General features: G+C 39.2%; 5 protein-coding genes across 10 annotated transcripts; 4 read left to right on the top strand and 1 right to left on the bottom strand.

Annotated features, from left to right (window-relative positions):
• Positions 1-28,232: 28,232 nt before the first annotated feature.
• ifnlr1 (interferon lambda receptor 1) lies at positions 28,233-36,018 on the top strand (the record flags this gene model as incomplete). The annotated part of the gene is made up of 7 exons (XM_080500511.1): positions 28,233-28,275; positions 29,260-29,386; positions 31,017-31,183; positions 31,276-31,460; positions 32,371-32,518; positions 33,716-33,840; positions 34,199-36,018. The coding sequence occupies 7 exons, from the start codon at positions 28,233-28,235 to the stop codon at positions 35,159-35,161; spliced, it is 1,758 nt and encodes a 585-aa protein (XP_080356637.1). The 3' UTR covers positions 35,162-36,018.
• An 8,808-nt stretch (positions 36,019-44,826) lies between these two features.
• On the top strand, positions 44,827-121,010 carry myom3 (myomesin 3). 4 transcript variants are annotated; one of them, XM_080501374.1, is made up of 38 exons: positions 44,883-44,974; positions 45,897-45,937; positions 47,657-47,783; positions 58,589-58,693; positions 64,579-64,723; positions 66,312-66,469; positions 68,178-68,270; positions 68,804-68,892; positions 72,634-72,678; positions 77,779-77,919; positions 77,995-78,156; positions 80,692-80,833; positions 84,238-84,437; positions 86,871-86,924; positions 89,125-89,252; positions 92,331-92,514; positions 94,507-94,681; positions 94,829-94,950; positions 97,380-97,567; positions 102,846-102,972; positions 104,815-104,996; positions 105,132-105,246; positions 105,892-106,048; positions 107,533-107,639; positions 108,022-108,066; positions 109,041-109,177; positions 111,490-111,634; positions 113,105-113,164; positions 114,382-114,449; positions 115,724-115,834; positions 116,164-116,251; positions 116,699-116,737; positions 116,946-117,051; positions 119,173-119,336; positions 119,793-119,829; positions 120,042-120,064; positions 120,168-120,223; positions 120,303-121,010. In XM_080501374.1, the coding sequence occupies exons 3-38, from the start codon at positions 47,677-47,679 to the stop codon at positions 120,573-120,575; spliced, it is 4,278 nt and encodes a 1,425-aa protein (XP_080357500.1). In that variant the 5' UTR covers positions 44,883-44,974; positions 45,897-45,937; positions 47,657-47,676; the 3' UTR covers positions 120,576-121,010. The 4 variants fall into 4 exon arrangements, with proteins under 4 accessions (XP_080357499.1, XP_080357500.1, XP_080357501.1 ...); XM_080501373.1 differs by lacking the exon at positions 45,897-45,937 and having other exon boundaries at positions 44,827-44,960; XM_080501375.1 differs by lacking the exon at positions 45,897-45,937 and having other exon boundaries at positions 44,913-44,974.
• A 667-nt stretch (positions 121,011-121,677) lies between these two features.
• On the top strand, positions 121,678-122,663 carry fabp10a (fatty acid binding protein 10a, liver basic; the record flags this gene model as incomplete). The annotated part of the gene is made up of 4 exons (XM_080501074.1): positions 121,678-121,804; positions 121,929-122,101; positions 122,406-122,495; positions 122,613-122,663. Exons 1-4 carry the CDS (start codon positions 121,738-121,740, stop codon positions 122,661-122,663), a joined length of 381 nt encoding a protein of 126 aa, XP_080357200.1. The 5' UTR covers positions 121,678-121,737.
• A 1,453-nt stretch (positions 122,664-124,116) lies between these two features.
• Positions 124,117-129,497, top strand: srsf10a (serine and arginine rich splicing factor 10a). Of its 3 annotated transcripts, XM_080501066.1 has the most exons (6): positions 124,117-124,257; positions 125,574-125,872; positions 126,217-126,323; positions 126,420-126,588; positions 127,358-127,402; positions 128,363-129,497. In XM_080501066.1, exons 3-6 carry the CDS (start codon positions 126,218-126,220, stop codon positions 128,637-128,639), a joined length of 597 nt encoding a protein of 198 aa, XP_080357192.1. In that variant the 5' UTR covers positions 124,117-124,257; positions 125,574-125,872; position 126,217; the 3' UTR covers positions 128,640-129,497. The 3 variants fall into 3 exon arrangements, with proteins under 3 accessions (XP_080357192.1, XP_080357191.1, XP_080357193.1); XM_080501065.1 differs by having other exon boundaries at positions 125,574-126,323; XM_080501067.1 differs by lacking the exon at positions 124,117-124,257 and adding an exon at positions 125,444-125,483 and having other exon boundaries at positions 125,574-126,323.
• Positions 129,498-129,716: 219 nt separating this feature from the next.
• On the bottom strand, positions 129,717-134,481 carry pnrc2 (proline-rich nuclear receptor coactivator 2). Its single transcript, XM_080501069.1, has 3 exons — positions 134,296-134,481; positions 133,522-133,743; positions 129,717-132,621 (listed from the first exon to the last, which is right to left on the bottom strand). The coding sequence occupies exon 3, from the start codon at positions 132,596-132,598 to the stop codon at positions 132,128-132,130; it is 471 nt and encodes a 156-aa protein (XP_080357195.1). The 5' UTR covers positions 132,599-132,621; positions 133,522-133,743; positions 134,296-134,481; the 3' UTR covers positions 129,717-132,127.
• Between the last annotated feature and the right edge of the window lie 9,698 nt (positions 134,482-144,179).

The following is a 144,179-nucleotide window of genomic DNA, read 5'->3' as shown; positions in this document are numbered from 1 at the left end:
GGCAAGTACCAACACACATCGTCATCTATTACTCACACACACTGGCTCTCCTCGCGTTTCAGTGTGCTGTATATCATTAGCTGTGAGTGTAATTGCTCCCGAAGTCATGTCAGAAATTTAATGACAGAAAACAGAACTGAGCAACAGGTTTAATAGTTTTCCATTATCTCTTTGACACATCTGTAATTATCAGGTCACGCGAGGTGATTTTTCATTAACCCCTGCAAATCATCCGGTGTCTGATTTGAAACTCTCTGTAATTATGCAAAGTTTGTTTTTCCTAAAATTTCTCCCACAGAAGGACATCTGATAAGAGGGAGGCCGCTTACAGCTTCAAGTTCCCCATTTTCTTTTCTTTTCTTTTTTTTTTTTTTTTTTTACTTTTTGCCTCACAGTATGAGGCAAAAAGATCAATATGGCGTGTTGCTCATGTTGTGCCCCGCAGTTCTTTGAGTGGTGTCGACTTGACATAGCCGCAGCAGCAGCAGCTGCGGCTGATTCGCGGGGCACTGATGGCGGTGAAATCCTCCCTGTGATCGAGGACTTTAAAGCGTCGCAGCGCTCCCAGAAGGCCTGAGAGCGGCTCTGTCAAAGCACTCTGATGCCGTTCTTCAGGCTTGGAGTGCTGGCGGGGATTTCGAGCCATAAGCATTTCGTTACAGAAAACACAATAGTCTAAAGTCGCCCTTTTGGATGCTGCTTATGCAACATCAGGCTGTGATCACATTTTCAAATGCCACGTGTTTAAAAACCACTCAACTGCCCATGCATCGCTAAAAACACATATAGTGGAGATATAATGGAGGTGGCTGTGGCTCAGGTGTGGAGTTGTTTGTCCTTCAATTTTCTTGTCAGTGGTTCAATCCCTGGCTCCACATGTCTAAGAAATCTAAACCTTGGGAAAGCAGCTGCCAGACTGGATAAATATGAAATTGCTTAAAGTCTCCATCTTGACAGCAAAAATGTTCTTGACATCATAGCCTGTCCCTTCACCTGCAGGAGGTTACCATGCCAACCAACAACTGTAAAATGATGGATTACAGGGTTTTATAATTCAGTATGATGGCCCACACAAATGACGCTTTTTGCTTACATGTCCATAATTTCCATTGTATGTGTTTTGATTTAGTTAATTGATGTATTCTTCTCTATTTTGGTGTATTTCCATGGCAGGATCCCAGGCCTCACACAATTACTCCTAAATTCCATGTTTTGTGTGGATGTATACAAATGTCTTGATGCTGTTTCATGTGTACAAAAAACAACAACTTTCTGTACATGGAAACATTTTGTTTCTCCATGTTTTGGTCTCAGTTTGCTCTCCAAACCTTTCCCCAATGGTGTGCAAGAACATAGCGTCAGCCAACACTATTATTGTGTGAATGTCCACACCGATGGCCATGACTTAAATTGGATGAAGCCTTATCCTGCTGCAGGTTGTGGGTTGCTGGAGCTGATCCCAGCTGACTATGGGTGAAGGCCGGATACAGCCTGGACTCGTCCCCACTCCATCACAAGACAAACACAATCACATTCATTTTGGGTGAAATTGTGAATGAGTACTTCTGGGTAATTTGTAAACTGCTTTCAGAGTGCTAAAAAGAAATGAAAAACACAACAGGTGTGAAAACTATTTTACATCATTTAACTAAGATCAACTAAGTTGGTAACAACTTCAAAGAAATACGTGTTGATTTGTTTTGTTTTTTGCAAGAGCTTTATTGTCACTTTTTTATTATGTTTCCATATTTTTAATCCAGTTTTATTTCAGGAGTGTCTAATAAGATATACGTTTCCACAGCTTTCATTTTGCGACAATGGGTGTATTTTTCAGATCTTGATTTCTGTTAAATAACCATTAAGAAATCAAACTCCTTCGTCCTTTTCCCTGTAAAAAAAAAAGCTGTCAAATTTCCAATGACTTGTCCTGTATTTGGCTTTTATGGATTTTGCATCCAATCAAAATGCAAATGCAACTGAACATGTGTCTTACCAAACAACCAAGCTGGGATTGAACAATAATTCTATTTTTACCAGAAATTTGTAATAATATAATAATTAAATAGCACTCACTCATGTGTTCACTATGATTTTGGAAAGATCATGTAAAACTTTAGCTATTGCTTTCAAAATATGACTGATTATCAACAATGATATAAAGCACTAGTGACACTACTTGTAATGGCATAGTACTCCTTTTAATTTTAATTCAATATCAAAACTTTAAACTCATTGTTTTGAGAGAAAGCTGATAAGTATCTTTGAAGGACACCAAGATGGAAAGTATCCTTTCCTATTTTTTATAAGTTTTCAAAGGTAGCAGCATTCTATGTGTTCAGATATATGCTATGTATCATCCTCGATGCATAGTACAAATAAACAGTTTCTCAAAGCTCGTAAAGTCAACTTTCTTCTGTGATGGGGAAAATTAAAGCTTGCCTAAATTAATATGTAGGGTGGAAATAATATTTCGACACAAGCCCGAGTCCTATTATTGAATCTTGATCACTATAACGTCACATTTAAAGTTAATATTGATTTTGCATTTAGCTAGTCATCAGTAACTGACCCTGACATATTCTCATTTGAGAAAACATAGTTTTAGTTGCTTAAAGGAAATTTGTCTTTTACGGATTTATATATTGTTGGAAAAGTAAACCAAAAAACTCAAGTTTAAAATGGTGCAGAGGGTTATCGGAAGAATAAATTGTTTCTTTCTTTTTTCAAGTCACCGGAAATTTAATGCTATTGTTCATAGGGACACAGGGGATAGGAGTTCACCCATCGATCACCATGACGGCTGCCGGAGACTCCATTTAAAGGTCCTGATGTTGTAAGATCCTACATACAGCCTACTACACTGCATGTTCACACGCAAACAGGAGAATCCACATTTTCTACATGCATTAGACCCTGTTACAACCTGCTAGAGACAGAATCACGTCCATGTTTGCTTGCTTGACTTCACCATGGATTGATTAGATGGCCCACAAGCACAAAATGAGATGCGACATCATGCAGTTGGACATAATGGTGGAGGAAGTAAACAAACCATGATCTGTCAGAAAGTCAAAGCTGTGGTAAAAATCAGAGCAACAGAGGAGATTCTCAATGATAAACTCCTCCCAGCATTTTGCACAATCGTGTTCACATATTCACGTTGCTCCTTTTCGCCTGGACTTCATCAAAGGCATTTTACTACAATCGTTCCAGCAAAGCAATCAATCAAGAGGAGCGCTTGGTATTTTGTGCATTTACTGACACATTTGAACAAGTAAAACCCAGCGAAACAACAGTTTATTTGCTGCTCAACATACAAGAGAACATCAGTGCCAGTACAGTGCATCAAAATCCATTTCAAATCGTAAACAGAGGGAGCTTCGACAGACTCTTAATCAAATTCTGACTCCATCTGGTGCTCTCCCATTATTTTTCATAAGCCGTTTCTAGCCTTGATGTAGGCCAACATGGGCTTCATCATATATCATGAAACTCACAGCAATGCCTGCTTTTTACACGCACATTCAGAATGTCTCATTCTCTGAAGGGAAAGATGAGAAACACGCCAGATTCTGCTGTGCAGAACGACACAGCTAATTACAAAAAGTAAGCATTTAGATTTGTAAAAAAAAAAAAAAAAAAACTCTTAACATGAAGCTGTTTCTAATTTTCTCTGAACAAAGCACCCAAGAGGAATCTAAACGGCACCTGCTTTTAATGGCTTCCGACAGCATTTTTCATGCAGTCGATCTAACCGGTTTCATTGTGTTTTCAAACTTTTATTTGTTCTCCTAAGAGGGGTTTCCACTCCTTTGAGCCCTGAAGAAATCGAGAACTACAAGGAGAATCAAAGAAGTCATCCTGAAATGTGCAGCACAATGGCCCAACCGGGGAGCGAGCTAATTACGTCTTAGTTCTTGACTGAATCCATGCAGATAAAAGTGACTTTACTGGCGGATCAGTCGTCCCTTTGACCGCTCAGACTTTGTCAACACAATTTAATTACGCCTCCATCGGTCACAGAGAAGGCTTGTTTACTGATGTTTTCCATTTCATAAGCCTTTGATTCTGCTTTTCAGACTTGCCTGTTTTGCTCCCATATTTGCAAAATAGCTAATGAGGAGCCCTTTTTGTGCCTGCTGCTTTTTCAAACACTCCGTCACGGCAACGTGGCCCCCGCCCCTCCCTCCCACATCTCCGCTCACATTATGTGCCCTAGGAGATCCTAAAACTGTGCTCCACAATCTGCACTGAGGTGATCTGCTCTGTCTGCGCCTCTTCCCAGCTGTGTCTGTAATTAACTTGCGCTGATTGAGCCATCAAGCCCACTCGACGTGCGTGACTGCTCATCTGAATCCCGTAGACGAATCGACGTGAAGCACACGGCGCACTGCTGTTTGGTTGATGACGTTGCCGTCTTCTTCCCACTCAACTTACATTGTGTTTCTATTTTCAGACAGCTGGGCATCTGTCTCTGTGCACACGCTCGAAGCAGAGGTGGCGAAACGAGGGCGAGCCGAGCGAAAGTAAGACGCGAGCGCAGTCACCCAAACACTCGCCGTTTAATCCGGGGAGCTTTATTAGCAATGATTCTGAGTTATCTCTCGAAAGCCTTGTAGGCCCTGGCTCAGTGTGAGGCAGCACTCAAAACACAGGGCGCCGTCTCTCGTGGGCCAAATTATTAGAGCTCAAAAACACTCTTCAAAGGCCTTTGTGACTTATTCCTACAACCCACAAGCACTAATTTCTAGCCACGGGGTTTGTCTGGGTTCAGATGGGGGTTGTTAGGATTGTTTCTGGGCCAATTATGCAGAAAAAATAAGCCATCTTTATTGCCCGACAGGGACTGAACTTCAACTCACTGATCTTATCATCAATTTGATTTAGAAACCTTAGATGCACTTGATGGGTTTCCTCAGATGTTTGGGATCTTGACAGTGTTTTATTAGCTCAGACACACTGGCTTAACTCTGTTAGAGAGGCATCGCTTTGGAACAGGAGATTAGAATGACTGTCTGGGATAGCGCCTCTGTTTATTAGGATATTGAGACAAATTCAATTATACAGAGTGCCACATTTTAGCTGCAGTCACCCTATGAACTGAAGAAGTATTTTTGAGAAATTGACCACAAGCTTGAGAATCCTTATGAGTGAAAATTCAGCATTACAATTTTTTTTTAAACAAATTTGACTATTGTAGTAATAGGTGGCTGTTCGTGAGGAGTCTGTGTATGAACTGCAAAACTACAAAGGAATTGGCTTTAGGGGATGAATAAAAGTCTCTGGATTTAAATCCAATTACAAATTTCTCCATATTGCATATTTGTCTAACAGCTTCTCATCACAGAAAGGTAGCAAATCGTCAAGCAGAAAACATGTGGCAGCATTTTAGGAACAGACACCTACAATAAAGCGAGAACTGTTGTTGCTGATTCACTGCAACATATGGTATGTCTTAGGGAAAAGCCTGTGTTGGAACATAAAGTGAGACTCACTGTCACAAAAATCATTTTGAAAATCATTTCAAAATAAAAACAAACAGTGTTGTTCAAGCTACAACTCACTCTTCTTGCAGTGAGGACATTGTACGAATTGTTGACTCGATAAACCTTTCTACTTGACCAAATTAAGCTTTAATGACCAGGACAAACTTAAATGCGACAGCAGACTTACGGCACCGCATTTCGAGAGGAACACAAACTTCATCTTTCAAACCAGCCATACAGCTGAATCAACACTCCTCTACCAAAGTTTCACACAAAAAAAAAATCAATCTTTCATGATCCACGATTTAATACATTTTGAGTTTAGTTTTCCATTTATTACAGCTCGCTGGACCTGGCAACTGAGTGCACAACTTTGATTCTGCCAAAAAAAAAAAAAAAACCCTGTGCCAACAAACATACATCCAAAAGTGATTTGTCCCCTCACTTCAAATAAACAGTCTGGCTTGAGTCTTGAGGAGACTTTCGAGTGAAAACCACTAACTCCTCTTAAAGTTTGGTGTTTTTTGAGCAGAGTTCAGCTCAGATCAAACAATCCAGCAATGATAGAAAATAAAATGCTGCACATGTGTTTTGTTATGGCTAGGAAGGTCGCTGTCATAGGAGAAACAGTGACTCACCACTAATCCATTGAAAATACATGTATATTATATAGATGTACAGTGCATAGATAGACAACTCACACATTTCTGACACTGTCAAAATTTTAACGCAGGTAGTCTTTGGTTGCATGATCATGACAACAGCAGTCCTTGAACCTGTCCGATAGTGCAACGTAGGACAACCGATTTAGAGCCAAGGCCAAAGGTATCGCCATGATTTCTCACGACTGTTGTCTTTTATCAGGAATGGGAGATCACACAGTGTGTCATGGGCATGACAGATCTTTGTTCTGAAAAGGTACAAATTTCAAGAAAACAAATATCTGTTAAATGTTGGCGAGAAAAGTCCTGATATTCTCAGATGTTCTCTTCATTTGTTGTTAACAGAAGTTCTTTCTAAGCACCTGGGAGTGACAGTAATAAGCACTGGTGCCTCACAGTAAATTTGGACCTGGGTCAAACCTTTTGAACTCATGGTTTCCATGTAAAACTTGCTAAAATCCAAACTCACAACATGCTGTTTTTCAAATTGAACATCCGCTTAATTTTTTCCAAAAATAGCATTTCACTTGTTGGCAGCCTCAGTATTACAAAGCCACATAAAAAAAAAAAAATACTTGGAACTGACACAGAGAGTGAGTGGAAGGCACTGATACTGTATCATCTACAAATTCAGCGAACATGCTTCTTTTGTTGTTGTAGGAGAGCACACGGAGAAGCTTCAGATTCTGGGCATTGTTTGGGAAACGGCCTGCAATGAAATTAGGAGAGACAGCAGTGAAATGAATCCTGGTTGGTCTCTCGCTCCAGTTAATCAGATAACAACAAAAGGCAGCAGAGCATGGGGGGAATGTGTCAGCAGGAAGTTACGGTCTTGAAACTCCAAGAGAGGCATAAAGAGACGGAGCATGTGAACAGCAAATATATTTCGGGGATGAAGGCATGCCACAGTATCCTTGGAGGACCACGCGTCTAATTGTTTTTGTTACGGATGCACCAGCAGGTGTCAGCAAAGCAAATGCTAACTGGGACACACACCAAACAGCCCCTGACATGAATTATTCACCCCAAGCCTGAGATTCGTTGGGCAAAACTGGAGCATGAAGTATGAGAAAGACAAAGTGAGCACAACCTACTGACGACAGCGAGGCGAAAGAACTTAAGAGGTATTTCAGTAATCACATAAGAAGTCTGGCACAAAAAACACGCATGGACATCTTTACATCACGACTCCATATAATGTCATTTTCTCGAAACGGATTCTGATGTTTTGGCATCTTATCTACCCTGAAAGATGAAACAAATGACACATTTGACCGTGTCTGTGACTCACCGACTCTCAGACAAGCCGCAGTCGGGAGTCCCAACTCCAACACTGCCTTTGATATCTGTGTCACAGAGGGAAGAACGCTAAAAGGCTCAGGCAGCAGTTTGAACATGACATCAACACAAGTCCTCTCAGCTGATGTAACGTATAACAATAACGTGCCGATCAAATAATGAGGCATTAACTTTCACAAATTGAGCTTCCGCTGCATCTCGACGATCGTCCCCGAGACGCCTTTTGAATTGACAACATTGGCCATGGTTGCTTTGGATTCACAAATAAGTAAAGCTGGCTGCTTCGAGCTTCTTTCATAAGAGGATTTTCCGCTCTTCTCTGGTGTATGACCCTGGAAATTAAACATTCTGGGGCTTCAAGTACAAAAAAAAAAACATTAATGCAAAAACTACAACAAAAACGCAAAAGCAGCAGCAAACATTGGATCACAAATAAGCAATAACGTGACACAAATTATTGTGATGTTGGCTTTTTGCAGTTGGCTTTTTGCAGTTGTGTTATGGGCTTTTTCATTGTGTTGCCACTTGTGGACAGTGACCGTACTTTAATGACCTAAATTAATATTCATCAACAAAGGCCAATCAAATTTATAACCTATGTTTTTTTGACAGATTTCCTCCTTGGTTGATCGCCATCTGAGATGACAGAAGGCTGTTGTTTTCTAAACTGCTGTTTCCCAAGATAAACTGTGAATTTAGTTGGAACGATGGTAGAGGGAAATGAGAGTCACATTTTGTGTGGTGATTTTGTGCTGCAACAAAATTTAGTTTTCAGAAAAATCCAGCTATATTATGAACATTTCCAAAGTCACTTTTGTAGTTTTCAGTTCACTATAAGAGGTAAACATTTGTTTAACTGAGCTCATTTCTCAATGATTTATTGAATGTCCACATAAGGAAAGAGATATAGAGCGAGTAAAGAAATATAAATGATACAAAATCAAATGCTCATTTGAGCTGTGAACTATTCACTGAAATAAACTCCTAGAATGTCTGCTACATCTTTGTCGAGCATGACAGAAAATCTAATTTTATGACATCAATCTGACCTACTTTGTCTTCAATGTAAACCAATTTCATTTCACAATATTATAGCATGAAGGTTTTGTAATGAGACTTGACAAAAAAGTGACATTTGACAAGTGGCTTCCTCAGGATACCTTCAGTCATCAGTGTTGTTGAGCCTTATGGACGAATAGAAGTTTCTTTAAATGCAGAAAGTGGTAATTATGGATCATCTGTCATAAAGTTGAGAGCTGGAGGATGTTCTGCGTGGATTGGCAGCTGCCTCCTGTGTAGTGTCAGCCCCATTTGCATCTCTATATGGCCTCAGTGCCGCCTTCAGCCATCAGCTGTCTGTCTCGTGTCAGCTGGATCTCTGAGTCTCTCATTTGCACTTGCCTCCTTTGCTTTATCGCTCACTCCCAAGTGTGCACGCACTCTCTTTCCTACTTCTGTCATTTTTTCTTTATTTTTAAGATTCTCACTCTCACTTCCTACAAGCTCTGAGGCTGCATCCTGTGAGAGCTGCGATGAATGAAGATGAGATTAACATTTAAAGTTATGGGAGCTGTGACCACACAACTAAGCATATGAACATGTTTAAGTAGCAACATATTTGAAGAAAACAGATTTTAACCACGAGCACAGAAATTTATGTCGCAACCTGTTGGAAGAGTCTGCTTTCCTTAGTATTTCCCCTTTTGCTAATACCATATGTTTCTCATGGTGGGCAGGTAGCAAACGACCTTCAAATCACTGACAGATCTGCCCTTTCCTTTAGAAAATATCCTTTGTGCTCAGCATTTATAGTTAGGCTGTGTGGGTGAATCATCGGTGCATATTTATGTTAGTGTATCCATGAGTGCACTCAAGGTCCACATTTTTATTTTCCTTTAAAAAAAAATGTCCTGGTTATTATGTTTCATTTCTGTAACAAAAAATCTACTGCAAATGGTCTTGTGCAACATTTTCAGTTTCATTTTCTTCCACCATCCTCCTCCTCCTCCTCCTCCTCCTCCCCCCCAATATCTCCCGTCCCCGTCTATCTTCCTCCTCAGCCATTCTCATCAGGCAAACAGAGCCTGCCTTGCTTTCCAAAGCAGGCGCAGTGAGCAGCTATCGGCCGTCACATCTTATCTGAGCTTTTTCTCTTTTTTTCTTTTTCCCAAGGAAAGGACACAGAAATCCAGAGGAACCGAGGCTCAGAAGATGGTTATAGCCATTAAATAGCTCGACTGTGATTTAACTCAGGAGAAGGTCCTCGGTTTGAGCGCAGGTTGATGTTTTGGGCCTTTCTTTGTGGATTTTTTATGTTCCTCTTAGGCATGTGTGTTTTTTTCTCTGTGTACTGTAGTTTCCCCCCACAATCCAAAAACATCAATTTGAGGCTGACTATATAAAATAAAGTAAAGAACATGGATAAAAGGAAAATCTTGCAAATTCTCCTCAATGTGTTTTGTTCACTCTTGGAGTCCCATGAATTTTTGGCCGCTGCGTATTTCTGGGTCATTTCAGGGGACTAAGTTAAATCGAGCAGAGTTTGGATCCATAAAACATTTATTTTTCTCAGAGCGGCCCCCATTCAGTCAGTTTCTATGAGAAAGACGGGTATAATGGTTTATTTTACAAAGGCAAAGCTGATAAAACTGATCAGAAAATCTCTTTGGATTTAATCTTCCATGTTGCATATTTTGCTGCAGGCTGTTGTTGAACCCACCGAAAGCGGCACATTTAACATAAAATACATATTTTAAAGGGCTAAATACTGGACCAGCTTTTCTGCTTTCTTACGTGTGACAATATCTGATTTACCTTTTCTCTACAGTTTCTGCAGCTTCTCAGCTGCATCTTTGGATGCAAGACTTTTATGTGAAGATAAAGTTGTATTTTATTGCAAAATAAACAAAACAATTGTAGCCCTGTCTTCTCAACAAGACGATCATAAATTCTCAGCTTGTTTTTCCGAATTCGTTCAGAACAGACTGGTTTATTGAAAGAAGGAATAAATAAAGCACTGCATTTATTAAACATTGTGAGTTAGCCAGAAGATGGAAATTAAAGTCTCCACTAATCACCATGAGTTCAAATCAGGGCTGCTGTTGGTTATGTTCAGCCAACAGAACTATGCTGGTCAGAAATGGAGGACATTTGTTGTTTTAATGAAATAGAAATGACGATAAACTATAAAATAGGGTAAACTACAATATAATGTTTTCTCACAATCTTTTGAAAAATCTGCAAAAAGCCTGATGGCACGGTGTTCTTTTTTGTATTGAAATAGTGTAGTGAAACATTTATCTTAATGGTTTGGGAATGAATTGGAAGATAACTGTCGGTGACACTCAATTCATCATGTTTTATCATCTTGACTATCCGTCAGCCTTCTTTACCCGCATTATCCAACTGCTGGTTGTGGGAAGCTGGAGCCAATCCCATGTGATGCACAACAAACACAACAAGATCATATGAACAGGCACCAGTTGACCCATGAAACCATCTCAGTGGATTGTAGGAAGGAGCAGGAGAATTCACACACACACACACACACAGACGCACACGCACACACACACACGCACACACACACACACGCGCGCGCACACACACACACACAAGTGAGTTGTCAAAAAGCAGAGACGAGGTGCTCTGACACAATGGTTGTCTTACAAAATTAAGGAATTATTAATGCTGCACGGTGGAGTAATAGTGAGTAATCTTGCCTCACAGTGAGAATATTCCCAATTCTTTGTGGAGTGTCCAGAATGTCTCCACTTTGTGTCTCTGAATTTTGTTTCTGATAAAGAAGTGATATGTCTCAGTTGCCTTTGTCTCCCTGTTTGCTGGGATGGGTTGGGTCTATAAAATAAGACTTTATTCATCCATATGGAGAAATTTCGGCCCCATTTACACAACAAAGTTCGACTAACACCACGAAATGGCAACATTTTGAAAACTATCTCCTTATACATGACAATGGCAGAATGAAGACGATGTAGTTTCCAAGTGGGGCCACTAAAACTACAACACTCATGAATGTACACAGATAACAGAAATACCATTTATCTGCCTTTCTTCTTCATTTCTATCTATTTTATCATCAGTTGTATGTAAGGACATAATGTTTCTCCACACAGATATAGTGTATCTGTATAAGTTTGATATCTTTGACAGGAAATTGGACATACAACTGTTCGGAATCATGGAGTTACTGTTTGTGGACGACACCATCAAAAGTCTTTTGAAGGAGTGGCCCAGCTTTGAATTGCGGTTCTGAAAGTCGTTAATAGAGGAAGTTATAGCGGGGCGGGGGGTAGATATAGTACGATATAAGTATGCATGTTATTGGTGAAGATCAATCCATTTCAAAAGTGAACAGCATGAATTCATTCATTCATTGTTATAGTCAAACCTCTCACGCATGAACAGAACTTTTTACAACAATCGCAGTACGCATGTGCGATTTTCCAGTTGACACCAAGATGGAGAATTTTCAAAGTGTTGCATTCTGAAAGCCGTTTTCAAAACGTTACGTTTTCAGTGACTGACAGCGAAAGGTTCCAACTTTCACTTGAAAGCACTGTCATGTAAACGCAGCATGGAAGGGGACAGATTAGTATTAAAGCAATTATCATGAAATGCAATACATATTCTGTCCTCTGCCAAAACACAGTGAGGCAACAGGGAGAATTTGTCAACTCCAAACAGGAATAAATAAAGTCTAGTGGCAAGTACTTCACAACCATGCAGCCAATGTTTTATCATGTTAACTTTCAAAACAATGCCCCTGCTCAAAACTCAAAACTCGCAAAAGTGATTTGTTTGCTTGATGTACGTTATCTGAAAAAGGTTCTCCTGCCAAAGGAGCACGACATGTGACAAAGTGTACTGAGACGATTTGAAATGGGAACACATGTCCTTGCCTTCAGGGGTTATTGGTGGATATTAAAATGGAAAAAAGAGGTGGGAATGGTTGTGTGAGACACGCCAGATAACCTTGAGCCAGTCACTTCACATTTGCATTGGCTTGAGGGCTTTCATGAATGATGAAGTCTAAATTTACATAGAAATGTTGCGCATTTATCTCACACAACTCTCACAGTGACTTGCAACTTCAACAACATACAAATCTTCACTTCCTCAGTGCAACATTTCTCACACCTACTTATGTTAAGGTGTAAAACTTCAGAAAAAATAAAACATTACCACTTTATTCCTCAAAAGCATTTGGATGATGAATCAGATTTTAGATAAAACAACAAGAAACAGTGATCCTTGACAAATTAAGGGTTAAATGATTTACACTTGTTAAATCAAGGGACGACTTGATAAATAGATCTTTTTTACGTTATTCAGAGAGTTTATCGAAAGTCCTTGAATTAAAATGGCGAAGAGGGAAAAACTGAGACAGATCTTACAGAAAGACAGATCAGTGTCTTTCATTGCTCCATCTCATCTTCTCAAATTGCCTCTTTCTTGCAGTTAGAGGATTGAAAAAAAAAATGCAGGAGAGAAACCTATGTTGTTTTTGCAGCACACTCATTTACACTTATTTTTGCCCTGAGGTAATTTTTCTCTTCTCTTCTATTATCTTCTCATAAGCAGTGATTCGTAATACACTCAGTTTTATTCTGTAAGTGTTTTGTTACTTCCCCATCCAGCTCATCGTTGGCTGCAAACATCCTTCACACGAAAACCTTGCTTCTGAACACAATGCACCTTTCTCACAGCTCTTTGTAATTTGGTAAAGCACTTTACAAAAAAAAAACGATTTAGCAGAAATTAAACGCCATTTTTAGAAAATATGCAGTTTCATACGCTGTTTAAAGTGGTGATCTGCAGTTGATGAGAACACAGTCAGAGCCAAAATCGCAATCAAGAAAGTCATTTATCTCAGTGTATTGCCTCTCTGTGGTCTCGCAGGCCTCACAAAACGTTGAAGCAAAGTCCAACCGAGAGGAAGAGACTGATTAAATGTTTACAACCACCTTGCCTTCCACCTGTTTTCTCCGTGTGATAAGAGTTTGAGCATCCTCGATTAATTAACGGGGGAATTTAAAAAGCGCCATGTTTGAAAGAGGATCTGCACAAGGATTAGATCTTTCTGTCTTGCAGGATATTTTTCTTTCGCCCTATCGAGGACTGTGAGGCTTGCCTCCAGCAAGAAGCGAATTTGAATAAATTATATTAAATGATGCAATTAAAAAAAAAAAAGCTTCAAATCCAAATCTAAATGTCGAAGCAGTTAAAAAATTAAAAAATAAAACGTGCACTGAAAGTTTAAAAAAAAAAAATAGATGCAGTGCAGTGGTTTAAAATACCAAACTACCTAAATTTCAATATCAGCAGTGATTAGTGTTGTCAACTCCATCAACAGAAAATCTTTTCATTATTTTTTTATTTAATTTAACCTTTATTTTCCTAGAAAAAAACCTTGAGATTAAAAATCTCTTTTTCAAGTGTGTCCTGGCCCAAGACAAGCAGCAGTACATGAAGGTTCAATACAAAACAGGCACATAAAACGCATAAAACACAAGAAAGAACAAAGAAAATCTTAGTTAAAAGATCAAGGCTTGAATGCAAAAAATATAGTTCAAAGACCTCACATCGTACTGTCTGTCTTCTCTTCAGAGTCCACTCCTGATGACAAGAGTCTCTTTACCCATTATTTAATCAAATCTTTAGGAAAGGGCACAGTAGAGAAGGAGTGTAAAAGAAGAGGGACAGAGACTGAAGAAGATAACTTGTGATTGGTGTGATCTTGTCATGCAAGATCACACCATTGCAGAAACCAGACTTGTGAAAAAACAACTTTAATGATCATGTCCCAAAAAAACACCGAAAACATCCAAAAGGAAAATTGTAATTCTAGTAGCGGGGTGATTTATAAATAATTTGTTTTGTTTGTGTCAAAAAATACTGACATTTAAGTTTTGCTCCTTTTAGTAAGTCGTGTGGTCTTTAACTAAATGAGAGTAAGAACGTACATCGTACGGGTTGTCATATAACCTACGTAAAGTTTTATGCTTACTGAGCATGATGAATGCTGGGATTTGTGAGGCTGAAAAAGAAGAATCTGTTTGATCCTTTAGACACATTTGACAGCGACTGATGATCACCTTCAGGTGTTCACCTTCAAATACAAATTTTTAAGAATAGTAAAAGTAGCAGCAGAAGAATAGTTATAGACTTAGGCTCAGTCAACAACAACAAGCAAGCACAAGACCATACAGAAACAAATAAGGTAAAGGGAGGAAAATAAAACACAGTTGTGATACCAGATGATCGGACAGAGATTGAACAGAAAAAGCACAAGAGCTGAAGAGTGAACAAAGTGAAAGAAGAGACATGAGAAGGTTGACAAGACATGAGACAATAACACGACGATGCTGAGAGCAAGAAACTCTAGGAACAAGGTGGGAAGCTAAGCTATGACTAAAATCCAAGGATGTGTCAAAGTCTGAGAGACGCAGATATGACAGAGACATAACACAATACAAGAAAAAAAGAACTCTCAAAAATAAACATATAGTTCTTCATTGATATTTTGAGCGAAGTTGCTCTCTTTTGTACCAGTCACTAGAGCCAGTAAACAAATCCAGAGTGAATTAATGTTGTTCAATTTGGGAATGGTTGAATTGAATATGTGTGAACTGTGTGATTGTTTTGGAGCTTGTGTAATATCACAAGTGAAAATCTGCACTGATAAATAATGAAAATAAAATCCAGCAATACTAATTTGATTTGAGCTGGTAAGCTGGCACAAATGGAGGAAGGGTCAGAGTTTATATTTACAAATCTGCTCAAATGAATATTTGGCACAGAGACATTTGCCATTTTGTAAAATGTTCCAAGAGTTTTCAGGGAGTGACCTTATCATGTGGCAGCTACTCAGTAATGAGATGTGACTGCTATTAGTATTATTTTAGAGGGATGATCTTAATGATCTTTCATATTTAGAGGAATATGCACCCTTGGTGGTGCATTGGGTTAAATCCTGACCTCGACAGTGTGTGTGTGTGTGTGTGTGTGTGGGGGGGGGGGGGGGGGGGGGGGGGGGGGGGGCGTTCTGGTTTGAATAACTTTAAAACCAGCCAAGTTGATGGTGTAGTTTTCAATGACTTGGCAACCCCTGCAAAAAAAAGGAGCAGCCAAATACTCTTTCTAGAGGAATATGCACCTCTACACCTAAAATCTACATTTTTAAAACATCAATAATGTGCACAGAAGAAAGGACATGAAAGACAAGGTGATGGAGTTTTGCAGGACTGCAGTGCATCTGTAAGCACAGAAGGTCAGCCAAGGCATTATGTGCTGTATCAGAGTCCATGCTAATGTAGAGTGATTGTGACATGGGCCCAAGCAGTGCACTCTGAACACACTCATTATTCCACTCTATTTAAAGTTCATTGTCAGTCAGTATATAAAACACATTAGCCATGCAGATTATCACACAAGGACAGCAGCAAGAATGTATAGGCATCAACTGCATGTTTATGACTGCGATATTAACATTCATGGAGTTTATAGAGACTGCAGCCTCATGATGCACAGCCAGGGGATAACAGAAAAAAAAAAAGTAGAGTGATGTGGTTAATGGGTAATCTTCATTTATCTTATCTTCACTTTGGTGCGAACCATTTACATAATTTAATATAACAAATGTTCTGTTTTTCAAAGCTATTGCAGATAATAAAGTGACATCGCAGTGAGATAAGTCAAAGACTGCCTCTTCAGTGTGAGTTGTGTGTTTGGCTTCACGTTCACCCTCAGACTCCAGCAGTATACTGCTGTATAGGGTGTCAGCCTGTCGGGGCCGTTTCCCTGCTTTCCGAGAAAGATTTCACACACAGATATATTTGCCTCAAGTGCCTGCAGATTCAGGGGGTTTAGCCACACACATTTTGTGCCTCCTTCAAATTCTTAATGTCGTCTCACTATTACATTGCATTACTTCTGACATATTGCCTTTGCAGATCTATGACAACCCACCCCCATCACCACCACCCCAGCCCAACTGATATTTGGAAAATACCACAAAGTGCAATGAGTGAAGAAAAGGTTATTCCTGATTTGTTCTCGGTAATTAATAAGCCTACCTCTAACTTGTAACGTATTGACTTGTCAAACAGAAAAAGACATTAGAAGAATTGTACTTTTACAAATATAGATTTGTTTAGGTCTCCCCTAAGATTTAGGACATTAAATGTGCCATATATTCATAGCTTCTTAAAAGCTATGAAATCAAAAAAGGCAAATCAAAAAGCTACCTTAATAAAGAACAGATCAAGTCAACGGTCCCACCTGAGGTGTCCTGCAAGTCATCATGAGTCATTATAATTGCAATTTTTCAAAATTAGATTCAACATATGGGACGTGACCTGGAAATGGATATAGTAATTGGAATATTTAGTCTTTTTTTCCCCCCTATAGACTTTCTTGTTTATCTCTAAGAATGCTTTAAGTTTAATGGCACAAACATTACAGTGAAGCCCAATTCTGCTGGAGACAACCTCTGACACCAACATTCCCAGGTTTTAAAATTAAGCAATGGTTGGTTTCCCAGGTTGGCTGTAAATTCTACACAATAACAAGTATTGCACGAAGACTGCAAATTACTTCTCTACATATCTAATAATTAACTGACATAAATAAATAGTTCAAAGACTAGATTCTCACTCATTCAGGATCCATGAATAGGGTGTCGACTGTCTCCGTGATGTAAATGTAATATTAAAATAAAAAATGTTTTGTACATATGTTATCCTAAATCAATTTTACCTGCTTCTTCTTTAGTTTTCTTCTCTATGAAACACATTGAGTGGCCATTTAAATGGCTATCACGTCTTTATCTCCTGGTCTGCTTGCTGTCTGTTCCCTTATATGGATTTTTGCTTCAAGTATGGCCACTTTCCATCATTATTACCATACATAGCAGGTTCTCTTTCTTAATCCTGGTTCAAAAGAGAACACATACTCACTTGCTTTTCAATAGAATAGTTTCATTTAACCATCGTATCTCACCAGCTGGTTGCAACCCTTCTCTGTTCTCCTTGTTTCTTTTGTTTAATTTCATTTCAACGTCCACTGATTTTGAAGGGTAGTGTTGTGTGCTTTTGGCTTAAAGTTGCTTGTGCTGTCAGGATGGGTAAGCAGCTTTCTCAATGTGGGAGAAGCCCACAGGAGTATAGCCACACGCACACAAAATGTCACTACCATGCAGAATAATCCTGGTGCTGAACGGCTTAGTGAGTGTAGTTTAATTGAGGATAGCGACAAAGCTCTGTGAACAAGCTCTCCTCCGAGAAACAAAAAGTTGAAATGAGAATGGGTGCTGGGCAAACAAACCGTGCCATGATGTGAAAACCAAATCAAATCCAACAAATTACTTTGTACTAATCATACAGCAGAAAACGAAGCCTGTGGGGGACAGGTCAACCTCAGTGTGGAACAATGTGTTTTGGTCACAGTGGTAAGCCGGGTTGAAGTAGGGGATACAAATATGGAGATCTTACAGTCAAGGCAGTCTGACTGGTGGTTACACTGACTTGAAAAATGAAATGGATGTAAAGAGAGAAACTTCAGAGAAGATCCATGGGTGTATTGTGTGTAACATTGAGTGCAATAGTAGAGGGAGTGGGGAAAGAGTGAGATGGCTGTAGATGATAGTCATGCAGCCCTGATTTTTGAAGCTGTAGCACTGAACAACTCACTAATAATTGCAGCCGATGTAGTGATTCAAACTCAGCATGAGCCTTAGATTATCAACAAAAGAGAGAGCAATCTGTAAACTGCAAACTCAGACAAATAGCCACAAATCCAACAATCGACAAGTTGGACTGTTCAGGAAGCGAGGAACAAAGTCCAGAAGCCTCCTTGAAAATGCAGTAATCAGGACAAATGGACTTGCGACTCGGAGGACACCATATTCCTTTTGGAGGACACGTTTATGACTCTCTTATAATTCAATTCCCAAGGTGAAGAGCAGATCAGTCAAATATTACACACACTACTGGCTGAAGGGCGGGTTGTGGCTTGGAATTGTCACATTTTGATTTGTGGATCCTCAGAGAGGCCCAGTGCGGACTTGCATTCATTTACGCATTATTCTATTGTGATGTAGTTTCTCTTTTATCCACGTCCAATATACTTGCCTCCCTGGGATGAAAGATGGATGGTGGTTGTCAGGCCTGTGTGATGCATTGGGGCCTGTGTTAAACTCTGTCACTAGTCACTATCATACGTCGCTTCCCAAGGTGGCTGCTTCACATCCACATCTCACACTGGCGATGACTTAAAAAAAGAAGAAGAAAAAAAAAAAGAAAAGACAAGGCCACCATTAGAATCATCACAGCAAGATTGACTGGACATTGGCTGCCTGTACTTTAATATTCAACAGATTCAAGCTTGACCTGACATCATCTGAGGCATTGATCTGTGATCTACATTTAAATTTAGCCAAGCAAGTGCATATAAAATGGAAAAGACTGAGATCGGCCACATATAGATGACAATAAATTGTTACGTAAAATGTCAACTTTGGGTCACTTTCAGATCAAATTCAGTCGACATATGTCAAAATATTCAATCCCCTTCGGTGTTAATAATTTAAAAAAATTTTTTAACTGCGTCTGATGCTTGTGGATAGCAGAGCAAGGGCTAATCTTGGATGAGACTTGTTCTTGGATATCAGTTGGTAACAACTTTCCAAAACAAACGTAGTTGTGCTCCAACTTATTTTTTTTTTTTTTACTTTAAATTTCTTCCTCCATCTACTGATTAAACAACAGCTAAGAGGGAGAGTTTGTGCCACAGAGGGATCCAGTTGTATTTGCAGAATCCGATTTAAATCCTTTTTATAATTGCATTCTGTCCTCATATTTCATAACACTCACAAGATTAAAAAAGATACACAAGATAAATACATAAACTGCAGCTTCGATGCAACTTTAATAAGGGAAAGGTTGGTGTCCTAAACGCATTAAACTCAGTAATGTGTTTCACTTGTCACTGAGATTTATATATTGTGTCTTCCTCAATTCTGTAAGCTGGACTCTTGATGTTTTTTCGAAGCTGCTGTTACTTGCAGCGTCGCCAGACTGGGTGAGTTTCTGTCCAGTTGGACATGTTTTGCACATGTTGAGGGGTGTGGGGGGAGGAAATTGAATTGGGCAAACTGACGAAAATCTGGGGTGTATTTTACAACATCAGGCAGCCTTTTTAGAAAATGTTCCAGTGAAAACACTAACAAGACACTTTTATTTATTTATTTATTTATTTATAGTACTGTAATAATCTCCAGAGGGGAAATTCCTTTCCGAATTGTCCCATCTGTCACAGCCACACAGAGCGGCCCCTGTGCTGGGGGGGGGGTGAGGGTCTTGCTCAGGGACCTCCAGTGCATGTTTTGGGGAATTTGACACTTTTATTGCAAAACAGTAACAACTGCTGTATTTCTTTCATATCATTAACTCAAATGACAGAGACTCTGCTTTGTCAGACTCAGTTTTGTTTTGTTTTTTTTATGTTTGAGAACAATCTACAAAGCATGCATGGAATAAATTCAACAACAATGGACAAACAATGGGAACTTGAGAAATACATTGAAATAACAAGACAACTAACATAACAAATATTTATAATTAAACTTAATTTAAGGTCTCAGTATAAATGTTACAACTCGATATTCTCTTTTCTTGGTTGTTTATACATTTTAGAGATCCAAGCAGCTTTTTAATTTGTAGGAGACTCTGTGTTCCTGTGATAATTTTATGATATTAACACAAGGTTCTGAAGAAGTTGTGATTTGGAAAGGTTTTCATTGAGTTGGAAAGGCTTCATCTTGTATTTGGGCTGGATGCTATAAGGCAGATCTGGCAACCCTGCAGAAAAGCTTATAAACAGCTTGATTGGTCATTTCAGAGGAATCAGTTACTTCTCTGGAGGCCTAAAAAGAAAACTTCACGAGAGGTGGAAAGTATTAAAGTATTTGTACTTTGTTTACTCTACCAATATAATTTTCTTCTGGTATTTTGAATCTTATATGACTATTTGTTATTCTGATAACTTTTGACTTTTATTGTCTTCATCAATCTTCATCCCACAATCCCAGATATACATGGTTGGCAGCAGGATAGCTTCTGGACAGATCGCCAGTTTATCCCTACATTTTAACACAAGTGCTTGTACTTTCTGCATCTTGCATTCTCAAACTGGCTCCTCACTTTGTCCAATATCGACCAACATCTATAGATGATGATTCAGAGTTACACAGAAAAATAATAGCTGCTGACAGTTAGAGACATCGAATCTGAAGGTGCAGACATCAATAATGGTTGAATGCCAAGACTTGCCATTTCTATTTCATAAATATTAGCTGTGAATGACATTTTTTCAAGTAACTCAAAACTATTTAAAAATTAAATTCATGATCTATGTCGAATCTAGCGATTAAGCTGCTGTATCCACTCCGACAAACACAGGATTACAACACGTGTGCACATGTACATGAATGATGGCATGTGACCCTCTGCAACACTAATAGCCGTGAAAAGATTCAAAATGTTCGAAAACATTTATTGTGTATTTTTAAATTTAAAAAAAGGCATTTTAATTTTGTTCGTGATCACATTTCAAGGAATGCACTTTGTTTCTTAATTTTTACTAAAAAAAGTTGAATGATCTATTTTTGCCACATCCGTTGTGTGGTCATAACATGCAGCGCTGATCACATTATGAAGCAGAACGCTCCTCTTCTTCACATTAGTTTGGAGCCACTTCAGCAAGCCATGGAATATTTTAAATGTATCCACTCAGAATGAATCAGCCACAATGATTCAGTCGGTCAACAACAGGGATAAAAAATATTGTTATCTCTGCCCTTATGGCAGTGACCAATAACATCATTAACCAATTATTTTCATTGATTGTACAAACTAAAGCAGATTCTGTGTGACGTGTTCAAAACAAGTCCAGATTAGGTGGAAACCAGACGAATCCGGAAACACATACACAAACAACATACACAAGTAACAAGTACTTTTCCAGTATGAGACAGCATTTTTGGTTGCATGTACCGGTGAGTAATCTGTTGGGATTGTTGTTCATCTTGCAAATACAGTATGTGACTCATTTAAAAGACAAACTGTTGATGTCACCTCAACAAGTTTCATTAAACAGTCTTTCTAGTGACTTGATCTGACCACAGATAGAAGCATTTTCCACTTTACTGAAACAAAAGCCCTCTGTGGGTAATTTCTGCACCCTACACAATGCAGACAAGGCATTTTGAGAGAATCAGTCAAGAGTGTTGTGGGCCTGAGTTGCCATGGTGATAACAGATGTTGACCGTGTAGACTGAAAGACCCCAAAAAAAAAAATCATGATTCAAGTTAAAGTAGTGCAATGCTTCTGTTGATTATGTTTTGTCTCGGTAATTAGCCCTAAACTCCAATAACGTTCAATTGGCTTTAAGCTATTTGGTCATGCAGCAATGTGCCTCTGTGTCATCCCTCTGAAAGATTGACGACCTGACAAGACCCCTGCGACTCTGAGTTTATTAGATATATGGGTGAACCATGACAGCAACTAATACTCGAGGGAGAAAATAACTTGTAGGAATGTACTTCAAAGAGCGTTCACAACAATTCCAAGCCTGGATAACTTTCACATCCACTGAAGTAAGAAAGTTGAATCAGTACTTCTACTTTTACTTTATGTATCTGTGTATCTACTTAAGTATCTACATTTATAACTTTGGAGTCCATTCAAACGTTGTCTTTTTCCAGATGGACTGACAGTCTCGATACTGTGTCTAATTTCTTATTTCTTCTATTATTACCTATAATTAGTATAGCCGCTTTACTATAAACCTTCACACACACACACACACACACAGTCTTTAATAGAAGAGTCTGTGATGGCGGTCAGATCTTTTTCAGGACTGTTTTCTCATGATAAATTCAAATGTGGAGTCAATGGTAGAAATAGTAAAAAGCAGAATGTATTGTGTGTGTATAACGTAAAACAGCCTTTCATGGACACAGCACTCATTTATTCTTGATTTTCCATCATTGTGTTCCCCCCTTCTGACTCACTTCCTTCAAAGACACCACCTCCTCCTAATAATATTTTAGTGATCTGGTGTTAATTGATAGTGTTGGATAATACCGAGGCACAAGGCCAAGCTTGTACTGCACAAATCATATTGGCGATCAAAGCGAGTGACTTATCCTCGAGACATGTTCGGGTTGGTTTTTCCATTAAAAAATCATTCTTCATTAATGTATGAAAAGGCCACGTCTCACAACGACATTATGTGGCCATTAGTGAGCGTGTTGTTTGGAAAAATCCATCCATTTCCAACTCTACCCGGCCAGAGCATATACATCTATGACTCATAACTGCAACCTCCTTACCTCCCTTCATGGTTAATTAATATGTTTAACATCTATTTCTAGTGAGACATAAATATTGTGTGAGCTTTATATAGTTCAAAGTCCTCCGGTGCTGTCATAAAAACAATGCTACTTTATTTGGTTTGTTTAGAATTGGGCAAGTCTCTAGTGTATTTTTAATGGAATACATCTCGATGTACATTGTCAAGGATTATCACTTTGATTTAAATTCCTTGCATTGTCAATTGTGGAATGATTTGTTTACCTGTCAGCTCATCTGTTTTCTGTCTATCTTTAGATTTTTATTTTTATCCTGTGCTCATTCTGCCTGTCTGTAAACTCTCGAGCTCGTCAGCTTGTCGACCTCTCTGACCCACCACGCAGCAACAACATCCCCTAAACACGGCAGAAGATGGAGCCTTTGTCGTTCAGTGCGAGCAGCTAATTTTCCCAGGGAAGAGATGAAGTGAAGGTGACAGAAAAGGGCGTGACCAAACTCATGCAGTGATAACCAATTTCACATTTTAATGGCATGACTCTAGGGCCTTTTTAAATGCGTACATTGTGTCCTTTTGGAAACCAAAAAGGACAGGAATTTTGTCTCCTTTAGAGAATCAGCTCTTTTGTTTTAGATAGCAATATTTGTTTCTGTCATTTAACAAGTAGCTCATCAGATTATTTGTTGCCTGAATCGACAATGTGGCAATTATGCAATATAGTAGGAACCTATTTGCCAATGCAGGGTCTCACTCTTGTCCAAAATCATTTTGTAATCAGAGGTTCAGGAGAATGGTACTCAGAATAAGTGTGGGATCTCCTACTGGAGGACTGTACAATGTATGTAGAGCAGATCAACATGCAGAAGAACAATGTCATCCTATCATTTTTTAAACTTAGTTTGTAGAAACTAAATTAACATGGGTTTCATCTCTGATCCTGCATGTACGTTGGTGTCAATACCAGCATTGATCACAAGACAAATGCCGTCCAGAGCACCTGCTCCTGGTAGGACCCTCCAAGTTGGACAGGACTGGGGTGAAGGTGAAGTCGAACACATCCATTCAGCGATATGTTCAGAATCTCCTGTGCAAACTCTGTTTGCAATTTCTCACAACCTAATTATAAAGGGATTTATTGGCTATAACACAGAAAATAAATTTTATTGGCCGTATTGTTATTATTTACATGTTTCTCCTCAGGAGAGTGAAGCTATACCTGGTACCCATTAACTTTAATAAAAAGTTAATCGATAGCTCTCAGTTTTAAGTCTGCATGTATACAAAAAAAAAGTTGCTATTTGTTGAAGTCTGTGTGAATGTATAGAAACTGTATACGTGTGCAGAAATGTTCAGTATTACACCACTGGGTTTGTCTTATATTGCATGAAGGGCATTGCTTGCTGGCAAATTTTGCTTCTCAGGCCCAATGCATCCTCATTTCCCACTCCATCTGTCTCAGTTTTGCTCTTACAGTAAAACACCACTAGACTTCAGCAGAAATCACTGGAGAGGAGTAATATTTGAGAGATTTTTAATCTGTTCCGAAACCTGGATCGATGAAAATTCAGCAGGTGTTTCTATGTCACTAGATTACACACAGAAATTGATTCCATTGCTTCGCCCCCCACCGAAACCCGATCAAGCGTCCAAATATGTCAGGTTCACCCGGCGTTTACGGAATTGGATCAAAGGTTTGGCTCAGCCTTTGTGACACATAAACTGGTTGCGAGATGTGATGCACATTTGATTTGCTGTGGCAGTGCAAAGGATGAGCCTGATGATGCTCTTGAAGGCCAAAAATCTAAAGAAGTACATCACACCTGGTGCTTGTGTCCAACAACATCAAAGCCTTTCCTCTTCACAGAGATCCCTCCGCTGTGAATCGATATGGCAACGACAGGGAAAGGGAGGGTTCTGGCACAATTAAACATGTCACATTGAGCCAACAGAACAAGATGAGTTTCTGGAAACTCATTCCCTCATTCTGCAAAGATATTTACATTGTGTAGTGTCACGGTTTAGTCCTTCAAGAGCAGCACTGTGCGTTTACTTTCACAGGTCTGAACAGAAGAACTGTGCTTACAGCTTGAGTGAATACTTGGATTTATAACACAGACAACACCTTTATCACCCTGCTGCCAGGTGGCTTATTGTGATGACAATGGTTGAAGGAGGCTACTCAAACAACCACCTAATTAATCATGAAGGCAATATACCATTGCAAATAATGAAGTGTTACTGACCATAACCCACTGAAAACCCTAAAGCACCTTAAAAGCTACAAGTCAGGCAACATGATAGATTTTCTTTCCCCCATAGCCTGCATATATTTGATGATGTGTTCTTACTATTGCAACAACACATCATCAGTCGGGTAAAACTAATCTGTTTCTCGATGGTCTAACCCCAGCTCATGTTCCCTATTAGTGGGTGAACAATCCAACGCTTCGTCAACACACAAAGTGAAAATGTAAATGACGAGCACTTACCACTAGTGTTAACACGTCCCAAAAAGAAGACTGAATCAAGTGAAAAGGGAAAAGGGATCTGAACACGAAGGTTTTAGTTCAACCTTCTCTTTTTCAGACAATTTGTCAAAACTTTGAAATAAGGTCTGTTCAGTGACTCTCTTTCTTTTTAACCAGGCTTACCAGGGCAATAAATTACAAAAGGCTCCCTGGTTGCCTTTCACACTCACGAGAAGTCTGCCAGAAATGCCCAACTGTTAAAATGCCCAGAGGTTGGCCCAGTGGAGAGATCCTATTTCTGTTGTTTAGTTTGGAAGCGGCCTGGATGGATGGATGGATGGATGGATGGATGGATGGCCTCACTTGCAGAGAGTAACTCTACCTTTGTTGCTTTCGAGTGATGTGAAAGAAATGGTATGGATTTACTTTTTCAAGATACTGACACAAGAACTGATAGTTCCACCATGTCTGGGCCCCTAAGGTTTTCAGACCTGACAAGAAAAGAGCACTTTGAACCCAATTTTACAATTCGGTGAAACCAGAGTCTGTTGTCTGAGACCAAAGAGTAACAGAGAGGTACAAAGGAAGACAAACAGAACACTCACATCCATTTCTCAAAGTCCTGATTTTACAAATGAACAGATTCCAACAGCATCCATAATTTATGAACGAAATGTTGCCTGAATAAAAGCTCCAACCCACAAATAAAACTGTATCAAAAGAGGGAAAGAATGAGGGCTACAGGCTGAGGACAACTTATATAAGCATTGCATCATCAAAGAAATACAAAAAACAACAAAGGCTGTGTTTAGCTGGCTCACAGTCAATATAAACACCCAGCGTCCATTTCTCTTATATGTGGTCATTCTGAGCTTGTTGCTTTGGCAATTTTGAACTTTTTTTGGCCTTCGCCCCATGAGTGAGCAATTAGTGATGAACCTTGTAACTCTGAAGCTTAAGGAGGCACAAACAATTTTAATAACATCCGTTTCTTCACCCATGGGATAGTAAATTGCTCTGGATTTAACCAATTTCACTAATAATTTAGCTACATGCTCTGACCCAAAACAACCTCCTGAAATTGTAGTAAATCCAAAATATTCCCTGCAAACCATATTAGTAGCTGCACAGATTTGAAGAAAAAAAAAGGAACATGTGAATATGTTCCTATGAAAAATAAGGCGGGAAAATCTTTAGAGAAAAGGCAAATCTCTGTTTATTGAATGATAACAGAGCCGGGCTGGAGAGAAAGGAAAAGGCGACTGGCGACCTGAACAAAAAGTGTAGAAAAAAATACATCCAAACATAAATCGACTGAGTTGCATGCGCAATACTACCACACCTCTTACAATGGTATTACTCTCATGATGTTTGTGAGAAGGTTAGTTACAGGTTAGTTACAGGTTAGCTACACCTTAGTTAGCTTGTGAAGCAATGCATTAACTAGTTAAGAGCTGCACGTCTTCCAACTCTTTTCTGCTCACTGAGCCAACTGCATTGTCTGAAGTGGTTGTTTTCCATGGTTACTATTGAGTTTACTACTAAACTCCTTTTTTCTGAAGCATAAAAATCATGAGAGACTGTAAGCATCTATACAATTAGCTTGTATCCACAATCCCTGTGAATAATTAGGAAACAGTGTTGACTTGCCTTCATACTGTATATACGATGTATATGTTTTTGTCATATGAATAAATGGAACTGAAAATTGAAAACAACCTTCCTGCTGCTGTCTGCATATATTAATCCAAGCTCATTAGTTGCGTCTTCTTTTGATTGCACTTATGGCAATTTATTTTCTAAGCGCCCGAATCATCGAGACTACAGAACATCACCCTCTGAATGACTGATTCAGCTGAAATCAAAGAGTAAAACAGTCATTAAACTGCCAGACAAAGAGCAGATGAGCTCAACTATGCCACCGCAGCACTGCAATAACAGAGCTATGTGTACATTGTTATACTAAGTATGACAGTTACTCACCCAAGTAACTATTTACTTTTATTTTGCAGTAACTAAATGTTCATCGTCTCAGTTGACAATCACTTCTACTACAGTACATGAGCCAACTTTGTAGTGGTGACCTAAACAAAAGACCACGGATGACTTGATAAATTGGTTTCTGTTATGTTTGCGATTGTGTGCCTTCCACTTCGTACCAGCCAGCTCTGCTGGCCTTAAGCAGATAAGCCCCTTATCCTCTGTAACATATCCCCTCACTCCTTCCCCCTCTCGCATTGATTACTGTATAATTACAGCGATGCCTTTTTAATGGACATATTAGTCATTAATTTTATTGCTTGGCATGGGTTTCAAGGAGTGTGTCACACAGCTGTCTGCTCACCTGAAACACACCTGAAGAAGTTCAGTGAGTGTGACACTTTCACTTTCTGTTGTCAAGAACACAACACTTCCAGTAAGTGGCCAACACCTGAAGTTTTTAAACAACCGGTCAGACAAGGCGTGCGGAGAGAGAGAGAGAGAGAGAGAGAGAGAGAGAGAGAGAGAGAGAGAGAGAGAGAGAGAGAGAGAGAGAGAGAGAGAGAGAGAGAAAGAGAGAGGGGGGGGTGGCACATTCAAATTTCAGATACATTGCAGACAATACAAGTGGGCGGCCCAAATAAGAAGCTTCGGGGGAAAAAAAAAACAGGAACAAGGTGATAACATGTGCCAAAGTACACCTGCATGCACACCTGAGTCAAGCCACTCCTTTCTCACATGACACATGAGAGATGGTTGAGGAGCAGTGGCTTAAGAACGCACTGAAACCTACAATTCAGTTTTGTTCTGTTTTTTTTCCCTGGAAGGATTTCTAAGTTTGTAAAAGCGTTTTTGTTTTTACACCATGCAGAGCATGTTCCTCCCAAAGATCTAGAAGGAAACACTAATTCATCGATATCCTGTGGGACTAGCGTACCAGATGAAGATGTGGTCTTTGAATGTTATGATCCTTCTTCTGTTCTGTTATGGTGAGTACAGAGGAGTTTATATGGTGTGATGGTTTGAGTTACAGATTTTTGGTTTGTAAAATAAATAACAATTCCTGAAAAAGAAAAAAACAACAACAACAACAACAACACAGCCATAAAGTGGATAAATGTGATCTGATGTTGGGTAATTTTCCATCTTATGAAATGTGTAACAGTCCCAGGGAACAGCGAGGATTTTGGACTTTTTATATGACTGCGATGAATCAAGTACTGTTTCATTCACCTGTTAGTCAGTTTAATATTGACTTCTGAACCATTTATGAGAATGTTAATCTTCATCATCCTGCTTTATGTCCCTCAGAAATGTTAAATACTTTAATAATTGGGTTTGTAAACCCGTAACTGTGTGTATGGCTGTAAAGACAATTTATTGTATAGACATATTGTTTTTCTTTATACTACATGCACTGAAAATGTTACTTTCCTTACACCTGAGACGTGGTAGGTCCTCGATCCTTGAATTAAATATGTAATGGCCAACGTTAAGCAACAAAGTACCTGTCACCAGCAGACACAAAGTCCATTTTAAATCACCTCCTGGAGTCCTGATTGACGTTAAAAGTTCAATCACTCAGGCCTGAGTCAGCCCGTGTGTTAAAGGACACACATTTTTTGATCTAAACCAGTTTGGGATATTTGAGCTTGATCACATTTACAGGGTTTGAAACTTTGGGCGGCAGCAAAAAAAACCCTAACATGTTACCTTTGTTTTTAGATCCTCTGCGGCTTTTGAAAAAAGTAAAGTCTTAGAAGTTTATCCCAGTTGAATCTGAGTAAAAAGGTACATCAGAGTAAACTCTGGATAATTTGCCAAGCCATAACAAAAAAAAAAAAAAAAAACATCACTGCAGTTGCGATGCATAATCTCGTAACTATATTTACTCCAATTTCACAGATATAAAAAGATCCCAGCATTATCACCTGACACTAAACAGTTCAAAATTCTTTCCCTGTTTCTTACAGCTTGTCTTTCAACGGGGAAAGGCAAAGTGTTTTTCGAGTCTAAAAACTTCTTCAATGTTCTCCACTGGGATCCTGTGGAGCCGGACTTTCCGGGACAAAGCGTGCTCTACAGTGTCCAATACCAGAGGTAAGACAGACCAGGATGATGGATGAGTGAGTGCAAGTCTTGACGTTTGCTCTTGCAACACCTTTATGCCTCCATGTAAAGATACATATGTAGAGGTGGGTCAAGAAAAACTGTTTGCAGGGTAAACAGAGGTCTGAGCTCACAGTCTCAGTATCTGTTGAGATACTGTAAAATCAGTATATTGGTCACCAGATGGTCTACGGTTGTTTGCAGAAGGAATATATATATAATGTTTAAGTGTGACACAGTGAGTCTGACTCAGAACCAGCACCTTGTTCTCAAAACTTTTGAGTTATAAAGCCACTTGAAAAGACTGAAAAATTCCACTTGAAGCTAGTGTATTTGTATTAAGCAGGACCAACTTATTATCTTCTATGTTTGAGCAGAAACTTATATAGGTGCTCCAAATTAATTTTTTAGTTTAATACAAACATTGCTGTTAATAGTTTTCAATTCAACAGTCAATAATCACTATCCCACCCAATCTGCCACTTAAAAAGTACAATGCTTGACTTGGAGGGACACTGAACATTTGCCATTTCCATCTTTCAACAAGACTTCAAAACTAAATGATTGTCTAGGATCTTGCCAGATCACATTACTGAGGGCTGATAGGTTTCACTGCACTGAGTTGATGAAATTGCTAAAAGAATTAAGCCAGTCTGATATTTTTCCTTTTGTAAAATTCCCCAGGTTATCACGCTTTTTCTAATATACAATATTCAGTATTATAAAAGATTATTCTTTTTTAGGGAATGTCATTTTATTCCTTTTATTTTTTTGTTTGACTAGATCAAACTCTTTTTAGAAAAAGATCAGATAAAAATTGAACATACCAGTCCAGTGCAAAAAGGCATTCAATTAAATATCCTTTTAAATAATCTAGTATGACGCTATGACATAATAAAGTGTACCATTATAAGACTGATTCATTAGAAAATGAATCTAGATAACCCCAAACCTTCCCAACACCTGTTGATGTAATCTATACATTTGTTTACATTTTACTGCGCTGCCAGTCGAAATCAACTCTCAAGACAATCTTCAGAAGATATCCAATCTTTTTTCGTTCTTTCTTTCCTTTTTTTTTGTTTAATTTTTCCCCCAAAAATAAACAAAGCAAAACGAACAAACGAAAGTAGGTATCCACTCTGAGTCCTGTGTCTTTATTCAGTTTTGAGACCATTGTCTGCTTTCATGGCTCACATGCAGAACTAGTTTTGTTGTCTTCCTGTTTCTCAGTTGCTGCAAATTGCCTCGGAAATGTCAGCTTCTCTAATTGCTCATGACGCAGTCTGTCAGACAAATGTCAAGTGCCTCCAGTATCCTGTTGACTTCTCTCCCAACCAGTGTCACCTGGAAAAAGCCAGAGTCACTTCCAGCATTACATTGGCTGAGCCGGGATGCTGGTTTAACCATGTCCGCCCGATATCAGTCCCTTGATGAAACTAAATGTTATAATTTGTCTCCCTTAAAAAGGCTGTTGTGAGAGAGATCTGTGGGTGGTTCAGTTCCACAACAGAAGGAATGCTGGTTTTCATGATTTCCTGCCACAAAAGTTGCAATCTGTATTTTTAAGGGAGTAATCTTTAAGAATGTAGCATGATTACATGTATGCAACTCATTACAGACACGGTGAGAAGAAATATGCGGTAAAACACTGTCAGAACATCAGCGTTCTGTCTTGTAACCTGACTGAGGAAACACCATCAGTTTACGACGTCCGCTACGTGGCTCAGGTGTCCGCGAACGGAAAGTCTCTTGACTCCACGACGCTGTTCAAACCTCTGGCAGACAGTGAGTACCACCAATTTACCTCACACGATTTATGTTTATCTTTCTCCCGAAAGCCAAATCTTTTACACTTCTATCCATTCTTGTCTCCGTAGCCACTTTGGGTCCACCTATTTTGTGGACACGCACGTCCAAGTCGACGTTGTTTGTGAACATCTCCCTGCCTTTGGGGCCAAATGGAGTCTCGATCGCAGACATCATCGCCAGGAGCAAGGCGGGCTCCTCCAAAATTGTTTTTCAATATACTTTACATCTTACTCATCCAGAGTGGGCTGCACATGTAAGTGTCCTTATAAACAATAACTACTTTGTGTCTGAGGCGCATGATGCTTTGCAGACTGTATTACAAGAAAAGACATTGCATTATTTCATCACATTAAATAAGCCATAAATTGCCTTTTGTGATTATTGTTTTTGAAAGCTGGTGATGGTTTGTTTAGAAAGCCTATAAAAAAACAGGCTAAAATGTATTTTCAGTATAGAAATAGGTTTGGTGAATCATGATATTAAGCTAAAATACAGGTCTTAAGGGGGACTTCCAGTTTGTTTCAACTTTGCTTTATTCCCAATTATTGTGGTTTGACGTGCCATGCTGTGCATAAACTCTTCTGCGTTGTAGAAACAAGTAGAGTAGAGTCAAAAAAGGCTGCACAATTTATCATAAATGTATCACTATTGCATAATGGGCACTATTTTAAAACAAGTAGTTTTTAGCTGTAATAATCATCACTATGGATAAGCCGATAGTACTTTTTTAAAGGACGAGTACTAAACTTTAACTACTTTATGATATGAGTACTTATCATATGCGTAATTCCTACTCCACAACGATATGCAAGGCTATCTATGGGTCGCACTGAACCACCTCAGCTCAGCCTCTGCATCGAGATAAGTGATGCACCGACTTTATCGGTGCCTCATAAATCTCCCCCAACAGTCCAGTAATCTGAGCACATATGTAATGCGGCAGGTTGAAGAGATTATGTTACATGACTTTTAGTATTTTATATTTCATTTTGGCACTGTTGAATTCTAGCAGAACTGTTCTACCCTCCTCTAATTGTGCTGCTCTTGTTTTAAAAGGGTAAAAGTTTTAGGCCATTAACTTTTAGGGTTACATTGTCTCACCTGACATGGACAAACTTGCAAGAGACCATATCGATCATTCACATGATGCATTTTGTCTTTAGGTCAATAAAAGCACAAGTGGACAGTTTGTTATCGGCTTGAAGAAGCCGGCAAACTATTGTGGCTATGTGGACTACAGGCCGTCTTATGAGTGGGGTCGCAAAGAAAGTGAGCAAGCCCCCTTCTGTGCCACCGTGTCCAAACTATCAGGTGAGTAAAACATATACATTTTACCGTATATATGTGTGTGTGTGTGTATGTGTGTGTGTGTGTGTGCGTGCGTGCGTGTGTGCGTGCGTGTGTGTGTGTGTGCGTGTGTGTGCTTATTTCCTTGCCCTTTCAGTATTGTACAAGGAGTTAATAGTACTTTTAAATGTATCTCATAATTAAGTTCTTTATTTCTTTAAGTAGTGATTGAAAGCAGCAGATGTAGATGTATAATATTTACAGAAATTTAAATTCCCCTTCACTTGAAACAACATTGTGACACTAACAACTTCCCTGAAAAGCCTTGAAGGGCCCACCTGCTGTGGAGAAATGCCAGAATGAAGACGCTTGAAAATATCGCAATTTCTACATTTTAATCAGCTCACTCGAATCTCGTCAAGTGATTGCAGCCACTTGTGAACAACAATATAGTGTTTTGGTAATAAATCAAGTAATTTTATTTTTAAATTTTTTTACAAATCCTTTAAATGACTACATCTGGATCAGGAGAATGAAAAAGAAAGTGTGTGCTGTTTTTGAAACAAGGTTGTGCTAGCCACAATGACCCTATTGTTCATTTTTTGATGCCGACTCCACTAAAATAGTGTAGTCCAATCTTACACGACAGTAAATTAAATGCCATTGCAGAAGAATGTTGTCATTTGTGCATCTCGTACTTCTTGCTGTCATACTATTGTCGAACCGGTGAGATAGAGGATTAGATTGCACGGTCTAGTTGCAAGAATGATGTTCTCACATCAGCTTGTTTTAGGCCGTACTCTCTGCTCCAACAACACACAATAACAAATGTAAGCCACCTCTTTTTTTTTTTTTTAATCATTACAGAAATGAACAAGCTTGCGTGTGAAATACACTTGAAGCCATTGCCAGCTTTGCTGTTAGATTCCCAGAGGGAGGAACCTATTCAGCATGTGTCTTGATTTCTGTTGAGATAACTTCTCATCAGCCAACAAACACGTACTTCTGGGAAGTAGTCGCGTGAACTGGTACTTTCAGTTGTCAACAGACTTACATGACAGGTGTGCTGCAGCGTTATTTCCTCACAGCATGTCAGAGCATGTGTGTGTGATAGGGGGGATTTTCAAAGCTCACCATTTTAAAGCGCTTGAGGGTATCTGATTTTACACCGAGTATTTTTGCAATTCTTTTTTTTTTAATATGCAGCATGTTCTCTTTCAGACATTCATCAGATGCACTGGATTCTCGTGTGTGCTGCCATTGTGGCAGGCCTCATAATAATGTCAACTGTTTTCATGTGCGCCTACATGAAGGGTGGAAAGCCGAAGATCATGCCACAAGCACTTGTAAGACTTCTGTTATTTCATGTGTCTGAGTTACAATAGAAAAATGTCACATTACTGGAAAATCAAGACCTCTGGCAAATGCACAAATGTACACACATTCAGTTTGTCACTGAGGCGGCAGCCCAAAAGTAATTACCAACACATTGTGATTATTATTTTAGGAGTGTAGGAAAATTCCAGTGAGTCATGGCCGTCATTACAGTTTATCGTAGGCTGTCTTCATTCATTGTGTAGATGTAAAATGTGCCTTACGTCTATTGATGTTTCAATAGGTCAGCATGCCATTTGTGTTGATGGAGATATCTGATTGTACTTTAAATTCATAGTTCACATTACTGCTCTGTCTTTTTCTAAACAGGTGGCCCAAAAAGCAACCCAGAATTTCCTGCAGTTTCCAGATGAGAATCTCATCATTTCCGAACTGAAGCTCGTCTCTCAAAATGAAACCACAGTTTATGCCACAATCAGGATGGAGTCCAGTGTGCCCTCAGCTGGGTCTGAAGGTTATTCCCCCCAGGACATTCTCTTCCATGCCTGGCAGGATGGTACTGGCTCCTCTGTGGGCACAGGTGGAGGCAGTGTGATGCCGAATCCTGCCAACAGCAGCGCCCAGTCGTCGGAAATCTACAGCACAGTGGCTGTTCATGTCCCAGAAGAGGAAAATGGAGATTTTCAGATGCCCATGAGTGAAGACAGCATGACAAGTGACCCCCTGCTCTCTTCCAGTCGAAGACACTGGGATAATAGTAAAAGGAGTCCAAAGCTGATGTCAATAACATTACCTGATGTTGGTTCTGGTGAAAGCAATCCAGCCAGGCCGCTAGTGCTGCAAACGTTGCGGGATATCAATGGACAACTCATGTTGCCTTCACTCACTTTACAGTTTCAGGACATTATTGAAAACGCTGCCTCGCCAGTAAGTCCAGAGAGGAAACCCCTCCTATCAGACCTCATAGACTCCAAGGATGGGCTATCGTTAGCATCCTTGCAGAACTTGGACACCTCAGAGTGGTCGGACTCTGGGTGTGATGAGAGCACTTTAAACAGTCCGACGCAGCCTTACTGCAACTCAAATTACATCGCCACTCAGCCAGCTGGTATTTATCTTCAACAAGAAACTCAAACAAGACTAGCCATTGCTGAATTAGCTTACAAACCAAACTGGATTCATACAATTCTTCCTGAATGTGCATCCACAGAAAGCTGTGAAGACACGAGAACAAACTCTCCTTGGACAGAAGGAAATGAGGAGGATGAAGGCAATGAAAGAGTGGAGCCTTCATTTGCTTTGGGAAAGTGGACAGTACACATTCAAGACTAACAGTGTTATGGATTTAAAATCAAATTCCTGTTCTTTTTTGGCCTGGAAAACTGGAAACATTTTACCTCACTACCAATTTGTGCATTTGTTTTGGATGTTATAAAAAGGGAGGGAAAACAAGGAGGACTGAAGCCTGCTTTGATTATAATGCTGAGAAATCAGGCAGTTTCATTATTGTACTATGTGTATTGTCGTAGAACAGGAAGAAAAACAATGTCTGACTTAATCACAAATCACTTTTATTAGACAACTCTACATCTGCAATTATATTCTTTGCCAAATGTGATGTTAATGTTTTGCTTTATATCTGTTTCTATTTATCAAGTTTAAACAATTAGAATGGCAACTTCAACCTACATTAACTGAAGGCTTTGCGATTGAAGAGTGGATTTATATGTATTTACACACACATTGAGTCACTGTTTACTTTGTCAAGTCTTTGTTTAATGGGGGATAACACATGCTCATGCCTCATTTGTAGACATTTTCAGGGTGACCAAGTCAGCTAAAAAACACTGAGAATCAGGGGAATGCCTTTCCCCAGCATAACTGAGAACCCTGTTGAAACCCCTACCCTACAGCTTCATAGCAGCTTCAGGACAAACCTCTGCACATCAATAAGAGCACGTCTTATCAGACTATACACATGTTCCAGTGCTTCAATCTTCAAGACAAGCATGCGCGTTTGTGTCCCTGAGACAACACACCATCCTAACTTATTATACTCCCACCCTAAACATACAAATCTAGCCAAGTAATTTTAAATTACACTGTGCACAGTATGGCTCAAAGATTAGATACAGAAACCAATCTGAATGTGTTGTGCCTGAACTAATGTCCAACACGGATTGTTTGTGCCAGCGACTTGTCCAAGACAGGACTAACATGACTGATTGTCTCCAGCAGATACATCTATTGTACAGTGTTTGCATCTGTAAATAAATGAAGTAGTCAACTCATAGTAGTTTATGAACTCATTTTGTCCTCATTGTTTGCTGTTCTTTCAGTGGAACCAAATGCAGTTTGGTAAATATATTGGAAGGAGGGGTCATGGTTCAGCCTAAGCCTCGCTGATAACAGGTAGGATTGTAGTAGCAGGAGCGTAATCTTTTATAGGCAGCTGTAAAGCAATATCACCGGGTATGTTGAAAGAGGCTGATGGAAGTCGCATAAAGACAGTTTGTGCACTGGAAATACATGTATTCCTACATGCTGAACCGATGCCACATAAAAGTGGGAGCATTTTGACAATTTTGTTTGACTTCCATTTAGATAGAATGTGTCATTATCAACAATAATCAATTTCAAAGTAATATTTGTGAAAGTGTATCAGTCTGGCGTAATTTACGATCATGCTAAAGACGGTGGTTTACTGGATCTGTTGCAGTGTTCCTGGTTCACGTTGGTATTGTTGGTCAATGACTTCATGAGAAAAGACTGTTCATGTAACTCAGACTTTGACCCTGAAACTTATCATTGCGCTGCCCAACAAACACATTCTTAGTAAAAAAAAGCAGAAAGGGGAGGTGGATTGTGGAAAGAATCCAAACTACAATTCAGCTGACTGTTATAACGTAAGCTTTGTTTCAATGAGTGAAGACATCTTGTTTTTTAGTCATTTGGTCTGCTTGACAATTTATTTGAACCAAATAGCAATTTAAATAGGCATATGCTCAAACAAGACACCCATGAAGCCATAAAGTACATAAATATAAATTATACATATATATAAACATAGAACAGACAATATATGTGACCTGTTTCTTCAAACAGTATTCTACCGGAATGTTAGGAAACGGTGACCCAATTTCAAATGTGTTATAAATTAATATACTAAAGACAGAGTAGCTCTTGTATCCTAGTTGGCGTTGTCCCTGTAATATTATTTGCAGGTCCTTTTATGTTCTTTTACTTTATGGGCAGCTAAATGAGGAAGTGATACTCCCATTAACTGTAACAAGACGGAGGGAAAAGGAATTGTTTGGAAGAAGGGAATGTTTTACAAGGGATAGTTATGCAAGCCATGTGGAGCTCAGGTGTTATACCTATTGTAAGTGTGGTTATTGAATTGATATCAGATATCCGAAAGAGATAATTTACAGTAAGAGGCACATATTGGTTCACATTCAGATTGGTGTATATGGAAAAACTGAGTGTGTTGTCTCTTGTAATTCTGGTTTACTCCGTTGGATGTTTCTACTTTTATTTAGTTTTTTTTTGTTTGTTTCCTATTGTGTGTGTGTGTGTGTGTGTGTGTGTGTGTGTGTGTGTGTGTGTGTGTGTGTGTGTGTGTGTGTGTGTGTGTGTGTGTGTGTGTGTGTGTGTGTGTGTGTGTGTGTGTGTGTGTGTGTGTGTGTGTGTGTGTGTGTGTGTGTGTGTGTGTGTGTGTGTGTGTGATGTGATGTTTTAGGGTGGGCCACTCACTGGTGTAGTAGTGAGCACTTTTACCTGTTTTACCTGTTTCACCTGAGTTTTACATGTGCACTTGGGTTTCCTTGTGGTTCTCTTGATTCTTTCCACTGTCCAAAAACATGTGTTTGAGGTTAATGGGTGAATGATTAACCGGTTAGAGTGGATGTTGGTGTATCGCTCTCCTTGTTTGTACTGTGGTGGACTGGTGACGTGTCCAGGATGCTTGCCGCCCTCACCCATAGTCAACTGGGATCGGTCCCAATTATTGAAGGTGGATGGATGGATGAAATGCAAGCATGCCTGTTCTGCATGATTGAGACTTGCACCGAAAGAGGGCTTTTTAAACAAGTAGGAACCAAGAAACAACCAGAAAGAAGTTACATTTCATTGTCCTTTCATTTTTATCAAAGGAAAATATCTCAACACATCTTCTTAGCTATTTTTGACTGGATAAAACACATTAGCTTTGACACACGAGTGGGCTTTGAGCGTATACAAAGAATAATTCCAGTACATGAGCAGAGGGAAAACTGGTTTCATAGAGTTTAATTCAATATGAGCAGGGACCTGAAAGTGCTGAAGCAACAGCAAAGTTCAGGGTTAAAAAAGAAAAATAAATATATAAATAACAACAATGAAATGAACAGAAATTGCTGTTGTGAGTAGGAGTAAGTGGGAGGCTGAGAGAAAATAAGAACTGAAATCAAGTCCGAAAAAATGAGACGACAGCCTTCATGAGATTCAAGCCAGATGTAGAATGGCAAAGAATAATACAAAATAAAAACAAAAGGAGATAGCAAAGGAAACAACAGTGGATGTTCAGTCATACTGACAAAAACACCGCAATAAGAAGGAAAGCATTTTTTTTTTCTTTTCTGTAGTGTGTGTTTGGAAAAGGAAGAAATGTCATAGGCCGTGTTGTCAAGCTATTCATCATGCTTTTTCTCCTCTGTATCTTCACATCTGGCTCTTCTTTGAAAACTTTTCTTTACAAGAAAAAAAGGAAATCTGTCTTTGGTTAGCTCACGCACTGACAGGTCCTATTCTGTCTGTCTGCCAGGAGGCGTTCTTTGTCCTCATTCAACTATCCAAGTCCCAAGAAGATCGACTTGAAGATTGCAGGGCGAAACCTCTTGAGTGCCACCGCCATGATAAAATTTTGAATGGGGAATAGCAGTATGGCTGAACCCAATGCTTCTTCACAAATAGAATTTCAATCACTGCCGAGGGTGTACGCTGGCCTGGGATCAATGAATATAATGATGCACTCATAGTGTTTGCCACTTAAGTCATTTCTTGCACTGAGAGCACATGGAAGGCAAACAGCTTTAATGACTAAATGCTTTTTTGAAACTCTCCCAAAAGTACAAGGTTTATTCTATCTTCCTGAAAAAAAGATTGGTGTTTGCATGTAGACATTTTTAAGGACCACAATTTCAGGACTATTACCGTAGTCTGACTACTGCCCCACCCCCTCATCAGTACAATTAAAGCTAATTAATCAATTTTATTGTTATGGATGTATCAGCCCTGTCCACCTTGACTATTCTGATCTGATCAAACTCCTATCCCCGTCTCTATGTAAATACATTGGGGTTTTGCTGGTATTCTGATCATGGTAATTAGGTTGGCACAGTCCATTACTCTCACACAATAGTCATTTTCAGGAAGTGAATAATTGAGGTGTCTAAACTGCCAGCACAGAGGAGAAAGACAACATACACTTTATCAGGTCACCATACATGGTTGGAAACACCAAGAGACATAATTGCCCTTAGTTTTTCATGTAAAAATAGTTACCCAGTTGTTACCCTTTGGCCAAAGTCACCATTTTCCTTAAAAGGTGGAACTGGAATCCTGCTAATTGAGCATGAGGCAGTTATGAAGGTGAGAGTTTGCAGATTACAAAATTCAATTAGCATTTTATTTGCACTCAAAACTTGTTTTAAAAGATTTATGGAGCTGAAACCGCTACTTACCAAATCTTAAGTCTTTCATATGAATTTTAACGGTTGTTGGTGGAAAAGTGATGCATGGGCACATCTATAACTCTTCAATAACATCCATTATATTGTTAATATTTAATACAATGGAAAAACAATCTTATGGCAAAAATACAGGGAGAGGTAGCTGCCATATTATCTCATCGCTGTCTTTGAGTTTAAGGAACAATTAACTTATTTTTCAAAAGTACGCCTAAGAAATATCAAAATGTTATTTTGATTGCTAGATTTCATCTTGTGTTTTTTCTGTCATCGACAAAAGTTGTGAGTATGTAAAAGCATTTCTAAACAGAAGAGCTAACAGTAACTTATTTCCCTCCGCCATCAGTAATGAGTTGAAGGGTTTCATTGAGTGAATGTCCACCAAGCCTTGTACTATAATTGGTTCACTCCTTCAGTTCATACAGGACCTGCAGACCTTTTCTGAGCAAATCTAACCATTTCAGGATAAAAATGAGGATAAGCAACTTTTTTTTTTTTAGCACCGATTCTCTGTTCCTGTCATAAAACTGAAGAGATACTTCTCCCAAGTGGAGAGGCAAAAAAAAGGGGGGCATTGACTTTCATCTGCTTCGTGATGACAAGCATTGTTAAAGTTGAGCAGACAGATTTCATTGGGCTTTTGTGCTTTAACATGACATAAATGAATCACAACAAGCATCCTGGTTGTTTTTTTTCCTCCTGCCTTGTTCTGTCTTAAAAGACACCTACATCACTCTCCCAGACTAAATCACTTCGTGAATTGAAGTCTGTGTGTAATTGGATGCAATCACTTCGCCTCCACCCTTTTCCTCTCTTGCATTCTGATGAGCTCTTAATGGGCCCTTGATTAAAAAAGGCAATGGAAATAGCTGTCAAGGCCAGCGAGGAGATGATGGATCATCCAGGGGACTTCAGTGTCCATTAAGGCTCATTCTGGGCCCAATCAGCAGCAGGTGAGGAGATGGAAGGGGAAAAAAAGCTTTTGTAATATTAAGTTTGAAACAATATGATTCCCAGTGGAACAATTATCACTTGAGTGAAAACTGATGGATGGATTTTAAACAGTGAGATAAGATTTCCACCCTCCTTGTGGAGGAACAATCTCGTCACATCTTTTTAGTGAAATTAAATCAGAGGATGTGATGAAAAGTTCAGTGTCTCTAAGAGCTGGAAGAGTACTGAGTCATGTTCTCAAACAATTGTGATAAAAGACTGAACCGTGATAACTGACTTATACCATAAAGTAAGATATTTGACCATTTTGTTATTTATCAGAAAATTCTGAAATAATAATATTAGATATCAAAACATGAAATGCCCCACTTCAAAGAGTTATGGTGTATTGCCAAAAATTAAATGTCTGTTATCCTTTCATGTTCTGGCCTCAAGCTTTCACAACAGGTTTATTGTAAACATGAGCCTCAAAATAAGAAAATGAAACACTCAGTTTTGGCTACAAAGACTGCAGCGATCACCCAATGGCACTTCATGGAGAAACAAATAAGTTATATAGTATATATATTTCTAAAAAGACATTCCAATGCATCTAGAAAGTTTTGACGTGTAATTCATTGCAGAGATTGTGTTATGGTGGCGTGATCAGCTGCGTTAGGTGCAATCATTCAGGCCATGAATGGACAGAGGGTGAATCTTTTTCAAGATGTGGGTCGCTGATACGCTTCTATGTTGACATTCAGATGGTAAAATATTGGGGTTCAATATCACGGCTCTTTATCTTTGTTAATAATAAATGGGGGAAATTACCCAAATGTTCCTATTATGGCTATTGCATTGTGTGTGAGATTAGATGATATTTAAAGAAACAGATGAAGATGTGCAGATGAGTATGGGCAGGTGAAAAATGAGATGATACACAAAACATGACAATGGTATACAGGAAAGCAAGACACAGAGCTGTTGTATGGAGCTACTGCAAAGAAGGAGTTAAATTCATAAACGATATAGAGAACATCCAAGGAGTTAGGAATATGTGCTGGAACAAGAAACATGGAAAACTCAGCTGTAGCAAGCCCCGCTGAAGTCAGAGAAGCTCAAAGCAGAAAAACTCAACAAACTCAAAGAAGCACTTGAAGAAAAGCCTGAAGAACTTGGAAGAATACAATTAAGAAAAAGAAGAACTTATCAAAGCAAAACAAAAAGGCGGAAGAATAACTGAAACAAAAAAAATAACTTGAAGAAGGATGTGAAGAATTTAAAGGAAAAGTGAAGAAATAATAAGTTGAGATGCCCATTTACCAAATCACTGACTCAAAATTAGATTAACATCAACTATTTTCTGCAGACACAATAAGCCCACTTTTTTTTTGCAGTGTTATATAATAAAATGTCACCAAGTTGCTCCACCATCTCAAACCTCAAACTTCTGTCACTTGTTTGCTGCCAAGTGGCCTAAGTGCTGCATCAAATACAACTGGGATATCACAGTCTGCTCTCTTTAAAACGTCTGTGATATCTTCTGCTCCTGTGAGGTGCAGATTTAATGCCTGAACATCCAACAGGGCATACTTGCAGCACAGTCCCACAGCGACTCTGGCTTTCATCCATAATTCATGCAAGTAAAAGCAAAGAGCAAACATGAATTGAGAATAAGCATTTAATGATTAATGTAACACAATGAATTATTATGAACATGATGCAAATATTTATACCACTTTGATTGGCCATACATGTGTCACCTGGTGCATACAAATCCTTTATAAACAGTCATTTGTACTTTAGGCGCAAACCGCTTTGCATAAGTGGTTAAAAAAAAGGGGAACAAACTTAAAGAAACTGGTTGCTTTTCAAGCAAAACTGGACTTCAAAAACTAGAAGCAAAAGTGTAAAAATCTACTTTTACTCCAGAGGAGAACAAAACAGTTTTGTTTTTGTTTTTTTGTGTGTTTTTTTTACTCTCGGTATAGAAAGGAAATGATTAAAAAAAAAAAAAAAACAGCACTTGGCATGAGATGATCCTGGTGGACCAGGAAGTTAAGTAGCCTTCCAAAGAAAGACAAATTAATAAAGATGTCCCTCAGCTGCTTTGTCCCAGTAGTTATTCTTAGTTTGACATTCACTGCTGGTGCATGATGGGAAGAGAGGGCTTGGCAACCCGAGCCTGTATTGTTGATATTCCGGAGGCAGGTGTGCACTAAAAGCTTAAAAATAACTACTCGTCTTTCCATACAACTCTGTGGCCATGAATGATTCCTTCTTCCCTCTGAGCCCCAGTTTGCTTTCAGCTCCTGTCAGTCAAATCAGTCCCCAGACGCACAAATATATAAGGTCGCGCAAGCATGACAACACAGTTAGTGAGAATAAGAGGCTGAGTTCTTCGACATGAATGCAAAAAGATTAAATGAGAGAAAAAAGTACTGTACTGTACTAAAAGCAAAATTCAAACAAGTGGAACAGTATGAAACATTAGTTTTATTAGCTTTAGTTTACAAGAAGAAATATAATCAGACGACATGAACAAATTCACTTCTAATGAACTCTGCCAAGTGGGGTTCCTCTAAATGAGACAAAAGAGCTCCAGAAACTAATCAAAGATGACACGGAGCAACAACAAATCTAATATGAATTGGATTTCACTTGTCAAATTCATTTCTACTGATTTAGAAGCCTCAGCCAGTCAAACACACTCGCACACAAATGATCACGCTTGATATGCAAAGTGTCTCCACACCACTGGGAGCAACTTGATGTTTAGTGTGTTTCCTCAGGACGCTCCGCCACATGGACGCGCTGGGATCAGGCATGGAACGTCAACGTTGGGATTAGAAGGCAAGCTGCTCAAAGGCCAGATCAAATCTCACAAAGACCAGCTGAAGTCAAATCAAGCAAGTGATTGTACAAAAACTGATATCATCAACACAGCGCCTGATTATATTCCAAACATTACTCCAGCTAATAATTTCCCCATGTTTAAGAGATAACATCAGCATTTGTGGATGCGAGTATTCGCTCATCAGCACCACAAACAAAAATGGAAGTCTTTGAAATGAAATTTGTTTTCTATAAACAATTATACCAACATTTAAACGGACAAATCAAGTCAACTCTGGCCAACCATGACCAAGCATAAAGACATTTCATTAAATTACAATCAGATAGCACAGAATTATTCAGTCAATCCAACAGTCCAATTAAACAATCCAACCAGAAAGCACAACAGACATCATATATTATAATAGAACTATCTCTGGCAAGAAATGCACAGTGATCATGTATTTCAAGATAACTCTTAATAAATCAAAGGGTGAACATTGGAGGCAACCGTCGTGAGCCAGAAAAACAAATCAAGCATTTAGCAATAATGCACCGTGGGGAACAATCTGAAGTTCAATATCTTGCCCGAGGATTTTTCACAGTGACAGATGGAATGGGGATAGAACCAGCAACCTTGAGATTGGAAGGCAACTTGCTCTACCAACTGCCCCACGGTGGCTCAATGCACGAATCTAATTATAACTTGAGGAAAATGTGATCCGAGCTCAACAAAAGCAATCACTTCTTAATTGGCATTTGGTTAAAATCTAATCTGAAGCCAATCTTGACATGAGACATCTTAATACCAGCTTTAAATGACCTTTATTTAATTAACTGGCAGCCTGATATGGAAAAACACAGGGGAGACTGCAGTCTTTATGACTCATTCTCTTCTAAATCTGTTCAAGAGGTGATGCCAACCCTTCGAGCAGTCATTGCCATATTTTGGTCTGGATCTAGGAAAAATCAACAAGACCCATTTCCTTCCTTAAAAGATATTTCATGCAAAAACTGAAGTTAGATTTTTAGAGAGAAGGAACCAGATGACTTGAATCTTATTTTGTGTCCCTAGTAATGCTCTCTCCTACCCCTGTGCTCTTTTACCTTCCATGCCTGACCACAGCCTTCTACCTTCTCTTGATTACAGCTTGTCATTTGTCAAATTTTTTTTTCTTTTCCAGCAATTCTCTTTTTCTTTTTTTCTACTCAGATGAGATAGCATCTCACAGGACATGGATAAATGTACATCTCTTTTCTTGACAGTTTGCGGTTCTGCTGAAGTCCCTCGTTCTCCCGAGGCCAGTCCAGCTGTTGCTTTCAGCTGCTCGGGTCTGATCGTGCGCGGAGCTGTTGTATCATCACGTCTCAGCTGTTTGTCCACAGAGAAGTCTGTAAATCGATCGGGCATTAATCTGTGTGTGCGCCTGTGGTGGATGAATGGGCGTGTGCAGATACAGACGAGGGTGTCATCGGTCTATATTTACCACCTTGAGCATGAGAGAGAGCATTGTGTTGTCCACATACTTGGCACCGAAGGACACTTTGTGTTCGGGGTCACCGTCATCACTTCATCAGGAGGAACACAGCCGGAGGAGAGGCTGAAGTAGAGGCACGCAGACAGACAGTGAGAGGTAATAAAATAGAGGTGAGACACCGACGCTGACCGGACAAGATCTTCAAGGATAGAGAGAGATAGAGAGAGAGAGAGAGAGCGAGAGAGAGAGAGAGAAAAGCTGACAGAAAAGGAGGTGGGATATATCCGTCCTATAGATCTGACACCCAGAGGACTTCACCTGTTTTTTTAAGAGAGCGTGAGTGGGATTTCCATGTTCTTAGCCTTCACCTCGATGTACATATTATATGCAGGTGTCTGGCCTTTCATGAGTTAAGATGACACATTACAATACATGAGAAGACTAAGCCCGCATACACGGTACCTCCAGGGTTTCTACATAAGGCTCCTAATTGTTAGTCTGTGCATTGTCAGGGAGGCTTCTTCTTTTCTTGTTTCTCTTGGGAAGATTTTCTTGTTTCTCCACTCAGTTGAACTTCCTAATGGTCTTGTCTTTTGATGGCCTTAGTGGATGTAGCTTTTAATTATTCTCAGGAGAGGACGTGTTCAGATGATGGGTTTCCCCTTCAGCAGGATGAATAGTAAACCATTTGCCCCCTTTTGCCTCTGTTGATACAGTTTTCCCATTATCAGACCTGAAGATTCTGCTCCCGTTTTACTCCGGAGACCAGAAAGTACTCCGTGTGTAGAAACAGCATCAGTTTGCTTTCGCTCCATTCCCTCCAGGGGCACAGGATCCAAGCATTCCCATGGAGACTGATCAATTTTAATGTGCCAGAGGTCGACCTGCCATTAACAGTGCTCAAACAAAGCTCTCCCCTCACACAACACTGAGGCAGAAAAAAAAGACAAAAAAGAACAGAAAAGAAAAATCAGCAGGGGAATCAGTCAGCCCGCAAGCATACGAGCTTGTTATCTGACTCAGTTTTCTGCCATGTAATCAAAAGAGATGAGAAGAAATAACACATTATGCTTGGTTACGGTGGTACCACAGGTGGTTGCTGTTGGGAACGGGTGAATGGAGCCATCAGTCAGGTGCGACCTGATTCTGTTTGTTGGGAGCTTTCTGCATGTTACTTCCCCAGAGCAGCATCATGATTAATGGCGGGCTGAGTGTGGGCAGCAGCATGGCGGACCTCGACTGATGAATTATTAGTGGTTCAGCCGCCCACAAAAGGGGTGATTCATTTAACATGGGGCCGCAACACAATTTTCAGTTTTCTATACTCAAAACCATAGTGGAAGACAAACAAAAAACAAAAAAGAAGAGGATGTTTTAATAACTAGTAACGAGTAACTTTCGCGATTGATACCATTGTCATTTATGCCATCAATGTGTATAAAGTATTGTCTGATTGCTTAATAAAGGCCAAATAATAAAGGGTTGATAACAATTTGATCAAACAGTTACAATATTAAAAGACAAAAATGCCAAATTATCATTGGTTATAAGTCATCAAACAACTTTTTTGCTTTTCAGGATTCATATTGTTTTAAATGACTTGTGTTCTCTTTTTTTCATATCAGGCAATGATGGACACCCAACAACAAAGTTTTGATTAAACCTTAAGACAATTCATTTCAAGCTTGCAATACATTAATAACAAATATAGTATATACATATCAGGTTTTAGTTATATTACAGAGGGTTTGAGGACTCCAAAGTTAATGTGTAACATGTTCAGGTTTTGCTGTAATTTATATGACAGTGAATCCTAAACACAAGAAATTGAATTTGAAAGAAAATAACCACAATTTAAAATCTCAGAAATGTTATTGCGTTATCTGACATGTCTTCTCAAATATAAATGTTTAAAATGCTTTGGGAGCTTCAAATATAATTAACTAAATATAAAACACAACAATAGAATTGCATCAAACTTTATTCTAAATTAAGTTATGTCAACGTTTATTTGCAACAATCACAACATAAATGTCAGAAAATATAAAGTAAAGGCTTGTCTGACATGAATAAAGACATCACTTTGTATGAAATTACAACATTTTACTAAAGACAACAATCATGCATTAAAGTTGCATTAAATAGTAAAAGATGAAAATAGATTTTCTTTCAAATTAGAAAAAAGAAAACTCAACAGGTTTGGGGTTTTATGTTCTAAATGTTTGCAAGGAATTGTTGGGCTTATAGAAAGTGGGACCACATTGGTTGATTTTCTTTGCCATTGTACCAACTTACAGCCCGACCAAATTGTAGATTACTTGAAAAGATAATCAGCAAAAAGACTAAAAACAAAAACAATAATTACTTGCAGCTCTAGTTAGTATTTGTCCAAGTTTTCTAATCCTTTCATTTTGTTGACTATTGGATTTCAGGCACTGATTTTACTTTCTAAAGTGCAGAAATGACATTTTGGATCGAAACCACTTAGTGATAGGTGTGTTTGCTGCTCTTTAGCAGAGTGGAAGTCAAGAGCCTGACAAAAGTTTGATGCATATTTTTCGTTTGGATCCAGAACGTAATTGCAGTATATATGGACACAGAAACCTCTCGTTGTTAACAGCAGCTCTGCTTCGTGTGCACTTCAGCTGCTTGGAACACTATCAGAAGACATTTTAAATGGTGCCGCTGACATTTTGGAAAATATTGTGCACACTTTGTGCATGCTTATAGCTGACTAGAGATACGGATGGAGATGAATTTACAGTTATGCGCCAGATGATTATTTTACTTACACACACCTTTACCTTTCATCCCTCCCCACCCCCCCCCCCCTCTCTCTCTCCCTCCCCCAGGTGTCAGTTAGTGGTTTACCATGGAAACCAGGACTGTGATGCAGAGCGAGCAGAACGAGCAGTCGTCCCAGATGTCTCACAGCATGCATCTGTCCTCACAAATCAAGAAGAAGACCTTCACCTCCAGGTGCAAATAGTTTACTCACATACATGACCGAATCCAGGCACAAGAACGTAGCAGTACCTTTTCTTTTAAATGAATAAGATGTAAATATTTCTTGTATTTGTTGATGCTGTTGATGCTGTTGAGGAGCAAAAGAACATAGATTGAGTATACAGAATACATTGTTTGTTTGTTTATTCAGTGGAATAACAGCCACCTCTGGTATTTAATCCAATCACTGCAAACATTATTGTAAAATACTGTCAGTTAATTTCTTGTTTTAATATTGTCGTCACTGTTATTATTTTTTCTTATTTATTGTTTTTGGTCTTTTCATTTGCCACTCTTGTATCTCCTGTCCACTTGCTGTTGACACAATGAAAATGTCCCCAAGCTAGGAAATGTCCACCTTTCGCAGCCAGATTCAATTTATTTCACCTTATTGACCATATTAACAGCAGCCTAATAAATCACATTCAAACTGGGAATGAATGACATTATCGTTCATTTAAATAATTCCTGATCCTCAAGATGGGAAAGGTTTCAAACAAACAGTTGACTCCTATTTTATAGTTCAACGAGGATCTATTTTTCGAGGAAATCAATGTGCATCATTCTTTTTTAATATTCATGATAATCTACATAAATTGTGCTAAAAATTTCATTTCTCAAACAAATATTTCAAATTGTGATACAAGCGCCGATGAATTCCCACATTGTTTAGGTGCTACTGCTTAAGTAAAGAATGCTGGCAACTTTCAGAATATTGTTCAAGTAAACTGTTAAGAGCAACTTCCCTTGTACAAATCCATATTGTCTCTGTTCGAGTGACCTTTTTATCACTCTATTTTTAGCTGTTTATTATTCACATCACTCTTCTTTTACCATTTTTGTGATTTTTTTGTTGGATTCTGTTCCTATCATTTGAGTCGCATCAAATTTCTGTCAGTTTTTATTGCTTTCTGTCTGTTTTTTTCATGCAACAGCAGCAAGAAGGTTAAAAATATATTAGTGCCGGTTTTAGATTGTAGTATTAATTAAGAATTTTTCAGAAGCATGAGTGTAGAATGGAAACAAGTGATCTACAGGCTACAACAGATATCTCAATGACAAATAAATGTTCAACTCTAACAACACCCTAGAAAAGGTTCCAAAGGCTGAATTAAGCAGTTTTCTAAGTTTTTTTTTACTAGCTGCACTGTATGGCATGAACTTTGTGAACTTTGGTTAGTAAGTAAGAAACATTAGGTTGCCTGCAACTTTAGTGCCTTCAGGAAGTAAATACATTGAACCAAGCCTTTGGTCTAGCAACGTGTAAAGGGAAAATGCTCAGCAGTATGGAAGTCGACTGGATGTGACCCTGCATCCCATCTTATTGGGTGTTGTTGTTGTTGTTAGTTAGTTAGCTAGTGGTCACAGAGTGCATTGTGAAATATCGAATACTACCTGAAGATCCTCTAAAGGCCCATTTATGCTCCTTATAAATGTATATGTGCAATTCAAATGTTGCCTTGCATCACTGCCCTCGTATTCTCATGCATCCGTTTTCATTTGCGTGGTTATTATGCAAAAGCTCCAGTGCAGTGTCGTTCCTGATAGTGACTTTTTCTTTCCCAATGCCCTGGTAACTTAGGGAGGTATTTTCGTAAGTTGCATGTATCCATGCAAACGTTCGCTCTGTCTTTTCTCAAAATGATAAACCTTTTCTGTTGTCTTCTTTCATCCTTTTCCAGGTCACACATGACCTTTACTGTGCCACATTGGAAATATTGAAGACAGAGGAAAGTTTAAAAGTAGACCAAGGCAAATTAAATGATCAAACAGATAAGAACAACATGCAGAAGAATTCACAATAAAAGATTGCAATTTTAAAATAGAGTTCAAAATAAATTCAGCATGAATTGAATGAAATAGTCTAATGCAAGTATAAATAAAAAGGCTTTAAGCTGTTTTTGATTTTTTTTTTTTTATAACCAGTAACAGATTTTTTCAAAGAGAGACAGGACGTTGGTGTGGTGATGCTTAAACAGGTGGTGCATTTTCTCTCTTTTCTGTCCATGTAATTGAATACAGAAGACAGACTGACAGCTCCATATATATAGATTTGCCTGAAGGCTACAATTGTATATGATCCATGATCCAAGATATCGCCACGTTATTACCTTGAATTTATACAAGCCGCCTTAAATTTGATTAACTACAAAGACTTAAATGTGTTATGCTATAGTATAGTATAGTATAGTATAGTATAGTATGGTATAGCATAGTATAGCATAGTATTGTATAGAACAAATGTGAATGACCTCAAATGTATTTGTTGGGAGAGTGCAAAGAAAAGCACGAGCTCATCTTCTTTCACACGATGCAGGATGTTTCCTGGTGTGAGAGTCTTATAAAGTACAAGCTTCTCTGCCCTTTGGGACACTGCTGTGTTTTCTACCAATCAAAGACTTTTGTGATTACTCAGTAATAGCTTGAGAGATTGTAACTATAATATTACAATGCTTAGAAGCATAATGTGCATGCTGACAATAAAGAGAGTTCAGTTTTCAGCCCATTTGTCCAAGTTTTGATTAAAACAGGAGGAAAAGGCAGCAAACGACTTGAGATCATTTGTTTCATTTTCTGTGCAGTATCTGTTGTTTTGGGCATTTTTCTGAATTTAATATCTTAAAATTGAGACAAAATAGGGCAGATTCACTGCATTGGTATTGGGAAAGGGGAACTTGAGGACTTAAAAATTCATGAAACAAACAGATGAGCATTTGAACCCGGTTATATTCTACCTCACCAGAGGCAGGTTTAACTGTTGAAAAAAATGCAGGATTAATAGATTAAATTACTTGTTAGACATGGATCTGTTGCCACTAAACAAATTTTTTTGATTTGATTCCTCTGTGCCGCCACAAATGTATACTTGTTTGAATAATGAAGAAAGTAAATTTGATGCGCGCCATGCTGCATAATGTTCGCAAAACTGTCTTAATCAGTGAGCACTGATCTGTTCTTTCAGCTGGCAGATTACATGAAGTATTTATTAGCTCGAAACATAAGGTAGCCTGATTATTCTGAGCACAAAGAGACGTTACATTCACTCCAGCATCCTGTGGGCCACTGCTGTAAGCCGCAAGCCCAACATATTCACAAACACATGTCACCGAGACTCACACCACCACAGAGAATCTGTCTCTGTTATTAATGTGCCTAAATCCTGATTCGCTATGTACCTCAGCAACACACCGAGCCCTGGCAACAGATGCACACAATGCTTCTCAATAAGTGACAAATGTTACACCTCAGTGTTTTCTTTTCAGGCTCTGTCAGCCATTCTGAGTTTTTTTTGGGGGGGAGCTGAAAATAAACACAAATACACACAGACTTATACATAAAGTATGCCCACGAATACAGGTCGAGCTGGCCAACAAATGAAGACACCTGTGTATACAATTGCTTGGTTGAGCTGCTTTGTGGTAAGCAGTGTTATGGTAGCATGGACATTAGCTGGAGTGTGAAATGGGAGCGGTTCCAGTCAGCTACAGGCTTTGACAGACAAACATGCACAGCGGCAGTAGCAGAAAATGAGACCTGCCTACTGAAAGCATTTTAAGCTGCAGCAGACCCCCAAAGTAATTTATAAGACAATGAATTCTCAAATTAAAATTAGCGACAGGCATTAGTGTACTTTCTAATATCCATCACGGAACAGGAGCTGCCTCCTCCTTGTCCTGGAGGGAGGTCAGAGAAATGGCGCTGTGGTGAAAGCTAATCAGACGAAATGATCTGAAAGATCCAGCGTCAAGTTCATCTGTGAAGTCATTTGAATATGTATGTCATTAAAATTCAGCTGGTTTGTTTCTCTGGAGCGTGACACAGCAACAGTGGTTGGTACATTGTCCCTCTCAGTTTGACGTATATGCTTGACCTTTACGTGGAGTTAGCATGTTGTATACAACACAAGCTTTTACTGAAGGTTTGATTTGCTCACACAATTCAAACACGGTTAAATTGTCTCTCTTTGTTTAGACCTGTCCGGGATGTTTCCCACTTTCCAGCCTTAGCAACCCTAACGAAAATAAAACCCATATTTAGGCTGAAATTCAGAAATGCCACATTTTGCTTTTCTCAACATCTTCTTCCAACTTAGAAAGGTGTCTTTGAGACACTACTAAAAGCTCCGGCCCAGTCTCTGCTGCCAACTTAAGGTGGATATCAGCTAACAAGAACAGAGGAAATTGTTTTGTTGCGGTGGGAAGAAACACAACAAAGTTAGTTCTGGTCAAGAAATTTCATATTTCCCAAGACACCTGTGAGCGGAACTATTGGAAAGAGGTGAAAGAGAAAAAGTGAAAGTATCCGCATTCACCATGCCCATTTCAATCTGTAACAAATTACACAAGAAGTTGCTGGAGAACACACAAGAAAGGTTTTCTCTCCAGATGATTGGTTGAGAACAAGTTGGGGAAATGATGTTGCTGTGTTCTGGTCACTTTTAGTAAGTTTTCAAGCTCCTTTCGCAACTCTTATTGCAAAAAAAAGTGAGAAATCTTGCAAGACAGTCTAGTGTTGGAGACTTGAGTCCCTTGCATCCCATTTCTTCTCAACAAGTGGTGGGTGCTGTTGTGGGCCTCACCCCCATGCCCATAACACCCAGACCTCACAGAGTCCATCCCAGCTGCAGTTAAGAGTCTAAAATGTCCAACCACTCTACGATTGTGACTATAAGCCATAGTAGTTTGCAGTGTTAAATTATTGTGGGATCCCCCTCTTCCATTGTGTCTATGTATTCACGATGTGTGGCTCGATGTCAAAGTATAGATACTTTCTGATACTGTAGCAGATCAGCAGATATACAGGTTGTCACTCCAATAATGAATTTTAAGCACAACTTGTAAAAGTCGATCCTGTATAAGGTAACACATAAAGATACGTCAATAGTCTAATAACATCTACTTGAAAGGAGCAGTCACACAACTTTAACATCTTCCTAACCACTTAAAGCCTCACAAATCTTTTAGTGGTGCATTTTTCCACGAGAAGGAAATCAGTTATGTGGTTTTGATGTGCTGTGATAACTTGTAACAAGTAATACTTGCTTAATGTAGGATGGTCTTCCACTTTCTTCCATTTACGAGCATCCACATGACCTGCATACTTCCACTCGCCAGCACGGCTTCCTTACCCAGCAGTAGGTGACAAGAAATAGATATGACACGGCATCCCAGTGATCTCAGATGGTTACTGTGAGATCAGATGGAAATCACTTCTGGTCTGCAATAATAGTCTCAAGTCAAATTTGCCTTGATTTTCACAGCAGTGAGATATTCAATTAGTCTAACCTGTGGGTTTGCAGTCTCCATTGTAAAATAAAAGGAAATGGAACAATTCTTTCTCATTAGGGATGATGAGAACGACCAATTATTCCATCAAGTTTATTTCGGGTGAACTTGGATGTCACATCTGTTTCTATTGTTGAAAGGGAACACGGGAGCGAGAAAGCGGTACATAATGAAATCATACTGACAACATCCACACTGGGAGAGTAAATTCATTTATATTTCACAAAGTTGGTTCTGGGAAGGTTTAAAGCTCCTACAGACCAGAGGTGTTCCCGATGAAGAGTTCCTCAGTTTTGTGCAGGAATGCCGGTAACGCGTTACTAATTAACGCGTTACCGGCTCAGATATAAATACAAGTGGTGGCAGAAGCATGGCAGTTAAGAGGAGCCTTGTACATGAATGAAACACTGACTAGCGAATATTTCTGTTGATAATTGATTAGAAGAGGGCTCTTATATGTTCGACTGTCTAGTTGCAGTGAGTTTGTCACACTTCACTGAATAAGACGTGACTTTCAATATGCGACAATAACGTCGCATGTGAATGCATCATCAGAGCCTTATGGATAAAACAAATACAGGGAACCATTTTTGATGGGGTATATTTGAATAAGCTTTGGCTCATCCCTATCCATGAGCAAGAAGTCACTGTAGCTTGTAGTAGCAGTTTCACTGTATGGTACTGTGTAGTGGTCGAATGATTGTGACAACTCCTTGAACCTTCACACTGTTAGACCACAGATTTTAAGCAATGAAAAGAGATGTTTTTTGTAATTGTTTATCTTTATCTGGGACAGCCAAACTCCTATGAAAACGTTTCAGCTTGTGATCTTCCAGCTAGTGTTTGCAGAAGCTCTTGTGTTTATCCGTCCAGTTTACCTGCAGATAACAGCGTTTTCCTCTTTTTATTTCCTCCTTCTCGTCAGACAGAGTTCATATTTTGAGGAAGCCTGTTTACAAACACATGTGCACCATGTGCACAACTGCCCACACAGGCATAAACACTTTAGCTTGTGTATCTTTGTGCATGTCGTGTCACTGTGTGCATATATCTGTGGGCTGTATGGGAGCAATACTGTCCAACCGCAGGCTCTGCACTATAATATTAAATGGGACTCTCAGTAGAACACACTCAAAGGGAATATACACAAACCAAAAAAATAGAAAGAAATATGACAGTGAAAGCAGAAGTCTCTGTGCACCGTGAAATAGGGAAATATCCCAGCTTGCAAACAAAGGAAAACGAGAAGTCGTGTCAATTTGCATTACTATTTGGAAGCTGGCTTGTTGAAAGTGATGCCTGAGGCAAGATGTTAGCAGCAACGGTGGCTGGTGATGTGTAACAGGCAGCTGAATAAATACACAATTCTGGCACAATAACTTCAGGATTTTTGTTTTTGGATTTGATATTTGAAGCACTGTTATTTAAACTACCTCAACCAAAGTTAATGATTTAATATAAACCAAGAGGTAGCCAACATGGCACTCCTGTGAATAGCCCCGTTCTAAATATAGTGATAAATACTGAAGACATAGCTTAGAAACAGACTTCCTAAAAGGAGGCGACACAAATATGGTCAGTCATGCAAAGCGTTTGAATGAAAATGTTCAAATGCATCAAGCTCCTTTCACAGTAAATAATTGTTAATTGTGAGGCTTGGTTGGTAGAGCAGTCGTCCCCCAATTGAAAGGTTGCAGGTTCAATACCCATCTCCACATGCCAAAGTGTCTTTGAGCAAGTCACTGAAGCCCAAACTGTTCCCATTGGAGTGGCAGCTCCTTGCATGGCCGCAGCCTCCATTGGTGTGTGAATGTGAGTGTGATGAATGATGAAAGGTGCTTTGGGGCAGCTCACACAGTTGAAAGGCGCTACATAAGTGAAGTCAATTTACGATTTCATGTATTTTTATTGTTTTGGACATATCTTGATTTTATAGTTGTGGAGTGGCCAAAAAGGCTCAATAAGTGAGTGTTTCTTTCAGCATATTTTTTTCAAAATGAACTTCAACCTATTTTTTCATCATTACTGTGTGTTTTTGATGGTAGTGAAATTGTCGCGTTATAAATATTTGACACATTGATTAACGTCTGCGATTGGATGAGATTACTAAGGACAAAGGACTTTTTCTATGCAGTTTGCCATGGAATTTTCTTGACATCAAGAGTGGTGTAGGACAGGGTGCCCAGTCAGGCCATGACCTCAGCTCTATTGAATTTGAAACTCCTGGTTTCAGTGATTACAGGATCAGTGAGAAAAGGTTAATATCTGCATGAGCATATTCACATAAATGACAACTGGAAATAACGCTGAACCATGCAACTGTAGTCGCTCAGGAAATGTATCGCTCAATTTTAGAAAGGTTGACAAAACTACCCTAAAGGTTGAGAAAACTTTGGCAACTGGAGGATCCGTCCACAATATTTGCAGCCTGTGAGCCAATTTCCCAAAATGAATGCGATACCCAATAGGATGGGAAATGAACTAAATGCTTTTAATTGTTTAAAATCTAACGGATGTGTACTTATTTCATTCTTTAAAAAAAACAACAACCATGATTGTCGATTATCCTTGTGTTCATTGCACTATTATTTATTCCCATTATGGTCATTTTGTACTGCCAGTTGTGAGCTGCTAAACAATGTCTCCTCATTTCTTTGAAGCAGTGACATAAACACCTACTCAGTCCTATTCTAAACAAGGAAAGTATTCAAACTTAAAATATCCTCTTGCTGCGGTGGTTAAAAGAGCAGCGCTCATCTGTGGATAAGTGGAGCGCGACAATGCAGCCTTCTCCTCTTACAAATATGCATTTCAACTACATTGCCACAATTGACCTTGCTGCTAACAGCAAATGCCACCCTCCTGTTTATGGGGGTGCACATGGAAAAGGTCAGCCAGGTTTATTGTCGGTGGCCTACAAGGAGAGATCATGCAGACAAGATGATCATGAGTAGCCATCAACTGTCTGAGTGTGTGTGTGCGTGCGTGACTGCATGTCATAAAGCCATGATTTATAGTCCCAAAAGAAAAAGCACAGACATTTCTGACGAACAATCACTCCCGTTTCTATCTGCTGATGACTGTTTACATTCAATTTATCGTGTTGAGTTTATGTTCCAGCTCATTAAAGAAGCACGCACACAACTCGACCACCAGCCGACATGAACGCATTGTAGGAACTGATGGCGGTGGATGATTGGATGGTACAATGCCACAACGGTTGAAATTGCCACTGTACCATAACAAGCTCCTGCACGATGCAGAACATTTATTATCAGCACACTATTGTTGCCCCTGGTTACATAACCTCCATCAGTAGAGAGGAAAAAGGGGAACACGGACTGTGAGGATGCAGCTGATTATGGGGTTGATAATTCTGTACGCCCAACTTCAACTTCGCTTTATTTTTATGGCAACTTTCAAACCAACACAACTGAAAGTAGTTCAGAATTTGGAAGTACACAACAGTATGATCAAATGCCAGAGTTCATGTCAATCAGATATTATCAAATATAATAGAACTGAAAGTGTTGTTAAAAAGCTGGAATTCAATTCTACTCTGCTTTTTTTCTACTGCTTTTTTCTGAGGACTTTTTTTTTTGTAAATTCTTCTTAATTATATGTATTAATGGTTATTTGTGTTACATTTCTATTGATAATTGTAATTTGAGTGGATTCACATTAGAATGACTATTTCTCCATTTTTTGTCTTTGAACAACCTGTCTAAGACATAAATCTATAATTAATATACATTTTAATGGAAAGAAAAAGTTACGTTTTTCTGAGTTTTGAAAAGCAACAATGACAAAATTATGTTTCAGAAATCTTTAAGATGAAAGTCAGCATGAACAAGGTCAGCAAATGAGCAAGTGAAAGATTGTGATATCATTTTGAGGCATCTCATCGATTTAGAAAAAAATACTTCAAACCATTTTGTAGAAATACATTTTCTTACATGGATGCTTTACATTTGTAGACTCTTGTGTAAAAAAAATGGTCAAAAGTATTTGAAGTAGAAGCTCTCATTGGAAACGTTAAAGTCTTTTTATTTTTTGGGTCATTTCCCTCAAATATGGTATAGATGGGGCGGCACGGTGGTAATGTGATGAGCTCTTTAGCTTCACAGTGAGGGAATGGTTAGTTTGAGTCCATTTTTAGGATCTCTTCTCAGTTTTCTTCTGGAATTTTCATGCTCTGACTGTGTCTCTGGTTACTCTGGTATCCTTCAACGGTCCTAAAACTTCGGGTTAAGTGGTGACTCCAAATTGTCCATATGTGTGAAGAACCTAGAGAAAACCCATGCACGAACAGGAAGAATATACAAAGTCCACACTGAAAGGCCCCAATCAGAAAGCAGATTCCAGTCAGGAAAATTCCCCATCATGTCTTTCAGGGATTCTGTCCTCTGCAACAGACATATTGATACTTTGGGAAAAACTTAGTTTAAAAAAAAAAAAAAAAAACTAAACTAAAGGCATTTCATAAAACTGGGTTGTAAAACTAAGTTGTCGTGCGAATAAATACAGAAGTACATACGTATACCTGGAAAAGTGTAATCACAGTAATTTAGCTGTTTGTACTGTTACTTCCTTGCATGCACGTGCGCACACACACACACACACACACACACACACACCAGAAAATAGTTCACGCCTCCCGGGGGGAAAAAAAACAGCTTGCAGAGATGCATCACTGTGGTTCACATTTTGTTTTTAGCTGTAATGTCTTTGTCAACGGATCATAGCTGATTACACAATAGATATAGAAAACCACCGTACAGTATTTCTGATTTGGACAGGATCTGAATCTGAGTCAGCAAACTCCTTTATAATATCGTCAACACTTTGAGATGTTCATACTGAGCAGTGACAAATCTGCTCTGCGACACAATGAAGAGCACTTCAGGCTTACCCCTGAGCTGCAGACTGACAGAGGGTATTTAGTGTGGCAAACAATATAGGCAGGCTTTTCAAAGAGGGCCTGCCTTTCGTGGATTTCCATGTCTTTGCACTTTGTTTTGTTTTTGTTTGATTTCTGGATCAGTTTTCCATTCCAGCTATTCACAACATGAGAAGACAGAACATAACCAGCCTGTTTCTCTGTATCGAGATAACACTCATCTGATTTAAACTGAGTGACTGTAGTGTCTGAATAAATGAACACTGGTGCATGTTGTGTTTCCCCATGTTAACTCTGATGCACAGCATCCTCTGCTGTTCAGAGAGAATATGGGCGAGCCAGCGCTGCTTTCTAGTGGCAGAGAAGAACTATGATCTGATGAGTTTGAGATTGGATAATGTGCCATAATCCATGACAAAATGAATAGGCATGCAGATACAAATGCTCAATACTCCTATCAACAGAATAAATATGTGTGGAGAATGACAAGGGGAGATATCTATTTTGCGATCTTTCACCTGTGTCATTTGATGATATGCAAGATATTTGATAACCGGGCTTTGTTTTGCCTTTCAACATGCTGGATGTCACAGCGATGAGGAAGCCCCCTACTCTGACTTCTTCCCCATCATCTCCGCTGATGTGATGTCTGTCAAAGAGATCCTCAACATGGACATCATCCCCAGAGACAGGACATGGTGAGGCACGATGAAATCATGTTTATGCACGTGGGTCTGCTTGTCAGGATATGTCATTTTTGCATGACGTTATCAATGAGGGTTTGATTTGCGGAGGAATCTGACCTAAATACAATGCCTGTTATGCTGAGGACTTTTTTTTAACCACTTCAAAAATGGCAAAACTTCTTGACCTGCAGGCCAAATAAAGCACATAGAAATATATATGCAACTAATAATGTTAGCGCTGCAGCTAAAAAAACTGTCTATAGCTATAATGAAAAAGTGAATCAATAGTTAAAATTTATTTAAGCTAACATTTTTGAGAAAAAAAAAACTCATTTTTGCCTAAAAGAGGCTGTAATGCCTTCATAAAGTATTAAAAATAAGAATAAATATGGCAAGCAATCCATAAGCATAAAGATTCTAATATGTTCCGAACTTCAAGTATTCCAAAACATTATAAAAAGTGCTGCAACTTGAAAACAGACAGATAAAGTAAACGTTTCAAAATTTCTCATCAGTACTACTCATTCCTGCAACAAAACCCTTTACTTTCCTTTTTGTCTTGCCTGAACAAAAACTTTCCGAGAAATCAGGGGAAATAAAAAGCCACACGTCTCAGGGATTGCACTTGAGCTGAAGCCAGAGACTTTCAATAACCAAATTAATGACCACACAGTGCGAATTGAAATCTCCATCTGCAGCTCTTCAGTAGGAAACGTTATTTTTAATCCCCATGCTGGATGAGTATTTTTGTGTGTGCATAATGGCAACAACTGTGGATGAGACTCTTCTCGTCACACTGAAATGAAGACTGTAAGGAAGCCTCCACTTCACTCCTGAGGACTTCCTTCCCCAGATAATTTGTGCATGATAACACTGCCTGTCCATCAGCAGGATCCACCACATCTTCTTTCTCTCTCCAGCTTATTTTGCGGGAAGAAGGGGTCAAATTCTACTGATCCTTTGCCCTGCAAGCTTTCAAGAGCTTTCATGCTATGATAGAGTCTCATTAAACAACGGAAGTCCGGGTTTTTTTTTCCTTTACTGTCTTCTGTGTGAGAAAGGGCCAGCTGGGTCCCTTCATTTGCAGTTTCACAGATGCCGTGAAGCCAATAAGCCAATAACCGTCCAACTGAGTCATACAACGAAGGCTTTGTGTATTTGTGTTTGAGTAAAGAAATGAAAGGAGCTCCTCCACCAGTGACGATAAAGTTCATCCTGTTACACTACTGGATGTTTCATTAGTCAGTTTGCATCAGATTATCATCAATTAACTGAGAGGAACCCTCTTGAACAACAGCGACACCGCTCTGTGATTTTTTTCGTGGCCTTGCACTTTGTGGCTGAGCGGCTGTCGATCTCAATCGCTTCCTTATAGATTTTACACACCTGTGGCCATGGAAGTGATTGGAACACTAGAATTCAAAGATTTGGATAGCTCAGCAAATACTTTTGGCAATCTAGTGTTTGGCAAAAGTAAAGTCACAAAGATAGTTCATGCAACTAAATCTTCTGGGAGGGGAAATGTGCACTTTAACCTACACAATGGATGTTTGACCTATTTAAAACCACAAATAAGCAACGCATGTCTTCAAACTAGAGGCAATGGTTGCAGAGCTCCCTTAGAGTAAATACCAGTCGTAAGAATAATTATGGCAGCCTCCAATGGTGTATGAATGTGTGCATGAATGGGCGAATGTAAGGAATCATATAAAAGCGCTTTGGGGCTGCTCTCAGCAAAAAGGTGCTACATAAGTGTAGTCCATTTGACAGAAAACTGACATTGTAATTGTAAAAAATAATAATAATAATAATAATTTAAAAAAAATTATAATAATAATAATATTAATAATAATAATAATAATAATAATAATAATAATAATAATAATAATAATAATAGTAATACAAGTTTTCCTTAATATATAAAAAAGTTTTAACTACAGGATAAAGAAGTTAATTTTAAGAATGATACCAAACACTGGGCAGGGGGGGCTGGATTGGATTTGTTGTCATGCAGAAAAGCTTTAACTTATTAAAAAATCTGGATCTAAGAGAGGATTTTGTTGATGACACTTTTGAGTCATCTTTTACTTTCTAAGTGTCTTATGACTGCGCTGCCAGAACAGGATTACTGCTCCGCTGTCATGAAGAGGAAGTCATATATCTAAAAATAAGTCCCAGGATAGGAAGGTTTAGGCCACAGAGGATTGTTGCCTCTAGTCAGTGATTTGCTTCACCAAAATCCCTCTTCTGCTGAAGGGGCACCTTGTCCTGCTTGGGTCACTCAATACCCGTGTTGGGATTCAATCGTACTTTAACATGTGAAGGCTTAGCAGGAGCCTTTTTCCAGTTCTCCAATCCGTTCATGACCTGATTAAGCTCTTCTGTCATAAAGGATTCGACATTTCTTGTGTCAATCCCCAAAATAACAGATGCTTTCTTCTTCAGACCATGAAAGGAAGCTCTGGCTGCGAAGTAAACAGATGGACAAACAGAGGTCACAATGAGTATTAAAGGAGAAGATTAGGAAGCCTGAGAGAGAGAGAGAGAGAGAGTTACTGAGAATGAAGAGTGAAAAGGAGGGAAACGACTGAGAATGAAATCACACCCTCTTGAATTACGAAATACAATCGACAGTAATGAGTCCCAGCTGCAGTGATTTAGCCCTCTTCATCCCAACCAGTCTGCATCAGCCACTAAAATGCTTACTCATGCAAACTTTTTGGTCTGATTTTAGTCTTTTTGGTTTGATCCTGCACTTGGGATCTTTGTGTCTAAAGTTTGCGTCTTCTCCCTGTCACATATTCCCAGCTTCTTTGAACAATCCGAAACTTGTTTGGATAAGTAAAGACTCTAAAACCATGTTGGTGCAACTATGTGAATGTCTTTTTGTTTGCTCTGTGATGGAACGGCGACCTCTATTGAGTGTGCTTTGTCTTTCATCCATTGTCAGTTGGGACTGGCCCCAGCCACCCGCCACCCCGAGACAAATAATGTAGGTATAGAAGAATAATCTAATTCATTCACAATTCATATCCTCCTCCAATGTACTGAAATAAATATGGTATCATATTTGCTTATAAAAGTAATTACAAATCTACCAAAATAGATGACTGACTCCTGTAAGAAAAGACTGGAGTGGACTACAAGATGAACATGAAAGCTCGTGAGGACTTTTTAAACCTTTTTTTTTTTTAAACGGTTCCTGATGCCGGCGTGTGACATTTGTTTTGGTCCGTCTGGAAACGAATGCAATAAATGTTCTCGTCTTGGCAAGTTCTACTCCAACTGCAGGTTACAATCTGATTCACATAACGTTTTCTCCACTATCTTCCCCTCATGGTTTGGATTACGACAAAAATCGTGCCGCTGACTCATGTATGCCGAGTCTGTCTTGGCATGCACTGGATCAGAAGGCAGTGTTGAAATTTGCATTTGGAGCAATAATTAAACCGTAAACCCCTCATATAGCCACGAACTTGACGTGATCCAGCGGTACGTTCCCTGAAGGCTTAAAATCTCTGAGCCCACAGAGATTAAAAACACCAACACTAAATCTAACCAGTAGCAAACATTTTTTGTAGAACACCTGGGTGTGCGACTGTGCTTATGTCTGCACAGGCATGTCTGTACATGCATTCATATGCATGACTCGAGGTGCTGTCAGTGCACTTTACTGAACGATCACAACCATTTGTGGGACCGATTCATGGTCGAGCATCTATAAAAGCTCTGAGAAATGTTTGTGTGAATATTTAAGATTCAGTCTTTGTGTTTTGTGTGTCTGTGTGAGTGAGTGTGTGTATGTGTATGTGCCAAAATAATTAAGCCCAGGGGACTGTCAATCAAAATACGGTTCAGGATACACACCCCTCTGGCGATGAGAGAGGGAAGCATTAAAACACAAGCAATATTCATGATTTCGTGTCTGTGTACATGCATATGGATGAACTGCATGTACACAGGAGATCCATAAGCACTCTGTACATATGTTTATTTTCACAGCTGCAACATGCAACATTTGGTATGTGCATTATACACCACCTGTGGGTGCCTTTTGAGGGGCTTCTAATTGTGTTTACCAGACTTAATGTGAAGGTTCAAGAGCAGTGGAGCACATAAACTTAACCCACATACATTCTGACTTGGACAACTATCTTGGTGGGGTTTGATTGATTTAATGCATTCCCTAGTCTTTCACAATGACCATACTCATTGCAATTAAGGACATTCCCTCATTATTAAATTAATTGCAATGTCAACTTCAAAACACATTTCCAATCTTATATACATGCAAAACATCGTGGGTGCTGCATTTTAGACCCCAAAGGTTTTGTCCAACCGCATAATTGTTGCATAATTCTGTGTGTTTGGGCTCCATCAAGAGAGAAATACAGCACACACTCTATTGCTGAAAATGTACTCGAAACTCAGATGTAACTATACTTACATAACCATAATCACTACTTTACCCCAATGTTCACAATCAGGCTCTAACTTTAACACATGTATTTTCTAAGGGGACCTAAGATGTCCCCATCGTGACATGAAACCTCAATCAGGTAAAACAATACATGCATACACACACACACACACACACGCACACACACACACACACACACGCGCGCGCACAATGTTTTTATGCATTACATAGCTCCCCTATAAATTGAGTCATTGTCCTTATGGTGATTTGCTTTACACATCAACAATGATGACAAGTATGTGAGAGCATGCAGAGATTTATGTCACTGCCACTGTAATAAACACACATTTATTTGCACAGCCATAATTTTGGAGCTCCCTTGATATAATGTTTTTTCAGGCCACTCACCTTACCATTGATCTAGCTCTGAGAATTAAAATCACATCTTGACTATTAAAAGAAAAATGCAAACTGTTGTCATGTATTAAATCTCGGTTCCCAAACAGGAAGTCGGCCCCCACAAGTCTAGTGGAGTTTTGGCTGGAAGACCCTACAAAGTGACAAGCGCCAGGACACACACACACACATGTAATCAAAAACAAGCCTTGAACCTCACTCCCCAGTCAGAGCTGTTGCCCTACTTGCTTTGTCAACCCGCTGCCCAGATAACGAAAGATAAAAATGTGCTTCTTCTGAGTGAATAGACTATCACAACTGCTGCCATCTCCATGACAACCATGTTGATGAAAGGGAAGTCAAGGATGTCACCCAGCCAGCGACAGGGCATCTCTTTGAACTGTCCACACCTGAAGGATTCCTGGAGGGGGTACATCAACATCATCACCATCATCATCATGTGTGAGATTTTCAGGGTAGCGGAGTCGCTCCTCTTCACAGTGATGTGAATCAGAAGCGGCAGCCAGACCCAAAATTCCTCCTCATAGAAAAACCAACGTCTCAAAACCTTTGAATGTGTGTGAAAATGGTCCTTATGTGAGATGACACAAAGGCGCAAATGCAGCAGCGCACCGCTGACTTCATCGCCGAGCCTTTTAAAAGACACGCTGCCAAAATATCATGAAACCAGCACTTCTCTGTAAATGGAGTGGGGCAGGATAAAAGGTGTGGGTGTCAAAGGAAGCCTCACAATATGAAATTACTGTTTTGCTTCTCTCAGAGGTCAAACTCTCCTGTTATCACCATGTTCAAAATTTGGGCTGAGTAGCTGTCCCTACTCTCCCCTTTTCTGATGAAGGTGTGTGAATGTTTTGACAAGCGAAGCACAACATTAACAAAGAGATGATTACTGTCTGAAACTAAATGCTTAAGATGTGCACACAAACATGCTGAAATTCCTGATCAGTGTTGCTTTACGATGAAAGAAGTTCTAGTATGTGTATCTGCTTTGGGTATTTATTTATAGTTTCTAAATGAAGACAAAACCTTTTTCATTTTGTAAAATGTTCTTTGCCATCAGGGAAAACCTGAAGGCAGCTGAGGAAGAATATCGAAGGCAGAAGTGGACACTTTTTGGAAATGAAGCCGAGAAGGTGGAGCTGGACGTGATCAGAAACCAACACGTACTGCGTACACGCGTTGACAAAATGGCGCTTCGAAAACAGGTAATCAATCAGTTTCAGCTTTCACACAGGTTAGTGCACAGACGATATGCTTGACTATTTATGTTGGGAACTGTTTGATTGGTTCAATAAATCTCACAAACATTGAGCATCATCTTTTTATAAATCAATTTAAACTTAATAACGTGCAATGCAAAGATGCAAAAAAAATTATTTTTTTAATCTTCCAAAAGTGTCCATACTATATTTAATTGGCAGTTACTGATGTATCTTAAGTGGTTGTTTGTGAAAATGTTAATCCAATGAACAGTGCTTATTTTCATTATAAATTCCATTCCTGTTTCTCATTGACTCGTTTTGTTTTAGTGTCTTATACCACTTTTTTTTTTTTTTACTTAATTACCTTGTGAAATGAAGAACATGGGTGTTCAGTTACCTTGTGTGTATATGAACTACTTTTTCATTTTCTCTGGGAATCCACCAATTAACTGTCTGAAAAATAATAATATTACAGAATTGTATCAACAAATTTGTTCATTTACCCTTATTGTACAGCAATGGCAAGCAGCACTTAGGGATTCCTCATCACGTAGAAATGTCTAAACCATTGACATCATTGGCTGTGGGTGTTGGCTCTAAATGTCAGTGATGAGAAACACATTCAAGTCCCCATATTGTTGCGCTGTGACAAATGGCAAACAGTAATTTGTGAAAGTGCTTCATTTGCAACATTTGAAAGGGTTTTACCTAAATATGATCAAAAACCTCAACTTAAAGTTGTCACAGATGTCTGAAACGCTTATTGGTGAAGCAAAGTGCAAGACATGAGAATAGAGCTTTTAGCATGTCAGTCTGCTCTGGGTTCAAGTTGAATTACTCAACCAGAAGCTTCAGCTCCATTTTGCTTGACATCTGATGACAAAATGATTAGTGGACTGGACAGAAAACCCGTGTTTACAACGTCAAGGATTCTCAGTTGTCTCGCTGGTGCAAGATAGATACAAGCACCTAAAATGTTTATTGTTATCTGGCGTACGTTATGCAAATCTCAAGTTCAAGTTCAAGCATACTTTATTATTCCCTGAGGGACAATTCTAGTGCTGCAGCAGTTTACATGGCATCCAAAGAACAAGCAGACACTAAAAATTAACCATTATACTGTATAGAATCACACAGGTCAATTAAAATAAACAGCAGCATTGGAACAAGGGAGTTTTATAAGGCTCATTTATGCACAACATTAACAACATTCCCTTTGTCTATAGTTCTATCTATCATCTGGAAACGCAGAGATATGAACCAATGGTGGTGTACCAGCAACATTGGGGACAGACTTGAGACTGGTGAATAATGGTGATGTCTGCCTCGAGGTGTTTAATGACCAAAAATCAATTCAAAGCAATTCAGCGTTATTGAGATTGAAAATTGGACATATGTTCAACTTTACGGGAGATGCCACAGTCCAATTAACTTGGTCCTTTAGCAAAACGGGCTACTGAAAATGTCAAATATGGAACAATCTCTCTGAACTATCAAGTGGTCTTCCACCTTATCAGCACATTTTCTTTTCTCTGTTGGACAAACTACTAATTTACAAATGTGGGCTATTTACCTTCTCTTCGTGCTTCAGGCAGAAACGAAAGCATCCGACTACATTAAGTACCTGGAACTGCTGAGTCAGAAGGCCCCAGACTTTCCAATCCCTCTGAGGGCTCACACTGTCTGGGAGGGCATGACAGTAAAACTATGCTGCACCGTCCAGGGCTGCCCGCCCCCAAAGGTTACGTGGTAAGAACTCCTCTCTCCAACACTTCATTCCTGTGGCCTTCACTGACCCACACTGATTCATTTTCAATGAGGCTTCTATTAGATTCTGACATTGAGGGTATCTGCAGACGGTTGTCACTTTAAATTCCTCTCTCACTTTGTTAGAGCGAGTTGGAACGGAACAAAATCCTTCAGAAGTTGTAGCGTTTTTGGAACAAGTACACATGAAGTACAACTCTAATTCTAAAAAACCTGGGACTATACTGTAGCTGTTCAAATAACAATGAATGCAGACCTCATACAAGCAGACAAACACGTTGAGATGTCGAAAAGGACAATGATCATTTACAAAGGTTGTCAACCAAAAATATACCAAACAAGTTAGGGGTCAAGGATTCGTCAAATAAGCAGATCTAGCGCTTCCTCTTATGTATGATGACTGTGATCGTCTTTCAGCTGCTTCACTTTGGGGTCAGAACATTAAAGCTTGATCCACATTTAAAAGAAAAAAAAAACAAACATCTCAAAGCCTCACCCAGGAAGAGAAAAAGTGAACAGAATTACCAGTTACCTTTCGTCAAAGTGGAAAAAAAGTTGATGCCAAACAAAACACTTAGGTGGCAGGCTGGCCGGCTTAATCTCTCCTTCTCCCACTTGAAGTCACTCCTCTTCGCTCTTATATACACTACAGCTTAACAGCTTATCAGGGGCAGCAAATGACTCACACTTCAAGCACCTGAGAAGAGTTGGTGGAAGGAGAGAGACCACGGAGTATGGAGTGGAGAGCAGGATTTTTCAAACCCAAAAAGCTTCTCAGATGTGACATTTTTTTTCTGTGTCTTATTTTCAATCAAAACAGGGCTTTGAAAATTGGCACATCAAATTTTATAATTATTTTAAGAATATCACATTATTTCACAACTTGGGTGGCAGAAAAATGAATAAACGTTTATTAAAAAACAATTAAAAATAAATGTTTTTATTCATCAAAGAAGACAAGCATTCTAAATTAAACTTTAGTTTTATGTTGAACTGTCGTGTTTCACACCAGTCTTCATTAAATATCACTCATGTTGTGGACAGGAGGATGAGCATGAACTCTTATGTGAAGCTCTTTTTGAAGCCTGACAGTGAATCATCTGTCATTATCTTTCATGGCTCATTCATAAAACAGGGAAAGTCTATTGCATTTGTCACGGCATCATTGAAAATACTGTATTTATTAGTTAAAAAAAAAAAAAAAAAAAGCAGGTAGGTGAGGTCACGCACCTACATGTACAAGCAAATGATGAGATATTAAAAGTCAGTGTGTTCCGCCCAAACAAATGAGCATCATGAACTGAATACCACGCGTGACATTAATATGAAATCACCTGTGGCAATTCCGGCGTGGTGCCAAACTGTCGACCTTGATACTTGAGCTGCCGTGAGCCTCCAAAAAGCCTGCGTGTGCTCAGTATTCACCTTGAGATCCCGACAAGTTCTGGCTCCACCATCCCGTATGGGACACATCAAGACCAATGAGCAGCAGAGGGCTGCACTCAACGCCGTGCGCACGGCACAATGAGAGATCAAAGGCCCCCACTGGCTGTTAGAGGTTCAGCCACACTAACATGTCATTATGAAAGCCATGCACAGGTTATCAGTAGGCAGATGCACAAGCCACCCAAGTAAAGTCAGATGTTCGTTTGCTTTGATATTCACAGAAACTCTAACCTTTCTACCTCAGGTATAAGGATGGCCGGCGTCTCATAATGTCTGCACAACCATGGAATTATAATCTTCAGCAAAAGTTTGGCCTCAACATACTGGAGATCAGGAGGTGGGTAACAACCTCAAAGTCCTGTGAATGGCAGGAATATTTTTATTAATGGGTTCTTTTGTAAAAAAAAAAAGAAGAAGAAGAAAAAGCTGTATAGATGCGATGGAGAGGAGAAAGTCTTTGTACTGAACAACCTTGCTACTGACCGATTAAGAAGAGAGTTTAAAAAAACCGTAATAAGGTTACGTTCGGAAATTGTGGCGCTGCGAGATTAAATGCTGCTGTCAAATTTAAAAAAAATGAAAACAGGTTTGTATATTTTCTCTGTTTCTTTGGGACACCAGAGGGAAGCATATCTGGATAAAATCTGAAAAATGAAAAGGGTAGATTAAAGTAAATGGTTTTATAGAAGGGCACAGCGTCTGTTTTTCCTCTATATTGTACTTCAGAGAATAATTGACCAGGGCTGCCAGCACAGCTACCTATGCTCCAGCTAGACTAATATACAGTTGCTGAGTCCCACTTTGGACCATCCATCTTTTGGCTTTCAACTTCCCCAGACAAGAAAGTGACCTTCTTTATCTTCCCCAAAGGTGCTCCCCTGCTGATGCTGGTGAGTATAAAGTGGTAGCCAAGAGTCCTCTGGGTGAAGCGATGACCTTTGGAAGACTCGTGGTGAACTGTGAGCAATTTCTTTTTTTGATTGTTTTAAAGATCACTAAGGGCCGTATTAAAGGAGAGATTATAATACCACCGATTCCAACAATTAAAGAGTGTAGTTTCTGGGCATGGACTTGTAATGAATAGCAAAATCAGAAAGAGAGGTCATCTGAGGAACTTCAAATATAGCTTTGTTTAAAAATGTACGATTTTAGGAGTCATACAAGTTTCTCATCAATGTTAATGTTATTCTGTACAAGATCTACGTGTGCCTCCTTTGCCTTCAGGAAACAACTAAATTAGATAAACCAACAACAGAACCATTCATCTACCAGCATTTATGTGCAGCTAAAAGACTTGGTGAAGGAATAACTGGATATTGTAGATGTGCTCTGTGTGGGTTTTAGGGGTGTCACTTTTATTCCCACATTGTTTTTCTGCTGTGTTTCTATTGATCATTAGCAGCTGTAGCTTGTAGCATGAGTCACAGTGCACTGTTGTGAGACACCAGTCCTAAAACCTCTGGATGAAACCATTAAATAACCTGGCAAAAAGCAATATTACAAAATAAATCATTAGGTTTACTTTTTAAATATTAATAAATAAAGTTTATTGTAATTTACTAACTGAGGATTGCAGGATTTTAAGAGCAGTAGTAGACTTCATATCACTGAGAACCAAGCCGAAATCTCAGTGATGAACAAATATTAAGAATCACTATTAAAGACCGTCTATCATCAGATTTTCCAAAAGGCAGACAACAATATGAATGCCACAAAATTCAAAGTCAAAATAGGAGCTGCAAAGGAAAGACATGATGTTTGGGTTATTATATTATATATTTTTGGTTGTTTTTTCATTTCCTTTTTGCAAATAATACATTATATTAAAACGGAACAAAGGGACAATGTTACTCAACTTGTTTTCTTAAAGAAAACAAGTCATTTAGGGGTTTCAGTCACAATAGAAATTGTGAATTATGTGTCAAATCTGGTCAATCTGACAGTTTTAACAGATTTTATTTGGTGTTAAAGAGACTCAAAAGTGATTATTCATACCTTAAAGTCTTAAAACAACATTTAACGACAGTCTGGAATAGGTCTTTATGTATTCTGATGAAGCCCCCTTAAGGGGTTAAAATGAAGTAACAGGTGACTAATGCCTCAGTTTTCAACAGCAACATGTCAAAGTACTTTTCACTATTGATGACGGTGAGGTTCGGAAGGTTTATGTTGACCTGTTACTTATTACTACATATGTGGTCCTTCCATCAGAGTTTCGCTCAACCTGCAGCTGAAACTGTTATTTTCTGAGGAAAAGCTCTGATACTTTCTCAGTAAACCTTCTGGTTACTGACAGGAGCGCCTCAGTAATCCTGAACCAACTCATCAATCCTGCAGTAAAATGACAGATATCCCACTGTACCCAACGTCGACATTATCCAGTCAGCCATTGGCATAATTAGCGCTGGCTTGCGCTGCGGTCTGCATGTTCCTTGTATATTTGTTGTTTCATCTTATAATCATTTCTCCATAACAAATAAACTTTCTTGTATAAACCACATACAGAATTTTATATTTAACTTCAAAGAAGTTGAAGGTTTGGGTTGTTTTTTTTTGATTCACTGGGTTGTTGGTACTGCGATAATGTTTCTTTGAAAATATAAAAAAAAAACTGATGTTAACGCACCAATTTTATCTCAGATCTGTAGAATTCCTCGACATGGACTTTCAATATAAATTGTAAACCAGCAAACTTACCATCCTATAATACTACGGTCCTTTTAACGCTTCCAGTCTTTTTGTTGTTAAACTTGTGTTTTCTTTTTTTTTCTTTTTAATAAACTTTCAAAGGGAATAATTTTGAATTTAGATTCAGTTTTCTCTATGTGCCCTGTATGCCCCTGTAGCTTTCCAAGTTTCCATATAAATGTAATATTTTGAAAGAATCAACAGCAGACTGAAACATCAATAAACCAGATCTCTATGCAGCACTCATGCATAATGAATTAAATTGAGGCAATGGTGGTGGTGACTACAATATTATAATCAGCAATATTTCTGCAGTGTTGTGACAATTTTAACAAGGTTTTTGTGGCAGTTTTTAAATGATTCACCTTTTCATAAAAAGCATCAGGCGGAGCAGGACAGAGCCAAAATATTAATTTGTGCGTGCTAGTTGAATTCTACTTTTTCACTGACCTTTTTCAACTGTCCACACAGTTTGTGTGTTTTAGAGGGCAAGTGACCATATTTGCTAACTACCATTACTATTTAAATAAGTGGAGGCAATGTTAAAATTTGTGATTGAATGGTCATGTAGAAAATATATTTGCATATCTCCGTCAACTTGATTGATGCATTTGCATATCAAAAGTGGTTGAAAATAAAAGTAGTAACAGACAGAACATATAGCGAGAACTGGGCAGTCCAATATAACAATAACATATCTGCACTTTTTTGCATAAAACCCGCAAGAAATTTGACAACTGACAATATCGAAAGTGTGCAGACAATCTTTCAGAGTTTTGTCAATTTAAAGTAATATTATAATTTTTGGCCAGTTTAATGCTGTAGAACACAATTTGATAAAAATAGATGCTTACAGGTGTTTATTCACAGTAAAGATCATGAAATATATTTCAATCCCACAGTTGGGCTGAAATTTCCAGGAATTTTAAATAAAGTCCGGTAAAAGGTCCAAGCAGAACGTTTGAGGATGAGCTGTTTTTAACCACACTATGTCTCGTCAGACTTAAATGCTGCACCTGATGAGGTTTGTATTTTAAGATTGGCTGTCGAGATCATAGATAATAAAACATGACTCTTCTAAGATGTGTGAAATACTGAATGTTTATCTCAATCCCGCAACTGTCACCAATTGTTGTACTTGTTAGGATTTAAGCTTATTTTGAGTTTCCGTTTTCACGTTATCTGGAGACGCAACCTGAGCACTTTGTGGTTAAATATCTTTCTTGGTGAGTGGAACGAGTACCCAGTGGGGATCGAACCAGCAGAACAGCAGGTTATAGGCTGGAACCCTCCACTGTCCCTGCAGGGACTTTGTAAAACCCAAATTTTCCACGTTTGAGGCTTTTTACAATCAGTCTAATATGAAGAACAATTTAATGCTACAAATAATTTACAAACAGTTGAAGTGTAAAACTTTTTTTTTTTTTTTTAATCGATGAATAGAATAGAAATCACACTGGACCTCTCAATCCAGTTATCTCATCCTTATCCTTATCATCCGTACAAACACAGTACTGAAGACGATACTACCGTCTTCAAAAACGTTGTTTTCTTTTAATCAGAAAAGCATGTGTTGTTAGCATGTGCATGTTTGTTAACTGATTTTAAAGGTTTACTTGCACCATATGGTGTTTAAGCTTATTTTACTATTTGATTTGTTACATTTACAATAAATTCAACTCTCAAAACAACTTCAAACAACATTTCTTCATGGTTTACTTGAGAAAATTGAAGGGAAAAGATCATTCTGAGAATAGGCGTCACCTATACTTCCAGACTTTTTTTTCCTGCTGCCACCCTTTGAAAACCACTGGGTCAAAGCAGTATACAAAATGTGTCTTATACAGATGACAGTGCCAGGTTTGATTTGTCAGCTGTATCTTTCCATCTCGTCCCCCTTCGGTATCACGACACTTCTCTCTCTCCGTTTCTGTCTCCGTCTCTGACCCTTCCTGCCTCTTTCCAATCTGTGCTGCTCTGCTGCTCTACTGCTCTGCCACCCTGCGATTCAGCATGTCAAGGAGCCGTGGCCGGTTCAGAGCGCTCCCGGACCGCCGGTAAGTTTCACGCCGGCGCCTAATGAAAAGTGTCCCCTTTCATTTTCTCTGCCACCCTTTGAAGTCTCTCCCTCTAGTCGTAGACGAGGCCGGGCCCCGTGGATTTTAAAGACTGTGACGCACCACTGTGCATGCTGCACCTCCTACAGAAATGTATAGGTGCAGTGACATGAAGCAGTGTTTGTCGTTATGCTCCTGTGTAGGTGTCCTGGGAGATCTAATAAGACTGCATAGGGATTTATTTGTTTTATTTGTTTTTATTTGTTCCTGAAGGCATGAAAATGACATGCTTCCAATTGAACAGAAATGACAGTCATGTATATTTCATCCCTGCGACAGTGGGAGATTCATCCCACTTTGCCCCAAGCTGCAGAGCATCTCATATTGGCCATGGCACTCTTTGGCCTAGATTAGACTCCACCATGTGTGGGAATCAGGACTTCTTGTGCCAGGCCTTGTGTGTATATGCACATTATCTGATCGGGCTGCGTGTACTGGAAAAACACTGAGCCTCCTTTTCAGAATGAGGAGGCGGTTGACACCTAGAAACACAACACTGTTCAACTGTGGAAAACATGCTCTGTGCATGTTTGTCCAACAAGGACCTCTGGTGGCGCTATGAATTATCACATTCAGACATCATGCCAGGGAACGTGGAGATTTAGCAGGGCTGCACAGTGGCGTTAACATTCTTCCCTCGTAGCAGGAAGGTTTGCATCTTCCCAATTTGCTTTAATTGTATTTTAATTGAGGATCAATTATGCGGTGAGTTCTGGTGTCTATTTGTCACTTCCAACCGCATTCTTCAGTGGCAGATCTCAAAACATCAAATGTTGCTTCCTTTTTTTTTTTTTTTTTTTTTTTTTTTTTTTTCTATCCTGATAAAACAAAAACACAGTATGTTTGATTTTATGGGCACCACACTGGTTTATGTCATGAGAATACTATTCTTGGAAACGTTGCTTGGATGGTGCGATGGAATACCTCAGCAGGATATGTACTGCTCATGTAGAGGTGAAAAGATATTTGGGTTCAATACAAGAGAGCTGCAGTGCAGAAAGCTTGTTATTTACTTAGGCTAAATCAAACGTAGGCAACAGAGATGAAAATATTGAGCAATTACCTTAAGTGTCCATCCTGTGGTGGAAATGAGGAAACATCTTCATGCATCTTTCCAAACAGGTGAGCTCAATCTGACAGCTGCAGTGAAGTGGGAGAAGTCAAATGCAGACCCACCTGTTCAGAAGAAATAAAAGACAGGCCCAGCAAACTAAAGTAATATTAATATATTAATAATATAGTTATCAACTTACAGCCCCCATCTTCCAGTGTGGGAGTTGTTTAAAAGCTCAATATTTTCACTTGTGTGCGTTGACATCCTTAAATTAATGTACTAAATAAGTGTATACATAATTTGTTAATTATATTTTAAAAGGATCAGGAATAACAATGGCTGATGTATATGTATATATTGTGAGAGCAGCTTTTCTTCCAATCCCAATGATGATCGTTTAATCTCTCAAACTCAGCCTGTCGATGTGCTGAAGTGTCATGAGACACTGCTCTCTGTGAATATGTGTTAATAGGTGAACATAACAGATCATGTCCAGCACATTGAGGCTGCTCAGGCAGTAAATTGAGCTATAGAAGTAAAGTCAATTGACCGTTTCCGTCAAAGTCAACATGCTTACTATGCTATACGTCCGTCCTCTGGGCTGTTTTATCCAAGTTAGTGTCACAAGGTTCCACATCATAAAATGCTTTTGATGCATCATTTTAAATTAAGACAATGTACGTTTGTGATAGGACACCTTCTCAGGTGTACCACAGCATGGACGAGGTTTTATAGTCATCGATTAGGCTCAAAGGCTTTGTTTTTTGACTCCAGGAGGAAATCTGAGTACTCAGAGGAAGCATGCACAAAGACACAAAAAGAACATGCATACCCCAAATAGAAAGGCCCCTCAAACCCTGACTCAAATCAGGATCATTATATTTGTGTGACAAGAGAGCTGACTGCAACTCTCCTTAGTACTGAGGTACATTCTGGTTTCGATACAGCCAGAATATTTCATGGATGTCCTGACTATGCAAATATATAAACATCAATGTTTCATATTAGTGCTTTGGACTGGTTTTTCTCATATTTTCAAAGCATTTCTATATGGTAAATCAAATTTTAAAAGACTAAAAGCACATTAGTTATTTCTTCCACCTTTTACACTGCTTAACAAATCTGCTGAGTCGACATGTACTTACCTAATCCATAATGAATACACGGACCAAAACTGCCTCAGCAGAAATGGTGTTTAGGTCCAATGTAACACTTTCACTAAACATTCAGCTATAAAGCTTTATCAGCTGTGATGTTATTCAAGCAGCTATGTGTGATACAGGAACTGATACTTTATGATCTCACATAGGGTTGATCACGTTTTCCACCAAAAATGGCCCAATAAACGAAAGAGGGTCATTCATAACTACCGTCACTGTTGAGAAAGAAGCAAAAGGTTTGAATGAGAAGCAAAGATCTGTGTGTAATGATAATGCCACACACATTCCTGGGATAGCCTTAGCAGAACAAGATCATTATAAAAAACGTGTCACAGTGTCTCAAATTCATCACCGAAAATTTTGTTTTAACAAGACCTCATGGCAACCATTTCTGTCGCTCTCATGTCGCATTGCTTTGGTGCGTTGACAAGTAAGAGAATAAATTGTAGCTGAAGGAATAACTTGTTAGAGGATGTTCACTTGCAAAAATGCACCACATCCTCGGATTTTCTTTTGTTTTGCTCGAAGGATGCCTCTTTCAGCTGTCCTTTTTCCAAGTATGATTGCAGTTGCCTGCGTCAAATAGACCACAAATTTATCCAAGTCTCATCTGGTTTACTTTGTGTAGTTTCACCATCGTGTTGCCTGTGAGAGAAGGTGAGTGCTTGTTACGGCTGCCACTCAGAGGCCAAGTTCATCCCTCCAGCGGATTAGACGCTGCCGAGACATCAGAGTGTTCCTTAAACCAGGTTTGATGGCACATCTCTCTCAGTGATGGAGCGAGTTCTCATTACATGTCATCAGGCATCACGACAGTGTCTCTCCTGCATGGTTACTTCATGTTTCTTCTAGTGTCAGTTTGTAATGGACCAAATGTGGTCCATGCAGTCTTATAGCAAAATTCCTCTCAATTTGTGACTTTGCTTTTCTTCTACCGGTAACTAATTATTTTCTTGCTAGTTTCCATTTGCTTACGATGTCAAGACGTCGTCTTGTATCTTTTTCCTCAATGGATACTCTGGTAATGGGAGCTGCACATTAATGTAGTTATTAGCACTCTTGCCTCGTAGTGAAAGGTGAAAAGGTCTGAGCTGGGCTTTGGTCTCTTTCTATGTGGACTTTATATATTCTCCCTGTGCATCCATTGGATTTATACAGGTACAGTCGTAAAACATACATTTGAAGTTAATTGGTGAGACGAGATTGCTCTAAATTGTGCATGTGGTTATTCCCACGGTGTTACCCTCCCTCCCCACATCGTCAGTCCCACCCATGCAACTCTAAGCTGGATGAAGTGGTATGGAATATAAATGTATGGACTCACATTTTTATCCTGCAGCAAATGTCTGAATCTTGTGCAAAAAAACAAAAAGTTGAAGCTCAGATTTGATCTCTATATTCAATTCTGATATCATAGACATAACAGAGCCTGCAGACATGCTGTTGGGCCCTCAGTTCAAAGGTATCCAACCCACACTTGCATGCATCATAACAAAACACACAAGTCTTCTGAACCAGAAATTTCATCTCTTCAACTTGAAGAAAAGACAATTTCTAAATCTTATATAAGCGTGGAATATGCTGCAGCATCCTTGTTATAGGGAGAGAAGAAAATATGACCGAACCTGGACTCAGGAAATATTTCCATTCCCTTTCAGTACAAGATGAGAGTTGGAACATCTTCTGTCCAATGTAATGTTAAGTTTCATATATTTATGTTTGTTCCAGAGAGAAGGAAAAAAAATTGTCTCAAGTGTTCATTCATCCGCTTTATCTGCTTTATCCTACACTGTGTTGTAGTGTGCTGGAGTCGATCCCAGAAGACTGTGGGCGGAGGAAATGCCCTCTGTCCATCAAAAACACAAAGGCGCTGACACAGCTACATACACACTCACGCATGCTGTTAATTTAGAAACACCAATTAGCCTCAAAAACATACTACATAAATAAAAATTCCACGCAAAGCTCCGAAGCTCAGCCCAGATTCAAACCAGAGAGGCCAGAGATCTAACCACCACAGCACAGAAGTGTCAATCATCAGTAAAATCATGTACAACTGAGTAAAAAAAATTATTCCTTAGTAAAATATTAATCTATAATACCCATATCGTCCTCATTGTAAGTCATGTCTGTGTCATAACTCACTCCAAGAGAAGAAAAGCATGCTGGGAAATTGACCTCCTCGTGACCCCATAAAGCACTAATAGATACAAAACACTATTTGCTTATCCAATGTATTGTTCAGTAGAAATCACTTTTAATGGAGTCATTCTGGAAACTCTTAGGACTAAAAGATTATTATATTTCGTTTTGTAAATGAAAGAATTCAAACAGTTTTTGTTGTGGAAATATTGTGAGCAAAAGTTAAAGAATCTGACTCAGAATACTCAGGATGGGTCCCAGTACTGTGAGATGCCGCACACAATCCCTGCATCTGTACAAACTCTTGTCCATTTGGCTCTAATTTTGTAAATAATATTTCACCATTTGCTGTATCACTTTCTTCATATTGTTTAAATGTAGTAATATGCGATCATTTATCTGATTGATTCTCATTCAAACATGGAAGTAATAAAAGAGGAATGCGAAAATTGTGATCAAAAGGTGAAACTGAATGTAATTCAAAACAGTAATTAATCAAAAGTATTTTTTCTGTGGTTTTTTGGGGTTTTTTTCTTGAAGCGTATCAACCCATACTGAGCAATTCCCCCCCCCCCCCATGTGAAACCAACAGTTTCATTGTCTTCTGTTTTCCTCTGCGCCTGTTTGATTATCAGGCTAAAAACCAAAACGATTTAACGATTCTGCTCCTTATCCTCATGCTAGGATTACGTCCTCACAATGAAGCCCACTTCGGCCTCTCGTTCCCTCCGACCTGGGTGAAGGAGGCCAGCAGCCTCACCTTGCAGTGCACCTTCAGCCCAGCTCTGCTGCCCTTCCAGCAGGACGTCACCTGGTTCAGAGACGGTCAGTTTGATCACGCACCAGGCACATTCTTCACCATTCTTTAAAGCTAATGCCCCCCTCCACCCCGCTCCACAGGTGTTCAGCTGCTCCCGTCCAGCGATGTGGAGATCAATACATGCGATGACATTGCAACCATCACTTTAAATGCTGCGTACAAGGAGCATGAAGGTGTTTACACAGCCAGACTGATGACATGGGATGGAGAAGAGGAGCACAGTGCTTTTGTCTATGTCACAGGTGAGAACCCAATTTTTTATTTTTTTTTTGACAACAATCAATATGTAAGTATACTAAAGAAAGAAAAGAAAAGCAATGTTTGAGAGTCGTCTGGCTGAAAGAAGGAAGAAATTGTATGTTGGAGAAGGATATGTGTTGTATTGTGTCCAAGAGAGTGGGGAGTGAAACATTTGGTTTGAAGTGAAGGGTTTCAAAACACAAGAAAAGTTGTTTTATGTCCTTTAGAGACAACATGCCAACCAGCCTTTCAAACTATGTGTCTCAAACGTTACACGTTGATCCTCAGGCACTGGCATATAAGAAGCAATGACCTTGAGACCTTTTGCATTAGAAACATCTGTTTATATTGGATCTATATAATGGGATTGTCATTTGTTGTCTCAAGCTGAATAAACAGTGCTTTGGCACACACATATCTCGGCAAACACAATTTCTATTCTCCAGATTTTGGTTGTACTTTCATTTCCTGTCGGCAAACTGCCCTGATTCATAGGGAAGAAATTGCACCATCAATCACACAGTTCTGCAGCGGAGGGCTTGTTAACTTTGTTCAGTGAAAGTGTATATTGTTCATAGACTACTACTTTCTTACTTGTGTTGTTTGCCCGAATGCAAATGAGCCCGGCGAAACAGCTCACAGTTGACTCATCGAACATCTGAAATCCGGGCAGCCACACAATCGTCCTTGGCACATGTACAGTGTGTGATTCAATGTAATGCTAAGGCTCATTCTTGTATGGTCGCTACCCTCAACTGCCAAATAACAGCATAATGCAATCTGAATCATTCATGAGCCTGGCGAACACACACTTCACACTTGTACATCGAACAAATAAATCTTCCTGCAAAGCTCCTTTTTAAGATCTTGGCCCACTCCCCTGCTCCCACCACCCATCACTCTCTCTCCCTCTCTCTCTCGTTCTTTCTTTCTCTCTCTCTCTCTCTCTCTGCCTTCCTTATTAAGCAGTGTGTTGTTCTCTGGAGCGAGAGGTACTAATTAGAGAATCAGGCAACTTCTCTGCATGTGTTCTCTCCCTCATTCAGCCATCATATTTTCATTATAAATAGGCATTACAGAACAGCTAAGAAAAAGTTGAGCGGCACAGGAATATCTAATGTTCAGTGAAGGTGAGGATGCATATGTAAAAGAGGCTTGATGCAGACTTAAGTCTTGTCTTGGTGAAACATGTATTCGCAGCCTGAGGAACAGGTTTGGGAACATGTCACATCCTAGCCTTTCAATCCGATTTGCATAATTTCCTCATCTCCTCTTCCTCCTTTTCCCCCCTGTGTCATCAGATTGTTGCGATTAGCATAAGCTGGCTAACACCACATGTGAAGGCTGCAAATAAATCGATTATTCTCATCATCAAAAGATGTATTGCTTGACACAAAGTGTCAGAACTATAACAAGCTCACAGGTATTTGGGCATTACATTTCACTCTCGAATTCCAAAATATGAACAATCCATCAATCCTCTATTCTATGCTGCATTATCCACCTGAAGGCCTGATTCACTGAAAGTCTATGGGTGTAAATACGTGTGGAAGCTGATCTGACACATGCACAAAATAAATCACACCAACCATTTAGCTATGTTTGCTTTCATGAGCATGGATTATCTTTTCTTTGCTCCAGATCACATTAAGCACTACAAATAATTTATGCTAATACATTAATGCACCACATGCAATGTTATTTACATCTTAAAATGACTGCGCTGTTTATAATTGCATGTGTTTTGTAAGGGAGGTGCACATTAGCTCACCCTTCAGCAGAGAATTGATAATTCTGTCAGCTGCCCTCCAACTACTTTTTATTTTTTTGCTGACTTTTCTAATTAGATATTTTCTGTGTTGTGCCTTTTTTTTTGGTCTTCCAGTCTCTTCTGAATCTGTTTCTTTTTGCCGCTTTGACTTTTTGAAAGATCATCTCTCGTATTGTTTTTTTTTTTTTTTTTTGGCTAATTTTGTCTGATTTATTTTCTGTAAATCTGCCAGTTTGTTCACTTCCGCCACCAACAGGTCCAACTCCATGGTATCAAATTTTATTTTGTACATGTGGAAGCGCATTGCTCCATCCAATCGTGCAAATGAACAGGAGAACAATACCCTTTCCAACAGTGTTCTCATGTTAATATAGCCTAAAACCCATCATTTGAATACTCCCTGTTGCACATGTTGCTACTTTTATTAATCTTGGATGCTCATCCATTCAAGGGAAACCACATATACTCACATTCACAACCATGGGTAATTCAGAGCTACTCCTTTGCCTCGACACACATCTTTTTGGACTGTGGGAGGAAATCCGGGGACTTGGAGAATGCAGAAACTCCACACAGAGTTCCCCTCAAGCCCAACCAAGGACCTTCTTGGCTCTTCTGCCACAGGCTCAATGTTTAAATCAACTTTATGAACTCAAATCATCCACAAAACATTAGCGTCTCATGTCAGGTTTCTGCATCTCCCACATATTTCTCAGAAGGTCCGTCTCCTCATTATTCCTCTTTAACTCTTCTGTCCTTGCTGCAGATGCCTCGGCCGCAGTGTTTGGAGGTCCTGCCTCTCCTCTGGCAGTGGAGGTCGCTGACGTCAACAAGGACTACGTCTTTCTGACTTGGCAGCCGCCCAGCGCTGATGGAACTTCGCCTGTTGAGGGGTACATCATCGAGAGGTGAGAGTTCACCTCAGTCAATGGCAGATTTGTTCAGCATTACAAATTGTTGAGAGTATCCAAAAATATCACATGAAATAAAAATGTAATCTGAGATTGAAAGTTGTTTCAGGATTTCGGAAGCTCTCATTTCTATGTTCTTGTGTTGTGTTGTGCCCTTTCAAGCATGATTTTTGGGACTGGAACAGCTTCAGTTATGTTTACAGTGAAAATGAAATATGAAATGACTTTAAATCTATACAGACACAAAGCAAACAAAAAGAGAATTAAAAGAAGCAATTATTTTATATTGACTTTATTATTTGATTTAGCATAATATTTTTGGTATATTAAAAGATATAGAAGTATAAATCATAATTCTGATTAATTACTATCAAAACATGACACATTTATATGAATTAGACAATAATGTGTACCATTAGTACTTAACAAAGACTTTCACATTTTTTAATTTAGATTTTTACATTATTTGAAATTGTACATTTTGTCCATTGAAACGGACTAAATTGTTAATTTATACACTCAAAACCATTATGCTCACTTCATTCTTGTATTAATATATTGTGCACCTTCCCAACAATAATGTCAAATAGACCAAAAAGAACTTAACTTTCCTTTGGATTTCAATGTCGTAGATTTCATTCCTATTGCTTAATTGTCATGACCAGGTCACTTCAATGGAAGTTACAGCGGCATTAAAAAGAAATGAATACAAATGCAAAAGTTTGAGTTTCACTTCATCGAATTCAAACATTCAAACTTTCATTAATTTTAAATTTGTTGCATGTAAATCTATGATAGAAGAGGCCTTAAGTATTGCAAGTAAATTTCTGACTTTATGGTTCTTTGAGATACACATAGAGAGAAAACCAACAATTCCTCCAATAGTGGCCTCCAGGGTGTCATGATGATTCCCAGTCCAGATTCTCCCTGGACTTAGTAGTTTTATATTTGAGAGTCTCAAAATTTCTCTAAAACAAGAATGCAAAAGTGATGCACCGATACAAACCCTTAAAAGTCTTTACAATTCACTCACAGCGTTATTGCAGTGTACTCTCATGAAGAACAACCATAAAACTAGCAGCACATAGCACAGTGGGCCATTTCTTCTAGACTGGTTCTAGTCCTGATGGCTGGTTTGAGATTTGTTTGATTCCCTGAAACAAAACACCAATCAAAAGGTCAGCCAAGAGGAAGGAGGGGAGGCAGAACATACTGGTCTGTAAAACGTGGTACATGACTCAATGTGGGGAAAAAACACGTAACACCCATATCATAATTGTCCTCATTACAAAAGCATGTTTTTATTATTATTGTATTAAAAGAAACAATAAATGCAATAAGAAATTTAAAAAAAGGATCACATGAGGCAGCTTACTACATGGAGCATCAAATGGACATGGAATGAAAACACAAATCCAAATACAGAAAAAAAATGTATGAAAAGCATTCCCAGCTGACTCTTTGTTAGGGCGGGATTCACCCTTTCCAGAGTAATTTCAAATGCATTTATTTGGACTGTGGGGGAAACCTTTGGACCTGGAGAACACACATGGATAAAATGCTAACTCCACACAGAAAAGGTCAATACATACTGCAGTCCAGAGCTCAGGGGTTAGTAGTTATAGCACCTCCAGGAAGACGTTTGACAGTTTTTTGTCACAAAATGAAAATCAACGTTGCAAAGATTGGTTGGGTTGTTTGTCTCGGTACTCCAGTTTCTTTCCATAGTTCAAAGAAATTATTTGAGGTAATTTGGTGTCTCTAAATATGCCTGTATGTGTGAATTTGAATTAGGTTTTCACAAAATATGACAAATCTGTTATTGCAGTATCAACATGTGCAATTCACATTTTAAAGAAGGATGGAAGTGCAATAATCTATTTTCATGCACCGTGCATTCGTGCTCTGCATGCCAACAGCCCTTCTGCCCTTGATGACTTGGTAGGAGTTAGTGCCTGAAGTCACAAAGGCTGTGCAGGGAATTAAAAAAAAAAGAAACACAGGTTAACACAGCGGATGTACATTTGGAAAAAGAGCACTATTATTCTGATGAGGAAAGCACAAAGATAAATTTTATTTATTCAAGTGTCAATATCAATCAATATCACATTACTCGACAGGACATCGCATGCTCACCTCACATCATTCAGACCAAAGTATTATAAAAGAGGGACAAAGATGTCCAATGATAACCTGCAGCTTGTCACACATTTTACTTTAATGATTGGGGGTGAGACGGCATAAATGATTAAAAAAAAACTCTAACTCTTGGAGACAGAATGAGGAAAGTCAATGGGGAGTAAAGGGGGTGGGGACTTGGAGGGGTGATTATCATCCTTTCGATAGCTTATTGACTGGAATTAGTGGACAGCTCTTCCCAATGACTGTGACTGTCTTCAAAAACATTTAGAAGGAAATTCGGCTCAAGAGTATTGATGAAAAGTTTTTGGACTTCTCTTTGTCTTGCATTGCCAGCAGAGCACAGAGAATAAATCTCCTGCAGTGAACTCGCACTTGCTCAATCTTTGTAGAAAAGTCTTGTTTCCGAGTTGGCCTCCAGTTCTTTCCCCATGCTGCACGTCAACAATTGACTGTAAGGCTAAACGGCCAAGCCTCATCTGGCTGTGTGTCCGGCTGGTGTAGCAAGAAATTGTTTATTGTAATATCCATTTGGCTGCATTCACAAGAGATGGATGGTATACATGATAATTATCAGCCCTCAACGCTGTGTTAACAGCTGAGTCAAAGACTCCCGCGGGAAAACAGGTGCTGCACTTATCACCAGCTCCAATCAGTTAGGATCATCGTGTGCGTGTATGTAGGTCTGAGAGTCGGTTTTGTGTGTGGACCCATGAGCGGTTGTGCATCATGAGTACCATTTTTATGAGGCCAATTTTCGTGTATTTTGGCGTTTGTTCTTGCATGTCTTCTTTAGTCACCGCAGAGGATAAAACTCCTGAGTGTAATTGGTGCCAGAGAGAGAAAAAGAAAATGTGAGATACCTCCCAGTTCCCTAGCAACCCCCTTCTGGTTAGAAAACAGTGCTCTTTTCTACCTTTTTAAAAAAAAAAATTTTTTTACTGCGAATGGCAACAGTTTGTTATCAATGTTGTATAATAGGAACAAGGATTCTGCATAAAAACCGATTTTGTGCTGTGGATATTTGAAGGATGTTTCATTTGCACATGGGTCTCTGGTCACAATTAAAGACCTTGACAAGAAGTGTACTGACTTGTCTGTGCGCAGTAAAAGGATTTACAGTTGGTAATTCATATGCGCGCAGCCTGCTGGCAATGTGGTTTCAAAATCCTTTGTTTGCCATATGCAAACTGCCTCTCTCTTTTTTTTACTGCATAAATGCTCTATCTGCAGAATTGATTTCCCCTCTCTCTCCCTATCAGATGTGACCTCGGTCATGGTGAGTGGGAGCGCTGCAACGTGAATATCCAAAAAACGTGCTACTACCCAGTGTCTGGGCTGAAAGAAGGAAGTTGGTACCAGTTCAGAGTTCGTGCTGTGAACAAGGCCGGAACTGGACGTCCGTCCAAAGCCACAGAGCCTATAGTAACAGCAGACCCCCTGGAGGCCACTAGGACGATGGGTAAGAAATTAAAACAGTTGGTACTGTCATAATGAGAGACATATTCTTTAACAACCACAGCTCGAGTGACACATGAGTGACAGATCCAATCAAAACACAACAGGCAGATTTGATGAGTTTGGTTTCATCCGTTTGTAAAGTAAATGCAAAAAAGAAAATTCTGTATTAAAAGAGCTTTAAAAAGCTGAGGAGAACAAAGTAGCAAAAGTAAAGAGTTGCATTCACTCATGTCACCATCAACACAGCTACACATCAGAAACTCAGTTTTGAAATCAATGCCAGTTGATAGCTCAAGGAAAACTTTGATCCAGAGTTATCAAATAGACTTTCATTTACAAAATGTATCCTCATTTTAAGTTCTTGCTCAAAGTCAAGTTCCAAATGTTGAAGCATCTGACAACAGAGAGTTATCCAATCTGACACAATACCTGAAACACAGACTCAGAGTTCCATAAAATCAGGTTTATTGTAGAAAAGTCCAGGGAACACAGGGAAATGCAGGGGAAACAGGAGCAATGAGCAGACACAGACAACAGAGGGAGAGGGGTTTGAATACGCAGGGAAAGGGTGGACACAGGTGGAACTAATAACAACAGGAGCACACAGAGGGAGAAGAGTATTGGTTGATTGGAAACATGAGGTGAGACACACAGGACCAGACAGGCACGAGGCCTGACAATATCTCAATTTTAATGCACTTTAAAAAAAACAACCAAAGCTAAAACAATGCCTCTTTCATCAAGAATAAGAAAAACACAATCAATGTAACAATTAAAACTAAATTTTAGTCTCACATTGGGTGGAAAGCCAAAGAGTTTGTGCTTTGTGCTTTGAAAGAGTGGTGTTAAAACAGACAGTGGAAGAGTATGTCCAATGTACAAAAGATTGTTCCATAGGAAAGTTTTTCCTCAGCGGTTTGAGGCAGCAAGCAGGTGTGTAAAGATGACACACCTCAAAGTATGAAGACATGGAAAGATTAATTAAACATGTAAACATGACTGAGAGAACCTTAAATTAACTTTGAAGTGCAAAAGCAGCCATGGAGGAAGACTCGATTAGGACAAAGATACAAATTCAATTGGTTTATTTTTTTAAACAAGCACACTGCATTATTAAGCCGTTTCGCTGTGTCCTGTGACGTAGATTTTGTGGTAAAGACATAGTAAGACACTGCTTGGACATTTTGTCCTCACAGGTTTTGTGGCGGAAGCACACGATGAACAACAACTGTTAGAATTTGATAAGGGCAAGCTCATGAAGGCTGGATGACAGGGTCACACCATCTTTAAAAGTGCTTGTTTTGTGGGCTACTCCCTGTCTGTGTTGGTCAATATCTCTCAAAGGTCCAAAGAGGAAAAGCCAGTGAACCAGCGACAGGGTCATGGGCAGCCATGGCTCAATGACACTCATGGGTAGTGAAGGGTGACCTGTGTGGTCACATTCCATCAGAAGACCTACTACAAGTTCAGACTGCTGCACAAGTATACACTGGTTCTGAGAGAAATTACTTACAAAACAATCTCAGTTTGTTGTGTATGTATAGCTGAACACATGAAGAACACTAGTCCAAGACTGACAGCACCAACATTTCAAGCTTCAGAACTGGATCACGGAGCAATGAAAGATGGTGGTTTGGTCTCATGAATCTTGTCTTGTTTGGTGTTATGTGGATGGTTGGTTGTGTGTTTGTCACTTATCTGGGGGACAAAAAACATTTGGTGAATGCAGTAAGGGGAAAGTATACCTGGTATAACCTATGACATATTGACCTTCTGCCCATGCTCATGCTTGACCTTTTGCATGAGCATGGGTGCTGGCCATGAGCACCATTTCCATGATACCAGTATTCCTCAATGGCATTGGCATTTTGATTGGTCTCTCACCAGCATCGTTTTAGAAGCTAATTCCTCATCCGCAGCAGATTTCCAGTTTTTCCTGCAAAGAAATCAGCAGCACCAGAGATAACAGATGTACTGCGGGAGTGCAGATTTAAATCTCAGCTTATACAGCCGAAGGGTTTTGGAGTCGTTTCTATAACTTCTATAACTTTATGGTATAAATACTAATATATATATAAACTTTTTTCAAAATATTGTTTTGTATTTTGAAGTTTTTCTGCCAGACAGACGTGAACGATGAGATGTAATGTAGCTCATGGAGTGTGTGTGTCTGTGTGCAACAAGGTGGACAGATGGACTCTGGTCCGATGCCGTGGATCATTAAACACAGTTGAAGGACAGACAGAAGGTTGACTCGCCTCCGGCCTGTTCTCCATTCTTCCATGTCACTCACTCTCACATGTTTCTGGCTGTCTTTCGAATCGCAGCTCCTCCGATATTAACAATAACAGTGTTTTCACAGGCTTCATATAATTTCCTTATCATAATATATTTTCCACCCCCCCCCCCAAATCTTTCTGTCTCCACCCCATAGTGGTCAGAGTGCATGGGGGAAGGACCATCACCGTTACAAAAGATGACCTGGAAGGTGAGAGTGCTGCATTCGTATTTCACTGTATAATTTACTCATCAAATAAGAGCTTTCAGTCTTCGAACATCTATGTTTTATCAGCGCACACGGTGCCGCTGCCTCCTCGCCTGTAGGTTGCCTCGGGCTTCCAGCTTAGTGCATCTTCATATTATATTTAACAATGAGCTGCAGTAATTGTATGGCCCAGGCAATAAGTATTTGCACCATTTACAGAAGTGAAAAGAATGAACAGTCCCCGGTGGTGTCCTGGTAAATGCACATAATGGCCTGAGGTAATGTGAATGCTCATGAAGAGGGCTGATAACCTTGGCAATGTAACTCGCAGGCAGAGGGAGATAAAAGCATGAGGGGGAGAAATTCATGCAGCTGGAGAATAAATGTTGGAAAGAGGGTGCATCCATGCTTTCTTCATCTCAGTTTTTAATGGAGATTTGCAATAAAGTGCATGTATGTGTGTGAAAAAGAAAGACGACATGGACATGAATCATTTCTGTCCATTGAAGGTGCCTCAGAGCAATTAGATTCACTTAAATGTTGAATTTGAATCTAGAGATAATATTACAAGTACAAGGATTAGACTGTAAGAAATTATGGTCTGTGATATTTTGCCCCCACTTACATATCGTTTTAAGTGAACATGTAGCCTTTGGCTTTATTTATTGATATAAAACCAGTTTTTCATAGATAAATTAAATTCAGTTGAACTGGGTGACTCATAGGCTACAGAAGACACGTCGTACCTTACAAGGGACACTCTGTCAGCAACATGTGAATTAATACAATGGCAATCAGTGAGGTCAACTTGTTCTGCAGGCCATAAAGAGAACACAGGCCTTTGCTTCAGTGAACTGCAGTCTTACAATCCTCACAGCCCGTCCCTGGTCGAACATAATGTCTGCAAACTGTGATCATAAATCTCACCCATGAGATCAATTCAGGGGGGGCATGGTTCTCAAATGTTTTCAGTTAAACCAAGTGAACCATGTGAAGTCCCGAGTGGAACGTAAGGACAGTGCCTATAGTAATGCTAATATCGAACAAACAACTGTAGCTTCGGGAAACACCATTTAAATGGAATGGCTCTACATTAATAAATAAAGATATCTTTGTGTCATGACTGAAGGCCTATGTGGATGTTGTGATATGCTTTCAATAAATGATATTAATCTTATTAAACCGAGTAATCATAGAGAAATATAACTCGTCAGGTAAAAAACAAAATAGCATGATGAACTGTCGAATGCTGTGCTCATAAGTAACTGGAAAGCAGGAAAGATCCCAACAATGTCAAGAAAAAAAAAGAAAGTTAGAGCTGCACAACAAGTGTGCAAAAATGAGGAAACACAACACTGCAAATGTTTTAAGCAAAGCCAGGTTCACTTTCAAAATAATATATACCAATGGTTGCAATAGAATTTTGACTAGTTAATTACTTTGTATTTGTATTTATTGACTCAATCACTTTTTTGTAATGAGTCAGTTGTCCTACTGTTTGGCTTTCCCCTTCATATCAGTCTATTTCACTGACTTACTCACACAAACGCATGTAAAGCGACATTGTCATCATTTCACATTGACTTTCATTGATTTCTAAAAGGCGAATTCTCCCGCGAACATTATAGGCACTTGACTTTTTGTGCTATGCTATTTTAGACAAGACCCCATGATGTATGTCATCACTACATTACAGGTACAAATCTCTCTCTCTCACACACACACACACACACACACGCACGCGCGCGCCATCAGTGTCTCTCATTTCACTGCACCCTCATTGCTGCGTGATTCCTCTCTGATCCACGCTGCGGCTCAGTTCGCTCTTCTGGGGATACAAACACGGTGACGAGCAGAGAGAGGCAGACAGGCACAAAATCCAATACTTCGGGCTTAATCTTAACTCATCCTTTGTCCTTGAATCAGCTGGAGTGCCGCAGAAAGTGTGCTGACTCAAGCCGTTTGACTGTTATCTGCTGTTCTTGGGTATTAGGAGTGGAGGTGAAAATGGGTCAGGTGCTGTGTATCTCACCCACCGCATGCTTGAGCCAAATCCAGCAGATGAAGCATTGAACACTTTTAACAGAAACTGGAGAAAACGCTGGATCACCGCCAACAATTCTTTGGACTCTGCGACCTTGTAACTTTTTGTCTCGCACCGTCATCGTCCTTGTCCTCCTCCTCCTCCTCCTCCTCTTTTCAGGTGAGGTCAAAGCTCCTTTCCCTCCCACGGACGTCCACGCCTGCGAGGTGAGCAACACTTACGTGGTACTGAGCTGGGTCGAGCCTGAACCGAGAGGTCGGGAGCCGCTCACCTTCTACGTGGAGAGGGTCAGTCTTCACTCCCACGCATAAATGTTCACATTATAGTAAAGAATTTGGAGGACCTCACTGAAAACTGTAAAACTTTTCATTGTGTCATTCTGGGAGAGAGTAAGAATATTAGCTTCAAGTCACATTAGTGCCACGCATTCTCCAACAGGCCGGGAGGTTTTGTAGAGATTTCTCACTTTATAAATCCACCTGGAGGGCAGTAAGACAGGCGAGAAATAGGTGACTCATCTCATTCAGGCCATATTTGGTTTAAAACCTTTATGACGTCTTTACAACACAGACATTTAGAACAGCATGGTACAGTTTCAAATTACATTTTTATGATGCCTTCATGAAAGCAAACGTCTGAAATTTGAGAACTGGCTGCCTGTAATCATCACACCATCATAGCACAACACAATAAAATTAACACAACGTGAAAAGGCTGCTCATTCTTATTCATCACATCTCAGGCAATGATTCTACACTTTCATTATACACATTCATACATTTATATATTGGATCTTAATTTATATGTTAGAATAATTATTTAAAAAAACAACCAATATGTTTCTTGAAATTGTAGATATACTCACTCATTTGTTTATACAAAGTGTAATGTTATTGGATCTGTATTAGACAAAACGTGCTCAAAATGGACTAATATTGATATTCAAACGTCTTTTGAAGCCACACAATGCGCTCAAAGGCTTGTTGCTTATATTTCGATTTGCACTCATCACGGAGAAACTTCAGCAGATCGTTAATTTTTTTTAAAACAGCTTCTTTGTTTTGTATCGTGCATCTGTCCGCTCAGTGAAGACACAACAGTCGAAACAAAAAGAAAACACAGTTCAGTTTGGGGAGGGACTTGAAGTTTCAGCTCAATCATTCAGGTGGTGCAATCACAGCAGAACAAGTGAAATCAGTGGTCTGCAAAGGCTCAATCAAAACTCCATTACAGTTATTCTTATTCGGCTTTTTCAGACGTCACGCTAACTGAATGATTGAGATGATTGTGCAGTTTTTATACTTCTTCCTGCATCGCAATGTGAATCTTGTAGCTTCAGAATGACAAGTCAGCTATGAAATTAGTTCAAGAATTTAATGCATCTTTAAGAAATAGGAACATTGTAATATTTATGTTTTAGATAAAGCTGCTAAATAATTTCACATGTGATGTGGAAAGGTAGCTCACTTGTCATTTCAATCTGCAGCTCCCTGCAGCTTTATGAAGCGTTGGCTTCCTCAGTCCCATGGCACCATTTTCAGCTGCAGCAGGCAGCTGTCTTCTGTGAAAATGAACCGGAAAAACTCGGTCTCCTCCACCTGGATACCACTAAACAGCATACAAAGCGATGGCAGCGAGATGATGATCACAGTGGAGCAGTTGGTTTGACGACAGTCCCCGCTCAGCTCAGGGAGGGAGAATTGGGTCGGCTCAGCCGATGGAAGCATGACTCAGATTAAATCTAGATGCTGATTTGTGTAAGCTGTATGTTAGTTAGTAAAAGATTCAAAAGGATTTAACTTTAAGCTCAAAAGACAGGTATTTTTTACGAGTTATTTATTGGTTTGATTTGCTCTTATTATGGCTGTGTTGCACAATGTAAGCGCTCCATACTTCTATAAGGGAAATACAGTGTCAGTCACATATAATAGCAATGCTCTTACTGCCATCTAGTGGTGAAAATTAATATGAAACACCAACTCTTCAGTATGTTGTCTTTAATATTATGGTAACTAATAAAGGAAGTAAATCGGCTTTTAAAAAAAGTGTGAGCTGTATTCTCAAAAAGCATTGCTGCAACAAAGAAATAGTATGACAAACACAAATGACATTGCTTGCTATGCTAGCTTATGAAAAGTATAACAAGGACTTCTTTGCTTTTTGCATTAATGATGCATAAAAATTGTACACACGAGTGTGAATATACATCCAACTGTTTGTTGGGATTGGGTGGTGTGCTGCTGGAATGTGAACTAAATTAACGGCACACTTCTGACAACGGCACTAATTAAAAAGACGTGAGGAAGACGGGACGAACACTCACACCCACTCACACCACTGTGGTGTCAGTTTAACTGGGAATTTATCTCCTCATTAAAAGCACATAGACCTTGGTGTTGCACTTGTGTGCCAAGTGCTTTGGCATCAGGGCCTTCATTTTCTTGCTCGCATACTTTATAAAGGTGTTTTTCTCAGAATTTGCCGTACACGGCTGCACTGACACTTATATCAGCTTTATTAAGGCATAAATATTGATAGTGCCTTTGAAAATGGTCCATAGAACGACGATAGAAACTAGTTTTTAATTTCTTTTCACCCCTCAAGATTAAAACTTTAAAACTGTAGCAGAGAAAGGTTTTCCCTCCAACATATCGATGTGTGTGGACTGACCCATTCTTCACAACAATAAAAAGGCCTCCGCTATCCAATATCTACCCAGACGCTCAACAGCTTCTGGCTCCAATAATCAGAAAACTGCCACAGGAAATAGGTTTTCATTGAAGCTTTATAAGTTACGGAGCTAATAAAACTGTCAAATCTGTCAAAGGCATCTGAAATTACTGAAGTCTGCTGCCTCACTTCCGCTTATATAATGAAGGAAACATTCAAATATCCTTTTTGCCCTTGAGGAAGCGCTTTATAATCACTGATCTGTTTGACATGCCCTTCTGTACTGTGAGGTTTTCACCCCCAAACAAAGAACTCAGGGAGGAAAATAATATGAACACTGAGCAGAACAACCAAATAGAAAGAAACAACAGAACATGATCATTGTTAATTCTTTCTCTTTAGTTAGTTTGTCTGCAGTTTCTCATCTCTCTTTATATTTGTTCCAACTGCCAGTCTTTATTCCTCTTTGCCCTTGTCTATACAAGACGAGGTTTGTTCACAAACTCCACAATCACCACTTATGGAGTAAGTGATCAATTTGGATTGAATTATAGGGCTTTTTAAAGCGTATTTGGCAGCCTCTGGTGCAGATTGTATCCAGAATGTTGGATGCATAGTGATTAATGAGGATGCCCTTCAAGGAGTTTGTGAAATGAACTTTTTTTTGTTTTCTAAATGCCCTGTGTTCGGAGCAGACACTGGCGGGGCAGAGCAGCTGGGAGATGGCCAGCTTGGACATGGTGGTAAACTCGCCACGCTTCCCAGTGTTTGACTTGGTCAAGGGCAAGCAGTACAGCTTCAGAGTGCGCTCCGTCAACAAGTACGGTGTCAGTGACCCCTCGGAGCCGAGCCCACCAATCTCCCTCGGAAAGCCACAAGGTGAGAGCGAATGTGTGATGTACTGGCACCCGTTTATTACTCTGCCTGTTGTAAAGGTTAGATTTTGAAGAGCGACTTCCTCCTTACAGCACTTTTGCGGGTTATGCAGCTACCGTGGATGTGCACAAGATACAACAGTCTAAGTTATCTTACGGTGAATGCTAAATGCTTTGTAAATAATTGTAAGTGGACGTGAGGCATGGCCTGAATTTGAATGAAAATATATCTATGTATATATATATATATATATATATTGGGGATTGCTAAAGTCTCAGAATGGTTTAAGATTAATGAATTAACTCTCTTTCTTTCTCATGTCAGTTAACTGTCAGTCATACTAACAATGTTGGAATATGCTTGTCATCTCGGCGGTGGATTAAAAAAAAAAAAGACCTGACGTATGCTACTAGGGTCAGAAAAGGCAGCAGTTAATACATATTTAAGAATAAAAACAAAAAATATTTTATCAATAATATATTCAATATGTTTATAAATCTCATTTTAGGGTTGGATGGAAATTATTGTAATCAACTTTAATCCGATACAAACAATTTCAAGAGAAAAAGTTGTGGCTAAGGAAAATATTAAGTGGCGAGTACCTTTTGGAAATCTGTTCAACGGAATTGAGGAAAACAGTTATCACGTATCCCTCTTGTCCAGTTCACCATCACGTGAAAGAAAGAAAGAAGGAAAGAAAGAAAGAAGAAGTTGAGTAAAATATTGGAAAAACTGAACCAGAATATTTGCAATGCTTGTAATCAGACATTTTCAAGATATATATGTTTAAAGAATGTTTTAGTCATTATTGTATTGGTTAATTGCACTTTTTAATATCATTAATTGACTTATTTTATCTATGTCATTAGGATTAGATGTTTACTCAAAGGCGTTCTTTGGAATTTGTTATTATTTGTATGCAGCTACACTCCTGTGAGGTATAATCATATTTTCTGGCTGTCTGGTTCTCCGCCCACTTCTAATTTCACTGGAACACCTCGAGTGATTTTTTTTTTTCCCCCTAAGAATTGGCAACAAAATATTCAAGCTGACTGAAGATTTATCTCAGGTAGAAATGTGAGCTCATTTCTCACAGTAGATGCTGGGTGTACGCAGTGTTTGTTCACTAATTACGACACAATCTGACTAAGCGCCATAGTCTGTCCTTCTGACAACAGTCTGGAACAGGAACCACCACATCTCCACAATAAAATATTTACTAAAAACATCAAATCAACATAGGAATACCTGAAATTCTGCCAAAATATTCATTTTACACCTCTTACTGCTTCCCTCAGCACCGTCAATAACAAAATGTCTCAGAACAGACAATATAGTTGTCTGCATTTTAGCGGGCTGGTGGAGGCTTTTTGGTATTTTATTTTATTCATTTTTATATTTTGTGGGGTTTTTTTTGGTTTGGTTTTGTTTTTTAAATGCATCTGTACTATTTTCTGGACTGTTTATCTCTGTGTGTACAAATTATTCACATTTGACACATTTGTCTGTACGGTGCTGTGTTTCTTACTTACTTTTTGAGCTTTGCTTCCAAATGAAAGTGTTCTTTTTTCTCAATTTGAACCAAATACAACTGCATTTTTCTTTTTTTTTTCTCTTTACTTAAGATCACATGCAGGTTTTAGTCTTCTGTTTTTCTTATATGTTTCATGCTCGGTTGCCACCAGATGTAATGAAATGTTGAAATAATGTCGTGGAAATATAATTGGTTACCTTTTGGTTTTTTAAATGTGCTTTATAAATAAAGATTGAAGATTGATTGAAATATGCTATGGATGCAGTGCATGATTTCATAATGCATGGGAACACATGGTTAATGATTGTTAAGTCTTTTGTGGTATGTTTATGCACAATTGTTGATTTCATCATGGTAATTAATGTGTTATATATCCTGCAGCCCTAATACGTATCCTCACTCTGTAAACAGAACAGGTAATGTAGATAAATGAAGAATTATATCTTGTACTTTTCCTGCAGCGTTGCCGGCTCCACCTCACTCTGTCATGACCTTCAGAGACACAAACACCTCAGTGCTGCTGCAGTGGCAAGAACCCAAAGACAAAGATGACATCCTGGGATATTATTTATACTATAGTGAAGCTGGCATGCTGGACTGGAAGACAGTCAACAACAAGCCTGTAACCAAAAACAGGTAAATGTAACAGACTTTTAACATATTCAGACTTGTGGGAAACGTGATTTGCACCCTGCCGAGTGAAATTAAGTCAGAGCTAAGCTATAAATATTTAAGTTTTCAGGCAGCGACACTGTGTTGTAAGAATTCATCTTTATATCTCAGGTTTACCGTCCACGGCCTCAAAACTGGGAAGGAATATGTGTTTCGAGTGAAGTCTGTGAGCCGGGCAGGAAACAGCCGGTATTCAGAGGAGAGTGAGCCCATCGTGGTCAGAAAAGCCATCCGTAAGTGAGTCCTTTAACTTGGTCCAAAAACAGTCGACACAAAATCTCAGCTGATGCTATAACTGACTGATCAGCACAGTAAACTGTGGCACGTATGAAGTCTCAGAAATCTCAGTATTTCCCTGTTGAGCCTGTTGTATGTGCAGCAGCACATTACAGATGGCAACTACATAATTCTTCAAGTGCAACAAAGAGATGAGGCATTGGATTATAGCTTTTACTGCTGACTTTTCCAAAGTAGGGTTCATTAATGCATCAACAGCTCATAACACTTAAAACTTTACTCACTAACACAATACAGCTTCTTACCCATTTTCAAACTGCAATCATCGGTATTCTAAAAAAAAAAATGTATAGTAGCTTGGTGCTTTCACATTTTAATGTATATTTGAATTAACAAGATAATATTGTTTTCCAAATATGAAAATGTTTCATAATTGCATCAAAGTCTTACATACAGAATATAGCTGTAGTGGCAGTCGTTTACTTTGGTAATCCTGGAAAGCACACACAGATATACTAATTCTTTCACTTTAACGTGACCAAATAACTTATTTTGCCCAGACATATCTACTTAACCAGTCCTAAGTGTTATGGATTTAATAAAATGTCGAGGTTTTTATTGGTTTTTCAAGAGATTTTTGAACACGCATTCAAATTGTCAGGCACTTTGCACAGAATATTACAGCACTTTGCTGCATGTCACATAATACCCCTAAAGCTGCTTTGTGGGCAGCTTTATTACTCTCGCAGTGAGCAAACATCATAGCAGCATTTCTTGTAATTGGCCTACAAAATGTCAAAATGTTGTTATTCAGAGGAATAAAAAAAATAAAAAATTCCCAATGTGCCAATCAAAGTGCAGATGTTGTTTATTAAACTAGTATCATTGTGACGGTACTATTGTATTGTTTATATGGCAAAGACAGTGGATATGTTTACAGCTGGACTTCATCAAACAACAATCCATCCATGTACCATTTTATCAGATCCCAGATAACTATGGGAGAAGGCAGGGTACACCTGGACAGGTCATGAATCAGACGACTTATTCAGAACGTTATTTCAGATTTTTACATTTCTCCAGAGCAAATTTTCAATAATCAACATAGCTATTATTTTGTTGCTGTATTTTATTTTCTACACATAAGAGTAAAATATTCATATTCATATTCAATATTCGTTTTTTAACCAATGATTATGGATAAACTTAAATTATGGATAATTCTGGCCTAATGACTTATGTCGATACTTCTGAGAAGAATCTCTTAATGTGTCATAACTCATTTATGACACATTAAGATATTTTTTTGGTTATTGAGAAAATGTGTTTCTGAAGATAAACAACAATGTTATTCCTTAAGCAAATACAAAAAGTGTATTTTGAACTCTGTAGATAGCTGTTGTGAGGTATGACCAAGACCTTTTGTGACATCCTATTATGTGTGAAATGTAATAAATATCAACCATTAAAAGCACATTATTAACAACTTACAGCGCATTAATCTGTGCCTGTAGTTTCTGCACACCACAAATTTTTGATTCAGCAAAAATGATTCCTTTCACAGAAAGGTGGATAAATGTAGATCCAAATGGTTTTCTTAAATACATCTAACAGTTAGAATTTAAAAACCTCAAAAATATGTTTCATATTTTTTTTAGCTTGTCAGATAGCATTTTTCACTTTTTTTTTTCAGTTTCAAATTCAGTCAAGCGTGTTCAGAGAAACTTTTGATCCACGTTCCCCAAGTTTGTAGTTTTCTTTTACAGCCTCATGAGCCCTCTCTGTGAGTTTATGTGTATACAGCATAATAATAATAATTAAAAAAAAAAAAAGCATTCACCTTAAAGAAATATTTGTCCTCTGTATGTTTCCAGCGTCTTGGGTGACACAAAAGCAGCTTTCGAAAATGTTTTGCTCAAACTGCACAAAGAAACGAGTGAATAGGGGGAAAGGCTTATATTACGAGGCAACACATTCACTTGAGATTTTGCTTCTGCTGTGTGTTTTGTCGTGCAGCCTCTGACAAATGATTTATCTTGCAATGAGCATCGATACTTAAAAAAACCCCACCTCTCCTTCTTCCCATGTTGCAGTCTTTTATAATGTGTTTTCTGCTGCCTGCTGTACAGTCATGACTCATTTTACTTGCCACTCACCGCCAGAATAATCTCACATCTATTCTGCCACTCTGCCATTACTGAGGGATAATGGCTTGTGTCCAATCCTTTGTCACAAATACATTTTTTATCAAACACAATGTGAGCCACATATTTCTTTCATTCACCGGAGCTTAATATGCGTCTGGTGTCATGACTTTGAAAATACGGGCAGGAGTTGTTGTCAACCAGGGACATATCAGCATTTCTCGGTGTGTTTAGCCTGAAAGCGCGCCGAGCCTCTCATCTATCATTCTTGTCCTGTCCAGATGTTCCCTCCGCTCCGTCCGCCATTGCCCTGCTGCTGTGCACCGGATCAGAGATGGTGTTGGGCTGGAGGGCCCCCTCAGATAACGGAGGTACCCCCATACGTGGCTACTACCTGGACCAGAGGGAAGGAGGGATGGAGAGATGGAGAGAGGTCAATGTCCCGGCTGTCAAAGAGAGGAAGCTCAAGGTGAGGAATTGGTTTGAAGCTCACGCTTGTGCTGCTGGATGGATTTGGATGAATTTGTTGAGTTTTCATGGTTGGTGGTGAAATATCTCATCGAGTACGGGATTTATTAGCATAGAAATCACCACAGACTTAGTTTTTAGATGATATGTGAAGAAAAAAAAAATGTTGGAAGGGAAAAATTTCCCATCTGTTTCTCAGTATCTTCTTTCCTGCTAATTGAATGCCCCTTTATAGAAATGAAAATGGATTCATCAGCAGACCTGGTGGGAAAAAAATACATCTTATTCTTTTTAAATCTAAATTCATTAAATAAAGTAATCTAAGAAACTCTCCAGATTAAATAGAAATTTCTATAAATATCAATGAATATGACCGTCACATGAGAACTGGACACAGCTTGAATATGGAGGCTCAGGGGTCACGAGTCACAGGCTCATGATGAGTAATATGAAGGCCTGCTTTACTACATAAATCCTGAATATTTAAAAATTCAAATCATGTAGTTTGTATTCTCCACTCTGTTCAGAACATGCTCAAACTGCTCTGAGCTGTTTTGGAAGACAAATATTGCTGGTGACTATAAATGACCTGAAGACATGCAGGGCAGCAGCTGCAGAAATGATCACACAATTTTCTCAGTTTCTTTCAGTAAAATAGTTTTGACACAACTGCTTCTACTTTGTCAGGGTGATAGCTGGATTTCCTGTCTTTTCATATTAACACCCAAAACACAAAGATGAACTGGTGAAAATGTACATGTTGGAAATATCCTGCCTGTCCTGTGGTTTTATTAGGGAATTGCTCTTTGGATATATCATGATATATTATATCATGATATATTATATCATGACACATGAGAAGGAACAAACATACCTAGTTAAGTTGGTTAGATATTAGAAATGGAGCTTAACTGATCTCCTATCCAAATACCATGTAAGACTATGGCTGGTATCATCATCAATACCACCAATACCTGGCATAAAGCCTCATATGGGAGGGCAAGAAGATTAAGATGATGTGGCAAGAGAAAGAAGTTAAAGGCAAACACGATAATTTAGTATTACTTATATCAGCTTCAGCCATGACTGTTTGCTGTTGACCTCAATCTGACATGAAACTCTTCAGCTCCAACACGTGATGGGAGATTTCTACAGACATAATAGCATCATGACTGGAAGTGGAGGAAGTTCCACTGACCAGCAGGAATGAGGACTTAAATGGCGTAATCACTTTAAAGTGTGAAGACACATATTGTTTGAAAACTAAAATGTAAAAAAGCAATATTTTCACGTGAGTATTGATGCCAAAACTGGAAAGCAAATCATCAGATAATGTTTTGGCTCTTCAGCTTCTTGGTAGTAACTTTCAGAAAGAAAAAAAACCCTCATAAAACAAGAAACTATGCTATGTACTGTTGGATTTCATTGCAAGTGATCACATTGAGCTTCGGATCCCAGTCCTTGAGTGTTAATTAGGAAAAAAAGTTTAAAAAGTGAAGAATTTTTCATTGCCTTTCGGCATGCCAAGCAAACAGCGGCGTTACCTTCATTCTGATGAATATTTTTTGCAGTACAAGTTTTATGTGATTTAAGAGGGCAAACATGGCTATTTTGGTCGTGGAGGTGGCAGGCTTATTAGAACAAAAAGTGACACCAAAAAAAGTGAGGGAAAGCCTCATTATTTACATGAATCTTCATATTAAAATGTTTTAGGGGACATAATATTTTAGTGAAAATACCCCCAAAAAAACAAGCAAGCAATAAATATACATCCCCCCCAGTAGGTACACAAAGGGATTTGACTTAGCACTTCTGAAGACATTTAATGTAATTATACTAATGCAAGTTGTCTACAGTCCCCTCAGAATATGGCAATAATGGCTCAAACTCTTTCATCTACATTGGCTGTGTCACTAGGCAACAAGCAGTGTCCATGGAGACCCGGAGGAAAGTTCAATCTTTAACCTGTCTCCCAGAGATTACAGGTGCTTGGTAATTAGACATTGTGCAAATGTGTTATGTGTGAGTGGTTGTTTTTAGCTCCTGGGGAAAAAACAAAGACAAAGCCAATTAAAAGGAAAATGACTGTGCCCGTGTACATCTAGATTAGCCGCGACATGCTGTGGAGCGCAGTGTCTTGAGGGCTGGAGAGACCCCCCTCATCCTTGAAGGAGCCCCTGTGTTGAGAACATGCAGCGCCCCCTTTTGGGACAAACGAGTATCCTCCCTCACAAAGCATTGGTTCTTGTCCCAGCAGGTGCTCCTGTTTCATTCCATTCCTGCTGCTATGATGCAAATTAGAGCCATTAGAGGGCATCGATTGTGCTGCTGCTTTGTGCTCACAGCCACTTGTCTTTTGAAGGTTTGAGTTTTGTGCATGATTTTAGTCTGAAAGCTTTTCTTTTTTTTTCCGTAACTGTTGCAGCCAAGAAAGAACATCACTAAAGTTGGAGGTTTTTCTGGTTTTTTTTAACCTTTTGTATTTGGGTCTCACATTCATTTAAAAATAGTTTGCAAGTTGTAAAAGCGTCAATAAAAGACTGTTGAAGTACTTCATTACAAGTTAAGTACTGTGGGGCATTTAGATCATGACAAAGTAGACCGACACTCTTGACACACAGAGTTGAATGAAAAGGAGAATAAGTTGTTTGCTGGTCACCTGCTACTCTGTTATACCAATACATTACTCATAGTCATCGATCAGTCTATTCAGCTGCCTCCTTTTCACAATTGGGAGATGGCAGCTTGACTTGAGGTATATTTCAAGTGGTAGATTTAATCACTATGAAGTGGAGATGTATTTTATTCTTGCACACAATAAATACAATTTAGCATGAGAAGGGACACTTAGACCATAGGACATTTATTTGACTTTAAAGGTAAATTATCTCCAAACAGCTCCAACGCATCAGAAACACATTCAATTTGATATTAATATCAGGTAATGGATTTGTTGAATAAATAAATGAACAGAGCTCTATAAGATTGACAATATCTGTATTTTAAATGCAGAGAAGTATAAAATTCCCAAACATGGACGCACTCAAACAAGAGCAGCATTGTAGTGAAGCACCAGATGAATGTGCAGGTTTTGTTTTTTTAGTGTCTTTTCAGCTTTATCCGTGATTCTAAATAATATTACTGTGCAGCCAAACCTTCTGATAAAACAAAATGCTGCACGAAGAAAGGTAGAAGGTTCAATGACAAATGGGAAAATGAAACCTTTTCGCCATCTAGTGGATAAAATATGTACTTCCTTTCACAGACTGAACTTCTCAGGTTGGACTGTGCGTGGATCTGATAAGAGTTGCCATTCTAATGTGGTTAGAGAGAGAGAGAGATAATGAGAGGGGGTGGGGCTACAGATGGAAGGGTTTTGAGATAGCAATAGCTATTACTATAAAATCAGCTCTGCCTGGTTGTGTCGATTAGTTGCAGAGAGAGAGTGCCAAAAGAAGCAGCCGAGGTTTACAACCATTCGCAGAGGCGATAAGGACCTTAAAGTCTAAATGGCTGTGAATAGGAAGATCAATGCACAGATCAATAGGACTGAATCCCTTCTCCTCCTGAAGCGAAAGTGTCTCAAGGGTTTAGAAAGATGCCGCAGCAACAAAGCCAATATGTTATAAAATCCCTTCCGGAAGGAGAGTCACAGTGAAAGCTTGGTGTGACAACTCATCTTTCCTTCAATTAAACTGATGAAGGAAGGCTCACTGCTTGAAAGCTTAATGAGAGGGAAGTTAAAAAAAAACAAGCCTATAATGATGTGAATATATTAGGAAAACATCCATCGAACTGGAGAAATAATAACTATTTTCCTTTTTAAAAAAAAAATAAAAAAAAAAGCTAAATCTGGTTGCTTTGCAAGCCTTTAAAACAGCAAACAGAAACACATCAAAAGTGGGAAATAAAACACATATTTACAAAAACACAAATTTTTATTGAGCAGAGAATAATATCCAATTTCTTCCTCTGTTCTATTCATGAATACATTAGTTTGATGTGGGTTTGTTTATGGTCTCAGAAATGAAAGCAAACAGCTTGAATGAGTCCCAGTCGTATGAAAACAAAACAAAGGGACACAAGTCAGTTACTCCAACACACTGCGTTGTTCATTCAATACATTGGCATAAACATAATCAAATGACTTAAACAAAAGGAGGAAGGAGATCTGGCCAAAAGTTACAAAATGGACTATCGAACCTTTTCTTTCTTCACTAAACCTAAAAGAAAAGAACAAACTTTGGCCTAACCACAGCCCAAAAATGGGACTCCTGGAGATCTCCTCCCAAAAACATACTCAATAAAGTCAAGAAGAGAGGGGAAAGAAAGCAGCAACCAACAACAGGCCTCATGAGCTTTAAATTTGACATTCCTTGATTCCCATTAGAATCTGTGATTGAGTTTGCATGTTCTCACTAAATGTGCATGCATGTTCTCTTGGTACTCTGTTTTCCTCCCGTGGTCCAAAAACATGCCTTTTACATTATAAAGCCTTGATCATATCTGATGATCACTGTGCTGTTTTGTTTTTTTCACATATAAATCTGAATGAATCAGAATTTCCAGCATTAAAATCCCAGCGAGGATGCAATGACTAGACAAGCAGTCATTGCTCACATCTTCCATGTCAAATGTAGGGTCCATCTTTGCCTGAACAAAGACAGAAACTGTTAAGACCAAACATAATAAAGAGGTCCTGAATCATAAACCTAGTTAAACTTAATTGAAAAGTTTCTCTTCCACCACTGTGGCTCTCCAGTTTGCTTTGACGTTGTTGACGAGTAAGTTAATTTCAGCAGATGCCAAATGTTTATTATATTATTGTGCAACGTGGGAAATAATTTATTGGAATTTTAAATTACTTTTCAAAGGAAAGTCTCTGTGACATTTTTTTTTAATGCAATTATTTCACGGTTCATGCTATACAGGGTTAAGGTCAGCTGGTGGTGACTCTAAATTGCCCTTAGATGTGAATGTGAGTGTGTGTGTGTGTGACAGTTTGTCTCCCTGTGGGGGACAGCGATCTGTCCATGCTGTCCCATCCTTCAGCCGTAATCAGTCCAGGGCCCCCAGCATCACTGACTCAGACAACAGCAGTGCAGAGGATGGATGGATGTGGGTGAAGATCCCGGTTAGTCATTGACAGCCATGGAGTTGGTGGGTCTGACTTCTCTCAAGACCCAACCAGCTGCAGCCACAAGAGGCGACCCTGAAGTGTTATAGAAGTTAAATATATAATGGATTTCTGACTCTTTATGCTTGGTGTGTTTCTGTAGGTCCCCAACCTGACAAGTGGACTTTTCTACCAGTTCCGCGTGTTTGCAGCCAACGCGGTCGGCGTGGGGAAGCCGTCCGATCCCAGCGAGGAGTTCCTGTGTGAGAAGTGGACAATGCCAGAGCCAGGTGATCTCTTTATGATAAAAAACTAAACTCAAAAAAAAAAAAAACAACAAAAAACTAAATACACATCAAACAAATTAGAAGACTGTCTTGCTTTAAAGGTGTTGTCTTTTTATTCAGATTATGCTTTCAAATGATTTTGGACATACTCTGTACACTATAACAAATTACAGACACACACATTGCTTTGAGTATAGAACACAAAATTTCATTGAATTAAACATATAGTTGAATAAAATCCATTAATTGACTTTGGCATCTAATAAAATTAAAGTCTCAATGTCCACAACTAAAAATCATGTGGAAAAAGTGCTTACCGGTACTTTTAGGCAGGCAAATGCAACAACAATAAAAAAGGTCCATTGTGTGTTTGTAACAACTACAATATAGGTTTTTTTTTTCCTGGAGTGGAGGTTTAATCAGAATACTTTCCAACTTAGGCATTTATATAATGGCAGTGGAAGTCAAAGCCTCCATCAATACCTTACTGACCTGCACTCATTTTCTGTTATTTGTTTATTGACCTTTGCTTGCCAAGGGAGCGACGAAGTCCATCACCTGAGGACCATAATAACTCACAGCCACTGTGTTTTTTACTTTACATTGCAGCATTATAAGTGAATATATTAATCTCACTGCACAATAGCCAAAAATATGTAATTTGCATATCGTTTCATTAAAGTGCAGAGTGAGAGCAGAGGTTTAGCAGCTGAGTGAAAATACAGTAGCTGATATATTATCTCCAATAACGAGCTTGTAGTGGTTAGTATGTGGGATCCATTATGTGTTGTTTGTTTATGACGAGCCTTCTTTTGTCCAGATAGAAACCGGAAGGAACCACATTTACATTCATCAAATTATCACTATCACAGGACAAATTCATTTAAATTAGATATACTCACAATGAAATTTGGATTGTCACTGCTCTCAAACAGCTTCTTCTGCCACTTGAAAGTGTCCCATGTGCAACGCATCCTGAACAACTCATGTGGCATGCTACCGAATACGTTTCCATAAGCTCACGTGAAAAATGAGGATGTAAATTGCTTTATCCAGACGAATGTTGCCAAGGGGCTATAATATGACAGACAGCCACACATTCACAGTCAAGTGTGTTTGGAGTCACAGATGAACCTGACAAGCGAGTCTTTGCATTGTCGAAGGGAAACATGTGTAGACAGGGAGGAAGTACAAATGCCACTCAAAAACGCCTCATCAGAGAGCAAGTTTGATCCGGGAGCCTCCAGCTTTAACGACTGTACCACTCTCTGAAAAACATAATATTAAAGGATTTTAAATGAACATGGTGGAGTTGTAAAGCTATCGCTGTCCTCTGAGGGCATTAAGCCCTTTATTACCATTATTCTTACAAACATTGCTGCACACATTCAGTCTTTTTGTTGAGCTCAGTGTATAACCTGGCATTTCTCGCCCGGCTCATAATCAGCTTTTTATGCCATTAATATTCAACGTGGAGCTTGCATCTCTCCAATGTGCCACTTGGAAAGTGCAGCTCGTTAATCTTGGCGAACTGGGTTTTCTCAGTGCCATTAATGATTTAAAAGTGGCCGAAAATCATTAAGCAAATGAACCGCCGCGTGCCGTCATCAAGTCAGTTGGGGTTGATTAGAGAAAGTCGTTGTCGTCGTTTTGACTTTATGATTTGTGTTTTTGTTTGGTCACAAAGACGCTGTTGTTCAGCCAGTTTAATGCAAGCTCTCTTTGTTCCAAATTGTATCTGTATTTTTTTGGTTCCAGGCACATGATGTGCCTCTTCTCACTCTCACTGTTTCTAACTGTTCATTTATTCAGTGTAGCTGTGACCTTTGCTCACCTCTCTCTCAGGCTGCCCCTATGACCTGGAGAGCAGGGAGGTGAGAGACGACTCCCTGGTCCTCCTGTGGGAGGCGCCGCTGTATGAAGGACAAGGCCCCGTCACTGGCTACTTCCTGGAAGTCAGCCAGGGAGACCAATCAGATGAGTGGACTACGGTGAATGACAAACCAATCGCCGATACGCGCTACAAGGTCAGTAGAGCTGAACAGAACATACAATTTACAGAGTTTGAATTGAGCAGGGAGCTATGGCCCCTGTAGAACCAAATGTTTAAATAATTAGAATGAATAATAATAGAAAGCAGTAAATATTTGATGTGCTTCCAGGTGTCGGGTCTTGAGACGGGTCAGACCTTCAGATTTCGTGTGGCGGCTGTCAATGAGGCCGGCATCGGTCGTCCTTCTCTGCCCACTGTGCCCATCACAGTTCAGACTCAGCCAGGTCTGTTGGCCACATCGACTCACATTCATACGACCATTATCCATACATCCAAAGTTAGTAAGCAAAATTCCACACAAAAAAGCTCATTAACTTCCTTCATAAAGCACCCTTTTAAAACAGCATTTGATAAAGTGCTTCAGTAATATTATTTGAAATAAATGTAAATTTTTAATGGGATTAAAAAACAAGATGTGAGTAAATAATGGGTATCATCACACGTTGCATGATCCATCCATTCACCCATTTATATCACTCAAAAGGTTTCGGGAACAATTTGGGGATCTGTTGTCTTGCTCATAGACACTTTGACAAAAAGTTTTTGAAGAAAGGCACAGATTGTGTAAGCTTTATCCCCAGATGCAGGTCTGATTGAAAATACGATTTTTTTTCTTTTAAACACCTGTTCGTGCCCCATTCAAATACAAGGAGCATCAATTCAGTGCCAGTGTTTTATTGCCACTTACTATTAAATCATAAAATGTTTTATATGCTGGGTTGTGGTAGTAATTCATACAAAATAGTGAATGTTTAAGATAAAATATACAGTATGATAACATGTACAGTGAAAGGAAAAAAAATAACATCAAAGCATGACGAACTTCACAGTGAAACTGTTAAAAAAAAAACGATATATATTATTATTAGGCACCAAAGAAATTGAGATTGGTGTGGACGACGACGGCTTCATATTTCTGGGCTACGAGGCGACTGAGATGAACGACGAGAGCGAGTTCCTTTGGGGAAAAAACTACACAGACCCCATTGATGCTGAGAGAGCACAAGAAACAACTAAGGATAATAAGTAAGTACTTGACTTGTGCTTGACTTTTGTGATTAATTTTGATTGCGCGACAACATTTTGGAAAGGTTTACTCAGTGATCAAGTGACATAAAAAAGCAGTTTATCCTGAAGTTTCTGCATCAGATGGGGGGGGGGGGGGATAGTAGGGTGTTTTTTTTAATGTTAATTGTAATTTGGTTGCACAGATGAATAGCTTTCGAGCAATATTGTATCTTGCTTTTTGAAGTGTGAACGAATGGTTCATTAGTCTGTGAACTCAACGTGTCACATCGCACACTATTTCAGCACAGGTGACTAATGTAGAGTTGTCAAAGCCACGCCCTCAAATGGCGTTATGATTAAGCGTCATCCTATGGTTGTGATTATGGCTGGACTCTGAAGCAACGTATCAAGTTTGAGGCCAATCTAATCACGTTCAGTCTAACTTACATAGTACTGCCTGTTCCATGTCGTTCTTTACCATTGCCACGCCTTCAAATGGCGTTACAACTGAGAGTCATCATATGGTTGACATCAGGGCTGGACTCTGATGCAATGTGTCAAAATTGCGGCCCATCTGACCACATTCAGCCGATTTACACTGCACTTCCCGTTTCATGGCAAAACATCAAACTTCGTGGCGTGGTCATGGTCACGCCCTAAAATTTTCACAACAGATTTTGATAGCTTTTGTTCTTCAACCCCTTTTCTATTAAAAGAGCTCAAGCTAAAGTATATAGAATTTTCCCCCTGGGAAGAGTTCGCTCTAGAAAGCTAGTAAATTTGAAGAAAAATTCACCAAAATCCACCATTTTCCTCCAAATATCACACTTCCTGTTGAGAGAGATTTTTGTTTGTCTTGGCTTGTTACATATGTGTACAAAGTTGCTGCTTCCTTTTTGCAACAATACAAACAAAGTAGAGAAATTAATATAAATATATGAATAAAAAGTGTTTTAAAAAAAGAGTAGACAAACTGTACACACATTACATAGTGATTTGACAAAGAAAATATGAAACAGGATTGCATGTGATGTAGACAATAGACACTAATATCCAGGTCAATGGTAATGTGATAATCAAAAATAAACTACAACTGCCCTTAACTGCACTAACCCTTAAACAGCTATAAAAAAAAACAACATTTAAAAGCTAAAACAACTAAAACTGTCTAAACAGCCCAAACTGTTACAATACTGAATAAAACATTAATATCAGTGGTTCTTAAAGGTAGTCCACAATTTTAAACTAAACTTGTGTCTGTGTTATTTTTATTTGTTAGGCTGAAAACGGTTTGTCCAGTGGAAAGTATATAAGTTGTGTTTAGTCTCCAGGTACAAGTTGTTAAAAAAGCTTAGATAATAATTACTTGGAAAATGTAAAAATATTTGGGACACAAAGTCTGATGGCAGAAAGCAACACCCCCTGCTCTGTGTCCTGCTGGATGAATAGGCAAACAAAAATATCTCTACATGCAGCTGTCTGCGTGTTAATTTGTCCATCAGGTCGGTCCTCACCTTCACAGACCCCTCAGAGGAAGATCTGGGCCTCTACACTGTGGAGATGAGTGACAACCCCCAGCTGTCGTCCAGCTACGATTTCACTGCCGAAGGTGAGCCGGATGCCGAAATGTGTGAAAGATTGATGTCACAAAAATGCCTTGTCTCATTTTAAACCCAGTGTTTAAAAAAAAAAAAAAAAAAAAGCAGCTCCGCTCAGTTGTCTCTGTTATTGAAGAAGCTGACAGCAGCAGAAAGAAAATGCAGCTCAGAGCTTTTAATTTTAAGGGTTATCAAGTTTTTCCCTCAAGCAAATAATTAACGCACTCTTGGCTGCTTCCTGAAGGTCACTCATGCAGCAAAGCACAAGTTCTCAATCAACTTTTCCACTTAAAGTTTACACTACATTGGCCATTGTTCTACTTTCTGATACCATTAGACAATATGTGCGTCCTGATGAAAGTATAATTAACTTTTCGTTCTGTTTTTCTGCAGACCTCCAACGACTTAAAGAGCTCAGCTGGCAAATCAGAAATCCACGTGAGTACAACTGAATATGTCACAAAAAGATTGCTTTTAACTTCAGATTTCTAAAGAAAAAAACCAAAAAAAAACCAAGATGGTCTTTCAGGATGATATCACCCTCTCTCAGCAAAATAAGAACCTGGAATTACTGTCATTTGTCTTTGATTTGAATACTTTTCAAAGTATCGTTCTCCTTTATACTTGTAACTGGATGGGGGGGGGAAAGTATTGTTTTTGGGCCCATCTTTTATCAGTTTAGGGACACTAGTTAACCTCACATGCATGTTTTATGACTGGAAACTGGTAGAATGCACAGAGTGAAAAAGCAAACTGTACAGAAAGAACCCCCAATTCAGACTCAAACTGGGGTTTTAAGACAGGTGTTTTTACCACTATTAACCACTCTATATACATCCACCCGGTTTTATTCTTTAAAGTTCAAGCATCCAATGCATCAATCAACACTAAATAAGAGTCTAAAGCAGATTAAGGGCCTGATTTTGATAGTATCCTGTATCCTAAATTGCACACTCAATCAAATATCAAGTCAGATTAACACTGAGTGACATCATAGATACCAGGAGTATTCAAAAGAGGGTTTTCCACACAAGAGTCACAGAAGGAAATACGATACCATGAAGATGGACATGCTGGTAGCAGAAGTTATTAAACATATTGGCTATAGTTACATTACATAATATATCTAAACCTGACAAAAGGAGAATAACACAGTGTGGTACAAAGTCAATGTTTGATGTACAATACTGAAAATATCTACAAATAAAATCTTCAAATAAATACTGTGTAGGGTCATCTGAGAAAATAACAAGGCTGAGGCAGTTTGTCCTGTTTAAATGCGTTGGAAACAGATTCATCATTCTTTCAACCTTCAGAATAAGAAATCCATTACCAAGGAGCATCGTTAAACCTGGAAAATCTACAAAACATTCAGACAGTCAGCTAATGTGATTTGATTTCCCCCTTGACAGTGATAGAGTTGAAGTCGGGCTGGCATGTGGAGGTTTCTGAAACTGGCAGCGTCCGTCTTTGGCTTCAGACGGAGAGCCTGAGCGACGACGCCGAGCTCCGGCTCATTTTTAACGACCACGAGATCTCCAGCTCTCCGGTAAGACTGACTAACCCCCCCACCCCCACATGCAGGTTTCCCTCCAGCTCAGAGAGGTCAAGAGCCCTGCCACGAGTAGAAGATTTTACAACCACTCTGTCCCACTTACATACAGCAAAGTGTGTTGAGTAACACAATTTGCCAACGGACCTCTTCAAGGTTGCTCTGCGTGGGCTGAACAACAATTTACATCATCAGCTTCAGTTTTCATCAGAGAAATTAGTGCCTGTAAAATGAAGCACCTTCTACGTGGGAGTTATGGTCTCGGTGTCGTCATGAGTTGTGAGCAGTTAATTTGAATGGTGATGTCCCCCAGACTGTAAAGGACACTGAAGGTGAGACAAGCCCGTGTTTTTTTCCAACACAAGGCCCGAAACTATAAAAGAACTCAAATGAGGCATTCTTACTAACATAATGCTTGAAATATTTGCGGGAGATTTGTATATTTTCTCCAGCTGTGAATTAATTACAATCTTCTATATCGCTTCATGCAACTTCAAATCATGGGCACTGGACCCTGAACTAGAAATATTATCCAAACCACTTCACCATAATGCAGCTTGAACGTCATCCAAGACATTTATTTGACATTTTCTATACAAAATTAACTCAGAAGATGAATGAAAAGAGAAAGTGAAGGACCAATCACACAATGAGCTGTCCAGCCCATCAGAGGACAAGCACACACAATCATACACGTTCACATTTTGAGCCACCAGTTAGCCTCAAACACGTGTTTGTGGACTGTGGTAGGAAGCCCGAGGAGAAAGCCCACATATGCACAAGGTGAACCTGCAAACTGTACACATGCTCTAAAGCACAGCCCAGAATCAACCTATTCCACCACTGATACCCCACAATTAATTTAAGTTAAACGCCTTCATTTTAACATGTGACTGGTCGTCTGTGTTTTCTTTTGAATAGAAGCTCACGTTTGAGGCTGTACATGCTGGAACATTAATAACATTTCAATTTCAAACATGTTATTTGTCAGTAATTTATCTGCTTTCATGTGTGAAACGTGGCTAAATTTGTCCCTGTCAAAGTGTCACAGCCCCATATGACACATCGGTGTGTAACTGCACTGGTTTTTTTAAGGCACGTCGCTATCAACCGATAACAGCAATTAGTTTTTCAATAAACACCCTGTAAGGCAGGAATTTGGGGCTAGTGTTTAAAGCAGCAGAACGCTGCGGGAGATGAGCTGATTATGCAAAGTCAGGACAATGGGGGGATCGAAGGGGGTGAAGGTGGAGTAACTGTGATACTAATTTTATGATGATGACGACATTTCTACCCAAAAGTTACAGTGTTTCTTGAAAACCAATCTTTTCATTTTTATACAATAAACGAAGACACTTTCTTCTCGTGGCGCTCTAAGTCCAGTTTAAATTGATAGTCCTACACTTACTATTCGGTTCACACATTTTTAAAATAGCCTCACAGCTGATTTACTTCTTAGTGACACCCAAAGCTGTTAACAATGGAAACAAAGTTATTTCATTACTCTGGTTAACCTGTTAAAATATGTGCTGCTATGGCAACTATAGTGAAAATCGAAAAATAATGATTTCGCGTGCCATTTTAAAGGATAACTTGCACCATAAGACTCAGAATGAAGCCAATACAAACATCAAAGAGCGTAAAGTCAATTTGGACAAACTTCTTTAGCCCAGCTGTCAAGATCATCCAACCGTGAGGCGCAATGTGTCCACAGAGAGAAAGAGTAGAGTGTCTGTTTGCACAACACTGCCGGCCACGTTTCCTGTGTCTGGGTTTGTACATGAGGCGCGCGACTGTTTTACATTCAGCAGCTTGCGTTCATGCCGTGCGTTTCATTTTTATTTATCCCATTATTTCCCAATACCAGGGTTCCCATCGACAACAGTGCTGATTACACATTATGTCTGAATGATCACAGCTGAGGTTTTGCGAATTCAAAAGCCATTTAGCTGATTAGAGCCCTTAGGCTCGCCATACATCACAAATCACCGCCACCACCGAGGCCCATCAGCATGCACAGCATACACTTATCTTGATGAACATAAAAGCCTTGGAAATGAGCTCAAAGGCTCTTTCCTTTGTGTCTCTGTTTGTTTGTGTGTGGTGGAAAGAGGAACCATTCATGAACATTGTGCACGCTCCATTCACACACTTTGCATGCTGATTTCTAATATCCTCTCTCCATATGAGCGTCTGTTTACATACAGTGGACTGCGTACGTCTTATCAGCCAGTCAACTCAGATGATCTGTCTGGTTATAGACCGGTGTATAATGTTTGTCTCGCAATGTTTCATTTGCTCTCCTGCAGCGCCGTAAAATCAACTTCGACAGGGCCAAAGGTCTGGTGGAGATCCTGTTTGATCAGCTCACTCCGGAGGACGAGGGCTCGTACACGGCTCAGCTGAAGGACGGCCGCGCCAAGAACCAATTCACTTTGGTCTTTGTGGACAAAAGTGAGTCATTCAGGCACCTGCTGGAATGTGGCCGCACAACTCTCATTAAACCATGCAACACTGATCAGCCAGAATATTATTACCACTGGCACATGAAGTTCATATTACTGATGCTCTGCTCATCATAGCAGCTATTAGTGAACAATTTGTCCTCAAAGTTGATGTGTTGGAAGCTGGAAAGAAATTGAGTGAGTTTGACGAAACCCATGTTTTGATACTTACATCTACATACCTGCAGCTCATGTTGAGTGTTTCCAGTCGGTGGTGGACAGTATTCATCTCAAATAGTTTGGAAGGAAAGAGTGAAGTGACAGGGTCATGTGAAGGCAAGGCTTTTTTTTTATTTTTAAAATATCAATTTCCTTTATTTTATTTGTCCCAGGGGAGCACTTCAAAGTGCACTGAACCATATCAAGACATGCAATATATAGACACACTGTGGGGATGAAGAGTAACCTCAAATGTGCATCAAAAACAATCTAATCAATATTTAAAAGTGCATTCATATTGACAATAAAAATATGAAAAGAAAGGTCAAGTATAGGCTGTACGGACTTTTACCCTCATGTGACTTGCAAAATGTTCAATGAAACTTTTTTTCACATCCCTCAGGAAAACACTATATATGAGGCTCATATACATAATACACATCACATTACATTTGTATGTGTCATTGTTTGTTTTGTTTAGTTTTTACTTTGTTTGCCTTTGTCATTTCTGCTAAGCTGTTTTCATTGTTTGTGAGACCTTGATAGAAAATTCTGTTCTATTCTACTTGCATTTTAACAGAATTAAATTGCATCAACTAAAATGTGTATCAACAACTGTTGATTCTCTGTTCTTCGGCTGAGTTTTGAATAACTCCCTGATCTTTCCGGTACTTTTCCAACATCATTCATTCGTACTCACAGATCATTGTGTGCCGTGAGCCTGCAGGGTCCAGGGTTCATGAGAGAAATATAATTTGATTGGAAAAGGTAGAAAACTTCACCCTGCCACCCTATTCATTCAATTAAAATGAAGAAAAGCATGCAAGTGTGGAAATATTGAGTGAGCAAAGTAATGAGATTTAATGAGTTATTGACAGTGCTTTTGTATTGAGCAATTCTTTGCTGTATATATCAGCACTCTCAGTTCTGCATATCTAAGATCTGCTTAATATATATATTATACATTTCATATTCTTCAATTGTTTAAGTTTTTTTTATCCTCACTCAAGTACTCATTTATCTCCAAATTTGATATTTAGTCAGATTTCGCATTAGCTGTATGAGTAAAGAGTATTGTAATGATAAAAAGCAAATTAATCAGACTAAGTTCTCAACTCGTTTTTGTACTTTTGTGTTTCATCAAAAATATTTTGAGAAATCTGATTATGATCAGCTCTCTTCTGATAAGTTGTGTGATTTGGCTGTTGAGTGTGGGCTTATTTTATACTTTGTTGGACATCTTTTTGTCTGTTCCTGCCAGTGTTTCGTGAGACGCTGGCGTTGGCCGACGCAAAACGCCGTGACCATATTCGAAAATCTGGTAAGAAACCGTCAAGTTGAACTTTCAAACAGCTTCATACATGTATTGTAAAGACCTTCAGTCACAGCGCAGCACAGTAGTCATTGTTGACTTTATTTGTAAAACAACATTTTTATGTCATCAGTATAATTATTACTTTTTCATACACTTTTATATCTCAACATAATAAGATGGGGAGGTTGTACCTTAACTCAAAATTGCTTGAAGTCAGTGTGTGTGTCTGTGTATTTGCACTGTGATTGAATGGTCATCAGTCCAGGGTGTATCCTGCCCTCACCCATAACTGGGATCCGCTCCAGCACGCCGCGACCCTGAACAGGGCATAAGTTGCATAGAAGATGGATGGATTTTGTACCTCAAGGTCAAATCAAACACTGATTTTTTATTCAATACAACAGATCTTTTGTCTTTTTCAAACCTCTTGAGAGTCCCTTTAAAGAAAGACTTTCTGTGATACCGAACTCTGTTCCCCTCATCTGAGCTCCACAATGTGATGAGGACAAACTCTACAACCTGTGTGCGTGTGTGTGTGCGTGTGTGTGTGTGTGTGTGTGTGTGTGTGTGTGTGTGTGTGTGTGTGTGTGTGCGTGTGTGTGTGTGTGTGTGTGTGTGTGTGTGTGTGTGTGTTTGTGTGTGTGTGTGTGTGTGTGTGTGTGTGTGTGTGTGTGTGTGTGTGTGTGTGTGTGTGTGTGTGTGTGTGTGTGTGTGTGTGTGTGTGTGTGCGTCCGTGCTTGTTAGGGGCCAATGACCCAGTGCTCACTTGTGCAAGCCGTCTGTCTCAAAACAGCTCGTATGAGACTCAAAGTTCAAAGAACACATTGTGTCAATTATATGCCATGGTATTACAATACGAAAGAGTGAGAGATGTTGTTTCCTCACGGTTTCGCTGGTCAAAATCATCCTTCAGTTTATTTCAGAAAGTTTGCGTTGTCATCTGCCATCCTTCTTTTTAAGGGAACAGTGTTTCATTCAAGTTTTTCACAGTTTTTTTTAAAGACAAGAAAAATATGAAAAAGTGTCAACCAGTGATTGAAACTGGAAAGGATTCATCAGATTTCTTCATCATATTAACTATTTCTTTATACCTATAGATTTTATTTATTCACTTATGTAGAAGAAGCTGATTCCCTTTCACTCAGTATGGCCCTAAAGGATGTGCTTCTCTGTCATCACTCGTTCTTTCAGATCATTAATTATCATTTGGGTTTTTTTCCCAGGACCATATTTCCAGGATTTCTTGTCATGGAGCGTGAATAAGGATTGTGAAGTAATCCTCAAGTGCAAGGTACTTTTTCAACAATCGTCAATTTTTCATATTTTTTCAATGAATGATGCACACAAAAGCTCAAATTAAATCAGAAAGTACGACAGCTCTGATATCATTAACAAAACCATAGATTCTGTGGGTTTTCTGTGCTATTTCTACTGAATGTTTCGAGATTTAATGTTACTTTTATTGTGATTTCACAGTTCATATAAGATACAAGCAGAACAAATATGCATGTAAACATATATATATGCTTTCCCATTAAAAAAAAGACAACAAAAATACTTTTTTTTTTTTTTTAAGTTAAATCCTATCAAACTGTGCCGGCAGTGCTTCAGTCTCTCTCTTGTGTAGGATTGTTGTATTCTTTAAAAATATCAAACATTTTCAAACGAGTACAAGATTTAAAAAAAATACAAAATTCCTATTTTCAATAAATGTCATGTTTCCTTTATGTGATTAAAAATGTATTCTTTGTGTTCTGGCTTGGAGAGAATTTATCAATAAATAATCAACATATCAGTGATAAACGTGTCCATTGTGAACTGTCCATAGCTGAAGAGATAAGACTGATACAGACAATATGAGCACACAACTCAAACCACAACAGATATGACTTCCTTTCATAAGCAGCAACTTTGCCAGAGGAACTGGTTCCTTCCAGCTCCTGGGGATTATTTCCCATCATATTCAGTCTGAAATCCGATATTTCAGAGGTTGAAGAAAGCAGACAACCACTTCTGAGTCTCTAAATATTAACAGCTTAGGTGAATATTTAAAACATCAATGAGAGCCTGACCCTGGCATATATCAGTGACGTTTCTTTTCTTTTCTTTTTTTTCAAATCCATTTGACACTTTCATCCAGTAGAAATGTTAGTAAAGCTGAATCTGTAAAGCAGACCTTTGTATTGTACAGCCTGCAGACTACTTGCCCTGCGCTGGTGGTCCCCGACTGGCCCTCGAGGGGTCAATGAGACAGATTGATAATTAAATTGAAACTTGTGTGCACGAAGCATACCATACAGCTACTTTTTTTTAAGGGGCCCCTTTTGTTTTCCATGATTAAACTTTTCCTGTCTCTTCTGTGTTGATATATTACTATCAAAGTCACTATTGTGACTTTTTAAAACTATTATAATATGTGATCAGTGTATTTATAGAATATAATCTATCCAGGATAATCAGTCGAATGGCTATTTGTGATTTCACAATGAATAATCCTGTGTCGTCAGACAGTCATGGCCAGTAATGTACTGTTTTCACAGTGTCTGCGTATATTTCTTCCCACAGGTGACAAACACCAACAAGGACACGTCACTCAAGTGGCTTAAGGAAGGTGCGGCGGTGAGCCAGTTTGTTTATGATCAGTCGTCGGGTGTCAGCACGCTCACCATCCCTCAGGTACGCAAAATGATTCTGCCCCACTCCCGTTTTCGGATAAGAGCTTAGCTAAATGTGACTCGGCATTGGTAAATCATAGCCAGCGTTGAGAGTGAGAAGGAGATAAACGCAGTGACAGACAGACAGTCGGTGTTTATGGGATTAACTCTAGACAAATGTTACGTTGAGATGCTCTCGAAGCTTCACCTTGCGCTGCGGTTTTAAGGTTAACTTCAGAAAATGCCGGGAGATGAAAGATCCTATTTGAGTCCTTGGCTCAGAAATATTGAATATTACATTAAGTGTTATGGATATGATTAAATTGAATCCAAGAATGTATTTTACTTCAGATTACAAAGAAAGACGTATGCTCATACAAGGCGGTGGTGTCAGATAAGAGAGGAGAAGATGTCAGTACCTTGGAGTTACGGGATGATGGTGAGCTGTGATCTACTCTCTGTTAACAATAATACACTTCATGCAAATCTTCCACTCAAAATGTATCCCACGGGTGTAAAACTCATCGTAATCCATGGGCCAAATACAGCCCAATTTGATCTCTGAAGTTAAAGTTATTTTGATAACCAGTAAATCTGATCCCTAATCATGTTCAGTTTTGAGTCTCAGTGTGTTATGTACTCCAATTTTACTAAAACAGGGCTACTCCAACATTGGAGTGGGGAAAAAACTGTGCTGTCAATACTCTTTGCAAGGTCATCACATGAGCCTTACTGAACCTGTTTTGGCCCCCAGGCTGCATGTTCGACACCCCTGCATTTAATGTGCTTGATGTTTTTCTTTCGTTCCATACATTTTTTTTGATGGACTTTCAACAGCAGTGGAAACCCATTTGAATCTCTAATGAATAGTTTCTTTTATTCACAGAGTATGAAAAGCTTCTCCAGCAGCTGAGTAAACAGTGTGGTGAGTTATTAAAAGTGCCAATGATGTACTTCGTCTTTTGATTTGTTTTGTACATCTGGTGTGCACCTAAAAGCTCAGATGATTAATTGTATTGAGTGTAGTTTCTGAATATTAATGTGTTTTATGCTTTCCCACAAAAAAACAACACATATTTGCAATGGAAACAGATTTTTTTTTTAAATATATATATCAAACTGCCTTTCTGCAGCACTGTCAGCCGGACCGCTGAGGATTCAGAGCACCGCCGAAGGTTTCAGGCTCTACTGCTCACTCAAATACTATATAAGCTTCCTGAAGACTGGCTGGTTTTTCAAGTGAGTTCACATGCAGGGCATCTCTCTGACCTGGCAACTGATGTGAAGTTGTTGTTTGGCAGGAAGTCTGCGAATTTAACTTAAAATCTGTGCACAAGCAAATCTATAGTTTCTTTTGGGGTTTTTTTGCAATTGCAATTGAATCAACTGGATTTGGTCATATGCCTCAAGGGTTTTGTTTTTCAACCTTAATGCTTTAAAATTTGCATTTTGGTCATATTGGTTACGAGTCAAATAAAAAGTGCAACTTCATACATCGGGTGAGGATTTAAACAAGGATGCAGCTGATGACAGGCAAAACAGCCTTATAGCCCCATTCAGAAAAAGTACAAGTGCTTTTCTTTAACAAACATGTATAATTGGCAGGGGCATTGAGAAGGGGGGGGGGGGGGGTAAATACAAGGAAATATATAGAAAAAAAAACATTGAAATAATAATGATAAAATTAAAGCATTTTTTTAATGCCCCAAATTATAAGAGTTAAAGATACAAATGCAGCATAATTTAAATAATTGCTTTACTGAAAAGCAGCAGCAAGCAGAAACGTGTTCAGCCTAGTTTTTAAGAACTCAGGGTCATCCTGCACTTTTTTAGAAAGATTGTTCAGAATATTTGGAGCATAAAAACTAAAAGCAACTTCTGCATGTTAGGATCTGAATCTGGGAACAAAAAGCAGGTTTGATCCAGATGACCTGAGAAGTCTGCAGGGTTCACACCAGAAGAACTGAGAAAACCATCCAGAGTGTTATGGACCAGCAGTCATGTTTTGAAATCTATCATCTGTGTAACAGGAAAACCAGTGCAAAGATAAGAAAGTCTACTGAAGACAATTGCACATATTAGCTTTTCTAAATCCTCTTGGTGATAGATGATAATAATACATATTTGTGGTTCTTTAATACACCTGCTCAGGTCAGTACTCAGTTCAGACTCCATGATTACTCCATGATAATTGGCTTTGTCGCTGCTTTTTGACCTCACAGACTGAAGGAGGGCACCAACCTTTTATTCTATCACCTTTGGCTCTTAAAAACTATTACTTAGTTTCATCTTTGATCAGGTGAAGTAAATCTTGACTCCCAAAGGTTGATCTGTTAAATACTATACATTCACTCAGTGCTTGTAGGGGACTGTACTTTCCTGGTGCGAGAGTGGTGTCAATGTAAATTTAAACTATATTTTCAGACAAAGAAAACGAACAAAAAAAGCATTCAGAATTGAACTAAACACACGAGACTGCATAGAAGACAGTGGCATCTCCAATGGATTGTATATGTTTTCGACAGTAAGAAGTTACCTGACTCTTTTTTCCTACATAATCAGTGACAGAATTAACTAAATTAACAAGTCAATTCCACGACGTTACACCTGTATACGCAACTAAAAATTGACTGATGCTTATTCTATTTCGAGGATGATTGAGATTTCCATCATGTCTTGTTGGATTAATTTAGACATTCAGAATACAAAGATCTTTGAAAACACTAAACATAACAGTGCAGCTTCATTGTCCAGATGCACTTTTTTTTTTTTTTTATCATTTCTTCAGGTGTTGCTTTTGTGCTGTGTAGGTGTCAGATTTTACACTGATACAGGAGAGCCACCTGCTGGAGCTTTGAAGTAGAGCATTTCAAAGTATATTTTCTGTTATACGTACACTTTAAAAGCTGGTACAAAATTATTGAGTATGTATTGTAATAAGGCGCTCATTAACGACCATAACTCCTTGAACACTCTCTGTACATCCCTACAATTAAATTATAATAAGGGTTTTAATTCCTCTTCTTCAAGAGAATTGTTCCTGCAAAATATATCTTGTGAATACTACATTGTTTTTAATTTTGGCCTAAACTCCTGATAATTGTGGACACACAACTATTTATGTGCTATGTAAACTTAAAAATATTCTCTTTGAACTCATCGAGGTAAAAATTTTTAAACTTAATTTCCTTTGGAACGGCTTATGACAGTAACTGCAAGCTTGCTATACTGTGTCTAATATGACTGTGTTTTAAGGTAGTTTTGACGATGCTGGCACAACTAAAAGTTCTCTATCTGTCTGTCTCCCGTTGTAAATATTGTAACAGTACATGCATATTTCTGTGCTCGTTCACCCTCAAGGGAGAAGAATATTGACAAGGAAGCCAGGGCTAAGCCTGGAAGCAGCACGCAGCAGGTCTGGATTGACATCTCAAACCCAACAGAGAACGATAAAGGCAAATACATGCTGGAGATGTTTGATGGCAGCGAGAAACACCAACGGTTCCTTGACCTGTCCGGACAAGGTGTGTATTTGTATTGTGCATTAGTACCTTGTGTGTCTTTAATGTGGCTCATTTTATACCTGGATAATGTATCATAAAATCTAAACAAAAAAAACAAAAAAAAGAAGTTGTGGGAAGTCCAAATCAGTAATCCAGAACCAAGGTCATACAAGACAAAAAAAGAGTATATAATAGTAATACCAGGGGCAGAGATAGTGTGTTGGCCTGGTCATTGCCCTGGTCACCCTAGGCCCTGAAGAGACGGCTGGATGGATGGTGGGATGGAAGGAGTTGTTCAACAGTATGGACAGCCTCAAGGTTTTATATGACCTTCAGGAAAAACATTTTTTTTTTAAAACACACACACACAGGTATCTGTAGTTATTAGCATGAACTTGTTAATTCATTCTAAAAGATGGCTATGATTAAACAGTTTTTTTTCCACTCTTTGATCATTATTATTCTAAACCTCGACAGCCTTTGATGATGCCTTACGGGAGCACCAGAGGTTAAAGTAAGTGCTGCATCAGATTGCGCATCTAGCATGGCATGCTGTGTCACTAACAGAAACCACTGAGATGCCTGAAGTAAACGAGTAGTTTCAAGAAGACCTACACAGGATTTGTTGTTGAAAACTATTCTCAGAGAAGTGTCTGAGCTCAGATTATCACTGTCTGAAGCCGTATAGTCTCACATTGATCTGACCATCTGTTTTCCTCCCCTCAGGCAACTGGCCATTGCTGAGAAAAGTGAGTGAAAGACATTTCTGCTTGTGGTAAAGAATTTTAAAAAGTAAGCAGGAACTCATGGTTGATTTTTTTGTTTGTTTGTTTGTTTGTTTATTTGCTTCAGAGCGAGCCAGGGTGATAAAGGGTCTTCCTGATGTCGTCGCCATCATGGAGGGCAAGGTATCACCAGTGTGCTTAATGGTGACCACTCTGATCTTCTCTGGAGTCTGATATGTGACACTTTCTGCTCTCCTCTCAGTCTCTGTGTCTGACCTGCTTCATTGACGGCGACCCGAACCCCGATTCATGCTGGCTTCGTAATGACAAGGAGATCTTTAACCAGGATCAGTTCACCATCACCAAGGAACCCAAGTGCAGCGCCATCACTATCAACAACGTCACCATGGAAGACTCCGGAAAGTACAGCATCTTCGTACACAACCAGTACGGCTCTGACACGGCTGATGTGACCGTGAGCGTCTACAAGCGCGGGGAGAAGCCTCCAGCCAATGCAGTGCAGATGGGTTTTTAGTATTTCATGCTCATAGTTTAGATTTTAAGTGTTGCAAAGTATTCAAAAGCATTTACAATCAATTAAACCGATCAATAATACAATTTTACTGTAAGTAAACTATATATTGATGCACAGTTACGTGTGAATGTGGTGAATCATGTAAACATATTGAGGCTGCTCAAGTAGTAAAATGCACTACATAAGGAAAGTCCATCACCCATACATATTGTTAAAACCAGTCCAGTCTGAAATTATTATATTCTTCATATTAAAAGTGAAGCTTTCAGCTTCCACAATTTATTGGAATTTACAAATATCACGTGTATTGTTTAATGCAGTGTAAGAGGTTTTGCATTGTGAGCAACAATAACAAATTTTCCTCAAAGTTCTTTTATGTTACAAAACACAAATCCACTGTTCTGAGTTCTTAGTCATACTGATGTCTTGCTTGTGTGCACTCAATAAAAGCCATTTCTGGCCATTTGTCTGTAGTTTGCCTTTCTTACATACAATACTCACACAACAAACTTCAGGTGTGTTAAAGCAACAAACGGACAGCTTGCTATTGCTGTGATTTTGCAATATGTATTCACGTCTTTCACTTTGAAAGTCAATTGTCCGCTGTGTCGTTGAACTTACCTTAACTTACGCTGCACCATGAAGTCTGGTGGGACATGATGGAAAAGCTGCAGATGTGCATGAAGATCAGTTTGCATGCATAAAATATGTAGAAAACATACCTACTTTAGCATTTTCATCTTTAAATGTTGCTGCCTCAAACCTCAGTATATGGTCTAATTCAAGCTGCGTGTCCTGTTTTCTACCTGTGAGCACTCCTGCATTCATCACAATCTTTTTTTTTTAAACTGCACGAAAGCATGGAGTTTGAATATTCTTAATATCAGTGAAAATGTAAAACATATCCCCAAAAAATTCCATTCAATTTCATGTTGGGTGGAAGCTGATGTTTGGCCACAAAGGAGTAAGTGAACTCCAGGTTGTTCAAACAGCAGTGATTACTTCAGAGTAGCGTGTTACTCATTAGACAAAGTGTTTGGCTGCAGAGTATAAGAGGGTGTGGAGGCACGTTCACATCTCCACCTTGTGTTGAGCTTCACACAGCTGCCACAGCCTCCAGCCGCCTTGGTCAAGGTGATACAGTACCGCACCTCGAGAAATCATGGACTTCAGTGGAACATGGCAGGTCTACGCTCAGGAGAACTACGAAGAGTTCCTCCGGGCCATGGGTAAGAATAGATCTTATTAGAAGGAACAACTATCATATTGACATCATACAGCTCTGCAGTCCATCATATTATCAGTCTTAACTGCACAAATTAATAAAAAGAAAACACTGTGTCTGCTCAACAGATCTCCCTGAGGATGTCATCAAGATGGCAAAGGACATCAAACCGATTTCTGAGATCAAACAGAACGGCAAAGACTTTGTCATCACTGCCAAGACTCCCGGAAAGACTGTGACCAACACCTTTACTATTGGCAAGGAGGCTGATATCACCACCATGGACGGCAAGAAGCTCAAGGTTACCGATCTCATTCACTTTTTATTTTGCAAAAAAAAAAAAAAAAAACACCTCAGAGTTTTTCTATATCTATGTATTTCTGATAAGACATTTACCAAGAGATATTAAACAACAAAAGTATTGTGACATTTCCATGGCATTGCAATAATAAAAGCAGCTAAACATCCTATATTAATAATGGTAATACTTGTATTACTAATGTTTGATGCTAAGTATGATGTTTGAGGTACGTATTTGTTTAATTCTTTCAGAATTGTCCCTTTGTTGAATAATGTATACGTTCTCTTCCTCTGACTCCTTTTAGTGCATCGTCAATCTGGAGGGAGGAAAACTGGTCTGCAACACTGGCAAGTTCATCCACATCCAGGAACTCAAGGGAGGAGAGATGGTTGAGGTACGGTGTCTTAAACGCTATGAAAATTCATAGCTTTGAAATTATTTACTTGAATAATGCATTTATCTGGTACTTTCTACTAAAATGTTGTCTTTTTTTATACATTGCCCTTTTCAGACTTTGACCATGGGCTCAACCACTCTCATCAGGAGGAGCAAAAAGATGTAAACTGGCAGTGAAACAAACAACATCTATTTAAATAAAAGTGCTGCTCTAAACAAACTGTGGTTTGTAACATATTTTCTTTGTGACTGTATCTCTGGATGAATGAAACAGGACTACGGAAAGATGCATTTTATGGAGATTTTCAAGGATTGTTCGTGTTTAATATTGGTTGGGGTGAGATCATGGGAAAAAATTAGAAGTGGGCTCACATGAAAACAGGTTCCCTCTCAATTTATTGAAGCATACCCATTATAAACTGAAAAATACAATGTCAATTACACAATACAGTATAATTTCATTTGACATTCAAGATACTGACTGTGATCCCTGATACCAACAACACGAGCACTTAGGAGTTAGTCCGGGATGATCAGTGGCAGTATATCATCGGTATCACCCAGGGGTCTGCAATCCGTGGTCCTGGAGACCCAAGTGGGTCTTCAGCCCCTCTGTAGTGGCTCCCTGAAGCTTTCAAAAAGTTTAAATATTTTTATTTGATCGACACACCAGACTCGTTTTTAAAATGGATGCTGTCTCTATGCTAAACAAAATGTTAACATGTTTTGTGGCTCTCGACTATTTTTATTTGGTTGAAAGTGACAGAAATTGCTCTTTTTTGTTGTCAAGATCATCTTGATATGAGCTCTTCTGCACATACCATGATACATTCTAACATTTTAATCAGCTTACAACAGCTTTGTTTGTGTAAATTTAATGGGAGAGCATATATAGACTTTCAAAGCAAACCGTCTACCTGCCATGTCAGTGAAACTCACTGCTCCAGTCAATCCACTTTAAGAGTTCAAACAACACACCTTCAAAAGGTTGCAGGCAAGAATAGATTTCACTTGAGTTCCACAGGAAAAAAAAAAGAAAAACCTAGGTTTCATGTTTATATACTTTATTAACAGTTCTCCATTCTGGCATACATTCATGTCAAAGAGGCATAATGGAACGATATGAACGATATCTTAATCTTACAGGTTTTTTTCGAGTTTTAATTGATTCCTTTTTCTTTTTTTTCACCAACTTCTCTAAACTCTTTGAATCTTTGTGAAAATATTTATTAACAACGAAACAGGCCTTATCTGACATATGTTCCTTGTATGCTATTTTTTTTATTTCATGCAGGATGTCTGTCGTCATATGATTTTATACAACTCACCCCTTCGTTGACAACAACAAAAAATAAAGAAATTTTTTTTTCAATGATATTAAGTAATGTAATTTTATATACGTGATTTATTAAGTGTGTTATGTGGGTCTCTGGCAGTGATGTGGTCGAATAGAATAGAATAATTCGCCCTCTGAATACATACGCCTGTATGTGCGTGCGCGTCCACGCGGCTCTTCGACTTGGCGCGTCCTCGCAGGCTCCCCAGCTCGGCGCATGCGCACTCCGTCGTTGTGACTCTTGCCCACGTAGCTGTGCGCGAGACTCTGTACGTGCTTATAAAAAGGTTTTGCGTGGAGGAAAAAGCAGCAGTAAACCGACCCGCGGCCGCTCCGAACTGTAGCTACAAGCTGACAAAATGGCGAGATACACGAGGCCTCCCAATTCCTCTCTTTTCGTGCGAAATATCTCCGACGAGTCCAGGTACGTGCTAATTTTAGCCGCCCGCGCGGCTTCAATACCAGCGCGTCGAAGCTAATGCTCGCCCGCGAGCAGCCATTGAAGACTAAAAGGCAGAGACACGAGCTACAGCAGCGTGTCCAAACAAGAGGGCCGAATTTCGGTTTTAACACATTTTGGATCCAGTTCCATGTTTATAAATGCAGTACAGGCTGGTTTGCCTGTTAGCACAACACGTAAATGGAGCTGGAAACACCGAGGCGAAGTTGAAACGCCACGATCCTTTTGTTTTCTCGACATTAAACTTGTGTAGCTTCAGCACACGACGTTCATGCTGGACTGCAATGTTTATTACCAGCCGTTCTCGACTCGTTACAAGTTGATCTGTTTTAGTTTCCGTTGCACTCTTTTCATAATATTTTTTTTCAGCTAATTGCAACTAATTAACTAAAATTAAACATTTTTAGCTGTTTAGTTTAATTTGGTTTGGATTGAGTTGGACCAGTAGTTTTGTTTTAAATAATGACAAATCCAAATGTTTCCATCTCCATTAAAAAAACTACTTATGATTAAATGTTACAAGATCTGAAGAAAATGCATTTTGAGAATTGTCTTTTTGATGTACCCTGGTGCAGAATACAGTAAGATGGCAATGTTTCGCATCAAATATACCTTTGCGCTTTAGTTGCCTCAAATCTGCTGCACAATTTCAATTAACATCAGCCACATTGTTTCTTTTCAGGCTGATTTTTGCTATTTAGATAATTCAGTAAATATTTTTGTGTAATTTGTGTGATTGGTAGATTCAGGTAACCATCAGTACTTCCTTGTGGATAGAACCAATGTTTCATGTTTCTTTTTTTGTGTGGCTGCAGAGAGGATGTGTATTTAATGTCAGTCGAAGTGGGGAAAGTAATACCATTTGTCTGCTGTTAAGTATGTGCTGGCACCTGCTCCTGTGTATACTGTGGACTCCAGCCAAGTTCAGATGGTCGCCAGCAAAATAATGTGCTTATTTCATGACACTTTAGGCCAGAGGATTTACGACGTGAGTTTGGTCGGTATGGGCCTATTGTAGATGTCTACATTCCACTTGACTTCTATTCACGCCGGCCAAGAGGATTTGCTTACATTCAATATCCTTTATTCTTTTATTTTCACTCATAAAACTTCTAACCCGAGCCTTCACATTTAAACCTGACATGTTTTCATTTTTTGGGACGGATTCATTTGTTTTCTTTATATTACAGGTGTTTATGCTACCTTTGTGATTTTATGTCATTTGATATCTGTAGCACTACACCCATTCCTAACCAATATCTCTTCTGTTGTTGCCTTAGAATGATAAAGATACAGTTCTGGAGACCCCACACCAGAGAAAGTTGAAAAGCGGTTGTAGAGTAGATTCAAGCCAAAGACACCCAGGCCACAAGCAGTAGTGGAATTTGGAAAGTACAGAGAGAGCATGAAGATACAAAGAGAGAGCACCCAGACTTCCATTTGACTACCAAAGGGAGGAAAAGCAAAGTGTTTATTGGGCAAAGACAAGCAGGAAACCTCAAGTTCTTCTGCCAAGACAATAAAGATCAAGCTGAAGGTGAAAGATCAAGCATGTTAAAGGTAACAAGGCAAAGTTTTTGTATCCTACCTAATCTGATCACTATCAATATTTGTCTTGTCTTCATGATCTGGAATCACAGACGGCCCCACTGATTCAGTATTCTGTGTAGTAATTTCAGTAAACATTCCTGAGGACAATTTATTATGAATTAGTAAATGACTTATTTCTCTCTTCTTTTTTTTTGTTCACTTTAAATTGTGACAATATTTTCTTTCTTCCTCACTGATTATTCAGTTGCTGTTTATCATTGGGTGCTTCTGACCTGTGTTGCAGCCTCTTTGTTTGTTGTGCATGTTTGCAGTTGTCTGTCCCAACTCTCCAAATTATAAACAAAACCAAAAAAAAAGGCCTTAACAGCACAGCATGTTTGAGGATGTCCGAGATGCAGAAGACGCTCTGCACAACCTGGACCGGAAATGCGTTTGTGGGCGCGAGATCGAGATCCAGTTTGCGCAGGGAGATCGCAAAAGTACGAACGTCCGACAACAAACACAAAACTTTCCTCCAATTGTTTTTAGAAAATGTGTTTCTCTCAAGTTTTTTGATGTGCCATCTGTCTCTTTAGCCCCCAACCAGATGAAATCCAAGGAGCGCCATTCACCTCGGAGCTTCTCTCGCTATGATGACGAACGGGACAACCGCCGGAGACGCTCCAGGAGCCGCAGTTACGAGCGCCGCAGGTCCCGGAGTCCGTCTTTTGAGCGTCGTCCCCGGAGGTCCGAGAGTCCCAGAGAGTGAGTGTCAACCGTCGCTCACGCATCACTGTGTGCTTCACTGTCGATTAGCTGCTATTCATCCACAACATACATGATTACAAATCTATAATAGTGTTTGCTTATGGATGTGTAATGCTCTTGTTAATAATGTGAAACTGAATCCTGCCAATTCACCGACACTCGCCTAGATACATTTCCAGTGGGACACAAAGTGTATGGTACTTGTTTAATGTTTGTGTATATCAGTGTGAAAATTAGTCGCTTGCTGATCTGTGAGGTAGTCTATCTGAGTAATGGCTGTGTTGGCCTCTCTACTCGAAGCTTAGATGTAATTCCACAAAGGGCCACCTCCAACATGAGGCTCTAATCTTTTCAAAAGCAGCACAGTATATTCTCAAATCTGGTGAAATAAGTACGGTATCAGTTCTCAAAACCTTTTATGTGAAAATGTGTTTGTACCAAATCTCAAGAAACTTCAACAGGAACTGTTTATATTCAAAAATAATAAAATCAGTCTTTTTTTATGTAAAATTCTACTTGTGTATTAGAAATGGAAGTCACATTCTTAACGGGGATGCAAGATGTGATTCTTCTGTATTACACTGTGGGGTAGCAGTGAGTCACTGTACATCAGAACATGGTCATATTCTGTAGTTGGTATTTCATATTGACAAAACGTGACAGACTTTGTAAATACAAGGGCTCATTATTCTGTTGCAGATTGATTTATATATATATATATATATGTACACTTAAGTCGTTTACTTGTTCCTCCTTACCTCTACAGCTCTCGGGCCTACGGTCGACACAGAAGAAGCCACGAAATTGACAAGTAAGCCTCTTGACTACCGTATTTTCCGCCCTATAAGGCGCACCTAAATACCTCAAATTTTCTCAAAAGCTGCCAGTGCGCCTTATAGCCCGGTGCGCCTTATATATGGACGATTGTTCTACTCAAGACTGCTATTTGACAGCTGAACAACCAGAAGCTTTTATTTTGACAACTCTAACTTCGCAACCGGATCTTCAGAGCGGACCACACTCCGCACAACACCTTAATCACTCATGGTTGCACACCAACATTCTAACAAACCAAAATAAACTAGATGAAATAATTACTCCCTAAACTGGGGAACAAAAACACAGCATAAACACAATCAACACAACACCAAGCCCAACAACGAGCCACAATAACCTCCAACAACACAAAACATGAATTTGTCGCTGCAAGGCATGATGGGACATCATGCCTTGCAGCGACAAATTCAACCTGAGCTCCTCAGTGCAGCCGATCGAAACTCCCATAATTCATTGCAGCTGTTTGTGGTGTTTTAAATGCAATTATTGGGGGTTATATTTGGTTTGTGGTGTCGGTAATAATTGTGTTGTGTTGTGTTTTTGTTGCTTAGTTCATGTAGTTTAGTTTATTATTATTATTATTATTACCGGTAGTTGTAAGTTGTCAACCAGTAGTGAAGAAGGTTTTGTGTGTAGTGTCGTCCTGGCATAGGCTGCAGGTAGACTATTAAAATAAAGTGTGCGCACCTCTCTGGGTGTTAGAATCAGTGGAAAATGTAACCTAATGGCTTTGAGCTATAAATGTTGCTGACCACTGGTCTATTCCATGCGCCTTATAGGGCGGTGCGCCTTATATATGAATGAAGTTGTAAATTATGTCAATCAATGTAGGTGCGCCTTATAACCCGGTGCGCCTTATAGGGCAGAAAATACGGTACTCTCACCGTGTTCATTAATAACCCGTCCTCAATTAACACAATGATATTATTCCTAGCAGGTACAAGGGTCCTCCTCGGGACTACCACAGGCCGCACCACGAACAGGCCTCTCGCAGCCACTCCGCCTCGCGCTCCCCCTCGCCTTCCAGGTCCAGACCTAAAGGCAAAAAGAGCCCATCCAGGTCCCACAGCCCGGCCGAGGACTTCCAGCCCACCTCCAGCTCCCAGAATCAGCCTATGGGGCGATCTCCATCACGCTCCGTGTCGCGCTCCATGTCGCGATCGCGGTCTCGCTCCAGGTCCTGGGCCGGACGCAAGTCTGGGGGCCACTAACCAGCTCACTGTTCCCCCCCCCCCAGAAGCCCTCTGTGTGTCTCTGATGATGTTTCTGTTCAGTTTTTAGATGCAGTCCCTTTTACACAAAGATTTCTTGCAGAGTTGTCACTCCTAACACCAACTACATCAAGCTGGGCAGCCAGTTGAGACTGTTTCAGTTTGGCAATAGAGGGAAAATGGCGTATCTGTCCCGTCTCGTGAAACAAGCCCTCGGTAAAATGTTCATAACTTGGTGTAGTGCTGTCTGAATTGCTAATTGCTGAAAGAGTCTTTGTGTAAAATGTTCTTATATCAACTCAACCTTTAGGCCCTCTGCTTGTATTTGTTTGTCATTGTTTAGAAATCTATTGCCAAAAGGAAGAGCAGCAGGGGCTTTGTTATGGTTTTGGGTTTGTTTGTTTTTTTAAAGAGGAAAGACACTGAAGTGAATCATGGAAGCACAGTTTTGTTGTAAGTTTTATACGTGGGGTGCAGAAGATGGAAATGAGATTAGTTTTGGTATTGCCAACGATACTTTTGTACTTTGCGTCAGCAATACATGGTCTGTGAATGTGTGGTATGACTCGTTTTAGTTGTGTGTTATGTAAACAGAAATCCAAATTACTCTTAATTCACGGACTGGTCTGCCAGTATTTACCTAGTGATCTGGCTTTACGCGCCTGGTTTCATGGGCAATTTATTTCCTGCAGGCAAATGGCATCCTATAATACCCGTCAGTTGTACCTAATACCATATAAAGTATTTTGTTATGTTCACGATGAGGTAAAATGATTCTGTGAGTGGAACAAAGTATCCCCTAGAAACTTTATCCTGTAGGTTCAACCTGGTATTGTCAATAAACAAATTGGATTCTTACCGTGTGTTCTGTTGTATGTTCTGGGTCACATAACATAATATTGTGATCGCTCCAAGATGGCTGTGACATGTTGGTATAAAATGTTTGAATATTGTGCATATTTATATATATAAACCTCTACTACTGTGTTCCCTTTGTGTATAAACACTGCAAAACTATTGTGCTAGAATGAATTGAAAACCATGAACCACAAAAAGACACTCAGACAGAAGTAGGGGGGAAGGGAGGGGGTTTATTCTTTTTTTTTTTTTTTGCAAAACTTGTCAATTCATAGGTCTTTTTTTTTTTTTTTCTCCAACAAATTTATACCAATCTCAAGTGGGGGGGCACATCGTTTCATTTCTTTTTCATATGGTGACGTCGTATCAAGGGGACAAATTCACAGCCAATTTCAAAGTTACAAATTTCGAGTGAGGAGACTTTGCAATGCACAACGCAATCTGGGCAAGAAAGAAAATGCTTACATGATGAATCTGGAGAAGGCAGTACTTAAAAAGAGCATTGGAGTCAGATTCAGGTGTCAGCTGGCGGAAGAACAGCTGAGGCCTGAATCTGGCTCTGGAGAAGGGGGAAAAAAAAAAAAAAGGTTTGGGCAACTTTTGAGAGCTACCAAATAAAAGGTTTCAGCATGAACTTTTAACTTAGGCACAAGGTTTGTCAACTTAAGACTAAAAGCGTCACACTTAAACACGGTAAGCACATTCATGGCTCAAATTCATACATATGCAAGTCTCCTACAATCCAATTGTTTGTATTTTGTTGCAGTTTTATTTAATTTGCACTTAGCATTTTCACCCTGCACTGCACGATATAAAACAATAAAAAAACATGTGCAAGATCTCTGGAAAGATTACAGTGCAGGGCTTCTGACAAACGCTAGGCAGGTTTAATTTTTTTTTTTTAACAAAAATATTCTTTCTGTATTGAAGTCAAGACACGTCCTTAGCATGTCTTATACATTCAGTGTTATTACTAAAAATACTTTTGTCGGACAGGCCTCAAATTTGGCCTGCAAATGTACATATGCTACAAGTATTTTATACATTTTATTATTTACATGGCTCTTTAACAGACACTAACAACCTCTCCTACTTTGTTTTGTTATCTTAACACTGGCCGTGCACGGCTCCAATTCTGCAAAGAGAGCAATAAGAGCTTTAATAGAGGATTGAGACATAAAAATAGAGAATCCATAGGAAGATAGTCAATTACGCCTCCATCATTTCAATAGCATTCTGGTCTGTAACTCAAAAAAACAAAAAAAACAGTCTGATTGAAGTGCAAGAAGGTAAACAAGAGGAAGAGGCATGGGCAGCAGGTGTCTCTCGATTATGCAATGGTCAACAATTGAGACCTGTTTTGTAAACACAAACAAAAGCCTCCTGCCTCCGATTAGAGCCCCGAGGGGCAATTCCTCTTCAGAAACCTTCCTCAGCTCTGCCTCACCTTGCACATAAATGCACACAGCCAACAGAGCCATGCCGAGTCAAATTCATCAGTCCCACATCTTGGCATGGCTCTCTTCCGCATGTTGGAGCTGCCGCGCTGCCCTGAGGAGGCAGAGACTGAGGGGTAATAACAGTGCTGATTGAAACAGGTAAACAGTGAGGGGACCCAGAGGCCTCCAACTGTTCACTGCAGTCTGGTAAAGTTTATAGTGGCAAAGGCATTAATGCCAACCACACAGAGGATGTCCAAAATAAAATGGAAAAAAAACCCAGCAAAAACATTGCTTTGGTAACACACAGCATGTCATACATTGTTCAACCACAACAAAAAAGGACACGTACAAAATAATGCTATGATAGAGTGCTGCAGACCTGAGACACACAACTCCCATAGTGCATGTGCGCACAGCGCAATAAAAAAAGGGTACAGGAGTTGGTGTCCAAAGGCCAGTGTGCCATGGTCTCTTATTACCCTTCGTTTGAGGTTACACTTCCCACTTATCCTTTACCACTACAGCTCATCACCTCCAGTAAAAGAACTTTTTTTTTTTCCCTGCAGAACTGCAGCTGAGTGCTTTTTCCCCCCTTCCCAAACAAGGAGTGCAATAATCATACGAAAAAAAGATGGGCCCTTGTCAAGAAATGCTACAAATGTGAACTTGCTTTAGCACCTGAAGCTTTAGAAGCAACTCTAAAGTCTTGTCATTGAAACATATGTAAATGAAAAGGCGTGTGTCTGTCCACAGAAATGGACCGTAAAAGTGTTGGGAATTTACCTGAACGACACTACAATCCTTGTTTGGGGAAGAAAACGGCACTCAGTCTGCCTTAACAGCCAACATTAGAAAAACAACAAAACAAAATAGAAGTACAAAGGATATCCAGTTTGTCAGTCACAAAAACTGACTCCACTGAAAACATCGCCGACCAGCAAGGCTGCAGGGCTGTAATAGTTTTAAAAGGTGTTTTGTTGGTTTTTTTTTTTTTTAAAGGATGTTAAACAGTAACAGCACAACACTGCTGTAATTACTTATTAACCTTAAGTGAGGTTAGTTTAAAAAGAGCTAAAAGTATTACAGCACTGGGGCGTTCCTGGAGGGTGGATGACTCAACAGAGTCCCAGTCCATGTATTATTTAAATTTTTTTTTTTCTTTCCAAAGATCAATTGTGGGCATCCTTCTCAGGCCTGCACCTTCAGGAGGCTCTTCAGCTGGAAGGTCATCATCTCCCTGTTATCACAGGAGCCTATTGGGAAAGACACCCAGTGGCTGGGGGGTTTGGGTAACACGCTGGGCGAGGGTGGCTCGCTGAACTTTGGCCCCGCATAGCTCGGGCTGCCCTGGGTGGCCAGTAGCGTGTTGAGGTGTGACACTGCGCCCTCCCAGTTCTGATCATAATTGGTGGTAAAGCGGCCAGACACGTTCTTCTCTGCAGACGCGGCCTGCCGCGCCTCAGGAGACCTGTGGTAGGCGGCGCCTTTGTCGCTCCGGCGGTGGCCATGATGGTGAAGGCCCCCGACCCCTCCTGTGGATGCTCCGGCTCCATTCTGGTCACGGCTCCTCTGCTTAGCCCGGCCAAGTTGATGGTTTTTCTTGGGCAAAGGGCGTTCTGGGTGGGAAACTGGAATGTTGTACCTCTCACCACCTCCCATACTGCTTCAGCACTACGTGTCACCTGGATATCAAAAACATTCCGATTAGGGTTGAACGTTTTCACTCATTGTAAATGCATTTGAACACATCACTGTAAACACTGAACAGGTGACAAGCGTCTGTGGCGCAGACAGCATTCACAGCATGTATCCCGACAGCCAGGAATGCAGAGGTTATTCTCTCTTCTCTGTGAGGCAAACAACCGCCATAAAGAAAAATGGTATCTAAATAATTCTCAATGTCACAGCAATTTTTTTTCATTATTTCTAATATTTTGTTGTATTACTATCCCAATGCAGCAAGTCATAGTATTGTATGTATTGACTCAAAAATATATTTCATAAGATCAGTTGTACCTCACTTACCAAAAATAAATTAAAATGAAAAAATTAAAATAAAAAATCTGTCAAAAGTCTTAAATCATTATGTAATAAGACGGGGTTTTTTTTAGATTCAACTACGCACATAGTTAAATTTAGTTTGGAACCACGCATGTAATAGGATAATCTCTCACATTAAATGTTCCTAAAATATGCAGCCATCAAAAACTATGTTATGAGTGATAATTAAAAAACAGATATTAATAAAACGTCTCCAATAAACGCCATGATCAACACCGACGATGATCCAGAACACAGTGATGCCATCGCAAAACATGTAACATCCAACTTCAAATGCAGATTACAATCAACTTAAATCCATACGAAAGTGTGCTTTCAGTCTTATAGTCGTATTGTGAAGCTGTAAAATTCATCCGCAGGACATAAACACCGCGCACACTTGCGCCACCTCTGAAAAACAACAAGTCCGCTGTCTACGTGCAGAAACGGCAGACAGCAAGGACCGCCCTCCTCTTCCCCTCCCCCAACACTCTCCGGGAGAAAAACAGCCCCCCCCCCTCCCCTTCTTCCTCTCCTCTCACCTCTTTGTTGTCAGAAAGTTGACGGAGCTGAGCTCTATTCTCTTCAATCTCTCCCCTCCAACCGGGCCCCAGGTCCTCGAAGTAGTTCTCTGTCTACTTCTCGCTGTACTTCTGTGTCCAGCAAGGTCTGAGGTTTTCATGTGACAGTGAGCGTTGTTATCTCGCAGGGCCGAGTTGAACATCAATTCACCTCGGCACACGATGCTCCAAGAAGTCGACCTCCTTTCAAAGGCACGAAAAAGAAAGAAAAAAATAGAATCAGAAAAAAATTTAATCGATTAGGGGCGATAAGCAAGGCGATATCTCATGGGTTTATCGCGTTTCGGTGCTTAAGTGTTGTGTAACAAAGCATTAATACGGCTCACGGTCAACTACGTATTTGTGAGTGCGTCATCACACCAATCGAAACCCAGCACAACAGCAGCTCCTCTTTTACTAACATTTCACGATCACACTGTGGCTATTAACATTTTTACGGTGTTGATATTATAATAATACGTGGCAAATATCACAACAAAACGTTACATAAAAAAAATTAAAAAAATCTGCGTCAGTCCCTCGCATTTTAAGTGCAGCTGCGCCGAGCTTTAGTTCACTTTCGATCTTAAAAAAGGGCACACGTCGTTCTCGTCACACAATCTTACGTGGTAAACTATATGGATAGCGAGCAAAATTATGCTTTTGCTATTTGGGTCACTTAACGTTGGCACCGAACCAAAACAAAGGAACTGAACTCAACATGGCGACGGAGGTATAAAGCTGCTCCTCTCTTACCGACTTCTTCAGGCTTGGTTGTTGAAGCCTTTCGTCAGAAAATGAGTGTGTTTCGCCTTCTGAAAAACCCTCGGCTGAGTCCGTAGGAAGCACAGCGAAGCTATATTTCCCACAAAACCGTCTCCCCGAGGAGCTTTACGTGATGTCAAACTGCGGCCGTTGAAAACCGCCTCTCCCCTCTCCCGACTCTCTGAATTGCAACAAAATGGAATCCACAGAGGCGATAAGTAGTCCGTGCGCACACACGTCTGACCAATCACAAGCCGAGTACGAGCCGACTGGCCAATCAACGAACAGAGGGCCAGACGCATTCACGCCTGTTGCCAGACCGATGACGTCTATGCGCGCGCCTCCTTCGTGTCCTTTGTTGGTGCTTCGGGTATTTCCTGTAGAGAAGTGAGAGAAACAGAACGAAAACAACAGTCTTACACCACTAAAATGCCCCATTTTATCCTTATATCCCGTCTACAGTGTTTTCTATACTGACGAATACATTATTCGAGTTTCTATAGATATAGTTCAATGTTATGTAATATTGGCTGTACTTAAATATATCCAAGAAATTAAGTTGTTGAAGAGGCAATAGTATTTCTGTTACGGGAAATACTGACGATTATCCAAATTTCCGGTGTGAAACCTGTTGTGCGGCCTTGAAACAGCTGCAACAGGCTGTAATAACACAGCAGCTCTTGACTGTGACCTGACCATCCCCCCACATCTCATTCATCCTGGCCATTTTTTTCAGCGAGTGTGAGAGTCAAGACCTGAAGTTATTTATTCCGCATGTGAAGAATGTACACATTTAGAGCATAGCTGTTTGTAGTATAGTGTATAGACAAACTGCAAGGGCATGTAAACAAAGCCATTAGGGCTGAAAAAAGACTTTCTTCAAATGGTGTTCAGTGGACTTAAAGGTACAGTGTGTATTTTTAATGCTGCACAGGACGGAACACTGCCTAAATCAATGACTTTCACCTTTGCGCAATAGGGAGCAATGGTGAGTCAGTCTTTCCATCCTCTGACACTCAGTAGCTTTCAAGAATGTCAACTATTGTTGCATTTACTTCCTTTTTGTCAGTACTTGAAACAAGATGGATGCTAAAATGACCAATGACAGAATCCTTTTGTATGAAGTGGCACCACTTGACCGGAAGCAGCTGTTGGGAGTACAATACATGGACATTTTCAAGGTTTCAACATGTATGTACTAATCTAAACTGAAACAAATACATTTCATACCTTTGCTTTCTTAAAAAAAATAAAAATAAAAAAGGCACCGGTATAGTGGCCTATAAGTATGAGTATAACAGTATGAGTATATAAGAAGCACACTTAGGATCGGGAGTTCGCAGGTTTGATTGAAACAGCGGACAGGTCACCACTGTGGCTCCCTGAACAAGATCCTTGAGTCTCAACGGCTTCCCAGAGCACCCAATGCGGCAGCACACTGCATTGGATGGATCAATGCAGAAAAAGAGGTCATAATAATAACAATAAAGTATGCTTTCTTTCTTTCTTGATACAAAAGTGATTATGTGTTGGAGGGCAACAAGATCTATCAAAGTAAACAAACTTACCATCTCTTATTTATATATAACACTAACAATGCAGAATAGGCAATGGCATTTGTCTTTAGTAGATTAATTCTTTGTTGTAACAATCGATTGAAGAAAGGACAACCCTGGACAAGACACCTGTAAGTCACAGAGAAAATGCAGAAACACACACTCACTTTTGTACCTACAGACAAGTTAAATTCACCTTTCTGAGGCCCTGTTTACACGACAACGTTTCAAGTATCAACGCCTAATCCGTTTAAAAAAAAAAAAGGGAGTGCGTCAACACTGCACCAGCGGCAGACGAACAACAATGCAGTTACTATGCCACGCCATGCGAGGGCGCTGTTGCTTGATTTTGTAATTAAACCACACAGACGTGTGCAGAGAACAATATGCGTAAAGAAAATGGAGAGAACCAGACATCCATATGGACTGATGAAGTATCGGATGCTATCAGTGGTGAGTCTCAACTATAAAACTACTGATATGGATGATAAAACTCGACTACGGAGAGCAAGTCATACCACTACGGTTCCGCCATATTTGTTTATAAGTAGATGAGCAGAAGGATGGGGAGGGAGGGGGAGATAAATGCGCATGCGCAGTAAGAGCGCTCCACAGCCTCCTGCAGTCTCAGGGAGTAGTCAGAGGGAATAGTGACTGTGAAAGAGTCTTTCCACCTTGGGAGATGGTATAAAAAGTTTGCGGATACAGTGGCTCAGCGCACTGGTGTTATATAAATGGGTGAACGGACAACTGTCCCCGGACAACTGGTCCACAAACTGCAACCCCGGACAACTCGTACGCACTAACTACTTTTTTCAGCATTATTGGTTTGAAGGATTGGATTTCAAAGTATATTTGACACATTTGGAAGGATTATTTGACACTAAAACATAAGCAGTGGCTGATTTTACTATGGTTGAAGTGAGCAGTTGTATTTCTGAAGAGTGTATCTGAGCCGGTGCACCCCTGTTGAAACAAAGTCATTTATACTATATTCAATATATATAGACATATACTAGATATATGAAAAAATGTATAAAATATCAATTAGAAATAATATGTAAGTATTTTTTTGGACAAGTTGTCCATGGACGAGTAGTCTTGCAATCGTGTAAATGGACCCCCATAAGTGAATAAAGTTTTGTGAATAGACTTGTATTTGTTGTCATATAAATGGGGCCTTAAATGCATATTTCTAGACTTCCAAACTACCCAGAGAAGACTATGCAGCTCAGAAGTGACAAATGTGGATTTTCTGGAGAGAGAAAAAATTATTCACAAAACATTTCATGAATATTCTGACAATATTTAAAAGTGAAAATGCATACAGATTTAGATATTACAGCTTTTAAATATGGAAATGAATCTAAAAAGTTACCTGTTTAATATTAAACTCCCTTGCCGTATAAGGATAATGTTACAGCCACAATTTGATACAGATGGAACTTAGTGTTTTTCAATTTAAGTGATTTTCAAGTAAAATTACTACGCTAGATTAAAAAAGGAAGCGATTATCGTATCTTAGATAATTACATAATATATGTATTTATTAGCTGATTAAATATAAAAACTGTGAAATAACAGCTAAAGTGTCACTTTGCTTTTATTTCTGTGATTCTTGTGTACTTTCTTGCGCACTACTTATTGTCTTCTTTTAAAAAGGCCCTCTTTTGCCCACTGATGTCATGCTATAAAGTCAACCAGTCAGTTTTATGAGACTGTGCAAGCTGGATTTTAAAAAATGCAAAGCAACTAGTGTGATTGATTAACCCTGGTCCAAGTCCATCGCCAATATATCTTTTCCTTTTAAAGCCCTTGGGGGCTTTTGTAAACAAGTTGTGCAACACTGTCTTTCTCAGCTGAAAGCATGCCGAAGGCCATGGAGAGACACTCCCCACAGCATGGCAATCTCTGAAGGGGGCTGTGCCGATCAAGAGTCAGCTATGTATGGAAAGTAGGTCACTGGCAGGTTGTTGCAGGTCGCTCCGAAGGTAGGAGGTGAACAAATTTCCATGTTTGACTGGCTGCAAAGAGCAGCAGTGTAAACACGTCACTGAGTAACTGTTGGGCGGAGCTTGTGAGTGGAAAGGAAAGATCTCAAAGCTGCCAGTTTCTGTCAGTCCGCACACTGTCAGACTTAACAAGAACCGACATTGGATATAAACGATCAACAGGAAAGTCCTTTTTCATATGGATTCCAAAGCTAACTTTTGAGACTATCCCTTCCTGATAGTCCTCTGGCTAGTTTATGCTAATGGTAAAGCTTCATAGTTTGTTTTAATGTATTTCTTTTATTAAAATAATTGTAAAGTTTTTCTGTATTTCTTTTATTTCTTTGTAAAGCACTGTGAATTGCCCTGCGTTTCAATGGTGCTCTATAAATAAATTTGCCTTGTCTTGCCTCGCCTTGCCTTGCCTAATGCATGGAAATCTCACATAGGGAAGTGGGAAAGAACTGAATAGATTCGCTCAACACATTTAATATGCTGAGCTTGTATAAAACACATTAAATTCTGCAATAAAATATATGAAATGGTTTTTATTTTAACTGAAATATATTTATCTCTTTCCTTCTAATGACATAACATAAGTTACAACCATCTGCATGACCCCATCATTTGTAATGTAAAACTCAAAGATAGAAACCTGCAGGCGGAATGTATGCTCAGGCTACAATAAAAAGTGAGAAGATTAACAATTACCTTACGTTTTCAACATGAACAAAATAGAATATTTCACATCTACTCCTGGCATGAACACCTTATAGAGGTCATTGATCACTTTTTATTCCAATTAACCCAAACATATTTTCCATTTGAAGCTGTTATGTGAATGTTATATGACATATGGAGGTACTACTCTGTTCCTCACCGCTGCAAGGGTTTCAGATGTGGTGGCTGGGTTGTTTATTTTTGATTAGCTATCAATTCAGGCAAGGTCACCCCAATCCATGAGTAGCCCAGGGTCATGTCATGTTTTGAGCTGGACATTGTAGCTTTTCAATCTGCACTGTTAGCAGCAATTTACATCCATAAAGTTGCGTTACCGCCATCTGCTGGTTCTATCCATCCACATTGTTTCCCACAGCTATCAACGTTCCAGATGACTGTTTCCCTCTCTCTCTTATTAGCAGCTTTTTTTTTTTTTTTATCCCTGAGGACTGTTTCCCTTATTCTTCTTCAGTTGGCACGCGTGAAGTTGCACTCACGCCATCTGCTGGTTCCAGCTCGTCCATACCATTCTCACTTACAAATTAAAAAATGAAGAAAATAAGAAATGTGTGTGTGTGTCCACTTCTCATCCCTCCCACAATATTTTGAATACTGTATAGATTATAGATGTCTTCCCCTGTCCTCCTTGTCCCTTTGCTGTCGCCATGCTTTCTGTACTTCCTTCCAAACTATAGACTTTGCTTCTGTTCTCGCCAACATGATGTTAGTCTCTATAGTTCAGTTGACCATGGCCTTCTTGGCCAGCCGGTCAGCCGTCCCCTTACATACAACACCTTCATGAGCAGGAAACCACATAAGCAATGTCACAAAAATGTTTAAAACATTTTTTAGACAAACACAAATGTACCATAGTCATAAAAATGCAAAAAAACAAAACAAAAACAACTGCAGTAAATATACATTTGTCATAATATTTTACTAACATGCCCAGTAAAGGCTTAAAGAGAACTTATCATTCATCTTATGAAAAGGACAGTGGAGAGGACATAATCAACATAATTATATTGGTGCTACATACAATCCTATTTCATTTGGAGTTTTAAGTATAGCTTTGCATAATTTAGTTTCCATATTTAGAATGGATACATTCATTTAATAAAGATCAAAGTAAATAATCAGGGACCATTTCACTGACTGCATGAGGTAATTTAGTTTTAGTTCTATGTGTTAATTTTTTGTTCTTGTTACGCATGTAAGTAAGTAAGTAAGTAAACTTTATTTATAGAGTTTTCAGATGTCTGTGTGATCTGATGTCTCTCTCTGTCTCCCTCTCTGTCTCTCTCTTTCTCTCTCTGATGGTCTGGCAATCTGGAAATGAGGAGAGGAAATTTAATTAATGGATGGAAGGCAAAGCTATCTGAGGAAGCAAAGCCAGCGCCCGTTGCTTCTTGTCCGGGGTGATTTCTAAAAAGGGATTGTGTAACAGGATGATGTAATTCAATACATAATTGAACATTTCGACCTTTAATTTACCGAGTGACCTGTTGTGTTGTAGTGCACCTGTACGTTCAGTGACAGAGGAGAAATCTCATTGAAGCTGTGCTGTCTGCTCAATAATCACATTTCCTGCGTTCTGGCCTGCAGGATGTATCAGGTCAGAGGAGGAGAAGACGCAGCCAGTGCACCAGATATCACAGACTTGTGCCAGACTGGCCTTTATTTCCTTGTTAATATTAATATATGTATGAGGTTGTAGGCCTGCACAGCATGCAGGCCTACAGTGATACATCTTTAAAAAAAACATATGCTATCCCTATGTAAGTAAACTGTCTTTCTTTCTTTCTTTCTTTCTTTCTTTCTTCCAAGAATTCTATAATCAAGGGCATTGTAACAACATTTATTTTAATATCATAACCATTATTATGGGTCTAATTCTAAGTCAATGCCACTTACATCCTGGACTTGCCTGTTGTCTGTATTGACTGTTAATACTGTGTCAATAGGTATCTCATTGAGAATGTATCGCAATTATTATTATTTGCATGCATTTAGCTTAAAGTTTTAAATTCTTGAACGACACTTCCATTTCTCTTTATTAAACTATTTGCCACAACTCCCACATCTGTTGCTTGTAGGTGTGGTCACAACTTTGCCTCCTGTGGTGAGGGTGACATCTTTGTAATTTACTTTTTTTTTTTTTTAATGTTTAAGTTTGTATATTTGTTAGCCCCAGTCGGTGCTGCTTTGTTATTGAGCATACTTTTTTGTTCTAAATTGAAAAGCTAAAAGAGTTGGTTAATTCATATTCGATTGCCTCAGGTAATTATGTGATTTAGTGACCTGATTAAATAGTTATTGAACTGGCATAGTTTATTTTCACCAGTGGGACTTGATCCTAATTAAATGGCCTAAATTGCTGAGTGAACTGCTTTTGAATCTTTCACTTTATAAACTAAACAAACTTGTTGTTTCCTATCACGAGACAAAACATGCTCACCGTCATGAATGGCTCAGAGCACCTGATAAACCAGGGTTGCCTAACGTTGCCCCCTGTTGGTTTGTAAACAACATCACACTCTGACCCGCCCAGTGACTGCAAGGAATCAATAAACATCAGTGTTGCAGAGTATAAGATGGAAAGAACTTGAGTCAAAGTTGCTTCACACTTCCCAGTACGGTCTGCAGACTCTGATCTCGACCTCAGAATCCCCTCAATTCATCACCTAAAATGAAGGAGCCATAGTAATAAACTTGTGGGTGATTTCAAGAAGAACATGTTGGTGGAAAGACGTGACAGTGAAAGAAACGGCCTCGGCATTCACATTCATTATGACAGAAAGACCAAAAACTAGCCGTCCATTCATTAGGAAAAGCATAATTTCATCAGCTTACTTTGTATGATTTATGCTCACATGAAATGGAAAATATAAATAGTTTTTTGTAGCAACTATGCAACACAGTCTTCACTGAACAACGGTCATAAAAAGAAGAGAAAGTTGGAGCCTTTTTCCAGTTTTATTGGGAACTTGTTCCCAATTTCCATTGCAAAAAAAATTAAGACAGCTTTATTTTATAATTTTTTAATATTGTCATATAGTGTGCTATATCCTTATGGTGTGTTCTAAATTTCTATTTTCATTCTTCTATCCTATAAAAGCTGTTGTTTTCGTTGCGGAACATGCACTGAAAACATTCCGCTGCACATTAGACCATGTATAAATGTTGTGTGTGATGAATAAAGGACTTGACTTGTTCTAGTGCTGTTGTACCTAACAGACTTTTATAGGTTGTTTTGGAAAGAACATTTAAAGACAACTTTTTATAATAATGTATATTATTGACTCTTATAATGACCTTGCTGACATATTTCAGCTGGATGTGCATCTGGCCTGTGATGACGTGTCGGTCTTTATCAGGTGACCAGCCTGACAGAAACGGACAGATCTGTGAATGAATGGTTGAACCGAATCGACGCCTTCAGTGTTTGAAGATTCCAATCAACAGTAAACTGTGTCTTATTTGAAATCTCCAGTGATGTTTTACTGCAGGGCCCGCATGTCACTTTAGGGGCTCTGTATTTTCCGCCTTTTTTTATCAACCTCTTTTTCACACTCACATCCCATAACACAGCCTAAGTGCTGCCGTCAACACCATCATGGAGTCCAGGGAGAGCGCCAACACAAAAAAAAAAAAAAAGAAAATGTGTGTGAAATGTGTGTTTCTGAATTTCTCTGTAAAAACGTGTGATTTACGCCAGCATAAACGTGGACCAAAAAAAGTGGGCATGTCTCATCACAGACCTTGGGCTGTATATCACAACCTGCAAAAAAGAGCATATTTTGGCATCTTTCATCAGTCTGTTTCTCTACTATCTCTCACCCCCACCCACCCACCCACCCCCTCTCTCGCTCTCTCTCTCTCTCTCTCTCTCTCTCTCTCTCCTGTCATCATCACAGGCACAGTCCTTATCTTCTCCCCCCTCACTCACACTTTGCCTTCAGTCAGGTCAGTGTGGTTGCAGCTGCTCTGCTGCTGAGCGACAGGAACTCAAATCACCCGACACACAGAACCTCAGTCAAGGGAAACGTCAAGGTAAGTGCTGAAAAAGAGCAAAATGGTCTTGAATATAGTCATGTGGTTTTTGTGATGATTAATCTCTTTTTCAGTTTCTCAGAGGAACAATATACTACCTGCAAACTATCTCCAGTATTCATTTAGATGCTATTGGACTATTTAATAATGTTCTGCGCTTTCTTTTCTTTTCTTTTTTTTTTGTGACTCCGGATATTTTGAAATAAGGTGACATAATGTGAGTTACAAAATGGGTTATTGCTACATGTACTAGTGTAAATGTCTCCAGAAGTGCCATTAAAATGAATGCAAGTGGGGTTTTTTTTTGTTTCTTTATTATCAATAAACAGTGGATATTTCTTAGTGAAAGGATAACTGTTTTTCTCTCTTTTGTTTTGTTTTGTTTTGTTTTTTGCATCAAAGTGTTAAACCACAGCAGGATGTCAGTCTACCCTTTCACCATGAAGCAGAAAAAAAGCCTGCGGTGGTGTAATATCCAGTCTATTCACCCAAGGGAACCATAGTTGAATTGAGAAATATTGTCATTCAAGTCAATAAGGCACGTTGTGGAAAGTAATTTACTCTAACCTCCTCGGCTCATATATATATATATATATATATATATATATATATATTCAATACATTTTCATGGGGCTGTGTCACATTTGTAATGAAAAAAGTGAAATAATGGCTGCTAGAAATAGAATAACGACTGAAGGACATTATGAGCTGACTTGGTAAAATATTTGATCCGCTCTTCAAAGCCTATTACTTTCCTTCAGCCATTACAGGGTTTTTATGTTTTGTTTTGTTTTAATCTCTTTTTACAAAGGAAGTTCTCAAGAGTATACTCTATTATAGCATGTGCATTTTATGTGTTTGAGCTGAAAAACTGTCATGTGGAAGCCACTATCAGAACACAGATTAAAGGTGACCACTCCAGGTTATCACAGTATTATATACTTTAATCAAATCCTTTCACTGCAGCGTTTAATCTATTGATTGCATACAAGAGGGGCTCTACAGGGGGATTGTTCAGCTCAGTAGTGACCTTCACACCTGGATGAAACCGTTAACACACAATCCTCTCTAATGCCAAAAGGGGGCAGTCTTTATCTTATTAAGTATGATAATAGGCCTCCAACCGTTTCATATTCAAATTCAGCACAGAGGACATATACATCTGAAAAAGAATTATTCGGATCTCACAACGTGGTGATGACCTGGCCTTCTGCTGAATGTGTTGCAGAGAGTTTAGCACCGTTTCTTTATAAACACAATCGTATAAAATATACCTATTTTATATGATAGGTGGGTTTTTTTTCATTTCTTTTAGATGTTGTAATGGAAAGATTCTTTTCCTGGTAAATAGGTTTGGAGCAATAACAATTAGAAGTCAATTGATTTGATAGTTCAACTGTTTGTGTAAAAAAAAATGCAGGACTATCTGATTTAATCAGTTTCAAATAATACAGAAGCATTGAGGAGTGGTTCTGGTTTGAGGAGAATCAATTAAAACTTTAGGGGGGAAAAAACTGTAAAGAAATGTCATAATTTCGTTGTTCTGTAGCTATTA

This window comes from Blennius ocellaris, assembly GCF_963422515.1.
Source record: "Blennius ocellaris genome assembly, chromosome: 8".
NCBI lineage: Eukaryota > Metazoa > Chordata > Actinopteri > Blenniiformes > Blenniidae > Blennius > Blennius ocellaris.
The sequence above is the reverse complement of the archived record's forward strand: the minus strand, read 5'-3'. Positions and strand labels throughout refer to the sequence as shown.

Bases quoted from the DNA above. Each gene is read 5' to 3' on its own strand.
- pnrc2 (XM_080501069.1), bottom strand. From the start codon at position 132,598: ATGGGAGGTGGTGAGAGGTACAACATTCCAGTTTCCCACCCAGAACGC.
- myom3 (XM_080501373.1), top strand. From the start codon at position 47,677: ATGGAAACCAGGACTGTGATGCAGAGCGAGCAGAACGAGCAGTCGTCC. The intron at 72,679-77,778 runs GTAAGTTTCACG...TCCTCATGCTAG, and splicing joins AGAGCGCTCCCGGACCGCCG to GATTACGTCCTCACAATGAA. The intron at 113,165-114,381 runs GTAAGAAACCGT...TTTTTTTCCCAG, and splicing joins TGACCATATTCGAAAATCTG to GACCATATTTCCAGGATTTC.
- srsf10a (XM_080501066.1), top strand. From the start codon at position 126,218: ATGTTTGAGGATGTCCGAGATGCAGAAGACGCTCTGCACAACCTGGAC. The intron at 126,324-126,419 runs GTACGAACGTCC...CTGTCTCTTTAG, and splicing joins TGCGCAGGGAGATCGCAAAA to CCCCCAACCAGATGAAATCC. The intron at 127,403-128,362 runs GTAAGCCTCTTG...TATTATTCCTAG, and splicing joins AGAAGCCACGAAATTGACAA to CAGGTACAAGGGTCCTCCTC.